The sequence below is a fragment of the Hypanus sabinus genome, chromosome 8 (genome assembly GCF_030144855.1).
Source record: "Hypanus sabinus isolate sHypSab1 chromosome 8, sHypSab1.hap1, whole genome shotgun sequence".
NCBI lineage: Eukaryota > Metazoa > Chordata > Chondrichthyes > Myliobatiformes > Dasyatidae > Hypanus > Hypanus sabinus.
The window spans coordinates 146,460,714-146,567,372 of NC_082713.1; the positions used below are offsets into that span (position 1 = coordinate 146,460,714).

At 42.3% G+C, this 106,659-nt stretch overlaps 3 protein-coding genes across 15 annotated transcripts; 2 read left to right on the forward strand and 1 right to left on the reverse strand.

Moving 5' to 3' along the window:
- Positions 1 to 4,776: 4,776 nt before the first annotated feature.
- stmp1 (short transmembrane mitochondrial protein 1) lies at positions 4,777 to 18,481 on the forward strand. Of its 3 annotated transcripts, none has more exons than XM_059978186.1 (4): positions 4,777 to 5,084; positions 14,662 to 14,715; positions 15,959 to 16,012; positions 18,246 to 18,481. In XM_059978186.1, exons 2-4 carry the CDS (start codon positions 14,713 to 14,715, stop codon positions 18,324 to 18,326), a joined length of 138 nt encoding a protein of 45 aa, XP_059834169.1. In that variant the 5' UTR covers positions 4,777 to 5,084; positions 14,662 to 14,712; the 3' UTR covers positions 18,327 to 18,481. The 3 variants fall into 3 exon arrangements, with proteins under 3 accessions (XP_059834169.1, XP_059834168.1, XP_059834170.1); XM_059978187.1 differs by lacking the exon at positions 4,777 to 5,084 and adding an exon at positions 5,140 to 5,683; XM_059978185.1 differs by lacking the exon at positions 14,662 to 14,715 and having other exon boundaries at positions 4,833 to 5,084.
- LOC132398553 (uncharacterized) lies at positions 16,031 to 103,396 on the reverse strand. 7 transcript variants are annotated; one of them, XM_059978182.1, is made up of 8 exons: positions 103,067 to 103,396; positions 54,945 to 55,160; positions 48,373 to 48,544; positions 43,203 to 43,796; positions 38,608 to 40,165; positions 35,523 to 35,729; positions 19,235 to 19,363; positions 16,031 to 16,978 (listed from the first exon to the last, which is right to left on the reverse strand). In XM_059978182.1, exons 4-5 carry the CDS (start codon positions 43,619 to 43,621, stop codon positions 39,667 to 39,669), a joined length of 918 nt encoding a protein of 305 aa, XP_059834165.1. In that variant the 5' UTR covers positions 43,622 to 43,796; positions 48,373 to 48,544; positions 54,945 to 55,160; positions 103,067 to 103,396; the 3' UTR covers positions 16,031 to 16,978; positions 19,235 to 19,363; positions 35,523 to 35,729; positions 38,608 to 39,666. The 7 variants fall into 7 exon arrangements, with proteins under 7 accessions (XP_059834165.1, XP_059834167.1, XP_059834164.1 ...); XM_059978181.1 differs by lacking the exon at positions 16,031 to 16,978 and having other exon boundaries at positions 18,623 to 19,363; positions 38,963 to 40,165; XM_059978178.1 differs by lacking the exon at positions 16,031 to 16,978 and having other exon boundaries at positions 18,623 to 19,363.
- Positions 61,001 to 100,683, forward strand: LOC132398551 (sodium- and chloride-dependent GABA transporter 1-like). 5 transcript variants are annotated; one of them, XM_059978172.1, is made up of 14 exons: positions 61,001 to 61,914; positions 65,284 to 65,415; positions 68,572 to 68,702; positions 70,026 to 70,135; positions 73,874 to 74,006; positions 74,374 to 74,508; positions 77,457 to 77,560; positions 78,694 to 78,818; positions 86,042 to 86,154; positions 88,022 to 88,153; positions 89,705 to 89,807; positions 92,433 to 92,533; positions 98,074 to 98,241; positions 100,377 to 100,683. In XM_059978172.1, the coding sequence occupies exons 1-14, from the start codon at positions 61,680 to 61,682 to the stop codon at positions 100,479 to 100,481; spliced, it is 1,827 nt and encodes a 608-aa protein (XP_059834155.1). In that variant the 5' UTR covers positions 61,001 to 61,679; the 3' UTR covers positions 100,482 to 100,683. The 5 variants fall into 5 exon arrangements, with proteins under 5 accessions (XP_059834155.1, XP_059834159.1, XP_059834156.1 ...); XM_059978176.1 differs by having other exon boundaries at positions 88,022 to 88,108; XM_059978173.1 differs by having other exon boundaries at positions 68,572 to 68,690.
- Positions 103,397 to 106,659: the final 3,263 nt, after the last annotated feature.

The window sequence follows — 106,659 nt, forward strand, 5'->3', positions numbered from 1 at the left end:
CAGCCACACGTGCAACACATTCCACAGATTTACCACCCTCTGACTAAAGTAATTTCTCTGCATCTCTGTTCTAAATGAATGTCCTTCAATCCTGAAGTCATGCCCTCTTGTCCTAGACTCCCCTACCATGGGAAATAACTTTGCCATATCTAATCTGTTCAGGCCTTTTAACTTTCTGAAAGTTTCTATGAGACTGCCCATCATTCTCCTGAAATTCAGGGAATACAGCCAGATGTTCCTCATACAGTAACCCTTTCAATCCTGGAATCATTCTTGCGAATCTTCTCTGAACCCTCTCCAATGTCAGTATATCCTTTCCAAAATAAGCAGCCCAAAACGGCACACAATACTCCAAGTGTGGTCTCACAAGTGCCTTATAGAGCCTCAACATCACTTCCCTGCTCTTATATTCTATACCTCTAGAAATGAAAGCCAACATTGCATTTGCCTTCTTCACCCCTGACTCAACCTGGAGCTTAACCTTTAGGGTATCCTGCACAAAGACTCCCAAGTCGCTTTGCATCTGTGCATTTTGAATTCTCTCCCCACCTAAATAATAGTCTGCCCGTTTATTTCTTCCACCAAAGTGCATGACCATACACTTCCCAACATTGTACTTCATTTGTCACTTCTTTGCCCATTCCCCTAAACTATCTAAGTCTCTCTGCAGGCTCCCTGTTTCATCGACACTACCCGCTCTTCCACCTATCTTTGTATCATCGGCAAATTTAGCCACAAATCCATTAATCCCATAGTCCAAATCATTGACATACATCGTAAAAAGTAACGATCCCAACACTGACCCCTGTGGAACTCCACTGGTATCCGGCAGCCAGCCAGAATAGGATCCATTTAGTCCCACTCTGTTTTCTGCTGACCAGCCAATGCTCCACCCATGATAGTAACTCCCCTGTAATTCTATGCGCTCTTACCTTGCTAAGCAGTCTCATGTGTGGCACCTTGTCATAGGCCTTCTGAAAATTCAAGCACACCACATCTACTGCATCTCCTTTGTCTACCCTGCTTGTAATTTCCTCAAAAAATTGCGGTAGGTTAGTCAAGCAGGATTTTCCTTTCAGGAAACCATGCTGGCTTTGGCCTATCTTGTCATACGCTTCCAGGTACTCCATAATCTCATCCCTAACAATCGATTCCAGCAATATCCCAACCACTGATATCAGGCTAACAGGTCTATAGTTTCCTTTCTGCTGCCTCCCACTCTTCTTAAATAATGGAATAATATAGAAAACCTACAGCACATACAGGCCCTTCGGCCCACAAAGTTCTGCTGAACCTGTCCCTACCCTAGAAATTACTAGGCTACCAATAGCCCTCTATTTTTCTAAGCTCCATGTACCTATCCAAAAGTCTCTTAAAAGACCCTATCGTATCTGCCTCCATCACCTTTGCTGGCAGCCCATTCCACACATTCACCACTTCTGCAATTTTCCAGTCATCCTATACAATGCCAGAATCTATTGATTCCTGAAAGATAATCGATAATGCCTCCACAATCTCTCCAGCTACTTCCTTCGGAACCTGAGCGTGCATTCCATCAGGTCCAGGAGATTTATCCACCCTCAGACCATTAAGCTTCCTGAGCACCTTCTCAGTTGTAATTTTCACTGCACCTACTTCACTTCCCTGATACTCTTGAATGTCTGGTATACTACAGATGCCTTACACTGTGAAGACTGATGCAAAATAAACATTCAGTTCCTCTGCCATCTCTGCATCTCTCATTACAATATCTCCAGCGTCATTTTCTATTGGTCCTATATCTACCCTCAAATTCTCTTTTAGCCTTTATATACCTAAAAAGGCTTTTAGTATCTTCTTTGATATTAGTCACCATCTTCCTTTCATAATTCATCTTTTCCTTCTGAATGATCTTCTTAGTTTCCTTCTGAAAGTTTTTAAAAGCTTCCCAATCTTCTATCTTCACACTAGATTTGGTTTCCTTGTATGCTCTCTCTTTTGTTTTTAATTTGATCTGACTTCTCTTGTCAGCCATGGTAGTGTTCTTCTTCCATTTGAAAGTTTCGTCTTCTTTGGCGTATATCTGTCTTGCGCTTCCCTCATTTTTCGCATAAACTCCAGCCATTGCTGCTCTGCTGTCCTTCCTGCTAGCGTCTCTTTTCAGTCAACCTTGGCCAGTTCGCCTCTCATGTCATTGTAATTTCCTTTACTCCACTGAAATACCGACACACTGGAATTTAGTTTCTCCTTCTTAAATTTCAAAGTGAACTTGATCATATTGCGATCACTGTTTCCCAAGGGTTCCTTAACCTTAAGCTCTCTTATCACCTCCAGATCATTGCACAACACCCAATTCAGCACAGCTGATCCCCTAATGGGCTCAACAACAAGCTGTTCTAAAAAGCCATCCCTTAGACATTCTACAAATTCCCTCTCTTGAGGTCCAGTACGTGCCTGGTTTTCCCAATCCACTTTCATGTTAAAATCCCCAATGATTATCATGACATTGCCTTTCTGACATGCCTTTTCTATTTACTGCTCTAATTTCTAATCCACATCCTTGCTGCTGTTTTGAGCCCTGTATACAACTGCCATTAGGGTCCTTTTACCCTTGCCATTTCTTACCTCAAACCATAGAGACTCTACACCTTCTGAACCTATGTCATCCCTTTCTAATGACTTAATGTTATTTCTTATAAATAGTATATCTTTGGATGTACAGCTCCCAATGGCAGCCATCCTTTAGCCAAGTTTCAGAGATGGCCACAATGTCATACTTGCCAATCTGTAGCTGAATTTCAAGATCATCCATTTTATTTCTTATGCTGCATGCATTCAAATATAACACTTTCAGCCCAGTATTTGTTGCTTTAGTTTTAACTGCACCACACCTCTATTGCCCGGTAACTCATCCCACTGGCTATAACTATGCCTAATCTCCCTGAATTCTCTCTTCAGGGCCTCCTCCCTTTTTCTACCTATGTCATTGGTACCAATGCGTACCAAGACTTCTGGCTGTTCACCTTCTCCTTTCAGAATACTCTGCACCCAATCTGAGACATCCTGTACATTGGCACCTGGGAGGCAACACACCATGTGCGTATTTCTATCAGGCTGACAGAACCTCCTGTCTGTTCCTCTCATATGGAATCCCCTATGACTACTATATTCCTCATCTTCCTGTTTCTCTTCTGCACCATGGAACCAGGCTCAGTGCCAGAGACCCAATCGCCATGGTCGTCCTCTGTCAGGTCACACCCCTGAACAGCATCCAAAACGATTCAACAGTTACTGAGGGGGATTGCGGCCTGGGTGCTCTCTACTATCTGTGCTCTTTCCTTCCCTTCCCTGACCAGTGATGTCTTTGCTGACCATGAGGTCAATTTAAACTGCTCATTGACAATATCCCTCAAATCCCTGGCTTTTCACCTGTTTATCTGAATGACTCCTACAGGTTGCTGTCTCATCTGTTTCTACCACTATGTGTTTCCAGGCAGGTACCGCTCTGGCATATAAATCTCCTTTAAACGTTTCCCCTCTCACCTAAATCTGTGCCTTCTAGTATTTGACATTTATATCCTGGAAAATACCATGTCTATGTCTTTATAATTTTGTATACTTTGATCAGAAACTCTGGCTGATTCCAAGAGAAGAGTGTATATAGAGGACGTTTCTTTTTGTCTTCTGAATGCGCAATGTAATCTTCTTTTGATATACTTCAGTAGGAATGATTCTGAATGTCTATGTATACAAGTGTTATCTATGAAGCATATTTCAAAAGTGGAGGTTGGAACCATCTTGATTCTGAAGTGGAGATGATAAACAAGACTATTTTTAGATCACACACTGGATTAATTCCTCTCCATCAGGAAGATGATTGGAACAAGGCAGAGTACTGTAGTAAGAAAGATTGAATAAGTCCAAGTCAGTAATGCACAAGAGAGTCAAGAACATGCGTGAGCTGGTATGCAGCACTGATTGTATGCATGTCTGTTGGAATATGCTGATAAGAGTGATGCAGAAATAGGAAATGTTTGGTGATATTTAATATCATGAGCATTAAAAGAAAAATCTGTAGTTGTTAAAAATTTGAAATGCTAGAGCAAAACACTCTGCTCCCTGATATTCTTCAAAGTGAACCAAGCAAAACTGCTCCCTCTATATAAATAATCTAGTGTGTGACTTACTATAGGATTGTACTCAATACACATTTCTCAACATTGGCAAGCCCTTTGCCTAAATATCAGTTCTAATAGTTCTTCACAGTTCTTTTGAAAGATCATTGACCACTATCATCTTTCAACAGAACTACAAAGAATGATAGATTAATTTCTCTATGCATGGACTATAATGTTGAGTATTTCTGGCCTTTTCCGTTTTATTTCAGGATTCTGTGTTCAATGTATGGTTAAGAGTTCTCGTCTTTCTACTGTTATTTAAAGGGGCTGTTCCTCAGTTTTGTAGTAATCTAATCACAGGCAAGAGAAAACCTGTAGATGCTGGAAATCCAGTCCTGCCGAAGGGTTTCGGCCAGAAACGTCGATAATACTCTTCTCCATATATGCTGCCTGGCCTGCGGAGTTCCTTCAGCATTTTTTGTGTGTTCCTCTGTCTGGTTCTTCTAATCTTTGGGGCATCTGGTGACTTCCTTGTGTAATTGCACTTGAATCTTCCCAAAGTGGCTGTCAATAGGTCCAACCAGTGAACCTGCAAGCGATATATTCAGCCAGCAACTCCGAGACAGCGGTATTTGGGGTACGCATCCAAGAGGAGGAATCGGTTGTCACACTATGATTGACGAGTGGTGTCATCATCATAAAAGCGGCAGAGAAAGCATGAGACGTAAGCGTTGACTACTCCTGAAAATGTTTGTCAGAATGTTTTGAGGAATGAACAAACCAGTCTATTGTGGGTCTGTTAAAAAAAAGCCTCCTTGGGTGCCAACTTGAATTCTTCGATGCAGTCGGTCACGACCTTCTCAAGATGGCGGCAGGCCCAGCCCAAGTGTGGCGGCGCGCGTGCGCACTGTGCTTCTACGAACGGGAGCACCGAGAGCGGGGCGCCGGTGTGGACCAGGCCCGTACAGAAGGATGTTTCAGTTCCTGGTGAGTGAGGCTGCGGCCCGGGTGGGTCCAGCTGGATCCGGTGTCGGAGGTGGGTGCGGTTTCCACCAAGGAGACGGACTGGATATCTGCGCCCGCGGCTCCACGATAGCCAGCTCCCAATGCGACACACTTGGTGTTTTCTCAGGCGGAGGCTTGTCTACCTGGTTCAAAAACCCTTGGATGCCATCGTCCCTCTGACTCTATTCATCCCTTCCTGTGTTTTTTTTCCCCCAATCATCTCGCTTTCTCTTATGACCATCCCTTGCCCAAACGACCTGTCGTCAGCGGCTCCAGATCTTTACTCCTCTCACCTCGCTGAGTTATGAGAGTGGCAGCACAGTTTTACCACTTGCAGCATTTTTTCCCGTACTCGGCCAGTTTTAAAAATCAGCAGTCTGCCTATTTCCTCCGTTTTTCTGCAGTTTACCGATCTGCTTAACCAAATCATTGTCTTCGCCCATGACTCCTTAATTTCATTTTCTAATTCTCATTCTGGCTGCTCACTGTTGCTCGTTTAAACTCAAGAAATTGGAAAATTCAATGGATATAACCCCTGGAGAATGATTAATTTAATGTCACTTCAATTCTGACTAGACCAGGTAAGTAACACACTTTCAGACCAAGCTGTAGCTAGTTTAACTGCTGATTAGGGGGTTGAGATTCTTTTATATACCGCCAACCATACCAAACTCATCTCTTCAAGTGAGTCAAAAGATTGACACTCATCTGGTCCTTGCCATCCCTTACTTCCAAATATCTCCCTGCTTGATAAACATCTGAGATATGGTGCTGCTACAATCCTGGCCTTTTTGAGGACCCCCTACTTCATGAGTAACAGGTGGATAAAATGGCCAAGGCCTCCAAAGCCTTTCCACCTCTTAGCTTGCTTTCGAAGCTTTTTAAAACTGATCTCATTGGCTATTTTTATTAGCCACCTGCCCTAGTATGTTCCTGTGAGATCTGATATCAATAGTTTGGTTTGCTAATGCTATTGTGAAGTACCTTGGATTGTTTTCAGTTTTGTAAGAGGTGCCATAGAGTCATAGAACACTACAGCAAAAAAACAGGTCCTTCGGCCCATTTAGTCTATGCCAAACTATTAATCTGCCTAGTCCTATCAACCTGCATCCAGACCATAGCCCTCTATCCCTCTTCCGTCCATGTTTATTTTAAATGTTGAAGTCAACCCCCCCCCCCCCCCCACCACTTCCACTGGCAGCCTGATCCAGATTCTCACCACCCTCTGAGTGAAATTCCCCCTCATGTTTCCCTTAAACATATAACTTTTCACCCTGAGCCCATGACCTCTAGTTCTATTCTCACCCAACCGCAGTGGAAATGGCCTGCTTACGTTTGCCCTGTTTATAAGAGGCCCTCCATTGGTTGGGGTCAACCATGGATCTTGCATCCCAGCTGTAAACGCGATACACAGTCAAGCGTACTATGACATGGAGTGCAAGCTATTGTCCGTGGGGCAGGGACCAATACAGTCTGGCTTAGGTGGCGTTGTAGGAGTTGCCAATCAGTGTTGAACTCAACATTGGACTGTCTCAGGGGCTGCAGCTCTGGATTTTTCCTCAGGATTTACTCCTGAAGCTTTCCCTGTGAGTGGCTATAGCTGCAAGGCAGTAGAGGTTTAAGAGCAGAGTTTTCCTTCTAGATGAGCCTCCAACCACAGTTGATGAGCTCCATCTACCCAAAATGACTGGCTTTAAGCCACCTGTAACCCATCTTTGCCCCTTCTCCTGACTGTAGAAATAGTTCTGCCAGGTTTAGTAGCTAAGCTATACGTGAAGGGCATGAGCTGGACTTGGTTGTCAGAGGCTTTTTGAGAAGCACACCACTGGGCCATTTAACAGGTACCTCCCCCAAGTATGACAACCTTAAGAAACTACCTTATCTATACATGTATATACATATTCTCATCCCACCTTTGCTCTACTGTTGACTTTTTGCCTTCTCTGGATAATAAGAACGTAATAAATAGAAATAGGCCTTTCGGCCTCTCATGTCAGGTTTATTATTTAAAAGGTATTTTTTTTAATCACAACATTATTTTTCTACATCATCCTGAATAAGTACTTTATCATCCTCAATAAATTATGTCTGTCTGTCTGGCTGATACCTTCTGATTCTTGTAATTTCTTTAAAAAAAATACTTATTTTTCTGCAAACCGCTGCCATAATGTTAAATGGAGCATTTTTCTACACCTTCCATTTTAATTCATCTTCCACTGAACTTTGAAGGCAATTTACCAAAGTGAAGTCAAGGCATTGTCATCGAGTCTACTGACAAGAGTAACATTATGTTTGAAGAACCTATTCTTTTTCATTGTGCTGAGACTGAATGATTCTATATTTATTCCACTTGAGTACTAAGCTGACTCTGACTGTGGTCTGTATGCAGACAATAGTTACGTGTTTGCATATTTAGAAGCTGAGCTCCCAGTCAGTGTCAACATGTTGTCTGAAGTATATGAAAGAGTGGACATAACATTAAGTATCTCTAAGCAAAGGTTCTTTATCATACTGCCCCACTGTGTCAAGTCGAGTTTATCTTCATGTGCACAAGTACTGTGAAGTACAGATGCAATGAAAATCTTTCGTGCCACAGCATCACTGGTTCAGACCACACACGGAATATAAATTATCCACAAATTATAAAAGACAGTGAAGAGAAAAAAATGACTGTGTAACACAAGACACTAGTGAATTAAAAACCCACAGAGATAAGTCTATTGTTAGTGCAAGCGGTTCATAGTTTCTGTTACTGAGGTAGGATTAGATTTGTATAGATAGGTTTAACCACCTGATGGCTGTAGGAAAATGGTTGTTCCTGAACTTGGTGGTGTGGCTTCTGTCTCTCCTGCCTGACTAGTGGCAAGAAGAGGGTATGACCTGAATGGTGGGGTTCCTTGATGTTGATGCTGCTGCTTTGAGGCACTGCCTCCTGCATATATTGTCAGTGATTTGGATGGACTGTTCTGCGACTACTACTTTCTGCAACCTGTGTGTTCCAGTGTTGAAATTGCCATATCAGGCCACGTCAGCTAGTCAAGATACTAGGTAACAGTGTATTTATAGAAGTATCTGGAGAAGTTAGATCAAAAGGTAGGTGTTGATGAGTGTTGTTCCTATGCCTAGTACCACCACTGTACCAATACAGTCTTAGGCCTTCTGAAGAAACGTATTCAAAGATCATGGTTGCAGACTGGGTATAAAAGTCACTGTCTACTGAGAAGCATCGATCCCCACTCTCCTGTAAACCTCAGAGGGAGTGCCTACCTAAATAGGTCCATGCTAAATCTTTCTGGTCCATTAGCAGAGATGGCAAACCAAAATCAGTGCTGTCTTACGTGATGGTATTCCCAGCGTTGATGCTGTAAGTGCATTCAGGCTGGGGCATATTGATTATATGTCTTAATGCAAACTCCTGAAACATACATTATGTAAAATACAAAAGCACCTAAACAGCAAGAAGACATTAGGAGAACAGAAAAATGATTCAAGATGTTCTTCGTCTCCCTGTAAAACATATAACAAACTTATTGACTCATTCAAATCCGTGGTCATTGACTGCTAACAATGGAGGAGTTGTTGGGATGGCATTGAGCCTCAGTTCTCTTTGTTCTGCACCAGTGGATGAATGTTGGTGAAAACAGCAAAAGGGATGTATCACCTTCCACACTACACATTGCAAACTCTTGCCCTATCTGTCAGGCTCTGCAGACTCCACTAAAGCTTCACTAATCACTGTAGAACCTATAGAACTTGAATTGAAGTTCTTTGAGTCATTCTTGATTCAAAGGGATGTCTTTAGAATGAAATATCTACATTCACCCTTGAGGATGTGGCCTCCCCTATACAGTTAGGAACAGATGCAGATTGGCTGATGTCTTTGTGAAGCTTCTCTGTGTGACCCTGAGCTATGGATCATTTGTTGCATAGGTCCTTTTTCCTCCTATCATTTCAACACCTCGGTTGTCAGCATTTTAATACCATTCTAATTAAGATCAATACAAGCTTGTGGAACAAGCATCTCATCTTTCCTCCAGTTATATAATAGTCTTCCGGACTCAATATTGAGTTCAGAAATTTTAGATAATGATTCTGCTAATTTCTGCTACATACCGTTGAACCCATTTTTTGTTTCCTATCCATTATCATTCTGTTTAAACCTTACACCATCATCTCTTTAGTGATTTAATCTTCCCATTCTCACTATTCATTATTCTCTCCCTATTCCTTTGGTTCTCAAAAGACATTATGCCTTTAATTTTTAACATTTCTGAGGAAATGTCATTGATGTCAAAGGGGAATTCCTTTTTGCTCCCCAACTTACTATGTGTGTTGTGGGACGTGTAGAGCATGAATTCATGATCTGAGGACTGAAGCAGCTGAACATATGGCTGTGGCATTATGTTTAGTGCTGTCTAAATATTGAAATGGGAAGATAGAATCAGAATATTTTATGATGTGAAATTTGTTTATTTGTAGGTTTTAATGCTGTGATTTTACAATAAAATAAGTGTATATAATCTTCCGCCAGAGGGTGGTGAATCTGTGAAATTCATTACCACAGACGGCTGTGGAGGTCAAGTTGTTAGATAAGTTTAAAGCGGAGGTTGATAGGTTCTTGATTAGTCAAAGGCTATGGGGTAAAGGCAGAAGAATGGGGTTGAGAGGGATAATATATCAGCCATGACTGAATGCTGAAGCAGACTTGATGGGCCAAATGGCCTATTTCTGCTCCTATGGTCTTACACCTGTAGCAGCAGTACAATGCAAAGACATTAAGTTTTAAATTACAAAATAAATAAAAAGTGCAAAAATAAAAAAGAGTAAGAAACGTCCATGACTCAAACTGTTTGTTAGTCAGAATTAAACAAACAGTGCGCGGGTGAAGATCACATAAACAGCCACGAAGGGAAAGCAAACAGACACGGTTCACTGACAGTTCAGAAACCTGATGGTGGAGGTCATTGAGTGTGACTCTTGGGCTCCTTTACTTTCTCTTTGGTGATAGTGGAGATCCAAGACTGTGTATAGAGTAGAAATAGGTCTATCCTTGGATTATCTCCCTTTCTTCATACTTGAATATTCTCCGATATTTTAACATAAGAGTAATGCATTTAGTTAGACCGTCCTTGGCACATCAATTGACCTCAGCAAATTTATGGAAATAGCATTATGGTGAAGACAAAATAGCCCATTTTGAAATTGTGTTGATTGAGGGCCAAATATTGGTGAAGGTAACAGATAACACTCTTGCTTTTCAGAGAAATATCAGAAGATCTTGCATGAAAATACTAACTTAGTTTAATTGCTAATCTGAAAACGTTTCATTATTAAGACTGAGAGGGAAGAACTATCATCAGCTGAATCACATTTATGTAAGAGATGCATTTATCTGGATGGGACTTTCATATGTAAATAAGTGGGGCATACATTTTTTATTTTACTTAAGAATGTGGTTGCATGTTAATTCTTGATATGTTTCACTATCTGCCATTTCTCAATGTTATTCTTTTTGCATTGAGAGTTTAAGGAATATTTTCCAGTGCAGCCTTGTGCTCCACCCGTAGCTGTGACTCAGCACATGGTATGTTTATCTTGTGAATATTACAGACCTATTAATCAAAAACAGCTGATAGAAATTTTAAATAGTAGTCTTTGCATATCCATAAGTGTTTCAGTAATGTATCTTTATTGTATATTTAATGTAGTAAAATATGTTAAGAGTATCTATCATGAGATATGATTTGATGATGCCACATTAATTATTAGGACAGGGTATTTGGTCAACAGAAAGTCTTAGGAAGCATTTAAATGAGAATAGAGAGCAAGCTAGGTGGGGGGAATTCCAAAGCTTTGGGCCTAGCCAACTGAAGGAACGATCGCCAGTGATTGGGTAGGATAGGGAGAGAGTAATAGGAGGAGATATTCCTCTGACACTGGCCATTAGCGCACAGTGAACAGGGATTGTTGTGAGACTAAACCTCAGCAGTAGAGGGACTTGACATTTAACCGACTCTCAAGAATTCTTCTGGACAATGTTTTCAGAATTTTATTTCAAGTATGAAACTTATAACATTAAATCTACCGAAGCATCTAGAACAGCTATATTATTTTGTATATTAAAATATGTAGCAGACGTATAATATATAAAAGGAAAAGAAAATATTAATGTACAAAAAGTGAATGTAATTAGTGTTTTTACTTTACTGATTCAACTTCTTGTTATTGTGTAGCACTTACAATGTTTAAACATATTTTTAGATGTTTTAAAGATATAATTGAACTGGAACAGCAACCAAAGAAAGTAGAAAAAAGAATTTGCTTTCAAAGAAGTCCTTGAAAGAAAATGATGAAGTGTTGGCGAGTTCAGACTGGGCAGGAGCATGAGGCTTGTACTATTAGAGAAATGATCTACCAATAGTGATAAAAATAGAAGTATGCATGCAAGAAGACAGAAATGGTAGAGTCAACACACACAAAATGCTGGTGGAACACAGCAGACCAGGCAGCATCTATAAGGAGAAGCACTGTCGACATTTCGGGCCAAGACCCTTCGTCAGGACATGAAATGGTAGACTAGCATATTTGCCTATCCAATCCACCGTGTAGAGAATTTCACAGGTACCCCAAGCTCTGAGTAATGACATTTCCTTTTCTCTCAGTTCTCAGTGTCTTGTTCCACATTCTAACACTGCTTCCTACCCAGTGGGCAGTGGAAACTTTCTCCCTGTATCCAGCATGCCTGACATGTCAGAATTTCAAATGTTTTGGAATTCAGAAATATAGCAAGTGCAATCTAATTAACACAATGTTTCCCGAGATAGCTCTCCTGCATCCCAAAGAACCAGTCTAGTGAAACCTTATTGCGTCCCCTGAGTGAAATATATCTTTCATGAGGTAAGAAGAACACCATTTTCCTGCTGTGGTTCCCCCTTCCAAGGTCTTGTACAATCATTGTGTGACATCCTTGCTTCTGTTTCCAAGAACTCCTATTGTGAAGGCTGATGCATCATTTGTCACCTTGACTGCTTTGTACACTGAACGTTGCTTCCAATGACAAGTGTACTTGGACCCTCAAAACCCTTCTACACCATTATTACCCAAGCCATCACTACTTAAGTAATAATCCCTTTTGGTTTCCTTTCCTACCACTGTCAATGCCTTTACGTTTATCCATGTTGTGCTGCATCTGCCAAGTATCTGTCCAATAACTTAGCTAGGCAACAGTGAAGTCTGCATGTGCCTCACAATTCACAGACTTCTGATAGTAAGTTTGGAAATAATTACATTCATTTCACTCATCCAAATTGTATATGTTTTGAGAGTAGCTGAGGTTGAGGCACTAATCCCTGTTACAGCCCAATAGTTGCCACCTAAAAAAGAGCATTTTGATTCTTACTGTTTCCTGTCAGTTGAGTTTTGATCTATGACAGCTTATTACTCCCAATTCTATGAGCTTCAATTTTGCATGCTAATCCCTTATATGATACTTTATCAAAGGTTGTCTAGAAATTCAAATACACCACTTCTAGTTCTTTCTTATCTATTCTACCATTTACATCTTCAAAAAATTTCAGTAGTTTTGTTAAAGTACTCATAAGAAGGGTTAAACATATTTGACTTGTTATCACATCTTTTATAATAGACTCTGGCATTTTCCCTGTTATTGATAGTAAACTAACAGACCTGTAGTTCCTTGTTACATCTCTCCGTTAGTTACATTGTCATTCTCCAATCTGTAGAAGCTTTTCCTTGGTAGAAATTTGGAAGATGATAACCAATGCATACACTTTTGCTTTGGCCCACGATTGATCCCATTGAATCATCACTCTTTACAATTGCAAATTTCATTTATTTCTTAATTTTCATTAGATCCCCTATGAAGACTGAACCAAAGTATTTGTTTAATTTGCTCTCCAATATAAATTCTCCTGTTGCAAGAAATTTAAAATTGTCTTCACTAATCTTTTTCTTTTTACGTGTTTGTGGAAGTGTTTCTAAGCTGTATTTACCAATTCATTTTTGCTTTCTTACTCGGTCTCTTGGACCTTTTATGCTGAATTCTGAACCATTCCTTGTCCTAAGGTTTGTTAATTTTCTGGCAATCTTGTATGACTCTGGATCTAATATTATCTTTAGCTTGTATTAGGCTGGATTGGGTCACATTCTCTTTTGTGTTTTTGTGCCAGAAAGGAATATATAATTGTTATGTTTCTTGTGTTTATCTTTTAATTGTTAGTCATTGCCATTTCATCATGTTTTTCAATGAAGCTCCTTAATTTAATGGAACTGACTTGCCCCTTGTTCATTTTTTATATTTCTTTGTTTCAGCTTAGGACCCTAGTTTCAAATTGACCTGCTTCACTTTCTGTCTTACTGAGGAATTTGTTCATGTTAAGATCACTTTCTGCAAAAACATCTTGCTCAGCTTCCTGGCCATTAACATATCAGATGATCTGCCCTGGGCTTATCTTTTCGTTGTTTGGAGGTTGAGGAGATTTAGCTTGATACAAACATGCTAGCAAACTTGTACAGATATACCATTGAAACTATCCTGACAGGTTGCATTGTAGTCTGGAGCGGCAGTTAAAATGCGTGGGACTACAAGAAGTTGCAGAGAGTAGTGGACTCTGCCCAACACATCATGAGTACATCCCTTTACTGCTAGTACTACAGGTGGTACTGCCTCAAGAAAGCAACATCTATCATCAAAGATCTCCACCATCTATGCCATACCATCTTTTCTCAGCTACCATTGGGAATAATGCTATAGCAAAGTGCCACACCACTACAGTCATGTCTTACTAAAAACGGCCACTTCCCTTCAACCATTGAGTTCTTGAACAAGCTGGAAAACTTTGGTCACTACATTTTAGCAGCAGTATGGCCATATTGATAACATTGTACTAAAACTGACTTTTTTGTTTTAATTGTGCATTTCTTGGGAATAATGCTATGTGCCTTTGATACTGCTGTAAGCTTTTCATTTCACCTGTGCACAGTTGCAAATGACAATAAGTTTGACTTCAACTTAAATAAGATTATAACTAATCCTTTCCCACTGTATGGTATCCAGTTCTGTTGTAGACTACTCAACTTACTGGTCTATATATATACTTGCCATCTTGAACTGACATTAACAACTCTATCTCAACAGTGGAGCACTACAGACTACCTCTTGCATGGACCCATCTTTGTTTCTGTCTGTATTTTTGCACTATGGTCTTGTTTTTTTTTCTCTCACTCTCTCGCTCTCTCACATGTATGGTGCCTGTGGTGCTGCTGGAATCAAGTTTTCATTTTACCTGAAACCTCACTGTAAAATATTCTTACTGCTAATTTGATTTAACCAGATGCATTGTAGATTAAATTTACCCATTTGTTGTCATGAAATTTGTTGTTTTGTGGCAAAACAACAAATTAAAATAAGTTACTATAAGTTACAATAAGAAATTAACTAAGCTCATGCCAAATAGTGGGTAGTGTTCATGGATTGTTCAAAAACCTGATGGCAGACGGGAAGGAGTTTGTTCCTAAAACGTTGTCTCTGTCTCTTCAGACTCCTGTACCTCCTCCCTGATGTGAGTATTGAGAAGAGCGCCTGTCCTGGATGGTGAGGGTCCTTAATGATGGATGTAACTTTTTTTTTGAAGATATCCTCGATGGTGGGGAGGCTTATGTCTGTGATGGAGCTGGCTGAGCCTACAACCCCCTGCAGCCTCTTTTGATCCTAGGCATTGGAGCTTCCATGCCAGGCAATGATGCATCCAGGCAGATGTACTCTCCACCATACATCTGTAGATACTTGCTAGTCTTTGGTGACGTACCAAATCTCCTCAAACTCCTAATGAAGTATGATTGGTGGTGTGTGTTCTTTGTGATTGCATCAATATGTTATATAGTTGGTTTACTATTTGGTGCCAATTACTACATTAATATTTCTGTTTGGAGGCATATGGGCAACTCCCTACTAGGTTTCTTTTATCCCTCTGAGTGCTTCATAAGTTCACCCAGATTGAATATACATTGTGGATTTTCTGAGCCATGTTCTTCTCACTTTTATCTGATTTTGGGTCAAGACCTAGAATCAGGACTGAGTGCAGAGGAAAACTATACAAAGTGAGAGAGAAGGTTGATATGGAGAAGTGTAGGTGATGGGTGGAACGAAGATGCTAGGTGGACAAGGTGCAACTTTGTAGAGCACCTGTATTCTGTTGCAATGGTGTCATTTCAAATCCCCATCCGATTCTCACACTGACCCATCTGTCCTCAGGCTTCTCCACTGCCATGGTGAGGCCAAACACAAAAACCAGGAGAATGGCACTTGGCATTCTGGTTGGGCAGGTTACAGGCCAATGATATGATTGATGTATTTTCCAATTTCCGGTAATCAACACCCCTCAATTCTTTCTCATTCTCACCAATCTATCAGTTTCTCTCTCTGTCTACCATTCCCATTCCTCGCCCCTCATTATTGAGTTCCATTCCCTCTGCCTATCCACCCACAGACCTATCTACCTGGATTTCTTCTCTCTTGATTCATTTCTCCTCCCCAAATTAGTTCAATCTGCATATTATTTCATCCATCACCAAATCTGTTTCCACCCATCAGCTACTAGCCTTTATCTCATCCTCTCTACTATAAACAGACTATTTCCCCTCTGCATTCTCAGTCCTGATGCATGGCCTTGAACCAAAGTATTGACCAATCCTTTACTTCCACAGATGCTGCTTGCAATAATTTTTCTAGAGCTGTTTCTAAAAAATTTTTATATTTGTATTTTTTTACATTATTAGAACTAGTCGTGAATGTTAATTTATTAATACAATTGTGTTCTTTGTGTCTTCTGTTTCAGGTAGGGTTTACTCTTGGAAACGTTGTGGGAATGTATCTGGCCCAAAATTATCAGGTGTGTTTATGAAGACTGTGCTTGAAAGATAAATTTATATCAGTTGAGATTTAAATTGAATATTATTTGTTTTTATAATTATATATTTTTGCATCTTGCTATTGATTGAGAATCATGAAATTTAACTCTGTTACGAACCGCGTAACTGGGTCACTTACCAGCAAAGATAGAGAGGTCCGTTGAAGTCTGATGGTACTATTTTTAACAGTATTTATTGATAAAAATACACAAAAATAATATCATTGCAAACATACAGATAATATACGTCATCAATACTAAATCTAAAAGCGCGGGTATAATAATAATAAGAAATAGCTCTATTGTTGACTAGGGGATAATGTATTGTCCGATGGAAATATAAAAGTTACTCAGTTCATTCAGGCTGCAGCTTTTTGGTTGGAGAGAGACAGATTTTTTAAAACTTGCCAGCTTTTCCTTTTTATGATGTCGATCCTTCGAAATTTCATTGGTGGTGGCCTCTTCATTAGCTAAACTGTTCTTCCGTGGTAAACCCACCAATTCCGAGGCAAAGGAAAAGGATGCACGCGGGCACCCCACCGGCTGTCGCTGTTAAACGCTGGCACGGGATTTCTAGCGTTTCTCCTGGTGCGTCTGAAGGGGTTGTTCACCAGACCCTCTTTTATCCTTACTCACGGGGTCTCAGTTGTCAATCAGGTTGGGATGATGCAATCCCTCAACCAGCCCACGCTGGTCATTCCATGAGGGCTTCAATGAATAGTACAGTACTCAATACACAATTCCATCTCCAAGAGACAATGGCCATTATCTGTGGCTTTGTCTGGCTGAGGACAGGACACATTCCAAAACCTTGAGGATTCTGTCTCATTTCCTGGGTCCCAGACCTGAATTAGTAGTGATCTTGCGATTCTCACAAAGGAGGGGGCTACTTTGTATCCTCCGGCCCCTCAGAGTTGTGGCACATTCGTAACAACTCATAATTGCTTGCTGGAAAATGAAGGTAATATATAATCTGACCTTTCAGTGAAGTGTTCAGTAATGACAGTAAAAGTTTTTAATACCTTCTGTCAGAATTAAGTTTGAACCATTTCTTTTCATAGCTAGGCAGGGTATGTCTTATTACAATGAAGTTGTGTTTGTTAGTTCAAATTTAACTCTCCTCTCTTTCTTAAATTACTAAAGAACTTGCAGCTGCAGTCTGGTTCAGAAAGGTAGCACCAAGAGTCCAATTCTTGTGGGTAGCCTATTCAGGTTACAAAAATTAGAAATATCAAGGTGGCTGTTAGCATGTCATAGCTCAGGCATGTCAGACTGAGAAGTTCAGATTTATTTAAGAACTGCAGATAGATCTCTCTGGAAGCTGTGAAATCAATGAAGTTCAAGGCACTGCAAAATCCTGGTCTTAGCACTGCAACTTCCTAAATCCACTGAAAATTATGGGGAATTTACCTAATGTACAGAAGACTACACAGTAAAATAGCTTTCACTTTATTCCCATTACTCTAGTCAAAAATATATTCTACTACAAGGATAGAGTGTTGAAATATGCCTGTTGGGATACCTTATCAGAACAAATCCACAGCCTCAACTGAACACACTAGCCACCTTCAAACTCACATGGCAAATGTTCCATTCACAGCAGGATTCAAAATTCATTTACAGGAGGTTGTGATAATATCATTGATTTCCAGAAAAAAGTCTTCAAGAATGCCATTAAGCTAAATGAGAAAGGAATTATTAACTTGTGATCCTGGGATGAATAGATAAAGTAGCTGCACTGCCACTGTTACTGATTATTTTCAATGTCTGAATGCTCATCTAATGAACTAAATGTAAATGTAATTTAGTTCACCCATTCTGCACCCCGCGGTCATTTCCCCTGTGACATATGTGAAATGCACATTACCAACAGCAAGATACATGAGTGCATGGGAATACTAATGAGCTTTGGCCAAAAGCTGTGAGCTGATACTATTTTGGTGACAAAAAAAAGCAAAATATTTAAAGCCAGATTTGGGTATGTTCGTGACAAGGTTCTGTCATATATTTCACTGCTAGGAGACATTTAAGCTTTGATTTTTTTTTTTGTGGCCAATTAATTTGCTAAAGCCAGGACCTGTTATTCATCCTTCTTAGATGAATCCTAATCAGCCAAAGTATTAGTTTTGTCTTTGTGTTTTCCTTGTCAAGTTTTGAAGTGAAAGTTTATTGAGGACAAAAAAGTTAATTTGATCTTTTGAACTTTTTTTTAAAGATTCCAAATATCTATAAGAAGTTTGAAGAGTTCAAAAAGGATGCTGAATCCCGAAAAAAGCCACCAGATGATCGATCATAATGTGTATGGCCCATGGATGACATTGGGACATTGGCATTTGGTTACTAATGCTAAACTGACTCTATGCATTGAGTATCAAACAGTATTGGACCCACCTCAACAGTTCTATTTATTTAGCACTGATTAAAAATAAAAGTAGTCCAACTCAAAAATCACCTGTGTTTTTATTATTGTGAGTCATTACTTTACCATATTTGTTTCTGCTGGCATTTGACTCTTTGTGGTCGAACCTATTTGGTTTTTGATGGGGATTAGAGTTTAATTAATGAGATCTGTGGTCTTAGTTTGTTCTTCCCAGTGAATATATTATAAAGACTGTGTCAACATCTTTTTGAGATTTTTGTTGATAGATTTCTGTCATCAAACTAAGACTAACTGGTAATGTGGTCAAATCTGTCCCGACATATGATTTTTCACTTTCTCTTGTGTAAAGGTGAATGAATGAATGGTCACTTGTCTACAAGGTTCAGAGAAAACTCCATCAGAATTTCAGGAAATACAATTTCAACTTCACTATAAGCATTGCCAAATCCAGAGGACACTTTGCTTTTCACAGAATATAGACCAATGAAGTTTTATCCTACACTACTCTGCAAAAGTCTTAGGCACATATACAGAGCCTATAAAAAGAATTCACCCCCCCCCCCCCCCGGAAGTTTTCACATTTTATTGTTTTACAACATTGAATCACGGTGGATTTAATTTGGCTATTTGTTTTGAAGTGATCAACAGGAAAAAATCTCTTTTGTGTCAAACTGAAAACAGATCACTACAAAGTGATTTAAATTAATTACAAATATAAAACAAAATAATTGATTGTATAATATGACACACCAAATAATCACTGGTGCAGTCAAATGGTTTTAAAAGTCACATAATTAGTTAAGGTGTCCTAGTTAAATATAAACCTGTGTGCAGTCAAGGTGCTTCAATTGATTGTAGTAAAAATACACCAGTCTCTGGAAGGTCCAGCTGCTGGTGAGGCAGTATCCTAGCAAAAACTACACCATGAAGACAAAAGAACACTCCAAGCAACTCTGCAAAAAAGCACAAGTCAGTAGATTGATACAAGAAAATTTCCAAGACATGGAATATTCCTTAGAATACAGTTAAGTTAATCATCAATAAATGGAAAGAATATGGCACAGCTGTAAATCTGCCTAGAGCAGGCTGTCCTCAAAAACTGAATGACTGTGCAAGAAGGGGACTAATGAGGAAGGTCACCAAGAGACCTATGACAACTCTGGAGGAGTTAGAAGCTTCAGTGGCTGAGATGGGAGAGATTGTGCATACAACTCCTGTCCAGGTGCTTCATCAGTCACAGCTTTATGGGAAAGTGGCAAAGGAAAAGCTACTGTTGGAAAAAAATTCACAAGAAATCCTGGCTGGAGTTTGCCCCAAGACGTGGGAGACTCTGAAGTCAGCTGGAAAAAGGTTCTATAATAAGGTTAAAACAAAATTGAGCTTTTTGGCCTTCAGACTAAAAGCCTTGCTTGGTGTAAGCCAAACACCGCACATCATCAAAGACATACCATTCCTACTGTGAAGCATGGTGGTGGCTGCGTCTTGCTGTGGGGATGCATTACAGGAAGACTTGTAAAGGTAGAGGGTTAAATGAATGCAGCAAAATACAGAGGAATCCCAGAAGAAAACCTGTTGCAGTCTGCAGAAGAACTGGGACTTGGGAGATTTGTTTTCCAGCAAGACAATGACCCCAAGTGTAAAGCCAAAGTTACACAGGAATGGCTTAAAAACAACAGAAGTTAATGTCCTGAAGTGGCCAAGTCATATTCCAGACCTCAATCCAATTGAGAATTTGTGGCTGGACTCGAAAAGGACTGTTCAGTCACAATCCCCATACAATCTGACAGAGCTTGAGCAGTTTTGTAAATACAAATGGAGAAAAATTTCAGTGTCCAGATGTGCAAAGCTGATTGAGACCTATCTGCACAAATTGAAGGCTGTAATTGCTGACAAAGGTGCATCTACTAATGATCTGTTATTGATCATTACAGAATATCTCTCTGGTGCTTCCCACTCACACCCCTTTTCCCAACAATGATTTCCTTCATCCTGTCCCCTTCCCACTCACAATCCACAATAGAGACTCATATCAGAATTAGGTTTGTGAACACTTAGATACTCCATGAAATTTATCTTTTTGCAGCTGCAGTGCAATACATAAAATTACTACACACTGTGCAAAAGTCTCAGGCACCCTAGCTATTTATATGAGCCCTCAACTTTTGCACATTCTGTATATGCATTTGACTTTGAACAATGTTTATGTTTTGGAGCACTGTAAACAAATAGATCCTTGGGGTACAGTAGAGACTGATGGTGATGATCCACATCTATATCAGGTGGGTTACATTTTCTTGTTGAATGGTAGAGTCAGTAAAGGTCCGGAAAAGGGCCCCGATCTACCCAATCAACATATTTGACCTCAATTCCCTGGTATGTTGTAATGGGTAAATTCTCAAGAAGTTGAATTAAAAGAATCACTTGTCAAGTTATTTTTATATTTAAAACCCAGCTTCAAGCATGCTGTCCGAGTTAATAGGGGAGAAAAAACTAATTTCACCAGACATAAATATATCAACTTTAGCTTCAGCTCGCCAGTGTCCTGGGGCAGTCTTTCAGGTGGTCCCCAGGTGTAGCTCACCTTGGTGTATCATTCCAGGGTGAGGTCATTGGAGCTTCTATCAACGTTCCTGTTGCACTGATTTTTTTGAAAATGGGATATGGGTTTCAACCCCATGTGCAACCCTCTTCCTTTCACAGCTGGGCTTGGGACCATCCATGGCAAATTTTAACATTAAATCTACATTAATTGCTCAGTGTACAGCGTGTCCAGGGAAGAGTAGAACTTCCGGTGAAGGGGCTTGTCCTGTCCATTCAGGGGCAGCTTACTCACCTTTGGTCCCCACCAGATACTCAGCTCTCACCTGTGGCTCCACGTAGCTGTTTGCATGCGACAACGGCCACACCCTAGTACACTGCTTTGACTGGCAAACTAAGCCAGGATGAAGGTAGCTGGCGGCCTCATACCCGGCCAGTTGGGGACATGCTCCAGCTGTCTGGGCAGATGAGATCTAACAGCCAGGAAGGTGGTACTGCAATGCTCCATGGAGAGCAAAGGGCGTGATAAGATATAGAAGAAGTTATGTCATCTGCAACTGAGGTTGCTCCGGGTTTGTGATGCTTGTTCATACCAGTGGACTTTGAATTCTGAGGTCAAGAGACTGGAACTGTCCCAGTGCAATGGCTTTCCCACTTTTTTAAAAACTCTTCGCCCAGAGGTTTCCTGTCAGTTTTGCACATGATGGACAACCACCATAGTGTAACTACAATATGGGGATGCTGATATAGTGAATAAATTAGTGGACATAATGTATTGTTTTAGATTAGTTAAATGATCACCAATTTTTTTCTTTTCCAATTCTGATAAAGGATCTTCAACCTAAGCTATCAACTCTTTCCCTTATCACAGGTACTCCTGAGCTGCAGACTTCCTAGCATTTTTTGTTTTTATTTCAGGTTTCCAGCAGCTGCAGTTTATTAATTTCCATCTGGCATCTGGTTTTCCTTTTTCCCTCTGATAAGGAAATCTACCACGTTTATCAGATCTGGCCTATATGTTATTCCAGACTTACAAAGTCTGATTCTTACAAAGACTTACAAAGTTGATTCTTAACGACACTCTGGAATAACCTGATAATACATTCAATTGTATGAAATCTGCTTTGTCTACAGTTATGTGCAAAAGTCTTAGACATATATAGCTAGGGTGCCTAAAACCTTTACACAGTACTGTATATTATGACTCTCCAGTTAGCAAATAATATTACTGAGCTAATGCAAAGCTATGCACTTTTACTTGATTCACAGCCACCTTCCTATTTTAACCAATATTTAGTACAGTGCAGAAGTCTTGGGCATCCTAGCTATAATAATGTGCACTAGACTTCTGCACAGTATCCATCCTGAACTGGATTCAGACATGAAAACAATTGCTCGCAGACCAGGTGAATCTGCAAAGTTCTTACTAACATTTGGGATGGTTGCCTATAGTCTAGCTGAGCAACACCCTTTGTTTATTTGGTGTGACTCTAATTATGTGAAGTATTCTGTACACAATTATTGGGTTGGTCCGACCCTACTAGCAAACACCCTGCCCTCTTGTTTATCACCTGTCCACCTCCCTCATGAATCCATGCTCCATGGTTAATGTCAGTTAGACAAAGCGCTGGAGATAGTAAGGGCACAAAATATTCTCTGGATCAGCAATATCACTGTCCATCACCAAGAATAGCTGAGCAACATCACCAGTGCCCAATTGGCTCAATCCTGAAGACCAGACTGGGATTGTTGCAGGTGGTGAAAGCATCAACTCCAGTGGTATTCCAGTTGACTTTGTTCCCAAAATCTTTTTCAGATATAACAAAGCTGATAGTACAATGATAGATGATATTTCTTAAAGATAAGTGATGGAACCCTCTCACTGGAGCTTGTATACAAACCTGGCTCTTTAGCAAATGCTGCTAACAGCCACGTGACTCAATAGTGAGAAGGCCACCTTTCATGAACGATACACGTCTAGGGTCAGTATGATTTGGGGTTCGACCAAACAGAAATGTCATTATGTCCCAGTTAAAGAAACCTTGATTTGAGTGAATACTGTGTAAATACAATTATCAGTCGGCAAGAAATAACAGATCATACACTGCACAAAATTGTAAAGGAAGTCTATTTGCCAATTTCAGCTTTATCAGTCATTAAAAGAAAGAAGAGAAAAAAATAAAAGGACCCATTATAATTAAACCAGTCTAAATGTGCACATGACTGTTGAAACTCATCTCTTCCAAAAGTTAGGTTTAACTGTTATTTACAGCGACAAACCCTGGTCTGCTCAAAAGCACCTGCCACAGTCTGAATTTCCTGAAGTCTATCTCGAACAACCTGGCTCTCCCTCAGGAGTATCGTCCCTTCCTTCTTGGAGCCATTCATTTGCACAAAGCACTTCTTGCAATGGGGACTCTCCTTCCAATGATATTCTACTGCTTCTTCCCTTCTGTCCCACTCCACGGCTCCCCTTAAGAGACTCCAAGTCTCTTTCTATCCTGCTCTCTCTAGAACCTCCTCCAGATCCCACCATCCTGATTAGCTGACACAGCATTCTTAAGTTGAACACCAGGGCTTCTCACCTTTAGCCAAAACCAGAATATTCCACCAGCGGGACACACCGCTTTTGCAGAAAAGTGCTAAAGTGAAATACCTACAACAGAGCAGTACAACTCTTAACCAGTAATCTAATTGTTTTTGTTTTATCTTCCCATGGAGTTGTGTTGTGTGGCACTATCATTATGCTAGTCTTGATAGTTTCAACCTGACTTGTTGGCTAAAAGTTGGGCAATCACCAGGAGGTTTGGGCCACCGGCAACAAGATATATTCTACTGCACTATGCAAGCTCATAGCCCATCATAATTTCCCTCTATTATTACAAAAATGTAATTATCGAACAGGTTCTGTGAAGAGTGTCTGAAGGGCATGCTTGGAGTAGCACCAATTGTATCTAAAAACGACATGTTAACCTGCTAATTGCCAATAGATGACTCCATGTAGCATGTTGTTTTGCTGTTTAGCTTACAAACAGCTGTGATCCCACAACTGATGGATCATGTCAAAGTTCTGCATTCCTGGCTCATCCAGAAATGGTGGTGAATGATTAGTTAGATTTCAGGAGGAAGAAGCTCCTCAGATTTTTAAATCTTGATATCAGCTGAGCCCAGAATGAGTGCTAAGGCAAGACAAAAGCATTCTGGAATGAGAAATACCCAATGACTGATTTACCTTGACATCCACCTGAAATTATGCTTTTCCTATGTTAAGAAATAACAATACCAAATGCAGCAATCCTTTGAAACCAAAGAACATCCTGGTTGTAGTACTGAAAATTTGCCTTCCAAAAGCCACTGCATCTTTATCCCGACTGCTCTAGCACTGTTACAAGACTGGCATTTGTTCCCAATACTGGGAACTGGGAAATGCCAGGATAATCAAGGACACCACCCACCCAGCAAACACTTTTTGTCCCTCTTACCTCAGCTTGAAGATTCGTACGGCCAGATTTGGGAACAGCTTCTTTCCAACTGTGATAAGAGTGCTGAACAGATCCTGACCCAGATCAGGGCCGTACCTTCCAAATATCCAGTTCTGACTTGCACTACCTTACTTTCCCTTTTCTATTTTCCAATTATGATTTATAATTTAAATTTTTATTATATTTACTTTGATTTGTACTCCAGGGAGCACGAAGCGCAGAATCAAATATCGCTGTGATGATTGTACGCTCTAGTATCAATTGTTTGGTGACAATAAAGTAACGTCCATTCATAAAAAGCAAAATAAATTTAACTTCTGCCTTTTGGTTCTACGGACAACCATCGATAAAGCAGTGGAAGATAATGGCAGGCGGTACTATAAAAAAAAGCACTTAATAAATAACTGATCATCAGTGGTTAGATTAGTTTCTCAGGGATCACCAACACCAAACCTCACTAAGGCATTGAACCAAGCATGAAGAAAGAAGTGAATTTCAGAGGCACCATTCGAATGAGGGAGGCAGTAAAGACTTCCAGTAAAGCCGGTCATCGTAAATTAAGATTAACATTTTCTCTGGCTGGCATTATAACTTGCATGGATAAAGATACAGTACTTACGATGTTGGAGGCCCCAGAACACCACTGCAGCAGCTGTTCAGGAAAGTGCCTGAGGCCTTCAGCTGCTTTGTCAATGAGCTTGTTTCAGAGATAAGATCACACATGTGGGTTGTTTGTTGGTAATTGCTCAATGTTTAAACCTATTTGCAACTTTTAACAAAATGCCTGTTTGTGCAAGCTCCAGGTAGCAAATAAGCTCTGACAACGGTTAAAAACTTGACACCATCTGGGACGAAGCAGGGCACTTGTTCAGTGCCTAATTTGCTATTCATACCACTCGCTTCCATCACCACTAGGGTGCTGTGTACTGAAAGGCCTGCAATAACTCACTGAGCTTATTTAGTGAACTGAAGAAATACTTCAAAAAACTGGAGTTCCCTTCACCGGAAAGAGTGAAGGAAGTAATTGGGTCCTTTTACGACAAGGAAGGAAAAATTAATTTTTAAATCTAAAATTTGTCAATGTTATGAAGTTTTATTATATTAAATGTACCATTTTCATAGAGAACCATGCAACATAATATACATAGGAAATAAAATTAGAAAGATACATGACAAAGGGGAGCAAAATCAGACAATTCCATTCGAGAAATCAGTGCTGATTCCAATTGAGGAATCCTATCAGTGTTAGTTTATTGTTGTGTATTCCTATATTCACCCCTTATCATCTGAATTTCATGACTTATTCTCCTGGCAAAGGGTGCAGGATATGCTTGTTATGTAGAATTAAGAAGCTACAAAAGGACACAGCTGAAAGCTGTAATGTGAGTGGATTGAACGTGCTGAGACTTTTGAATTGAAGCTGTCAGAACAACAGTGCTGTTGGCAACAGACAGATAATTACATAGAAATTAGTCCTGTTGAGAACTCTCAATGTATTTTAGAGTTGAGTCACCAGTCTCCAAAACTGATTCTGTCGACTTCGCTGCATATTTAACCCTACCAACCAAAGTTGAATTTCAGGGCATAGATACAAAAGGCCAACTGCGCAAGGCAGCAGGAATGAGTGCCAAACTATGCATAAGAAGACATGAAGGTTGATCACTTTAATCTGATCCATAGAGTCACAGGGCAAAATGGTATGGAAACAGGCCCCTTGACCCACCAAATCTGAGAACTTCCCATTTACAGTTCTCCCATTCCAGTCCCATTCTCCCCACCTTCTCAAACCCTATGCAGTATATCCATCCATGAGTGTGAAGCCCAAACAACTGAAATATTTAGTGTTGATTAACAGAAGAACCACCGATTTTTGTTATAGTTTGGAACAAAAGCCATCTAAGGTACTTGGAAAGGAAACCGTGCACACTGAAGCCTGATCTCCACTTTCAGACTCGGTGCTGGCTGGCATTGGTCACCATGCACTAAAGGCTGCTGACGTGCCCCTTCTCCAGCCAGCTGTAAGAGTACCGATCTGTTCTGCATTGACAACTATTACCAGCAGGACCAGATGGGTTCTTTTGACCTCACATGTTGCTGATCATCTTACACCAGTGACAGTCAGCAAATTATTAGACTCTGAAGACTATTACAACCAATATAATCTTCTTGTCTGGCATATCTGCACATAGACTTCAATCATGAACGGAGACCCTGTTCATCTTTTCTTTCTATTCATAGGCACTGCAGCATTTTAAGGGTCAAAATATTTGATTGCCTTACCTTTGGACTTTGTTAGAATCTCATGTCTGGTTGAAAACAAATCCACTATCAACATAATTGAGTCACTACTTACTGAAGCTATTGACAGACTTGTGCAAACTAAATAAGTAACTTTTTGCTGCTGTGAAGTTGAACATAAAGCACAAAATAAAGCAGCAATTAGTAATAACAAATAATTGATTTCTGCAGGCAACATATTAAAACCACTGTTAATGGTAATCAGTAACAATTTTTTGATTACTAATTAATTGAGCAAATAAAGTTGATGCAAGATTTTTTAATCCACCAGAGGGCAGCATGTACCTGACATCGCCAACCTGGCACTCTGAACAGAAGGAGATTCCAAATTGATTTGTCATTTCTACAAATTCACTTAATTCATCTCGAATTATATTTCCATAGTTAAATGGGCTCTTCTGATAGCTTACCTGCTTCCTTAGGATAAATTTAAAATGCTAAGTATAGGATAGGAAATAGGTCAGTCACCCTGCCAATTGCACTCAGCCACATTTGAAGGGATTTCACCTGCAGTTTTAATTTTTAAGTCTCCCAGAGCACTTTATTTCCCTGAGTTTCTCCTTCATTTGTCCATATGGGTCAGTTTCTTGTGCTGAAAATGATTTATTCAGCAATTTAATGGAAGCATACCATAAGAAATTAATTTAGTGGTAAGATCTCAACTAATTACAGTATTTTAATTAAAAACTAAATAAGAAAGCCAGTCTGTGTTGCTAATGCTTTTTGGCATAGTGCAGAATGTTTCCATAAAATTTTAGTAAATTTCTTCTCTAGTCTTGGAATGTGAAGGAAATCTGATCAGAATTTTGAAAGTAATACTTCCCTTTTTAGATACACTTTTGCAGAGAGTCATGATTATGTAAAGAAACCTGGACATTGCTCATTCACCTATTATACTATACTCCTTTTTACCATTTTCACTGTAAAGTATTGCTATTTTAGATACTAAGGTATAAAATAAATTTTATTTACTGTGGCAAACTATTGACAATTTCAAGAGGTAATGTCTTTCTGCTTCTCAAGGTTTGTGAGAAACATTCGAACCCAGATTTGTTAGGCTATTATTCTAATGTTCATTTAAGAATGGGATTTTTTTATGTGCAAAAGAGATGCCTACTCCTTTAACTATCAAATAGCTAAGCACGCTAAATAAAACTGGCAGGTTAAAACAAAGAGAAACTGTTCTTCAGGGATGAGTAACACTGGTAAAGAAGCACTTACTGCCCATTCCTAGTTGGCTCTGCCAGACTATGTAGAAAAAAAGGGCCCTTCTTTGACAGACCTCAGTGCAGCCGTCAGATCAGCTTTTTACCACTCAGTGCCTTTTGTTGTCTGTTACTGTATATCAGCAGACTGATAGAGCTCAATTTCACAAGTCAACATAGATAAAGTCTGTAGTGTATTTAATATTTCAGTAATAAAATTAAAATTTAATATGAGTAACATTGTAAGTATATTGTTTGGTTAAGCATTCTTTGTTCACACAAATCATTATGGGTGTGAGAAGTATGTGAATGGCATACATCATTATGCCACCGTTATTAGTTTCTGGAGTTACGAAAGATAACATTGGTGATGAGGAAGTTTTAAAATGAACCTGAGATGTCTACCTACCTTTGAAGCAGAAAACGGATGAAATTCACAGGTTCATAAACAGTGAGTACTAGGTGATGATGATGGTAATAATAATAATAATAATAATAATAATAATAATGATAATAATAAATCAATAAATAAGAAGAAATGGCTGGCAAGATTGGAAAGAAAAACACATTCGACTGCACAACAGATAACTGGACAATGTATGCTGAATGAATTGAGCAGTAATTTGAAGCAAATGAAATAGCCAATGAAAAACGAGTGCCAGTGTTACTGAGTGCTATAGGTAGCAAAGCATACAGCTTGCTTAGAAGTTTAACTGCTCCAGCTAAACCAGTCGAAATTAGCTTCACTGATTTTGTGACTGTCATGCAGGAATATTTAGGACTGAAGCTATTGCTGATTGCAGAATGCTTTGGGTTTCATAAACAGAATCAAAAGGAAGGGCAGTCCATTTCAGCTTATGTGGCTGAATTGAAGAAATTGTCCGAGCATTATCAGTTTAGTGATGGGTTTAATGATGCACTGAGAGATTGTTTAGTTTGTGGAATCTTCCAAGAAAACATTCAAAAATGGCTCCTAACTGAAGCACAACTCAGATTTAAAAAAGCAGTTGAAATCACCATATCAACAGAAACAGCAGTCAGAGACACAACTGAGTTGCTGTCAGGAATGAAAGAGAGCGTGAACAAAATTGCAACATCTGAGCAGAAACCTGCCTGACCAAATGAATTGTGTTACTGCTTTGGCAGCACCTCACATACACCAGACCAATGCAGATGTAAAGGTGAAACTTGCCAAAAATGCAACAAAGTAGGACACATGAAAATATAAGTGAACTGTACCGAGAAGAGAATAAGTTAAAAAGTCAAGTTCCAGTTTCAAAAAGAGCACTAATCTGCAGGCTGTTAATGAAAAAATCTGATAAAAATGAGAGTGACACAGGACTAAGTGGCTTTGAGATTTAAGTGTGAAAACTAACAAGAGACAAGCAATATGGCTTATACCCAAGTGTTACAATGCCCATCCGGTTCCCTATATCATCTGCAATAAAGTAGCCGTCGCATAGAGGCTGAAGGAATTCATTCCAAGGTTGGGTGGAACCCATCGGCAACACCAGTGGTCCTAGTGGCCAAGATAGATGGGTCTATCAGGATCTGCGTTAAAGGTTACCACCTACCCAATACTGAAAGTAGATCAATACCCTCTGCAGAGGACAGAGATATCTTCACAAACCTTTCTGGAAGGAACAACTTCAGCAAAGTGGACGTAGCTGAGGCCTACCGACAGATGGAGATGAAATAAGAGTCTGAAGTGTTTCTCACCATAAACATTTATAAAGGGCTTCAGCACTATAATAGGCACCTGCACTCTGGCAGAAAACCATGGGAGAGGACCAGCGAGTCTGCCCAGGCACTCAGTCTTATCTGGATGACATCACAGTTACAGGTGAGGATGACAAAGTACATCTCCAAAATCTGAATATTGTGTTAAAAAGATTAGAAGATTAAGGGATCAGAGCATGACTCAGCAAGTGTGAGTTCTTTAAACCAAGCATCACTTACTCCTGTAACACCATTGACGCACAAGATTTACACAAGTGTGCTGAGAAAACCCAAGCAGTGGTGAATGCCCCATGCTCAAAGGACATCACAGTTATGGTCCTTTTTAGGATCGGTCAACTGCTTTGACAGGTTCCTGACAAACCTGGCTACTGTGTTTCACCCCTCAAACTCAATATTACCGATCAGAAAGAAATGGCAATGGACAAAGCAATATGAGGTGGCCTTCCAAAAGACAAAGGAAATGCTGACATCAGGCACTGTAATCACACATAATGATCCACTTCGTCTGGTGAGGCTTGCCTTATGTTATAGGTACAGTCATGTCACGTGTTATGAGTAATTGACGTGAACGCATCGTAGCCTTTGCATCACATTCTCTTCCTGCTGTAGAGAAAAATTATGCACAGATTTACAGAGAGGCCTTGGGTTTGGTTGGGGTGTAAAACGTTGTATGGGAAAGGGTTTACCCCCATTACTGATCATTAACCACTAGTGTCCATTTTCAATCCACACAGCAGGGTGTTGCACTAAGAGCAGCAGCACGGATGCAGAGATGGGATCTGTTTCTTGGAGGACACCATTACAAGATTGAATTCAAGATTGAATCCACTAATCATGGAGATGCTGGTGGATTGTCTTTGGAAAAGGAAATACGTGAAAACTTTACAAAGGTGGTCACTCCTCTTGATGTGTTCTCCGGAATGCAAATTGAAAGTCTCCCTGTTAGGGCAGAGATGATCCAAAGGGAAATACTCACTGTCTTGGGTCTACGTGGCAACTCAAAATGGCTGGAGTGTGCAGCAGAAATTCCCATTTGCCCCATTTTTATCAGTGCCTGGATGAATTTGTCCTCAACAGGGGATTGAGAGTTGTTGTACCATCCAAGCTGAAAGCTAAAGTGTTGGAGGAGCTACATGCTGGTCATCCTGGCGTGGTCAAAACAAATGCCTTAGTTCACAGCTTTCCCTGATGGCCTGGAATAGATCACCAGATCAAGCAGTTTGCCACGCACAGTTTGAGATAACGACACATCCAGAAGGTGTCAAGAGTATCTCCTATCCACCCCTGGGAATGGCCCACATTGCTCGGGCAGAGGATTCACACAGATTTTGTCGGTCCATTCATGGCCACAGAGTTCTTGGTAGTAGTGGATGCAGCTGCAAAGTGGCTGGAAGTGTCCTCAATAGCCTCACATGCTGCTGGTGTATTGAGAAGCTTCTTCTCAGTAACAGGTGTTCCAGAACACTTTGTCAGTGACATTGGACCACAGTTTGTTGCAAAATAGTTTCAGTCTTCCGGAAAGTAAACGGAATAAGACATATTACATCTGCACCGTACCACCCAATCAAAAATGGCTTGGGAGAAAGGTTTGTCCGGAGGCTAAAGAATGCACTGCAAGCAATGTCAGTAGGATACACCACATTGACACTGAATCAGAAGCTCACCAAATTCCTCCTTGTGTATCACAGTTCAGCACATTCCATAACCAGCAACTCACCAGCTATACTGTTCCTGGGTCATCCCTGTGTTGATACTTGGGCCTCCTCAAACCCAATCTCGAAAGATTTATTCAGAACAAACACCTGAGACAAATTGAGGACTCCTTAAACAAGTGGGTTTGATGCTTCACTCCTGGATAGGCAGTCCTGGCAAGGGACTACAGAGGTTAGCAAAAGTGGGTACTTGGCAAGATTAAGGACAGAATTGAAGCATCCTCCTACACTGTGGAGATTGTGTCTGATGTCATCTGGAAATGACACATCGATCAGTTGAGGAGAGCAGAGTCAGTTCTTAGAGAAGAAAAGTAGCTGGAGCTGTCAGAACCACTTCCTACAGTCCAGAGTGGACGACTACAATAACTACACAGGAAACCCCAGAACCTGAGATTGTTTCACTGCCGCAAGTCTATTCTGCCAAGCAGAGTATCCTCCCACCCCTTGTCAGGAAAGATGTTATCCCACAAGAGTAAAAAACCCTCCACAGTGATTAAATCTTTAGGCTTGAGTAGGACAATTACCTCGCCTTGCTGTACTTTGCCTCACCTTGCTTTGCTTCACCTTGCCTTACCTTGCCTTGCCTCACCTTGCCTTGCCTCACCTTGCCTTGCCTCACCTTGCCTTGCCTCACCTTGCCTTGCCTCACCTTGCCTTGCTTCACCTTGCCTCACCTTGCCTTGCCTCACCTTGCCTTGCCTCACCTTGCCTTGCCTCACCTTGCTTTGCTTCACCTTGCCTTGCCTCACCTTGCCTTGCTTCACCTTGCCTCACCTTGCCTTGCCTCACCTTGCCTTGCCTTGCCTCACCTTGCTTTGCTTCACCTTACCTTACCTTGCCTTGCCTCACCTTGCCTTGCCTCACCTTGCTTTGCTTCACCTTGCCTTGCTTCACCTTGCCTCACCTTGCTTTGCCTCACCTTGCTTTGCTTCACCTTGCCTTGCTTCACCTTGCCTCACCTTGCTTTGCTTCACCTTACCTTGCCTTGCCTTGCCTCACCTTGCCTCACCTTGCCTTGCCTCACCTTGCTTTGCTTCACCTTGCCTTGCTTCACCTTGCCTCACCTTGCTTTGCCTCACCTTGCTTTGCTTCACCTTGCCTTGCTTCACCTTGCCTCACCTTGCTTTGCTTCACCTTACCTTGCCTTGCCTTGCCTCACCTTGCCTCACCTTGCTTTGCTTCACCTTGCCTTGCCTTGCCTCACCTTGCTTTGCTTCACCTTGCTTTGCTTCACCTTGCTTTGCTTCACCTTGCTTTGCTTCACCTTGCCTTGCCTTGCCTCACCTTGCTTTGCTTCACCTTGCCTTGCCTTGCCTCACCTTGCTTTGCTTCACCTTGCTTTGCTTCACCTTGCCTTGCCTTGCCTCACCTTGCTTTGCTTCACCTTGCCTTGCCTTGCCTCACCTTGCTTTGCTTCACCTTGCTTTGCTTCACCTTGCCTTGCCTTGCCTCACCTTGCTTTGCTTCACCTTGCTTTGCTTCACCTTACCTTGCCTTGCCTTGCCTCACCTTGCTTTGCTTCACCTTGCTTTGCTTCACCTTACCTTGCCTTGCCTTGCCTCACCTTGCCTTGCCTCACCTTGCTTTGCTTCACCTTGCCTTGCTTCACCTTGCCTCACCTTGCTTTGCTTCACCTTGCCTTGCCTTGCCTCACCTTGCCTCACCTTGCTTTGCTTCACCTTGCCTTGCCTTGCCTCACCTTGCCTTGCCTCACCTTGCTTTGCTTCACCTTGCTTTGCTTCACCTTGCTTTGCTTCACCTTACCTTGCCTTGCCTTGCCTCACCTTGCTTTGCTTCACCTTGCCTTGCCTCACCTTGCTTTGCTTCACCTTGCCTTGCCTCACCTTGCTTTGCTTCACCTTGCTTTGCTTCACCTTGCTTTGCTTCACCTTACCTTGCCTTGCCTTGCCTCACCTTGCCTTGCCTCACCTTGCTTTGCTTCACCTTGCCTTGCCTTGCCTCACCTTGCCTTGCCTCACCTTGCTTTGCTTCACCTTACCTTACCTTGCCTTGCCTCACCTTGCCTTGCCTCACCTTGCCTTGCCTCACCTTGCCTTGCCTCACCTTACCTTGCCTTGTCTTGCCTCGCCTTGCCTTGTCTTGCCTTATCTTACCTTGTCTTACCTTGCTTTGACTTGCCTCATATCTATTGACTCTGTGTTCCTCTCCCAAGTACAGATGGAAAGAATCCATTTAATATCTCCCCCATCTCTTTTGTTTCTGTACACAGATTACCACTGTTATTTTCCAAAGGACCAATTTTGTCCCTTGCTATCCTCTTGCTCTTAATTTATCTATAGAAGCCCTCAGGATTCCCCTTCACTTAGTCTGCCAAAGCAAGCTCGTGCTTTCTTTTGGTCCTCCTGATTAGTTTATTAAGTGTTCTCTTTCATTCTCCTCAAGTAGGTCATTTGTTTCTACCTGCCTATTGCTGCTGTGCACCTCCTTCTTTTTAACCAGGGCCTCAATATATACAAAAACCAAGGCTCTCTAAACCTGTTATCTTTGCCATTTATTCAGACAGGAACACTCAAACTCTGAACTCTCAAAATTTCACTTTGGAAGTCTTCCTACCCAAGAAGTACACCTTTGCCAGCAGATAGCCTATCCCAATGCACACTTACCAGATCATTTCTGATACTGTCAAAATTGGCTCGTCTCCAATGCAGAATCTCATCCTGAGGACAGGCCTATGCTTTTTCATAACTGCTTTGAAACTAATGGCATTATGGTCACTGGACGCAAAGTGTTCCCTACACAAATTTCTGTCACTTGCTCTGTCTCATTTGCTAATAGAAGATCTGGTATTGCACCCTCTCTAGTTGGGACTTCTATGCACTGATTTTGAAACTTTCCTGAACACATTTGACAAACTCTTTCTCATCCAGCCCTTTTACAGTATAGGAGTCCCAGTCAATATGCGGAAACTTAAAATCACCTATCAGAACCTTATGTTTCTCTGAACAGTCTGTGATCTTCTTACAAACTTGCTCCACTAAATCCCACAGGCTCTTGGGTAATCTATAACATAATCCCATTAATGTGGTCATACCTTTCTTATTCCACAGTTCTACCCATAAAGATTCAACAGACAAACTCTCCAGTCTGTCCTGCTTGAGCAGTGCTGTGACATTTTCCTTGGCAAGTAATCCTTCCTGTTCAATCACATCTAAAACAACAAAACCCCAGAATATTAAACTGCCAGCCCTGACCATCCTGCGATTAGTTGCTCTAATGACTACAATATCACAATTCCATGTGCGGATCCATGCCTAAGCTCTTCTGTCTTTCCTACAACACTCCTTGCAATGAAATATACACAGCTCAGAACATTACTCCCACCATACTCAATCTTTTGATTCCTGACTTAGTATGTAGGATTAACAACATCTTTCTCCACAAATTCCCCACTATCTGTTCTAGCGCTTTGGTTCCCATCCCCCTGAAACTCTAGTTTAAACACCCTGTCAGCACCAGCAGACTTTCCCACTGGGATATTAGTCTTTCTCCAGTTCTGGTGCAACCCATCCCTTCTGTGCAGGTCCCATCTTCCCTGGAAGAGAGCCCAATGATCCAAAAATGTGAAGCCCTTCTGCTGCGCCATCTCCTTGGGCATGGGTTAAACTGTATGAGCTTCCCATTTTTGACCTCTACCAGGTGCGTGGATAGCAATCCTGAGATCATAACCCTGGAGGTCCTGTCCTTTAACTTAGCTCCTAACTCCCTGAACTCACTTTGTGGAATCTTGTCATCCCTCCCACGTCTCTGGCACCGACCTGGACCACAACTTTTGGCTGCTCTACCTCCCACTTCAGAATGCTCTGGACCAGATCCAAGATGTCCTTGACCCTGACACCCGGGAGGCAACATATCATTTAGAATCTCATTCTTGTTCACAGAACCTCCTTTCTGTTCCCCTAACCAACAAATCCCCTATCACTACATGTCAACTCTTCTCCCCTTTCCATCTGAGCCACAGAGCCAGACTCAGCACCAGAGACCTGACTGCTGTGGCTTTCCTCTGCTAGGTCATCCAACAGTACCTGTTGTTAACAGGAATGGCCGTAAGTCTACCTATCCCCTTTACCCATTCTGACAGTCATCGGTATCTTTAATCTACACCTTGGGAGTAGCTACCTCCATATATGTTCTATTAATCCCTCAGTCTCCTGAATAATCCGGAGTTCATCCAGTTCCTGTTCCAACTTCTTAACACAGTCTGTTCAAAGCTGCAGCTGGATGCCCTTCTTGCAGGTGTAGTTATTGGGGACACTGGAGGTCTCCCTGTCTTCCAACATTCCACATGAGGAGTATTCTACTATCCTGTCTGGCATCCCCATGGCTCTAAATGTGCAATAAGAAAGAAAGAAAGAATAAATAATGAAAAAAAAAATTCTATGGCCTACGCCGCTCCTCATCAAAGCATGATGAGCCAACACCTCAACTCCTCAGTTTAACACTGGCTCACTCACACAATGGCCGCTCTGCTTAAACCTAATTTATTATTATTGGATCTTGCCAGGTACTTAATTATGCACAATCCAATATCTCTTCAGGAACTATGGTGTGCAAAATCTGCTGACTGCTCCTGCTTGCTTCTTTTAAACACACTCTCCCGGTATGCAATTGATGCACCATCAATAACTCTCTCTGAGACGTGAGGCAAGATATTGGCTTTTATTGACTGGAAGGAAGAACAAGCAGCAATTGACCACCACACTACATCCTGGAGACTGAGGGGCCGGGCTCAGGCCTCAATCGCCTTTATACAGGGGTCTGTGGGAGGAGCCACAGGAGCAGTCAGCAGGGGGCGTGTCCAGACAGGTATATGTCGTTCACCACATTCACCCCCCCCTTTGTTTTAAAAGAGAGTCCCCATGGGGCGAAGTTTCTTACAAGTATATTTACAGGTTAAGTCTATCAGGTGGTTGAATCTGTCGCTGCGATCTACGTAGCACCGGCTGTGATTGCACAGGTGCCGGTGGTGATTGCACCAGAGACGGTGGTTGTGCTGGTTCCGGCCTAACTGGAGGTGTCAGCCCACAGAGGCGCCTGATATATGCGCGTGCGAGACGCCCGGTATAGGAGTGTCGTGAGGAGTCTGTGTAGGGCTCGGTGTGCGCGGTGTCACCTTGGGTACAGGGTTCATAGTTACCGGGGAGTGTTCGGGGTAGTGGTCTGCTGCTCCTGCGGGCACCAGATCGCGGATGGAGACCGTGTCCTCCCGCCCATCAGGTAAGACCACATAAGCATACTGGGGGTTCGCATGTAGGTGAACCCTCTCGACCAGCGGGGAGTATTTATTACTCCTCGCATATTTCCGGAGCAGCACTGGCCCTGGGGATGTCAGCCAAGCTGGTAAGGTGGTCCCAGTGGCAGACTTCCTGGGAAAAGAGAATAGGCGCTCGTGAGGGGTGGAATTGGTGAATGTACATAACAGGGAGCGGATAGAGTGGAGTGCCTCAGGGAGGACCTCCTGCCATTGAGAGACCAGCAACCCTTTTGACTTAAGGGCTAAAAGTGTGGCCTTCCACACTGTGGCATTCTCCCTCCCCACCTGTCCATTTCCCCGGGGATTATAACTCGTGGTCCAACTAGTAGCAATGACCCTAGCTAGCAGGTACCAGCGCAGCTCTTCACTCATAGAGGAGGAGCCTCTATCACTGTTGATATAGCAGGGATATCCGAACAGAGTGAAGAGCTGGCGCAGGGCTTTTATGACGGACGTGGCAGTGGTGTTGGGGCAGGGGATGGCAAAGGGGAACCACGAGTACTCGTCGATAATGTTGAGAAAGTAGACATTGCGGTCGGTGGAGGGAAGGGGGCCCTTAAAGTCAACACTCAGATGCTCAAAGCGGCGGGTGGCCTTGATAAAGTTGCACTTTTTCAGGACGGTAGAAGTGCGGTTTGCACTCAGCGCAGAGTTGGCAGTCCCTGGTCATCATCCTGATGTCCTCCAGGGAGTACGGCAGGTTCCAAGCTTTCACGAAATGGTAAAATCGGGTGACCCCCGGATGGCAAAGTTGTGCGTGGAGGACGTATAACTGGTCGAGCTGTGCGCTAGCACACGCTCCCCGGGATAGGGCATTAGGGGGCTCATTGAGCCTTCCAGGCCGATACAGGATATCATAGTTGTAGGTGGAGAGTTCTATTCTCCACCACAAAATTTTATCGTTTTTGATTTTGCCCCTCTGTTGGTTGCTGAACATGAACACAACTGAGCACTGGTCGGTCAGCAAGGTGAACCTTTTGCCGGTGAGATAGTGCCTCCAGTGCCTAATAGCTTCCACTATGGCCTGGGCTTCTTTCTCCACTGCGGAGTGACGAATTTCAGGGCCTTGAAGGGTACGAGAAAAGAATGCTACTGGCCTGCCTGCCTGTTTGAGGGTAGCAGCCAGTGCGAAATTGGAGGTGTCACTCTCTACTTGGAAGGGAATGGTCTCGTCCACCGCATGCATCGTTGCTTTGGCAATGTCCCCTTTAATGCAGCTGAAGGCCGCGCAGGCCTCGGCAGAGAGGGGAAAAGTGGTAGACTTGACCAGGGGGCGGGCCTTGTCTGCGTAAAGGGGGACCCATTGGGCGTAATACGAAAAGAAACACAGGCACCGTCTGAGGGCTTTGAGGGTGGTGGGAAGAGGGAGTTCTAACAGGGGGTGCATATGGTTGGGATCAGGGCCAACGACCCCGTTTTCCACGACATACCCAAGGATAGCGAGTCGGGTGGTTCCGAACACACACTTGTCCCTATTATAAGTAAGGTTCAGGGCTTTGGCCACTTGGAAAAATCGTTGGAGGTTGGCGTTGTGATCCGGCCAGTCGTGACCACAGATGGTGATGTTATCCAGACAGGGAAATGTGGCCTTCAGTTGGCACTGGTCCACCATCCGGTCCATTTCCCTCTGGAAGATAGAGACACCATTTGTGACACCGAAGGGGACGCGCAGGAAGTGATAGAGCCTGCCGCCTGCCTCGAAGGCGGTGTAGGGGCGGTCCTCTGGGCGGATGGGGAGCTGGTGATAAGTGGATTTCAGATCTATTGTCGAGTACACCTTGTACTGAGTTATCTGGTTGACCATATTCGCGATGCAGGGTAGGGCAGGCAAGATGGCGGCGACCAAGATGGTGGCCCCCATGCCTCGCATGAGGCGGGCAGGCAAGATGGCGACCCCCATGTCTCACACGCAGCGCTGCCCGACCCCGCTCGTGGTTTAGACTTACAGACCTTGGCGAAATGGCCCTTCTTCCCGCAGCTGGAGCAGGTCGCTTCTCGGGCCGGGCAACTTTTTCGGGGGTGCTTTTCGAGTCCGCAGAAGTAACACTATGTGGGCTTGCGACTGGCAGCAGCTGTGGACGGGTTCGGGGAGTTCGTGGACTCATGACTGGCAGCGGCTTTGGCGAATTCGCTTACGGGAACCAGCGGCGGCGGGGTCTGAGGTGTCCACGGAACTGGCAGGGGATTGCACGGCTGGAAAGCGTCAGCGTTGTGCAGAGCAGCTTCTAGAGCGTTGGCCTTCTCTATCGCCGAGCGTAAGGTAAGGTCGGCATTTTCCAGCAGCCGCTGGCGCATGTACACTGACCTCAGTCCCGTCACAAAAGCGTCTCGCACCAGCAGCTCCGCATGCTGTTCTGCCGTGAGCGTCTTGCAGTCGCAAGCTCGGACGAGTGTCTGTAGTGCTCGGAGAAACTCAGCGCACGATTCGCCAGGCTGCTGTTGCCGGGTAGCTAAACGATGTCTTGCGCAGATGGTGTTCACCGGCCGCAGGTACTGTCTTTTGAGGGCGTCCAGTGCCCCATCGTAGGTCGGCAGGTCCCGGATAATGGAGTAAACTTTGGGGGTGACCCTCGAGAGTAGGATTCTGTGCATAACGGCAGGGTCAGTCGCACGAACCTCCGCCAAGTACGATTGGAAGCATGCAAGCCAGTGTTCAAAAGCGAGAGCTGCGTCAGGGTCTTGAGGGTCCAAATCCAACCTTTCTGGATGCAAAACGGGTTCCATGTTTTAAAACTTCCAGTCAATAAAATTGATGCACCATCAATAACTCACACTGAGACGTAAGGCGAGATATCGGCTTTTATTGACTGGAAGAAGGAACCAGGAGTGAGTGTCCATCATACTATGTCCTGGAGACTGAGGCCGAGCGTCAGGCCTCAGATCGCCTTTATACAGGGGCCTGTGGGAGGAGCCACAGGAGCAGTCAGCAGGGGGCGTGTCCAGACAGGCACATAGTTCACCACATTCACCCCCCCTTTGTTTGAAAGAGTCCCCATGTGGCGAAGTTTCTTACAAGTCAAGTCTATCAGGTGGTCGAATCTGTCGCTGCGATCTACGTAGCACCGGCTGTGATCGCATGGATGCCGGCGACATTGGTGATTGCACAGGGGACGGAGGTTGCGCTTGTTCCTGCCCACTAGGCGCCGGTGATCCCTCACGCATGTGCGAGGCGCCTGGTATAAATGCGTACGAAACGCCCGGTATACAAGTGTCGTGAGGAGTCTGTGTAGGGCCTGGTGAGTACGGTGTCACTTCTGGTGCAGGGTTCACAGTTACCGGAGAGCCTTCAGGGTAGTGGTCTGCTGCACCTGCGGGTGCCAGGTCGCGGATGGAGACCGTGTCCTCCCGCCCATCAGGTAAGACCACGTAAGCATACTGGGGGTTCGCATGTAGAAGGTGAACCCTCTCTACCAGCGGGGAGTATTTATTGCTCCTCACATGTTTCCGGAACAGCACTGGCCCCGGGGACGTCAGCCAAACTGGTAGGGTGGTCCCAGTGACAGACTTCCTGGGAAAAGAGAATAGGCGTTCGTGAGGGGTGGCATTGGTGGACGTACATAACAGAGAGCGGATAGAGTGCAGTGCCTCAGGGAGGACCTCCTGCCATCGAGAGACCGGCAACCCTTTTGACTTAAGGGCTAAAAGTGTGGCCTTCCACACTGTGGCATTCTCCCGCACCACCTGGCCATTACCCCGGGGATTATAACTCGTGGTCCGACTGGTAGCAATGCCCCTAGGTAGCAAGTACTGGCGCAGCTCCTCACTCATAAAGGAGGACCCTCTATCGCTGTGGATATAGCAGGGATACCCGAACAGAGTGAAGAGCTGGCGCAGGGCTTTTATGACGGACATGGCAGTGGTGTCAGGGCAGGGGATGGCAAAGGGGAACCGTGAGTACTCGTCGATAACACTGAGAAAATAGACATTGCGGTCAGTGGAGGGAAGGGGGCCCTTAAAGTCAACACTCAGTCGTTCAAAAGGGCGGGTGGCCTTGACAAGTTGTGCCGTGTCAGGACGGTAGAAGTGCGGTTTGCACTCAGCGCAAATTTGGCAGTCCCTGGTCATCGTCCTGATGTCCTCCAGGGAGTATGGCAGGTTCCGAGCTTTCACAAAATGGTAAAATCGGGTGACCCCCGGATGGCAAAGTTGTGCATGAAGGGTGTACAGCTGGTCGAGCTGTGTGCTAGCACATGTTCCCCGGGATAGGGCATCAGGGGGCTCATTGAGTCTGCCAGGCCGGTACAGGATATCATAGGTGTAGGTGGAGAGTTCTATTCTCCACCGCAAAATCTTATCATTTTTGATTTTACCCCGCTGTTGGTTGCTGAACAGGAACGCAACCGAGCGCTGGTCGGTCAGCAAGGTGAACCTTTTGCCAGCAAAATAGTGCCTCCAGTGCCTAACAGCCTCCACTATGGCCTGGGCTTCTTTCTCCACCGCGGAGTGCTGAATTTCGGAGCCTTGGAGGGTGCGAGAAAAGAATGCTACTGGCCTGCCTTCCTGATTGAGGGTAGCAGCCAGAGCAAAATCGGAGGCATCACACTCCACTTGGAAGGGAGCGGTCTCGTCCACTGCATGCATCGTAGCTTTGGCAATGTCCGCTTTAATGCAGCTGAAGGCCGCGCGGGCCTCAGCAGAGAGGGGAAACGAGGTAGACTTGACCAGGGAGCGTGCCTTGTCTGCGTAATGGGGGACCCATTGGGCGTAATAGGAAAAAAAACCCAGGCACCGTCTGAGGGCCTTGAGAATGGTGGGAAGAGGGAGTTCTAACAGGGGGCACATACGTTCGGGATCAGGGCCAATAACCCCGTTTTCCACGACATACCCAAGTATAGCAAGGCGGGTGGTTCCAAACACACACTTGTCCCTGTTATAAGTAAGGTTCAGAGCTGCGGCCACTTGGAGAAATGGTTGGAGGTTGGCATCGTGATCTGGCCTGTCGTGACCACAGATGGTGATGTTATCCAGATAGGGAAATGTGGCCTGCAGTTGGTACTGGTCCACCATCCGGTCCATTTCCCTCTGGAAGACAGAGACACCATTCGTGACACCGAAAGGGACGCGCAGGAAGTGATAGAGCCTGCCGCCCGCCTCGAAGGCGGTGTAGGGGCGGTCCTCTGGGCAGATGGGGAGCTGGTGATAAGCGGATTTCAGATCTATTGTTGAGTACACCTTGTACTGAGCAATCTGGTTGACCATATCCGTGATGCGGGGTAGGGGGTACGCGTCAAGCTGCGTAAACCTATTGATGGTTTGACTATAGTCCACCATCATCCTATTTTTCTGCCCAGTCCGAACAACAACCACCTGGGCCCTCCAAGGGCTTGAGCTTGGCTCAATGATCCCCTCCCTGAGCAGCCGCTGCACCTCCGACTGAATGAAGGCCCTGTCCCCCGCGCTGTACCTACTGCTTTTAGTTGCCACAGGCTTACAGTCAGGGGTCAGGTTGGCGAACAGCGGTGGGGGAGGGACCTTGAGAGTGGAGAGTCTGCAAGTGGTGTCGGTAGCGCAGCTGTCGGCCTGGTGCTGGGTGGGATGTGTGGGTCTGTGTGTGTGTGTGGTCAGTAGCGGGGTATGTGAAGAAGTCCCACAAAACTGAGGATTCCTGACAGTGAGTGGTGGGAGGGCCCGTCGTATACCATAGTCACACTTTCGAGATGGCTCTGGAAGTCCAGCCCCAATAGCACAGGTGCGCACAGATTAGGCATGACCAGCAGCTCAAAGTCCTGATATTCTGTGCCTTGCACCACCAATGTCGCTACACAACCCGCCCGGATGTCTGTGGACTGCGACCCAGAAGCCAAATGGAACCTCCGACTGACCCGTCGCGTTGCGAGTCCGCAGCGTTGCACTGTGTCCGGGTGAATAAAACTCCCAGTGCTGCCCGTGTCAAACAGGCATCTAGTCCTGTGCCCCTCCACCTGGATGTCCATCATGGACCTTGCAAGCTGGTGTGGGGCACTTTGGTCGAGGGTCACAGTGGCCAGAGGTGAATCGCCGTCGGGGTGCCCGGTCAGCATCGGAGGGCCGGGGGCGGGGCATGCTGACGTCGACAAAGATGGCCGCTCACATCCGGGGTACCCGGTCAGCATCGGAGGGTCGGGGGCGGGGCGTGCTGACATCGACAAAGATGGCCGCCCACATCCCGGCATGCAAGATGGCGGCCCCCACGTTTCACCCGCAGCGCTGCACTCCGCTCGAGGTTGAGACTTACAGACCTTGGCGAAGTGGCCCCGCTTTCTGCAGCTGGAGCAGGTCGCTTCTCGCGCTGGACAGCGTTGTCGAGAGTGTTTTTTATGGCCGCAGAAATAACAAAGCACGGGCTTCTGACGGGCCACAGCCGTGGTCAGGGTCGGGGAGCTCGTGGAATCGCGACTGGCAGCGGCGGTGGCGGGGTCTGAGGAGTCCACGGAACCGGCGGGGAATCGCGCAACTGTACAGCGTCGGCGTTATGCAGCGCAGCTTCTAGAGCGTTGGCTGTCTCTATCGCCGAGCGTAAGGTAAGGTCGGCATTTTCCAGCAGCCGCTGGCGCATGTACACTGACCTCAGTCCCGCCACAAAGGCGTCTCGCATCAGCAGCTCCGCATGCTGTTCTGCCGTGAGCGTCTTGCAGCCGCAAGCTCGGACGAGTGTCTGTAATGCTCGGAGAAACTCAGCGCACGATTCGCCAGGCCGCTGTTGCCGGGTAGCTAAACGATGTCTTGCGTAGACGGTGTTCACCGGCCGCAGGTACTGTCTTTTGAGGGCGTCCAGTGCCCCATCGTAGGTCGGCAGGTCCCGGATAATGGAGTAAACTTTGGGGGTGACCCTCGAGAGTGGGATTCTGTGCATAACGGCGGGTTCAGTCACACGAACCTCTTCCAAGTATGATTGGAAGCATGCAAGCCAGTGTTCAAAAGCGAGAGCTGCGTCAGGGTCTTGAGGGTCCAAATCCAACCTTTCCGGATGCAAAACGGGTTCCATGTTTTAAAACTTCCAGTCAATAAAATTGATGCACCATCAATAACTCACACTGAGACGTAAGGCAAGATATCGGCTTTTATTGACTGGAAGAAGGAACCAGGAGTGAGTGTCCATCATACTATGTCCTGGAGACTGAGGCCGAGCGTCAGGCCTCAGATCGCCTTTATGCAGGGGCCTGTGGGAGGAGCCACAGGAGCAGTCAGCAGGGGGCGTGTCCAGACAGGCACATAGTTCACCACAATTACCCCTTAAGGAAACCACTTTGGCCTACTTTACCATGTGTCTTCAAGTGCGCAGAAAGCCTATCCTTAATAATGGAGTCCAATATCTTACCAACCACTGAAGTCAGGCTAACTGGCTAATAATTTCCTTTCTTCTACCCCTTTACCTTCTTAAAGAGTGGAGAGACATTTGCAACTTTACAGTCCTCCACAATCTTTCCAGAATCTAGCGATTCTTAAGGACTAAGGCCTCCACAATCTCTTTAGCTACTTCTTTCATGACACTGGGGTGTAGTGCATTTGGTTCAGGTGACTTATTACCTTTAGACCTTTCAGCTTCCAAAGCACCTTTGCCTCAGTAATAACAACTATACTCACTTCTGTTAGTACCACCCCACCCCCCCAATGACACTTCCGAATTTCTGACATACTGTTAGTGACTTACACAGTGAAGACTGACACAAAATTAAGTTTGTCCACCTTTTCTTTGTTCCCCATTACTATTTCTTTAGTATCATTTTCCAGCAGTCTGATATCCACTTTCACCTCTCAGTTAGTTTTTATATATCTGAAAAGATTTTTGGTATCCTCTTTCATATTGGCTAGCTTTCATTTATTTTTCATCTTTTCCCTCCTTATGGCTTTTTCAGTTGCTGTCTTTGGTCTTGAAAAGCTTCCCAATCCTTTAACTCCCCACCAATTTATTGCTATATTATGTACCCCTTCTTTTGCTTTTATATTGCCTTTGACTTTCCTTGTCACCCACAGTTGCCTCATCCTCCCTTTAGAATATGTCTTAATCTTTGGGATGTACCTATCCTGCACCTTCCGAATTTCTCCCAGAAACTCCAGCCATTGCCATTCCCCAGTTATCCCTGCTAGTAACCCCTTACAATCAGCTTTCGGCAGTTACTCATGCCTCTGTAATTCCCTTTACTCCACTGTAATAGTGATACATCTGACTTCATCTTCTCTCTTTCATGCTGCAGGGTGAATTGTATCAAATTGAAATTATATTGAAATTATATTATATTATAATTGTTTAAATAAGTATATTTCAATGTAACTATTGATTAACACATGAATACAGGGTAATGAGATTGTTATTATGAACAGATATAATGTAATTGGTAGTTTTTAAAATCATTTTTGAACTTTTATATATATTTTCTTGTACTCTGTATTCTTCTATGTAGAAACTAATAAAAATATTGGAAAGAAATTATGATTACTGTCTCCTAAGGGTTCCTCTGCCTTAAGCTCCCTAATCAAATCTGGTTCATTACACAACACCCAATCAACATAGCCTTTCTCCTAACGGGCTCAACTACAAGCTGCTCTAAAAGCCATCTGGAAGGCATTCTATAAATTCCCTCTCTAGGGATTCAGCACCAACCGGACTTTTCCAATCTACCAGAATATTGAAATCCTCTGTTACTCTTATTACATGCTTTTTCTTTCTTCCTTTGTAATTTATATTCCTCATCCTGGCTACTATTCAGACGCTTGCATTTAACTCCCATCAGGGACATTTTACCCTTGCAGTTTATTAACTCTACCCTCAAGGACTTGACATCATCTGATCCTATGACACCTCTTTCTAAATATGTGATTTCAGTTTTTACTAAGAGTGCCACCCCAGCTTTTCTGCCTACCTGCCTGTCATTTCGTTACAATGTGCATCCTTTGATGTTAAGCTCCCAACTATGATCTTCGTTCAGCCACGACTCAGTGATGCTCACGACATCATACCTGCCAGTCTCGAACTGCACTTGAAGATCAACTACCTTATTCTGTATATTGTGTGTGTTCAAATCTTCAGTCCCATTTTCATCATTTTTAAAAATTTTACTCCCACGTTATACTTCAACTCATCCCACTTACTGCAATTTTTCCATATCATCTGCCTGTCATCATCACATCTCACTCCACACTGCATCTACTTGAATACCAACTGTCCCATCCTCAGCCCTATCATCAGTATATCTACTCAATAGACACAAGAAGCTGGAAGAACTCAGGATGTCCGGCAGCATCTATGAAAACAAGTAAGTTGATGTTTCGGCCTAGACCCTTCTTCAGGACTAAGAAAGGGGGAGAGGCCAAAATAAAAAGGTGGGTGGGAGGGGAAAGAGGCTAGCTAGTAAGTGGTATGTGGTCAGGTGGGTGGGAAAGGTCAAGGGCTGAAGAAGAAAGAATCTTTTAGGAGAGGAGAGTGAACAACAGGAGAAAGGGAAGGAGGAGAGGACCCAAGGGGAAGTAATAGGCAGATGAGAAGGTGAAAGGTCAGATTGGGGAATGTGTGTGTGTGTGGGGGGTGGGGGGGAGGAATTTGTTCTCCGGACGGATCAGGTAGGAAAGCACCTAGACGGCATTTAAGGTGTTGCTCCTCCACCCTGAGAGTGGCCTCCCTTGGCACAAGAGGAGGCCATGGTCGACATGTCAGAATGGGAATGGGAGTCGGAATTAAAATATTTGGCCTTCGGGGAGTCCTGCTTGTGGTGGATAGTGCGGAGATGTATACTAACTGCCCCATCCTCAGTCCTATCACCCTGCCAAATTAATATAAACTGTGTTTCTCCTTAAATAATTGTAAAAGGCTCTGGAGTCATAATTATTTGTGCATGGGGAAAGGAATAAGGAGTGAGAGATGGAAGGACACAAGGCAAATGGCATTGAGTACAAATAGAAGCTCTGACTGGAGTGTAAGGACCGTGAGTGGACAGCAACATATAACAATCTGATAAGATTGAAGTTATTAACACGAGGAAGTCTGCAGCCTCTGGAAATCAAAAACAACACAGGCAAAATGCTGGAGGAACTCAGCAGGGTAGGCAGCATCCATGGAAGTGAAGGATTAGGTTAGTTACTTTGGGGCACTCAGCCCAAACTGCTTTGACGTGACTGTTGTACAGGGAGCCTCAGTTAACACTACCGCTGCAAGTCAGATGAACTATTTCAATAGCTCTTACAAGACAGAAACCCCATGAAGCAGACGCACCCCTCAGCTTTTTAAAGATATTGCTGGCATTATTATGGAGATTTTTGTGAGAAGTGTTTCGTGTTTTGTGAAAAATGCATCAAGCACAATGAATAAGAGAGACAGGTTAAACAGATGCAATATTTTGTGATAAAATTTGAATCGTACACATTCCTCAGTTCCACACTTCCTACTTAGACATTTTCTCAATCTGGGCCTGAGTTAAATCCTCAGATGACAAAGATGGGCAGTGACATCAGGCATACAGGGTGATTATTATAAACACAAGAAATTCTGCAGATACTGGAAATCCAAAGCAAAGCACACAAAATGCTGGAGGAACTCTGCAGGTCAGGCAGCATCTATGGAAATGAATAAACAGACGACGTTTTGGGTTGAGAACTTTCTTCAGGACTGGAAAGGAAGGGGGAAGACACCGGAATAAAAGGTGGAAGGGGGAAGGAGGATAGCGAGAAGATGATTGAGGAAGCCAGTGGGTGGGAAAGGTAAAGGCTGGAGAAGAAGGATTCTGATAAGAGAGTAGAGTGGAACATTGGAGAAAGGGAAGGAGGGGAGGCACCAGGGGAGATGATAGGCAGGTGAGAAGAGGTAAAAGGCCAGAGTGCAAATAGAAGAAGGGGAAAGGGGAAGGAAATTTTTTTTAGCAAAAGGAAATTTTGCTAACATAGTTCAATCCTAATTTTAATGTAACACATTATCTAACTAATTTTACATGATCAATTTAATATCATTATTTTAAATAGTAAAATATTTGGCAGAGAAGTGAGATTAATGTCGCATCAAAGCTAGGCTAAGAACCAGGCTGAAGAACTGGAGAGACAAAACAGCATAATGTGAATTTACACAGGCAAATTCCATTAACAACGTCAACAAACATTTAGGATGGGAAGATGACAAATCACCTCCAGATTTTTAATGCAATGCAATATAGATACAAATGATATTTTTGTGAAATAGAATGGGATCCATTTGCTTCCTCAGAACATGCATTAGTAATGCGATGAGTGTGGCCTGGTTGAAACCCCGGTAATGTTCAGTTAGTTAATTAGGTCATTTGTGTTCCATTGATTTATCCACTGCTGGGATGTGCTCTTTTATATATGTTGCATGCCCCACATTATTTTCTGAGTCATGTGCACTTTGTGCCCTTCTGCTCTGCGTTCAGTCCTCTGTGCAGTTTAGTTTGCAGACACTTTGCTGTCTGCCACATGCTTCAGCTTTTTTTGCTGTGCACTTTGGTCTTTACTTGATTTTTTTTTGCTGTAGCCTAAGGCAGTGTTCCACTCATCTAGTTGGGCATGTAAGTAGAAATGACATCCAATTATACAGCAATCACAATACAACGTGATGGAAAACGTACATGAATGAAAAAAGTGCACCAGCAACATGGGATTGTTAAGCAACTAGCCACTGCAAAGATTAATCACTTTTGATTTCTCTGTGAGGGCCCACTATGTTGGGCTATGAAGACATAATTATTATTTATATAGCAGGCTGTCCAGGAGGATTGAAACAAGAGAGAAAATTACCTGGCAGAAGATGATGAGAAGTCCATAGGAGCTCCATCTTGTCTATCAATCCTCTGTTACTGGACATCGTGTTGTGGAGTAGGGTGATTGATGTAAGGGTCACTCCTACTCCCAGAATTGGAGTTCCAAGCAAAGACAGCAGGAGGGAACACTGAGGAAGCCAGGTGAAACACTGCAAGCAAAAGCTACAAATGGTTCCAACTCTTACTGTATGAGAAAAAATAGCTTTGTGCTTTACGTTGTTAGTTGTACCGATGTCTCTAAATAATAAAATGATTATCACAAGCTACATCTGTCAAATTAACTACTAACCGCTCTGTTTTAATTGTTACTTTTCAATAACCTAGGAACATGTTCCCCTGACCCCTGAGTTTAAACCATGTGCTGCCAAGAGCAGAACCTGTTCCTCACCTACTATCTAAGTCACTGAAAGTAGCTCAGCTCAGACACGATCAGAGTAAACAACGCGAAGCAACGGGACACAGTGCATCACAGTGATTGGCAGCTGGTTAGCGTATTTCTAATTTAGGCTGGAACCATGGTTATGTAAAGGGGGTTTCTTCTTTTTTCCTTGTTACTGTGTATATAATCAAAATGGCTTCTTTGTTTTGTTAAAAGCAGGAATGCTTCTTTGTTGCGAGAGAGTGCTGGAAGCTTGTTTGGGTTAAAATTTACTGATAACGAGAATTGTATTCCTTTGTAAACCAATTGGGATTAATGTTGTTCTTTCTTCTGAGTCTGTAAGCGGTTGTTGACGGGCTTTTGGGGAGATCAGCGCGAGGGGTTGAGAGAGAGAGGACGCGATGCTGTAAGCTGGGCGAGGAATGGACCCCAAGCGGGGGTCCAAGGCCAGGAGGTACACCGAGGAGAGGAGATGAAGCTAGATGTGCTTAGTTGACCACTTCGGATGGTCCTAAGCTGCGAGTCGAGGAGTTCGGAGGGGATCGAATGGTGGCCAGAAGACTTCAGTAATTGAGCTCCAACGGTTGTGCACAAAGTGGTTTGGACTTTGATAAGTTTGGCGCCTTTTCTTTATTCTTTTCTTCATTAATGCTGTATTGTTATTAATCACTTAGTTATAGTAACCTTTATAAATTGTACTCATTTAATCGCATATGGTGTACTGTCTGTTTTTGGGCGAGGTGGGGACATCACACAGCATCCATACCAGCTGATTACCCAGTTTGGCGGGGCCGAAGGCTGCTCCCCCTAGACGAGAATGAGCTGAGCGAGCTTGAGGCGACCCAGGGGGTTACAGTTAAAATAATCGCTTCAAATCTCACATCTAGTTTAAGGTCATTTCCATTTGCATGCACAAGGCTGCAAAGTGCAATCATTTTGATTTTCACCCTGGGTTTGGCCATTCTGAAGTGGTCGATGAGACCAATGTGTACGGTCTGGGTGTAGAGTGGTTATTTTATGCTACCTTCCTTCAGGACCTTATGTTGATTTTTTTGCGTGCATGCAGGACTCAAGGTTGCCCATAGCTTCCCAAATGCTCCTTTCACCACTTTGAGTGGCTCCCAGGAACTGGTCAGAATACTGCATTTTTCCAAGGGGACTGGGAATGGCTTTGAATTTTTTCGTCTGCCCACCTAGTAGCATTCAGTTTGAGCTTGGATTGAGTGTCAGTTTTGAGAATCTAGTGATGCATGTGAGAATAGCATGGCCTGTCCAACGGAGCTGATGGAATGTAATGACGGTTTGAATAATGGGGATGTTGGCCTCAGAGAGCATGTCTACATTGATTTGCTTTTTCTTGACAGCAGATTAAAAAATTTTGTACAGACAACGTTGGTGGTACTTTTCCAGTGTCTTGAGGTGCCTGCAGCAGTTACCTAGGTATCAGAAACACGCAGGAGGGCATAGATCATTGCTGCCTGGTAGACTATGAGTTTTGAATCAGTTTTGTGGACTTTGCTCTTTGAGCATCCTTTTCCTCCAACAACTAAAGACTGTGCTAGTACATTGAAGCTGTAGTGAATTTGCCTTTTTTGAGAGGTGGCTGCCAAGTTATGTTAACTAGTGCAAGTATTTTTTAAAAATGGGGACAGCTTAGTTGAAGAATTTTGTCTTGTGGACATGGCGTATGAGTCTCATTTTTAATGTGCTTCAGTGAATAAGTCAAAGATGCCTGGGAGCTCAGCCTCTGAGCTCATGCAGATGCCGGTATTATCTGCCCACTACCGAGACAGGCATAACCTTGGTTCTTGTGTTTGATTGGTGTAGGATAGACAGTTTGCTAATAATCTATAGATCACTTTCACTCCAGCGGGAGGTTTGCTGGAGGTGAGTTGAAAAACTCCATTGAGAAAGAATATGTTGTTGCAATGACATAGCCTTGTTTAGCACCAGTCTTCACTGAGACTGACTTTGTGGTAGAACTTTTGATTAGAATTTGCCTTGAAGCAAGTGTCTGATGGCAAACTATAGTCTCTTGATGGGTAGACAATGGTTCAGTTGTGTAAACCTATGTTCAACAGTTGGTACTGGATGCTGAACTTCCACATCTGCAGCCTATTTAAACCCAGCTCTCATCCTCAATCCGTGTTCACTCACATGGACCAGCCAGACTCAACCAGTTGCTCCTCACCTTCAGTTATCTTGTTGCCTGTGGTGTTTAGTATCTGTTCTCTCCTGTATTGTGGCCCCTCGAGGCTTGCTGTTTTTGCAGACAGTTATTAAACTGATAATTTATCACTGAGTTGCCTCTGCTATTCTGCTTTTGGGTAAAGCTCCCTTTCCGTTTCCTGACAGAGTGAGTGAACCAGCGATTAACGCAGCAGAGTTTGTGTGCCGAAAGGAACTCGTCCATCAACATGAGTACATGATCTAGAAGCAGCAGGAAACTTTTGACTCTCTGCTTGCCAATGTCAACCAATTTTCCGTCTCGATACAGCATCCCTGTGCCAGTCAACCTCCTCCCTCAGAGCCCCGAATTCTGGTGCCCAAATGTTTCAACGGATCCCTGATCCAATGGCACACTTCACATCCCAGTGCTTCTCCGAGCTCCAGCCACCTCTGTATTTTATAGACCAAGCCAAGATTACCTTCATCATCTCTCTCTTCACTGGGCGAGCGCTGACCTGGGACACCACTAATTGGAATAACAAGAACCCCCTTTGCAACAGATATGAGGATTTCAAAGCTGAAATGCAAGGGGTTTTCGACCACCTGGACAGTGAAAGGGAGATCAGGTACTTTGCCTGCATCAAGGCTCATGCTTGGTGCTGAATTACACTGTGGAATTCCGGACCTTCACGGTGGGATGTGACTGGAATGAGGAAGCACTGCTAGTCCATTACCATCAAAGCCTCTTGGAGCACTCAAAAGCCAAGCTGTCTACCTGGGAGATGCCTACTGACCTCAAACACACATTGCTCTGATCCTCCATATTGAAAAGCACCTTATGAAACAACTCTCCTATTAACAACCAGAACCCCAGTTCCATTCTTAGAACCATTTTAGGCTCCAGGGCCCTCACCAGCTCTGCTTCCAGAACCCATGCAGTTAGGGAGAACTCCCTTAACACAGCAAGAATGCAAACATAGGAGGAGAATCAGCTTGTGCATCTAGTGCAGAGCAGATGACTACTAAGTCCTCAAATATCCACTGTGTCCGGGCAATGGCACCACCAGACAGAAATGAGGCAAGCTTCCCCGGTCCCTTGTTCCAGCACCATAGCCTAAGTCACCCTCTCTGTCCCGCACACTCCACCAGCTCTGTGTGCACAAGAGCTTTGGTGGACTTTGGTGCAGCAGGCAACTTTCTGGACCGGACTCTGTATGTGCAGCTTGGAGATAGGCTCCTTATCAAGCCCATCTCTCATCCCACTGACAGGCAACTCTTGGGGTCTGGAATGGTCAGCGTACACATACGGCCTGTGCGCATGAGCATCAGCGAACACCATAAATCCATCCATTTCCTCTTGACCGACTCACCCAACTCTCCTCTCATCCCTGGCTCTCCACTCATGCCCCTCACTTGGCTGGGTTATCCATCTCACTGCCGCTGGGAACCCACTTACTAGACCACCTGCCCGCAACTTCACCCTGTGGATCCGTGTTGGCAGAGGAAACACTCACCCTCATCAAACTCCTACAGGAATACCATGATTTAGCTATCAGCTTCAGTTAAAGGAAGGCCTGCGCCCTGCTGCCTCACAGACTACACAAGTGTGTGATTGACATCCTCCTGGGCACCACCCCTCCCCAAGGTCATCTGTTCTCCCTCTTCCCTCCTGAGCTGTGAATGTCTACATTGCTGAAGGACTACAGCATGGATTCATTTAATTTCCCAATCCCCAGACGGTGCAGGATTCTTCTATATCAAAAAGAATGAAGGGGTCTTTGTCCTTGCATCAATTACTGTGGACTCAACAAAATCACTATTAAGAACAGTTACCTTCTCCCCTGGATGGATAGCACATCTGAAATACTCTACAGGGTCCAGATCTTCACCAGACTGGGTCTACAGAGTGTGTACAGCCTGATCCACATCAGCCATGGGGATGGGTGGAAGACAGCATTTATAACACCAATTAACCACTAAAGATACCTAGTGATGCCATTTGGACTTTCCAATTGTCCAGCCATTTTCCAAGACTTCATTAATGAAATTCTCCAAGACATGCTACACGGGCACGTTTTCGACTACCTTGATGACATCCTTATCTTCTCCAAGGACCCCCAAGAGCATGTGTGTCATGGTTGTTCAGATCTGCAGTGTCTACTTGTAGACTAACTGTACTGGAAGTCAGGAAGATGCAGTTCCACACCCCAGTCACTTCCTGTCGGGGTTGCATCTTTTCACCCCAGGGCGTAACCATGGATCCAGAGAAAACGTGCGTCGTCATTGAATGCCCCTGAACACACTCCCTCGCAAAGTGTTACTGTGCTTTGTGAGTTTCTCCAAATTCTACTGTCGTGTCATCCGAAACTACAACCAGATCACCTCTCCTTTCACCTCCCTCACCAAATCACCTGCTTTACGGATAACCTGAACCAACTTTTGAGGAGTTCAAGAGATGCTTCATCATCACTCCCACGCTCCACCATCCGAATCCTCCGGAGCTTTTCTGGTAGAAGCGGACTCATCTGACATGGGCACTGGGGCCATACTTCCCCAACAACAAACTGATGGGGAACCACACCCCTGTGCCTTCTTGTCATGCAAGTTCAACGCTACGCAGTATCATTATGGAGTAGGAGACAGGGAGCTACTCGCCATTATACAGGCCTAGGAGGAATGGAGACATTAGCTGATGGGAAACGCTGAGCCCTTCCTGATCTGGACTGACCACCAGAACCTAATATCATATAACAGACCTCCCCACCCCCCCATTTCAACCTACATCAGGCTCGCGGGCCCCTCTTTGTGCAATTCAGTTTCACATTCTCCTGCTGACCAGGCTTCAAGAACAATAAGGAAAGTAATAATTTGACCCAGCTGAAATGGAGATGAGGTCTTGGCCCATCATTCCATCCTCCCAGATCCTTATCCCAATCATTTGGGACCCTGAGAACCATATCTGGAAGGCTTTATATCGTGAGCTTGTTCCGGCTGACACTTTCATAACGGCATGTATGTCCCAGTGGCTGTGCACTCTGGGGCACTCCAATGTGCTCTCTCCTCACCCCTCTCCAACACATGACAGTCTCTGGATATTCTGAGAGGCTGGTTCTGGTGGCCCACCATTATCGCAGATGTATGTCAATTTGTCATTGTCTTCTCTCATTGAGCCCAATCCAATTCTTCCAAACAGAAGTCCCCTGGATTCCTGCAGCCCCTACCGGACCCTCACCACCTATGGTCCCACAATGTCATGGATTTCATCACAGATTTGCCCCCTTCCAATGGGGCCATGGTGATCATGATATCAGTGGACCGGTTCTCCAAGGCAGTCAACTTCATTGCCCTCCCTAAACTTCCGTCAGCCACTGAGATGGCAGACATAGTTCTCCAACATGTCGTTCATCTCCACAGCTTCCCTCAGGACATTGTGTCAGACTGGACCCCACAGTTGTCTCCCACTTCTAGTGAGCCTTTTGTTCCCTCCTCCACACCTCAGTAAGTTTGGCTATCATCCACAGTCAGAAAGAGCTGATCAGCAAGTGGAGAAGATTCTCTGATGTTTCACCACCCCTAACCTTCCTACTCGGAAGAAGAATCTGCTCTAGGGATCAGTGTCTCACAACTTATACAGCTCCTCTGCTACAAGTATGTCACCCTTTGGTATGCTTCAGGGCTATCAACCCCTGATGTTCCCACGGAAGAGCCAGTGGTGGAGATGATGTCTGTTAGGCCTAGGTTTGCTGCTGGTGCAATGTAGAAAGGGGGCATGGAGGGCCACCTCAGCTGCTAACCATGCCTACTGCTGCCAGACCAACATTCAGCAGTGCCCAGCCAGACTATTCCAACCTGGCGACTGTGTCTGGCTGTCCACCTGATATCTGTCCTTGAGCAATGACCCCCGCAAGCTCTTGCCTCAGTTCATTGGTCAAGATCACCCACCACATCAATCCAGTCACCTACCATGTCCAGCTGCCACCATCTCCCCACATCACACCTACCTTCCATGTGTCCTGCCTTAAGCCCGTTGTCTGTGGACCATGCCTCCCATCAGAGTGTGCTCCTCAGGACCCTAAGATGATGGAAGGTAGTCCAGCGTACACTGGCTGATGGATTCCCACTGTTGTGGATGGAGTGTGCAGTACCTTGTCAGCTGGAAAGGGCACTCCTGGTGGAGAGGTCTTGGGTGCCATCCAGTTTCATCTTGGGTCCATCACCTGCCGAGAAATTCCAATGGACACATCAGGATCTCCCTGGGCCATCGGGTGCCGTCTTTAGGAGCTGGGGAGGGGGTGTCCTGTCAGCTCTGCACAGGCAGGCACCTCCCAGTCTTCACTCAGCCAACAGGAATTAACCTGCCACACATTTACAACTCATCACCTACAGCCCATTTAAACCCACCTCATCCTCAACCCTTGCTCACTCACTGAACCTGCCAACCTCAACCAGTTGCTCCCTGCTTTCTGTTACCTTGTTGCCTGTGATGTTTAGTGTCTCTTCTCTCTCATTTTGTTGGCCCTTGTGGCCTGTATTTTTGCAGTCCATATTAAAGTGATCTTTCATTGCTGAATCATCTCTGCTGCTCTGCTTTTGGGTTAAGCCTCATTTGCATGTCTTGACAGTGGCTGAGGAGGTCCCTGGTCATGACTTTCCTTGTAGCAGATGGCAGGGAGACCCCTCTGTAACTATTATAATCCAACGTCTCCTTTCCTGATGATGGTCATGATTACAGCAGCATTGAAGACTCCTGGTGTAACTTCCTCAACCTAGATGTGGATGATTCTGCCATGACCCCTGCGACCTGCCTTAGTGTTGAGCTTTCAGTGTTTTTGGGCACCTGTATTTACTAATCAATATCTTAACTCAAGTTGTTAAGCCCTTATACTTTCAGTGTAATCTTATCAAGTGTATTCTGGCTGACACGTGTTTCCTGCTTTCTATGATTATTTTATGAGGACTCTCATTCAGTGCCTTAGTGGGGGTCCTTGTGTCAGAGACCTCGTGGTGTTGTTCAGTTGTTCCTTTGAGGTTCTGTTGGTATTGTGATATGTAACCATAAGACCATAAGCCATAGGAGCAGAATTAGGCTATCTGGCCCATCGAGTTTGCCCCGCCATTCAATCATGGCTGATTCTTTTTTTTCTATTTCCTCCTCAACCCCAGTTCCTGGCCTTCTCCCCGTAACCTTTGATGCCATGTCCACTCAAGAACCTATCAATCTCTGCCTTAAATACACCCAACAGTCTGGCCTCCACAGCTGCCTGTGGCAACAAATTCCACAAATTCACCAACTCTGGCTAAAGAAATTTCTCCACATACCTGTTTTAAATGGACACCCCTCTATCCTGCGGTTGTGCCCTCTTGTCCTAGACTCTCCCAGCATGGGAAACATCCTTTCCACTCTACTCTGTCTAGGCCTGTCAACATTTGAAAGGTTTCAATGAGATCCTGCCACATCCTTCTGAATTCCAGCAGGTACAGACCCACAGCCATCAAACGTTCCTCTAATGATAACCCTTTCATTCCTGGAATCATTCTTGTGAACCTCCTCTGAACCCTCTCCAATGCCAGCACATCTTTCCCAAGGTGAGGAGCCCAAACTGTTCACAATCCTCAAGGTGAGGCCTCACCAGTGCCTTATAAAGCCTCAGCATCACATCCCTGCTCTTGTATTCTAGACTTGAAATGAATGCTAACATGGCATTTGTCTTCCTCACCATTGACTCAACCTGCAAGTAAACCTTCAGGGTGTTCTGCACGAGGACTCCCAAGTCCCTCGGCATCTTGGATTTCTGGTTTTTCTCCCTGTTCAGTAAATAAATGGAAACCACTTGTTTTCATCTCTTCATGGGGATCCTGCCCTTCCTCCGCACCATGACGGATTGGTTGTGAAATTGTGACTGACGCTTTTTACTAGAGTTTTAGAGTTTCTCTGGGGACCTCTTGCTGATCAAGCGCGGTGCCAAGGATGGGTTGGACAGTTTGTTAGGAAGGAGAATGAAAGGCATTCACATCAAAGACAGAATTGTTGTGAACTTGAGCTTTGAAGTTTGCCTTCCAGCGGGCACTGACTGAGAAGCTTTCCTTCTTTCTTAGGCTGGAACTCGGTAGGGTAGGGCCTTAGGTATTTCAGCCGTATGTGGACTTGACAACACCAAAGAATTCATACGTCATAATTATCAGCAAATTATTGGGCTTCCTGTACCATTTCCACCCATGATCTGGTTTTTTTCTGTTGTTGTGTCACAGGTTTTGCCTTTAGGACACAGTGGGTCGAATTTTTTTTACGAGGAATGGTGGATCTTGCCCACAGCAGCCACCTTACGTCTAGGTTTAATTGGTCTCTCCATGAGAATATTTAATCTGACATCTCATTTCTGAGTATAAATAATATTAATTGTAGTTTGAACACCTATAGTATAAAGTCATGAAAATATTAGATATTGATTCTTTAATCATGCAGAATTCCAACAAGGCTGGGCCATAATCTGATTCGACAAGCAAATCAATACTCATTAAATGCATCTCAAAATAGAATGAAGTGGGTCAGGAGGAAAGAGTAAATTAAAGAGAAAAAGGCATGAAGATTTTACACTCAGTCAGTGGATTACCATGTGGTATGGTGATCTATCATGAATACAGGTTTTTTGCAGAATCTGTCTTGAAAGGACAATTACTAATTAAGAAGAGGTAAGATTTTATTTGTTGAAGATGTACTGTTTTTTTAATATAAATAGAAAAACCTCCTGTAACATCTCTAGAAATAATATACAAACTTTTCTGTTTGGTGTGGTGTGCAGCAATATAGCTCTTGCTTTGGAATAGTTTGTGTTGAAAGCTATTGTCAATCTGACGACAGAGGACATCATACTGGCTCTGGTGTCAGCCTTGATCACTCGCATCTAGTGTATAATCTACTTCAGATACATTGTAAGCCTTTTCTATATTATTACCTTGCACCCTTCCAGTTTGTGAAAAGAATGGGTTAGATCGGGAGGAAACATCCTGTTAGAAAACCTAACTTTAACCTTGCATGGGGAGACTTTTCGTCATTTTTCTAACTTTTCTGATAGATGTTCTGAACAGAAATTAGTTTTCTTTATTATTCTTAAGAAATGTATTAAATTTCACCATTATGTTTCATCTTACCTGCTTGTTATAATTTAAATGTTAGTCATATAATAGTCAAAGTGACAACTGGTACATTTACAAACTGTGTATTTCCCCATGTCCTAAGAAAGGGAGGTAGGCGAGAGCTTTGTCAAGCAGCTCATATCTCCTATGAAGTGAAATTTACATTATTATTCATACTGTGTATTGGTGAGATTTTCTAGATTTAACAATTAACATGTAGACTCTAATGGATGTCTATCACATGCTTGAATAAATTTCATGATTGAGAGGTAATAGCTTATCAAACTAAAACAATGACTTAAAATTATTACTGAAATTTATTTGCAAATTATACAATTAATAGCTGAATTAGACAGTAGTGTATCAGCAAGTACTTAAAAAGCATTGACTTCGAACAATTCACATGTAGGTCTAATTGTTCCTTTATGGTAAACTAAAATAATTTTGGCTGGTGAATTCTATGGAAATAATTTCTCAGTTAACATCAATCAGTGCTGTTAATTGTCAAAGTTGATATGAGACTGAGATAGCTTCAGACATGCTGTAAAAGCTATCTCTTTGGAAAAGTTTTTTAAAGAAAGCAGCAGGCCAGGAATGAAACACATGCAAGCGCTGCTTGCATTTCCACAATAAGAAAGTAACTTAACATTCGGAAGAGTGTGCAAAGGATGACTCAGGAGCAGGAACAGCGCACACAGTCACACAGCCTGCTTTGCCATTCAATAAGATCATGGCTGATCTGCTTGTAACTTAAAATCCACAAACTCACCAAAGTCCTGTAGCCTTTCATTCCATTAGCTTATCAAGAATATACTAACTCTGAATTAAAATTATTCAGTCCTGTAGCCTTTCATTCCATTAGCTTATCAAGAATATACTAACTCTGAATTAAAATTATTCAGAATCTGATTTCACTGTTCTTTGAAAAATAAAATTCCGAAGACTTCCAAATATCTGAGAAGGAAAAGCTCATCTCTGTGTTAAAGAATAGCTCCTTATTTTTAAACAGTGACTCCTAGTTTTAGATTCTTCCACAGGAGGAAGCATTCTATCCACCTATCAAGATCCTTCAGGATCTTACATGTTTCATTCATATCCCCTCTCCCTTTTTTAAAATCCCTCAGATACATGCCTAGACTCTCCACTTACTCACATACTGTCTAGTAAATCTTCTCTGGGCTGCCTCAATGCATTATTGCCCTCTCGTTTACACTTAGGCTAATACAGTAATGCAATCTCAGCAATGTCCTGTATCATTGGAAGAGCATTCAGATTGTTACTGGGAATGTCAGGGCCATTCATGGGAGAACACAGAACCTTGTTTAAGCAGTAAAAGGAGCATGATTTAGTCTCAACGGCACCTCCTGCCCCGTCTGTCGAATGGTTTGCATTTCCATCATTGGCATCACCGGCTACCTCAGAACATAATAATCTGCTGTGGAATAAAGTCATTCCTGATGCTATAGGACAACCAGAGAAGAAAGCAAAATATCTGAAGCATAGTATTTCTGTTGTAAAATACATTAGTACCAGCAATGATCAAGAACATTCTGTTTGCAGCGCTTGCATAGTTGTCTTTTGTGACTCATACGCCAGGACATGCGGATCCCTCTGCTTCTCAGAATTGTGTATCTGTTATTTCACCCCAGAAAGGAGGTGAAAATAAAGTTCATAGAGATGAGCTTTATGTTTCCCATGCCCATCATCATCATCAGTTGGACTGAAAAGGCAGGGTGCTGGGACCGGAGGTGAGGGCAGGGCCCGTTCTGCTCACTGCTCTGTGACATTTGTTTCACTCTCCGCTGCTTTGAGGCTGTGAGCCTTAACCAGTTGCTCCAATCTTCGAGTCTGTGAGCTCCGCTGTGCGAAGAACTGAGGCTGAGACTGTACGCGGGCCCCGGCTGCTCCAAGCTTCATGTCAACGGACTGATTGCTGCTGCTTGCTTTTATGGCGTGCATGATCTGCGGTTTTCCCCCTCTCTGTGCATTGGGTGCTAGCTGGTCTTTTATAATGGGTCCTTTTGGGATTCTTGTTTTGTGGCTGCCAGCAAGGAGATGTATCTCAAGATTGTATAATTCAAAATACTTTGATAATAACTGTACTTTGAACTTTTTTTGACCATCGAAACATACAGTGAAGTGTCATTTGCAATGAATCAAATCGGCAAGGATTGCGCTGGCATCCTGCAAGTGTTGCAATACTTCTGGCTGCAAAAATGTCTTGCTTTGTGATTAAAAGAATGCCTCAGTAATGCTTTATAAATAAATACATACGTCTGAGAAAAGTAACATACAAAAAGACACCCTATTCGAGAGAAAGATCTGGAAATTATTTTCTAACTTCCCAGCGGATCAAATCTTGTTCCGGCAAATAATTCTAGTGGTAATCATTCCATGCAGTATTTATGGTTATACAAGGTGACCTCTACAAGAAATAGCTGAAAATTTCACGACAGACCCATTGTATGCAGACAGGTATCCATTATATACACCATCATCATTTCCAGCCATCCACTGTCCCTAGACTGGCAACTGAGTCACAACAGGAAGAAGTTATCAGGACATTGCAGGAATGTCAACCCTTATTTAAAAAAAAACTTTGTTGTGGAAACCAACTTTGAAAGTAGGAAATGAATCCCAGAAAACGAGATGACAGAATCATAAATAAAAACAAAAAATGCTAGAAACACTCAGTAGCTCATACAAGGGCTCTTCGACCTTAAACATTAACCGTTTTCTTTCCATAGATGCTGCCTGACCTGCTGAATACCTCCTACAGTTTTTTATTTTGACTTTAAAGTTGGGAACTTTGCTTTCATGGATATTTAATGTTTATTTTTCAAATCCAGAATATTGACATTATTGGAATCTTATCGAGGCAACCCTGGTTTAGGACTGTGAAGAAGTTACTTATGTACATACCTTATCATAATGGAAGACTTGATTGAAAGTTTTTACTGGGCTGGGTTGTAAAACGTTTTCTTATGGTGACTCTAAACAGGCTGAAGCAAGCTACGCTCACTGATCCAATAAAACTTGATGGAAGGTATTAGGACCATGACTTGCAGATATAAATTCAGTTCCTCTGCACTTAGTTCCAGTAACTTCATGGGTTAATAATTGTTTTTGTTTCTGATGCTAATCTAGCCCCTTTACAGTATCACTACTGTCTCTATTACTTATAAGGTTGTCAAGTTAAAATAAAACCTGCCACAATATTGGCAGTGCAGAAATCCCTATGAGGCTGAGTTGTCTGATGTGTTACATCAGATTTCAAATCTCTCCGTGCCCGTTTTACTGCAGCTCAGTTGTTTTCTGACATTTTCTTTGAAGGCCAAGAACTTGCTGGAGTCTGTGATTTGTCCTTCAAGTGGGGCTGGGATGTTAAAAATATACCTGGGTCTACTTGAGGAGATATCAATTTCTGCCCCTCCCAACTAAAGTAAACAAAAAAGGGATTACACTTATGTTAACAAAATCTTTCTTTTCTTTTCAGACTTCCAGTAAGAAGTGAAACCTTAAGGGAAAAGCCCTTGATCCCAGCAAAAACTGTCAGATAGTGCAGGAGATTGATAAGTGGAAGGCCAATGTGAAGTAGCTGAATGACACGGGAGATGGAACAAGGGTCACTGGAGATCAGCTTTCTCCCAGGCTCAAGGCAGGCATGGCCCGAGGAGACTGCAGAAGCTCCAGACAGCCAAGCTGCTAAAAGCAAACCCTTAGAGGACAGAGGGAACTGGAAGGGAAGGTTTGACTTCCTTCTTTCCTGTGTGGGCTATGCCATTGGACTTGGGAATGTCTGGAGATTCCCTTACCTCTGTGGAAGAAATGGTGGAGGTAGGTCACGTTGTCACATGCTATTTGTGTAAATAGGTTGACTATCTCAGAGCGTCTGAGAGCAGTAGTACATCATTTCCCTGACAGCACATGTCAAAGGCCACTACACTTACAGTCCTTAGCCCACTTGAGCTGCAGTCTTTACTCCTCACACCTGATTTTTTTAACCTTTTCCCAGATATCGATTCTTAACTCTCCTGTAAGCTAACGCTGCTAATGTTCACACATTTCCCCAGCTCATGCTGCTGAAATACCTCAATCTAGCCCTCATAGTTTAGACTTACCCTCCTGACGTGCCTTCTTCCCCTCTCTGTCATCTCATCACCACACTGGCATTCTCTGTTTCTGGACCCAATGGCGTGCTTCTCCCCCAGTAGCTTCAGCTCATTGCCATCACTGCTATTCTCCCTCCTACCTCCCCTCGCCCCATCCCACTGCTCTCACCAGCGAATATATCTGCTTGGTCAGTTTCTGTGCTCTTTCTTTGCCTCTACCCTTTCCATAAGAGTGGACTTTCCATTCCCTTCCTGTGCTCCCACCAGTACTCCCTTTCAGGGTCAGTGGTCTACGAACCCCATATCTCTTCATTCCTCTCTCAGTCTACATGTTCCTGTTCCTTGCATTGCGCTTCCTCTATAACTAAAACTACGATCTGCATTCTGCTTTTTTCCCCTTTTTATACAACTTCACTTTTGCATGGATAGATGGCATGAAAGCAAATGCTTTTCATGGTACCCCTGTATATGTGGCAACAGTAAACCAGTTATCAATATTCAACCAAATGATTGAACCTTGCTAGTGGCTGAATCTCTCCAGAAGCCTTGGGGAAAACTTCTTAACGATTCTCTGTTGTTTGCTCTCATCTCACTGAATCAGAATGCACTTATTTTGAATCTATGACCTTTGATACCAGCCAGGTGAAGCACCAACTCTGCCTTTATCTTGCTGTGCTCTAGAAGAATTGTTTACTTTCAATGTCAGCTTTCCTTCTCCCAAACTTCAGAGAATACATGCCCAGTCTGCTTCATCATTCTGCAAAAAATAAACCCACCCAAGCCCAGGAATCTATCTGGCAACACTTCATCAGGTGGAAGACCAAACGAGTACATAATATTACAGATGTAGTCTCACTGCTCCTCACATTCATTGCTAGGCCAGGATCCCCCACACTTCCTATTTCCAAATCTAGGAACCTGCACCCCAGCAGGGATTCTGCTCCTGTGATGGACTTGCTAAAGAGATGAGAACCAATGGAACGTGCAAAACAAACAGAAAGCAATCTGCATTCAAACATGGCTTTGCGGGAGGAGCCAACACACGGTGGTAGACGATTGCCTCTCAGAGAGCCACCAACAGCGAACCCTGCCGCACACTAGTCAAAGGGCATTTAATATTGCGTGTCTTCAAAATCAATGATCTGGGTGAAATTGTGGTTAATGGGATCGGCAGATTAGCAGATGATACCAAGATTTTTTTTTTTGGGGGGGGGAAAGAAAGGCTATCAAAGGTTTATGAAAGCAGGATCTGGACCAGCTGGAAAAAAGGGTTGAAAAATGGCAGATGGAATTTAATGCAGACAAGTGTGAAGTTGTTCATTTTGTGAGGACAAACCAGGGCACTGCTTGCACAGTGAGCAGTGGAACACTGAGGGTTGTGGCAGGCCAAAGGGATCTGGGAATATGGATTCATAGTTCCTTGATAGTACCGTCAGCAGTAGAAAAGGTCATAAAGAGAGCTTTTAGCACATTGGCTTTCAGCAATCCGAATACTGAGTAAATGAGTTGGGATGTTATGTTGGAGTTATGTTAGATGCTGGTGAGGTCAAATTTGGAGTATTGTGTGCAGTTCTGGTCACCTGCATTTGGATGTGTACATGGATGGGAGTATTGTGTGCAGTTCTGGTCACCAACGTTTGGATGTGTACATGGATGGGAGTATTGTGTGCAGTTCTGGTCACCTGCGTTTGGATGTGTACATGGATGGGAGTATTGTGTGCAGTTCTGGTCACCAACGTTTGGATGTGCTCATGGATGGGAGTATTGTGTGCAGTTCTGGTCACCTGCATTTGGATGTGTACATGGATGGGAGTATTGTGTGCAGTTCTGGTCACCTGCGTTTGGATGTGCTCATGGATGGGAGTATTGTGTGCAGTTCTGGTCACCTGCGTTTGGATTTGTACGTGGATGAGAGTATTGTGTGCAGATCTGGTCACCTGCATTTGGATGTGTACATGGATGGGAGTACTGTGTGCAGTTCTGGTCACCTGCGTTTGGATTTGTACATGGATGAGAGTATTGTGTACAGTTCTGGTCACCTGCGTTTGGATGTGTACATGGATGGGAGTATTGTGTGCAGTTCTGGTCACCTGCGTTTGGATGTGTACATGGATGGGAGTATTGTGTGCAGTTCTGGTCACCTGCATTTGGATGTGTGCATGGATGGGAGTATTGTGTGCAGTTCTGGTCACCTGCGTTTGGATGTGTACATGGATGGGAGTATTTTGTGCAGTTCTGGTCACCTGCATTTGGATGTGTGCATGGATGGGAGTATTGTGTGCAGTTCTGGTCACCTGCGTTTGGATGTGTACATGGATGGGAGTATTGTGTGCAGTTCTGGTCACCTGCATTTGGATGTGTACATGGATGGGAGTATTGTGTGCAGTTCTGGTCACCTGCGTTTGGATGTGCTCATGGATGGGAGTATTGTGTGCAGTTCTGGTCACCTGCGTTTGGATGTGTACATGGATGGGAGTACTGTGTGCAGTTCTGGTCACCTGCATTTGGATGTGTACGTGGATGGGAGTAATGTGTGCAGTTCTGGGGAGGGAGTCTCATTGAAACCTATCAAAAATTGCAGATAGAGTGGATATGGAGAGGATGTTTCCTATAGTGGGTGAGTCTAGGACAGAGTGCGCAGCCTCAGAATAGAGGGACATCCGTTTAGAACAGAGACAAGGAGGAATTTCTTCAGCCGCAGGGTGGTGAATCTGTGGAATTCACTGCCACAGATTGCTGTGGAGACCCAGCTATGAGTATGTTTAAAGGGAAAGTTGATAGGTTCTTGATTAGTCAGGACATCAAAGGTTCCAGGGAGAAGGCAGGAGAATGGGGTTGGGAGGGATTTAAATCAGCCATGATGGAATGGTGGAGCAGACTCGATCGGCTGAATAGCATAATTCTGCTCCTATATCTTGAGGTCCTATGTCTGCATCCTTTTATACTTTGAGTTGATGCCTCATGATTGGATGATTACATATTTTCATTAAAGAGCAGGTGTGCAGGTATACCTAATAAAATGGCCACTGAGTGGATGTTTTTCTCAGAATCGCATCCCTTTCTTGAAATAATGTCCCCATGTATTGTATTCCAGGTGCATTCTTGATCCCATATTTTATGACACTGATATTCACTGGAATCCCTTTGTTCCTGCTGGAAACAGCTCTTGGTCAGTACACAGCCGTCGGAGGGCTGGGTGTGTGGAAGCTGGCCCCCATGTTTAAAGGTCTGTATTTTTGAATGTTTCATTTGGAATATATTCTGAAAGGCTTTCCACTTTTAATAAATGGGGTGAAACTTCTTCCATAATGTTTGGAATGTTTGGTTGAATGTTTTGTTTTACTGTTTTTGCAAGGATTCAGTAATATAATAAAATTAGTGTTTAATAATCATATAATGTTAAGATTAAGCAAATAGAAAAAGGATGGGAGACTGATAGGAGCTAGGGTGAAATGTTTGCCTTTTGCACTCCGAGATCTAAAATTGGATTGAAATAATGAAATCCCTTCTTCGGAAACCTGTACACAATTACTCAACAGTAACAGTCACCTTACTAAGTTAATGAACACAAAATAAAGACCTGGTTGTTGATCACCAAAATTTGTCTTAACAAATTTAATCAACATGTCTAGCTAGTAATAGAAAGGCATCTCAAAGCACTCAAGCTGTCTATTAAATTAATTTAATGAGCTTCCTCTCAAGATCAGGTTGGGTTAGGAATTAAATGCAGGCTTTGCCAGGCAATGCCCACAAGAACAAGATTAAATTTTTAAAAAGTAGTTGCGCATGAGCTACTTTGTCACAAAATTTGCAAAGTTTATTGTTAAAAAAAGGTAGAATTAAATCATGAATGTGGAGAGCATACTTTAATTGGCAACATGCAGTTATGGCCAGTGGTGCATTTCCTTACTCCTGACTCCCTTGGATGAAAAAGCACAGGAGTAGGAAGGTCACTCTGAAGTAGTAAAAGAGTTTCACTGTCTCTGTGGCTGATGTATATGAGTGGATCTTTGCGTATAGTGGGAAAGATTTGTGATGATCAGAGCCAGGAGTCAAATCGTTTAAACAGCCAAGAACTGGAAGCTGATTATTCATGGTGGAAGAGGAGAGGACGTGGAAGGCTAAGTCACACTGCCTGCCAACCTATTGCTTGATGTCAGCACCTCTGACAGACCTTTATTTAAAAGTTTCACACAGAGGAAGAGTTTCCATGTGGTCATTAACTGGCTGTGATTTGCCTTCAGCTGGAAAAGAGCAGGGGGAATGCAAAGAGCAGGAGCAAGCTCCCTGGAAGAGAAACTTACAAACGAGTTTTGCTGCCAGTGGTATAGATGTGGATGGCAGAGACTGCTGAAGCAAGCTACTGGGTATGCACACACAAAATGCTTGAAGCAGCTTGCCAGCAGCCACACTTCAGCTTCAAGGGTTGCATAGAATCATGGAGTCATCGAGGCCTAGACTGGACAGCTTGGAAATGGGTCCTTTGGCACAGCTTGCTCATACTCACCAAGTTGCTTAATTGGGTTTGTCCCATTTGCCTGCATTTTGCCTGTGTCCCTCTAAACATTTCTGATCATTGTACCTGTCCAAATGCCTTTTTAAAATTGTACCTGCCTCTACCACTTCCTCTGACAGCTCATTCCATATACTCATTATGCTCTGTGTGAAAAGTTGCCCCCTGGCCCATTTTAAATCTTTCCCTTCTCACTTTAAACCTATGCTCTCTTGTTCAGAACTCCCCTAGTCAGGACAAAAGACTTTGGCTATGCCCTTCACAATCTTATAAACCTCAATGAGGTCACTCTTCGGCCTCTGACACTCCAGGGAAATTAGTCAGCTTAAGCAGCCTCTTATGACCAGGTCCAGTCCCAGTAACATCCTTGTAAGTCCTATTGTCTATCACACCCTTTTCAGTTTATTGATGACTTTCTTAGAACAGGGGGGCAAGAATCATTTACTGTAGTCCAAATGTGGCCTTACCTTTTACAAGTGTGCCAAATGCCTTCTTCGCCATCCTGCCTATCTGCATTGCTACTTTCAAGGAATGGTGTAGCTGCCTCCCTGTTCTACAACGCTCCTCAGGACCCCATTATTTACTCCAGTGCATTTTTAGGTAGATGCAGTACTGGAATACACAAATTCAACTTGTTAATGCCCCTATGCAAAATGGCATGAATTAATTTATAAATTTATGTTACAAGTTTAATATTCATTTAGTTATTATTTTTGGAACAAGTGGATGAAATGATGGCAGGGGAGATCTAGAACGGCTGCTGAATGCTAATTTGAACCTCTATAAGCAATTGCAATCAGAGAGCCTAGCCTGAAAGTCACCAGTGAGGTTGTGTGGTAAACCATGTATATCTGTCTGGACACACCCCTCTGCTGACTGCTCCTGTGGCTCCTCACACAGACCCCTGGATAAAGGTGATTGTGTCACTGCTTCTCCCACAGTCTAGGGCAGTCATCTGGAATGGACATGCTCCGTTTTACTGCTAATAAAAGCCTTTCAGTATTTGCTCTACTGGCAGTCTTTTGGAGTTACTGATAGCACATCAGGTTACCTCCTCCCTGCTTCTTCTTCCTCTTCCATTTCCTCCCACTCCTCCTTCCCTGCTGGTTCCACGGGCAGTGCCATCACCAAGATGCGATTTGGCAGCATGCGGTAAACTGATGTAAATCTTGACACAAACTCTGCCAAACATACTGGTTGATCCAGTCAGCAGAATCATTGTTGCGTTAAGGTGATAGTCTGTTGTTCTGTAGCACTTACAGCAATATTGTGTTCATTATTAGCATGCTATCTATGTAAACATCTGTTGTACAACAGATTCAAGTCCTATTTTAACGACAGACTTGGCCTGCTACTGAGAACTACCCCCTCCCCCACCTTCCTTTGGTGCTTATTATATAACCCTCAGCAACTTTAAAGCACTCCAGAAATAAGTAGAACCACTGTACCACTCATTAAAAATCAACCAGTAAATATACAGTTTATAGGGAATTCCTTGTATTTTAAACAACTTTACACGCAACAGTCACACTGTGTTTACAGACAGAAGGATAATCCCATGTATTGCACAATTTCATGTCCAATTGCAAGGTGACAAAGCAAATCAAAAGCCTCCAGGGGCATTTGTTGCTGCACCAAAGACATCATCAGCTCAGAAGAATTTAATTGTTGTTTCAAGAATAGAACATCTTAATGAATTGCAGACCCCAAACCTGCTATCTTCCTACTTGTTGGATATTGTTCGTACTCACAGTGAATTGATTTGGTCTAGTCTGTGATTTTTCATTACGCATTTTTAATAAACTAACTGATAAGGTGATTGTTTATTGATGTCTTTTCCATTTTAAACTGCACTCTCATTCCTGACAGGAGTTGGGCTGGCTGCTGTAATCCTGTCATTTTGGCTCAACATTTACTACATCGTGATCATAGCGTGGGCTCTCTACTACCTCTTCAGCTCTTTCACAACGGTGAGCCTCAGTATTCAGGTATTACCATCAGTAAGTTTCACCAGGGCTCTTTTGATCTCATTTGTAACTTCAGTGGCAGATGTGAGGAAAGATTAAAGAAATGCTAAGTGTACCATTTTGATAAGGGCACTACAAAGAGCTTTATTTTTATAAAAGCAGGAATACCTTGTTGTTTGTAAGAAACTCTATTCTGCTTTCCATACTTCAATACAACGTAGAAGGAAGCCTGTGGTGAACTACATATACCTGTCTGGACATGCCCCCCCCCCACCCCCCCCCGCTAACTGCTCCTGTGGCTCCTCCCACAGACCCCTGTATAAAGGCGATTGGAGGCACTGCTCCCCCCTCAGTCTCCAGGATGTTGTGTGGTGGGCTCTTACTGCTGACGCTGCTGATGGTGCTTTCTTCCAGCTAATAAAAGCCTATCTCGACTCACGTGTCCGAAAGTTACTGATGGTGCATCAAAGCCATTCAGCCCATCCAGTCTATTCCAATCACATTCCTGCACTAGTTTTCACTCTAAGGTATTCTCCGTGTGTACTAACCAACTGGTAGTTTACAGTGGCAAATTATCTTACTAATCTATGTGTCTTTGCCGTGTAGGGGAAAACCCACGTGGTCACAGGGAAAATGTGCAAACTCCACACAGCTGGAGGTCAATATTGAATCTGGATCTGAATAGATAATGGTCTGTTTGGATGTTAGAGAGAGGTTTGGTTAACCATTGGGCTATGTGTCAGGTTTCCACATCTTCAGATTGTGAGCAGCAACATCACATTGCATTTATATAGCCCCTTTTAATACAGAGAAACCAGCCAAGAGTTCATAAAAATATGACTCACAGCTGCAAAAGGAAAAATCATGACACGTTTGCGGCTAGGTAACCAGCACATGAAAAAGGGGAAGAGAGGCAGGAAGTTTAAAGAATATATTCCACAGCTTGGGTCTGTGGCAGCTGAAGGTGGAGATCATGGTGTGGCATACAGCACAGGAGATTGTTGGAGTTAAATCTCAGAGGTGTTTCATTATTATATAACTTAAGAAGAAATGAGTAATTTTCATAAGATAATGTTGGTGGTTTAGTCTCATGCGTCTCTCCAAACTGGACATGGAGTTAGAGAAAGCAGCTACAGATGTGCAGTTGCTAGAGGAGGCTGAGGGGAGGCGTTGGATATTGTGTATTGTGGAGGCTGATCTGTTCCCTTTGGATGTTATCAGGAGCTCCCCTGAAACAATGACCACAACATTAATTCTGGATCAGTGAAGAATGAATAAATAGCAAAACAGACTATTTGGATTTTCTTTCTTTATTTTAAACACATTGACTAATGGGCGTATTAATCTTTTCTTCAGGTACTTCCTTGGCAAAGCTGTGGCAATAGTTGGAACACAAAAGCTTGTTTCTCTAACTACTCCCTGGCTGATACCTCCAACCTGACCAGTGCAGTGACAGAATTTTGGGAGTAAGTGGTGCTCATCTAACTAGTGAATAGGATTGGATAATGTTTGTTAATTATATTTATGTAAAATCTGATGTTTAATGGACAAGCAGGGCACCTTGATTCTGACTAGCTGTTCAGCCTTGGGTCATTAAAATTTAGGAAACATGTTTTGGAAGCTTGTTACAGTATGAGGACGCCTGCAAAAATCAACCATAAAATTAGCATTATGGTCTCCTCTCTGAGTGATGTACACAATGTTCTATGAAAGCTCTGATAAACTATTGGGACAAGGTGACTTTCAGCTATCAATGTAAAGTGACTTGTCTGACTTGTCCATTGCATTCAGAAAACAAACCAAATAAATGATGAGAAATTCCTCAGGATTCACGTTTTCATAGTAGCTATCTGTGTATCATGTCTACTGGGAGTACACAGACTGAAAACTGAGACGGGACATGGATGGGCAGTGTGTATTCTTGCTTAGACAGCATCTACCCAACTTCTACCCAAGCACTGGTGGAAAGTGGGTGGGGATAGGGTGGGGGCAGTAGGAAATCTAGTGTGTCATTAATAAGATATTTATATTCCTGTGACTGATCTCTGTAATGCGAGCTGGGTGGTTTTCCAGTTCAGTCTGAATGGTGATACTATCCGTTGCCAAGCACATGTTTGACTTGGATTGAGTTTTAGTTGCTGCTCTTTACACGGTGATTCCTGAAGGAGTGTTGATGTGGAAAGCGGAAAATCACCCTGGTGCTCTCTGAAACTTGGGTGTGCTATAATTTTGTACTGATCTAATTCTGCAACTATTTCATGCTTCACCTAATCTGGCAAAGACTGATCTCATTCTCATGGTTGCCTGTAACTATATAGATACACATTATTACAGTGGGCAAAATTGATTACTCTTCTCTTTTTTTAATTCTTCACTTATGTTTTTCCAGCTGAAAGGCCAGGCAGAAAGTGTACCCTCTGCCCACGCTGCCCTTTGGTTAGTCACTGTTCATGGGAATGGGTAACTTGGCTCACAGTTTTCTCATTTTGATCTGACCTTCACTCCTATTGTGGAGCACAGCAAGCACGTACTGTTGTGCAACTAATTTAATTTGGGTACATTACAAACTCTGGGGTAAGTCATTAGGATGCCGAAATCAAAGAGCAATCCTGCACCTCCAGTCACCAAACAACAAATGGCCTCCAGTCTTCGGAGCTCATCGTCATGGCATGGAGTGGACCTGCAAATGTTGTTTTTATACATGCAGTTGTCAATTATCTGTATTTTATTATGGGAATATAAGAGCAGAATTAAGTCTGGTGAGATGGCCATTTTGGATTGGTTTCATGTAATATGTAGTTACTGTTCCAAAATCATAGAGCAGATAATGATATACTCTAAATTTTACCTAGCAAGAGATAACATCTGACGAGAAATTAGTATGATTGCGTTGAAAGATGAGAAGACTCAAAGTTCAAATTTCAAAGTACATTTAAAGTATATATATGTCACCGTATACAACCCTGAGATTCATTTTCTTGTGAGCAGACTCAAAAAACCTTGTGGGCCGAAGGGCCTGTATTGCGCTGTAGTTTTTCTATGTTTCTATGTTTTATAAATCTACAGGATAATAAAGATAACAGAATCAATGAAAGATTGCCCAGCCTGGGTGTTCAACCAGTGTACAAAGGACATCAAACTGTGCAAGTGCAAAAAGAAAGAAATGATAATAATAAATAAAGTATTAAGTATAGAGGACATGAGATGTAAAGTCCTTGAAAGTGATTCCATAGTTTGTAGGGACATTTCAATGATGAGGGAAGTGAGGATTGACTGAAGTTATCCCCTTTGGTTCAAGAACCTAATGGTTGAGGGGGAGTAACTATTCCTGAACCTGGTGGCATAAACCCTGAGGCTCCTGTACCTTCTTCCTGATGGCCACAGCGAGAAGAGTGCAGGTCTTGGGTGGTGGGGGACCCTGATGATGGATGCTGCTTTCCTGCAACAATATTTCATGTAGATGTACTCAGTGATTGGGATGGCTTTACCTGTGATAGACTGGGCTGTATCCGCTAATATTCGTAGTACTTTCCATTCAAGGGCATTGCATACTGGGCTGTGTTGCAGCCGGTCAATGTACCCTTCTACTACACATCTACCGAAGTTTGCCAAAGTTTTAGATGTCATGCTGAAACTCTGTGAACTCCTAAGTAAATGGAAATGCTGCTGCGCTTTCTTCATAATTGCAGTTATGTACTGGGCCCAGGACAGCTCCTCTGAAATAATAATATTGAGGAATTTAAAGTTGCTGACCCTCTCCAGTTTTGGTCCTCTGTTGAGTATTATTTCCTCCTCCTGAAGTCAATACTCAGCTCCTGGTCTTGCTGACATTGAGTAAGAGGTTGTTGTTGTGGCACCCCTCAGCCAGATTTTCAGTCTTCCTCCTATATGCTGATTCATTACCACTTATGATTTGGACTATGACAGTGGTGACATCAGCAAATTTGACTATTATATTGGAGCTGGGCTTAGCCACACAGTCATAAGTTTAAAGTGAACAGAGCAGGGGGCTAATTACACAGCCTTGTGATGTACCTGTGCAGATGGAGATTGTGGAGGAGATGTTGTTGCTGATCCGAACTGAATGAGACTGCAAGTGAGGAAATCGAGGATCCAATTGCACAAGGAGGTATTGAGGCCAATGGCTTGGAGCTCATTGATCAGTTTTGAGGGGATAATGATATTGAATGCTGAGCTGTAGTCAATGAAAAGCATTCTGATATACGTATCTTGACTGTCCAGGTGTTCCAGGATTGAGTGAAGAGCCAACGAAATGGCATCTGCTGTTGACTTGTTGCACAGGTGGGGAAATTGGAGAGGATCTAAGTCACTTGTCAGGCAGGAGTTGACATGTCTCATCAAAGCACTTCATCACTGTGGATGTAAGTCCTACTTGGCGATAGTCATTGAGGCAGATCATCATGCTCTCATTGGGCATGTTATAATTGAAGCCTGCTTGAAGCAGGTGGGTACCTCAGACTGACGAAGGTAGAGGTTAAAGATGCAGTGAACACTCCAAACAGTTGATCAGTACACGACTTTAGTACTCAGCCAGGAACCAGATCTGGGCCAGATTCATTCCATGGGTTTACCCTCCTGAAGGATCACTTTCAGAGACTGAAATCACAGGGTCATCAGGGGCTGTGTGAGTTTGTGAAGGCTCCCCAATGCTTTGACAGTCAAAGTGAGCCAGGAGGCATTGAGCTCATCAGGAAGTGAAGCCCTGTTGTCGTCTACCTTGTTTGATTTAACTTTATAAGGGATGATAGTATTCAAACCCTGCCAAAACTGCCGAGCATCCTTCATTGATTCAAGGTTAGTCTCGAATTGTCTCTTCACCCATGACATGGCTTCCTGCAGATCATACCTGGATGTCTTGTAACTTGCTCAGTGACTGGACTTGAAGGCCTCTAATCTGGCTCTCAGTAGCTTATGGATCTCATGGCTCATTCAGGGCTTCTGACTGGGGAAGGCTGTGAATAACACTCATCTACAACTGTTTTAATAAAGTTCGTGTATATTCATTCAGTTCCACAGATGAGTGCTTGAACATGGCCCAGTCCACTGGCTCAAAGCAATCTCATCACTTCCTCTCTCCTCATTTGAGGATGCAACTATAAAGGATAAAAGGAAACCATTGAGATGTAAATATTATTTGTTAGATTATAAAATAAACATCACCTTTTTTATTTATGTATTTTCAGACAAAATATGCACCAAATTACCAGTGGGCTAGATGAACCAGGAAATTTGCGATGGCCTCTGGCTGGCACACTGGCTCTCTCCTGGATCCTAGTTTATTTCTCAATCTGGAAAGGCGTGGAATGGACAGGAAAGGTGGGGGTCAATAAATTCCTATTTTACTTTACCTTCAGAAAATATCAAGAAAAGTCAACGAAATGGTTCTCCATTAGGGTAATTGGGTTTAGTAGGTCTTAGAAAAGAAACATAAAGGTTTTACCTGCCTCTCCAAGAAAAAATGATTATGTTGTCACTGTTTTACTGTCTTGCAACTCATATAGTAATTCACAGGAAAACAAATAAAACTAGATGCTGGAATCTGAGATTAGTCTTTAATTCCTGGAGATTGTAAGGTTGAATGCCATGGCTAATGGAAAAGACGCAGTCTCTGTTACAAAGCAATCTCTGTCTTGTGTCCATGCTTCTAATTTGGTACTCTTTCTCTCCATTTTATCTTAACTAGGTTGTGTACTTCTCTGCCACTTATCCCTATGTCATGTTGATCATTTTATTTATCCGTGGAATAACTCTCCCAGGAGCAAAGGAAGGGCTTTTATTTTACATAACTCCCAACTTCAAGAAGCTCTCAAGCTCACAAGTGAGTACAATGTGGATTTTCAATGTCACTGCAGTTCTGTTGCAATGTGACAACTGTATCTGCTATGTATCAATTTGTGGCCTTGAAGAAAGTAGAAGATTAGGAATGTTTCCCTTTGGGCTTTCACCTTCCAAAGTTCAAGAGAATCTTGTTGTTGCATGTTACATTTTGACTTGACAGGTTGTATGAAATTCCCCGATTCAATTCAATATTATCTTTGCAAACATATATTTACACCTAACTTCTGTTTCCTGCTTAGGTCAGTGCAATAACTTACTGAATCATCCTCAACTACTCTTCCCTCCTGTAGAAACATGCAGAATCTTCTACACAGGGTTCACTGGAGATGCATTGAATACATACTGATGGATGAACAGTTAACAGAATGTACTTTGTGGTAAATGTACAGAGTTGTAGGCACCAGGTCTTAACAATAGTTCATTGGCCATGAAGACTTTTATGCTAAAAAAAATCAGATTTTTAAATGATAAATAATTTTGGTCAGGTTTTACACATGGTATTCACTTGGCTTTAGGACGATGAACAGCATTCTGATCCTGGTTTACAAAATACTCAGATGATTTATCAGAGAAGAAATGTCTTCCTCCCTAATGTGAATGAAATTCCTTGCACCACTACCTTTGATAGCAGTAGATGCTTATTCTGGGTTTGACTGGAGTTTGCATGATTTCCCTGCGACAGCATGAGTTTCTTCTAGGTGCTCCAAAATCATCGCATATCCCAAAGACACACTGGCAGGTTAACTGGCTATTGGCTACTGACAGTCAAAGCGCTTGTGTAGGTTGACTCTGTGGTTAAGAAGGCATATGGTACATTGGCCTTCATTAATGGTGGGATTGAGTTTAAGAGCCAAGAGGTAATTATACAGCTATATCGGACCCTGGCCAGACACCACTTGGAATACTGTGCTTAGTTCTGGTCACCTCACTACAGGAAGGATGTAGAAAGTATAGAAAGTGTGCAGAGGCGATTTACAAGAATGTAGCCTGGATTGGGGAGCATGCCTTATGAGAATAGGTTGAGTGAACTGGAAGGTAAAGAGGAGAGTTAAATACCACCATAATGAGACATTATGGAGTATGCATACTCACAAGTGTAATTGCTGACCCTGATGTGCAGCTTGCCTGCTGGGGCATGTAGACCCCGCAGAGGGTCCATGGTTATGGTGGATTTTAATTTCTGTTGGTCCGGTTAGGATGAACATCAAGGCACAGAGCATTTGCAGCATGAATGGAGGGTACTTAGCGTATTAAATCTAAGCTGACTTTTGGCAAGTGCATGAAGCCAGTCCCATTGTACCCCCCCCCCTCTCTCTGTAGCCTAAAATATTTTTGTTTTCATATACTTGTCTGTTGCAAGCCATGATTGAATTTGCCTCCAGTATTCCTTGGCCACGTATTTCAAATTCTCGTCATCCATGATAAACATAACTAAAGGGAATGGGGAAGTCGAGCACTCCTGCGAGCTTGGTCTGCCACTCAATAAGTTTGCAGCTAATTGATCCAGGACTTAGCTTGAACTTCCTTATCCATTCCGTATGAAGCTCAGCTCTCCTATACTAAAAAATTTTGTTTAACATAGACTTAGATCCACTCAATAATATGCTGCCCAGATAGGAAATTCCAAAGATTTATGGCTCTGAAAGAATAGTTTTCTCCTTAACACTGTGTTAAATGGGCGACCACTTATTCTGAAATCCTGATTGTATCTTCCCTTAGATGGGGAAACATCCTCTCTTCACCCATCTTCTGAAGCCCCTTTGGAATCTCACTGTTTCAATAAAATCACCTTTTATTCTTCTAAACACCAATGAGTATACAGCAAACCTACACAAAATTTCTTCATGAAGCATCCCCTTCATTGCAGAAATGTTTGTATTAAAATAAGTGTATAAAATTGTGGAAATATTCAGTGATTCTGGCAAGATCTGGGGGAAGAGTGTAAATGACCTGATTAACTCCATTTCTCTACACTCGAATACTGGTTGAGCTGCTGGGTATTTCAAGTTCTTCCTATCTTTATTTCTGAATCCCAGCTTTTCAATTTTCAAGCAAGCCAGTGAATTTTATCTGAATTACTTCCAGTACAGATGCATCCCTTCCTAGATAAGGGGACTAAAATTCTATTTGTAGAACAAAAGGAGCCTTTCCTCGTATTGGAATGCGACCTTCACTTTACGTCTTCTGGATCTTGGCCTTACTGTCATGCAGATTCCCTTTATGTCTTCTATCTTAATTCTTCATAATTTTATTCAGATCCTCTTACAAACTTCCCTGTTTCAAGAACAAAGCCATATTTCCTCAATCTATCTATGTCATTATATGACCCTTCATCCTGGAATCATGTCAGTAAATCTCCTGCAGGCCTTCATATTCTTCCTAAAGAGTGGAATCCAGAAATGGACACAATTCCCCAGCTGAGGATGAACAAATATTCAACACAATTTCATCGTGACTTCATTGCTCTAGTACTCTATGTCTTGACTTGTAAATTTATTTTTCAAAGTTCTTACCTTCTCCAATAATTTTGCACAGATAAGCCTAGTTCTCTTTTCCCCTGCAGCTCCACTGGACTTGTGTCCCTTAATTTGTGTTGCTTCTTTTCACTTTGCCTATGAGAATGCAACACTTCATTTTATTAAATTTTATGTACCACTTACCTGTCTGTACTATCTGGTGAAGGGTCTTGACCTGAAATACCAACAAGTCCTTTCCCTCCACAGATGTTGCCTGACCTGCTAAATTCTTCCAGCATATTGTTCATTACCGCATATACCATCAGTCTGTCTATATTCTTTTGAAATCTATTAGAGTCCGTCTCTCAGATGAATGCCTTAATAAATATAGGTTTATTTTGATACAGTTATTTGCTTTTGATGAACTACTGATTCATTAATCACCCATGAGTGTGTGTTCCTTTTTGGGTAGGTCTGGCTTGATGCAGCCACACAAATCTTCTTCTCCTATGGACTAGGTTTGGGATCTCTTATTGCTTTGGGCAGTTATAATAAATTCCATAACAATGTTTACAGGTAAGTCACTTTAATGGAATTGCATTCAATTCAGTAGGAATACTTCTAATCAACTTTTACTGAAAGAGAGCTTATGGCTTGTTGTAATGGTTACATTTGTTTGTCAAGTTCACTTTCTGTAACACAGTCCAGCAGAGGTAACGAGATTTTCAATTTCTGACCTGGTAAGTAAAGTCTGAATGCATAATTAATCAGTTGTTGTAACACTTGAATATATTCCCTTGTGATTCTTGTTATTATTAAGGACTTTTTACAATCACTGACCTAAACTTTACAGAAAAGGTCTTTAACCTGAGATTAAAGTGGAAGGCAATGATCTCCTTGTAGATCAAAAATAAAAGGAAATAAAAAGAAGCAATGCCTTGTATTTATGCGGCAACTTTCATGTCCTTTCCAATGAAGCAGCATGAGTGTTGTTGCTGTTGAGGTACAAAAACTTCTATCGTTTTCGTGCTACTTTCTTACATCTATCGATATTAGGCACAGACACACAAACACATGCATGCTCACACAGACACGCACAAGATACCGGAGATAATTGGCTTCATTCACTGTTATTTTTTAAACTTTTGCAACATTCCATTGTACAGTACATAGAAATAATGCTGTGCTTGATAGAATTTCCAGATCATTGTGTGCCATTCTGTGATTATGTGATAAAATAAATTTATCAACCATCCCCAGAACTATCAGAAGACTGACATTTAATTCCACTATATGATTACATAAGAAAGTTTGGGGGAAGTGTTTAGTATTTATTTTCTATTATCATAGTATTTATAAAAGTAATAAATATTTTATGAAACCTGTCACTTCACATTCTCACAAGCCGTTCCCAAGGCAGTTTAATGCTCCTTTTTGGCAGCCTGGGTAGAAAACAGACAATGATATTGCCAGAGAACAGGTCTCCTGCATGGTCAATGGGGTACACGACAGTGCATAAGTCAGAATGATGGAAGGGCTATGGGGGGAATAAGAATGAAACATGGCAGAAAATATTTTTTTGAAGATCTAAAATAAATTTTCCAAATTAACACATTCTTAAAGATTAGCTTCGTATCAGTCACTGGAATAAAGATTAATTACATTTGAGATTATTTAAATGAATTCCATCTGTCTGCTTTATCTTCCAGAGATTGCCTCATAGTCTGCAGTATAAACTCCTGTACCAGCATATTTGCTGGATTAGTCATCTTCTCTGTCATTGGATTCATGTCCCACATCACAAATAAACCAGTAAGCGAACTTGCTTCATCAGGTAAGTAGAGATATTCATGTCAAGATCCCTGAAGGTCATTCCTAACTGCCTGTATGTAACAGAAGCCTCAAGCCTAATGCTTTAGATCAGGCCTGTTGTCACAGATATATGCCATGGCATTAGTTGTTCTCTGGCAACAGTACAATTAAGATAATAAATAAATAGTGGAAAAGAGGAATAGTGAGATAGTGTTTATAGATTCATATAGAAACCTGACAGAAGAGGGGAAGAAGCTGTTCCTATAATATTGTGTGGGTCTTTAGATCTGTAGGTATTTTTTAATATGCTGCATTTTGATATTGGGCTTCAGGAGTTGCTTCTATGTTACATGCATCAAGCTGATTACAACAAAATATGCAATAGGAACAACTTGTGTCTTTATTGCTGTTGCCAGTGTCTTGCTACTTATTGTATTAACCCAGGTATGGTATCCCATTCTCAGTAATTATCCATATTATTAGGACTTTAGAAAATAATAATAATAATAATCAGCAGGATGTCCTGGTCTAACAGAAATGACTATGTGATTAGCCTAATGGTGCCCACCATTGCAAAAATGGCGTGTTATACAATATCGGACAGCACAGCACAGGAACAAGCCTTTGGTCCACAATATTATGCTGAACTAATTAAGATAGTAATCAAATACAAAACTAAACTAATCCAATCTGTCTATACATATATTCTTCTATTTCCTGCACAATCATGTGCCAGTCAATGTGTTGCAGTGAGCGAATGAGGAGAACCCAAGTGCACAGAGATTGAGTTGGGGATGCTGGCACAGACATGAACGTTGAACAGCAGGAATCTTACACGGAGACGGGGTTTTCATGGAATATCTTGAAACTGGAGCTGAACTTGGAACAAACAGTTCTAAGCAGTTGAGAAACAAAGTTATCACATGGGAATAGACAAACAACCTGGCAACCAATGATAGTGACACCATCGTATTTATTTCCCAGTCTGTGATGAAAACCAGGTGTACTGTAATTGAGTAAACTAGCAGCAATTGGAGGTCTAATGACTGAAATTAGGGCATAATCAGGGAGAAAGGAGTGTTAGAGGGGAACAGCCAACTGGAACCATGACACAAAGAGCCTCTGTCATACTTGCCTCCATCAACAGCCCTGAGAGTACATTCCTGGCACTCTGTGAAAAAAATTGACCTGCACATCTCCTTTCAACCTACCCCCTCTCAACTTAAATACATGACTTCTGAAGTTAGAAACTTCAACACTGGGAAAAAGATACCAGCCATTGACATGTCCATGCCTCTCATAACCTTATAAACCTCTGTCAGGTCTCCCTTCGGCCTTCACTACTCTAGGGAAACAATATAGCCCAACTTCTTCTTAAAGAACATGCTATGTATCAGGCAACATCCTGGTAAACTTCTTTTGCACCTTCTCCGAAGCCTCATCATCCTTCTTATAATGGAGTGACCAGAACTATATGCAATGCCACCCTATCAATCTATGTAGACATTTACTCTGTCCATATGCAAAACTGATCTAAATCCTGCTGCATTCGTAGTCTTCCATGTTATCCACCCCACCACCAATTTTTCTATCATCGGCAAACTTACTAACTCACCCATCTGTGTTTTCATCCAGGTCCTTTACATATATCACAAAAAGCAGATGTCTCAGTACAGATCTTTGTGGAACACCATTCATTGTGGACCTCCAGCCAAAATAAGTCCCATCAACTAGTACCCTCCGTCTTTTAAGGGCAAGTTAATTCTGAATCCTAACAGCCAATCCACCCATGGATCCCATTCATCTTAATCTCTGGATGAGCCACTTCTGAGGGACCTTGTAAAACACCTTACTAAATTCCATGTAGAGAACATCCACAGCTTAACCCTCATCAACTGCCTTTGTCACCTCCTCAAAAGCTCAATCAAAATAGTATGATAACACAAAGCCATGCTAACTGTTCCTGATTAGGCCATAGTTTTCCAAATGCTTATAAATCCTATCCCAAGAACCTTCTCCTGTAACTTGTTTACCACTGGCGTGAAATTCACTAGTCTGTAGTTTCCAGGATTATCCCCATTTGCCTTCTTGAATAATGGAACAACATCAGCTACTCTCCAGTTTTCCAGGAGATCAGCTGTGCACTAGAGAAGGAACAAGTATATTGGTCAAGACCCTAGCAATCTTATATTTTGCTTTTTTCAATAACCTGAGAAATATCTCTTCAGACCCTGGGGATTTGCCCACCTTAATGTTCATTACCAGATCCAACACTACTCCCTTATCTATCTCAAGCAGCCTAGCAAATTGGCACATGACTCACTTATCTCCCTACATTCTAAGTCTGCTTTGTAAATACTGTTGCAAAGTACTCATGTAGGATCTCACCCACATCCTTCACTTCTAAGCACCTGTCTCCTCCTTTAGCCTTAAGTGGTCCTACCCATTCTCTTGTTGTCCACTTGGGAATCCTCATAATTCCACTTTCCAAGGATTTTTCATTACCGAGCTTAGCTTTCCTAATTCCCTTCTTGAGCTTTTCTCTGGCATTTTTTTTTTATAACTCTCAAGGGCTTTGTTTGAATTTATCTTCCTAAACCATACATACACTTCTTTATTTCTACTTGATTAAATACATCACCTCTCTCATTTTCCAAGGTTCCCTTACCTTGCCATCTCTGTTCTTCTTACTTCCTGGAACATACTTGTCTATAGTCTGTGCAATTAGTCTTTAAACACCCTCCATATATCAGTTGTGGATTTGCCCAAAAACAGCTGTTCCCAAAATAACTCCCTAGTTCCTTCCTAATACTCTCATAATATGCCGATGTCTCTCTAAATTTCTCCAAAGTAATGCCCTCCTGCTAGCTCCATAACTATTCTTATCTACAGCTAGCTTAAACCTTAACGAGTTGTGGTCGCTGACAGTCTTGTACTCCTGTTCCCCTGACCTGGAACATCTAATGATTAAGTGCCGACAATTCTGCTTAACAAGAGAAGTCTCCTCTGTGATCCTGACCACAGTTCACATACCCACAAAGGCTGATGATTTCAAGCAAGTACTGGTATTGAATATAGTAGTTAGCAAACAAGAAACAGCCAATCCCAATGCATTTCATGGGACTTCAATCAGGCTTGTTTGAAGAAACCTCTGCTCAATTATCATCAGCACATCACCCGCAGCACAAGGAATGCCATCGCACTTGACCACAGTTACACTATGATTAGGAATGCTTACTGTTCCATTTTGGGAAATCTGATGATTTGGCTGTTATCCTTCTACCTGCATAAAGGCATTGGCTAAAAGGCCAGACTCCAGAGATTAGGGCAATAAAGAGGTGGTCACAGGAGGCAGGGCAGTGGCCACAGGATTACTTTGAGTCGGTGGACTGGGCTGTGTTCAAGGACTCATCTGAAGATCTGAATGAATACACCATGGTTGCCATGGACTTTATGAAAACAGTTGTAGACGATTGTGGCCCCACAAAATTATTCAGACGTTTCCTCAACCAGAAGCCCCGGATGAACCAAGAGATTAGCCGTCTCTGAGGGCTAGATCAGTGGCATTCAGGTCTGGTGACCAAGTAAAACACAAGAGGTCCAGGTACAATCCTCTGGAAAGCCATCTAACACGCCAAGTGGCAATTCCGGACCTAACTTGAACCACTGAAGGATACTAAACAGCTGTGGCGGGGCTCGTATCACCTCCTACAAAGTGAAACCAAGCAACCAAGGTTTTGCTCCCAGATGAGCTCAATGCCTTTTATATTGACTTTGACCATCAAAGTATGCCGGCATGTTTAAAAACTCCCACAGCCCCCGACGACCCTACTGCTTTAGTCTCTGAGGCTGCTGTGAGAGCATTCTTTAGGAGGATGAACCCACGGAAAGCATCCAACTCAGATGGGGTACCTGGCTGAATACAAAAGACATGTGCTGAAGTATTCATCGATATCTTTAATCTCTCACTTTGGCTGTCTGAGGTACCCTCGCTTCAAGCTGGCTTCATTTAATAGAAGTGCCTAAGAAGAACATGGTAACCTGCCTCAATGAATATAAATCAGTAGCACTTATATCCACAGTGAATAAAGTGCTTTGAGAAGTTGGTGAGAAGTTGTCAGCATGGTAGCGTTTGGGCAGCACGGTAGCATAGTGGTTAGCACAACGCTTTACAGTTCCAGTGATCTGGGTTCAATTCCCGCAGCTGCCTGTAAGGAGTCTGTACGTTCTCCCCGTGACCGTGTGGGTTTCTATCTCTCACAGTCCACAGCCGTACCAGTTGGTAGGTTAATTGGTCATTGTAATTTGTCCTGTGATTAGGCTAGGGTTAAGTTGGCGGTTACTGGGCACCATGATGCGGAGGTCCAGAAGGGCTTACTCCCTGCTGCGTGTCAATTAAAAAAGAAACCATTTCAACATCTCTCTAACTTGCCTACAGTCACAACAGACATACAAACGCCGCAAGAACTTAGTAGGCCAGGCAGCATCTATGGAAAAAAGTACAGTCAACATTTCAGTCTGAGATGTCGACTTTACTTTTTCCTATAGATGCTGCCTGGCCTGCTGAGTTCCACCAGCATTTTGTGTGTGTAGTGAGACTAAGCAGCTGATTATTGACTACAGAAAGTCTGGAGGCCCATGAGCCAGTTCTCTTTGGGGGATCAGATGTGGAGAGGGCCAGCAACTTTAAATTCCTTGGTGTTATCATTTTAGACGATCTGTCCAGGCTCCAGCATGTAAGTGCAATTACAAAGAGAGCATGGCAGCGCTTCCACATTCTAAGAAGCTGCGAAGATTCAGCATGTCATCTAAAACTGACAAATTCCTATAGATGTGTGTTGGAGAGTATATTGACTGGTTGCATCATGGCATGTGATCGCCTTTCAAATGACAAAAAGTAGGGATAGAGCCCTGTCCATCACAGGTAAAGCCCTCCTCACCATTGGGCATGTCTATACAGAGCATCCATCATCAAGGACTGCCAGTACCAGGTTCAGGAACAGTGTCACCGCTCAACCATCAAGCTGTTGAACCAGAGAGGATAACTTCACTCATCCCAACATTGAAATGTTCCCACAACCAATGGACTCCCTTTCAAGGATTCTTCATCTCATGTTGTTGATACTTATTATTGCTATTTTGTTTATTGGTATTTACTGTGACTGCCAGCAAAAAAAAAAAACAACAAATCTCAAGGCTGTATATAGCACCATACTGTACGTATTTGATTATAAATTTACTTTGAACTTCGAAAGGTAGTCACCTGGTCAGGCTCATAACCCAACACCAGCCTAAGTATGGTCATTCCCCTTCTTCAGCTATTTACATGTTGATTTAGGAAAACCCTCCTGGATGCCCCATCTAGACCCGTTTTGCACCAAGGAGGTTCCAGTGTGTAATAGGGAAGTTGAAGTCAGCCACAGCAACACCCTGTTTTTACAACTTTCCATAACCTGCCTGTTCATCTGTTCCTCAATGTCCTAGTTGCTATTTGGAGTCAGTAGTATAATCCCATCAGACTGATCACAACTTTTTTTTAAGTTATTGAGTTGTAGTGATATAGACTCAGTGGATGAACTCTCTATTATGTTCCCTCTGAATGTAGCTGTGATATCACTCTTGATTAATAGTGTAATTTACCCCACCCCTCAACTTTACTTCCTTCTCTGCTTGCAACAGATAGAAGTTGGTGTGCAAAAAAAGGTGCCCAGTCTAAGAGTTATCATCTTAGTCACTTTTCTTGGGGTCGCAAGACCCTGTTGGACATTGGTGGAGTGGAATGCTGCAAGTCAAATTCATTGGATAGTTAGTGAATGGTGGGTGCAGATGTGTGTCATTGGACCAGGCCTCATGTTGCAGTGTTGCCTGCTTGCAGCCCCCCAGGGGGAGGCATCGGAGTCGGATACTCCACTGGAGTGCCAGGTGCAGAATGGTGAGCGTCTATATTGGAGTGCGTGTTGCCCCCTAGTGCCCCCTTTGCTCGGCAGAAGACAAGTTAAATTGTGCTCAACTGCAGACTGCTGCAACGTTCATGAACTTAGTGACTTGGACTATATGTCTTTTGTGACTTTATTTTACTGCTGTTTTATATGTGCTTTGTGTTGTGTATGACTTTTGGTACTGTGTTTTGCACCTTGGAGGAATGCTGTTTTGACTGTATTCATGGGTATTCACGTATGGTTGAATGATAATTAAACTTGAACTTCAACTTGAAATCCATCTTTTCTAAGATATCGAAACCATGAAATATTAAGCATCTGTTCCTGTCTTTCTCTTGGCCCAGTCTCTATTGTCACAAAACATCATAGTTCCATGTACCTATTGCATTTACCTATACTATTCCTAACATTAAAATACACACACTTCATATCTTTTATCCCATTGTGTCTTACTCGTAATGACATCTACCTTCCTTTCAATCCTTTCTTTTCTGACCTGGTGTTTTGGTTCCCATCCCCCTGCTAAACTAGAGTACACCCTCTCGAGCAGTACCATTGAATCTCCCTACCAGAATAAGGCTTCCCTCCAGTTCAGTTTCAACCTGTCCCTCTTGTACACATCACCCCTACCTCAGAAGATGTACCAATGATCCAAGAACTTGAAGTCCTATTCTCTTCACTAGTTTGCAGCCATACATTTATCTATTGTATCATTCTATTTCTGCCCTGCCCAGCACATGGTACTGAGAGTAATCCAGTGATTACTATTTTTGACCTGACTACCCGACCATGCTATGTCAGGGAATGATAATGAGCGGACCTCACACTTCAATGGATCGAATTAATGACTGTATAGTCCTCGATAAAATAAAATCTCACCTCAGTTACTAGGTCATACTCTGTTCTTGAGGCATGAAACCACCATCAGCACGAACAGAACAGACAGGAATTGCAGTATTGAACAGCCCAGGGTCAGTCATCTAAAATGCATGTGGACCATCAGCAGTGGAAAAGTTATACGTATATGCTCCCCTCCTTGATAAGGCTAGAATCCTTCCTGATATTTAAGCTGCCTAACTGCTTTGAAAATTACTCTGGTGGCCCTGGGCTGATGCTGCTAATGTGTCCCTGTCTCAGACCTCCCGAGCCCAAGTAAGGATCTTGACTGATGCAGACAAGTTTATCAGTCCAACTTGTACCAACAGCTGGGCCTCTGTACTGTTACTGTAAATTTTCTGTGGAGTAGATGCACGTCAGCAAGTTTTTCTCCTGCCTTGTAGCTCTGGATATGTGATTTCTTCCACAGGCCCTGGGCTCGCATTTCTTGCTTATCCACAAGCTGTGACACAAATGCAACCATCAGCTCTATGGGCCATTCTCTTTTTCTCCATGTTACTGATGCTCGGTCTTGATTCACAGGTTAGTATTGAAATTGTGTGAAGTAATAACTGTAATTTCTGATATGATACTAGTCATATATCCTCAAGAACAAAATGATAAATTTTCTTTTTTTTCCTTTACTTCTTTCCCGCCTTGCTCTTTTGATGAAGAAGTTGCGTGTGCTTTTCTGCTCTGGGTCATTAAGCTATGATGTTTATTTGCATGAGCCAGATCCTGAGTTATTACTTCCTGAAACATAAAAAAAATTGAACAAATCCTTCACCAGCATTTATGTGCATGCACCAAGATAGCAAGAATCATCAATTAGTGATCAGAATTGGGAACATCCACTATCCACTATCCCTTCATGTTTAATTTGCAGTGAAATTGTGCATTGTCTTGGCCCTAAATTGGGGAGGTTGTGGTTGTTGCTCGGCTATTAATCCAAAGATGAGAGTTAACATGACAGCTTGTAAGTTTTAATATTTTTACAAAATCCAGATAAAGTTGGTATAAAAGGCTGGTTTGCCTAAGAGTGGTGGATTGCCATAAAACTCTTAATTTTTTTTATTTGGGAAGGAAACCAGTAATCCTTACCTAGTCTAACATAAATATGAGTCCAGTTCCACAAGAATATGATTAACTCTTTACTCTAATTTGTTCATCAATTGACACTTCTGTGTTACATTAGGCAGATTGCTCAGATTTGCTGAAAGTTTGATTACTGAGGGGAGGTTACATATAAACAGTTTTCGTTTTCAAGAGTAGCTGTCTTTTGAACAACTCCTGAAGATACTTGCATTTCTGTAACTAAATGCCCGTCTTCAAGAAATGCTTTAAAATTTTACAGGAGAATTTGCGTACCTCGATTTCCACAGTCATATCTTCCATATCCCTGGAACTCCTATATACAGCCATTTCCTGAATTTTCATGGCCTGTATATGTCAGATGGTAGAATAATGCAAAGAGACACCACCAGAAATAAACAAAATGAAGAGCTGGAGGAAGAATGCCACAGCACGGCAACCTGGGACCACCTCATGACTCCAGAAAGCCCTTTTACTTTCTACTTATGACTTCACGAAAATCCAAATCCGAATATGTATATTGCATATACTCCAGTAATAACTTCAAAGTACTTATACACTTTGCAATCTTTTTCCAGACCAGGTTAAATAGTTGGTGTTTGAATATCCATGAGCTGCATCTCCCTTTCTTCTTAGAGTATGGGAAAGTGGGAATCTTACAGAATTTTGCATGTTGAAAATAATCAAGTTGTCGAGCCAGCTGAATGATGCAGCGGTAACATTGCTAACTAGCCATCCCAACCCTAATACACCTGTGGACAGACTGTGCACTAATATTTTATATGCAGCTTGAAGTTGATTAGCACTGTTGAATGCTGCCTATGTTATGTGAAATTTTAAACCCTACATGAATATATTCCTGCATCACTCAGGTCACGACCTTCTCAATAATCATAATTTTCTCCTTAGGTTCTTTTCTTGTACTTCTCTGGTGTAGGCATCCTGTTGTATTATGATGAGCTTGAGCAATTAATCTCTTTCTGACTTCCTGCCTTACCAGTTCTTCATATTAATTCCCTTACAATTCTGTATTGAACATTCACATGAATATTCAATACAGGAATCTTCTGGAATTACTTCCTGGAAATAATTTGGAAGACGTGTAGTTCGGGCGGTTGATGGTTAGGATGAGTTATTCTCTGATCTTGGCAATTTACTTGCAAACGTTTACTTGTCTCCTCGCATGGGGACAAAATGTTTGCAAGTAAATTGCAAACCTAACCCAACCAGAACTAATTCCTGATAAAGAATTTAATAAAAATAATGACTTTACTTTTCATGAGCCGACTGTTGATGTTGTTCCCATTCTGTTTTCAAGTTCTGCACAGTGGAAGGGTTTGTTACTGCCCTAATGGACGAATATCCTAGAAGTCTGCGATCTCATAAAAAGCTGTTCATTGCTCTGGTGTGCATCATTTCATACCTCATTGGATTAAGTAATGTTACTCAGGTACATTTGAAATAAATGTCTCATTTGTACTGTTCCAGCTTAAATAAGTGTAGACTTCTCTACAGCTCAAGTGTGCTTTGGTCAGAACTGAGTCCATAATAGGATATTTTCAAATTGTACTTCATGCTCTTTCAGGTTAGTTTTGTGACTCATAAACCTTTTTGAGTCTTGCTTCAGTATCCAGGTACTTACCCATGAATGATAGCAAGGGTCAGGTGAGAAATAAAGCATTTTATCTCATGCATTTTAAATAAGCTCAGAAGGTTAGCCCTAGTGCAGTGGATTGGCATTTTGGATTTGGGATATTACCTCTTTTTGACTGATTTTGACAATTTTGTGGTGATATGATAAATTATCAGCAGATTTGAGCTGTAGTTTAGGATCCATTTATATGTTCTTAAGATAGTTCATGTAGACCAACTGATAATCAGTGGAGATGAAATAATTGAATCTGCTAATCTAGATGTAAATATTGCTGTACTACCCACTTCTCAAAACATCTATTCCCTGTTAAGAAAATAATTACTCAAAATCTGCTGGTCATAAACTCCAGCTCTGATAGATGAGTGACTTAATCCCAGGGACCTGGAGCACAACTTACAATCGGGGGGTCATCCACCCATCGGGTCTTTCAAACTCCCATGAAAACCCTCCATCTGTAATTCAAATCCTGTAGATTTTCTCATTTTTAAATTTTCATCTTCTTTTAAGGGCTTGAAGTGTATTAAAACCCAAACTGTTTCCAATCCTTATATAGAACATTACTCTGATTTTGATCTAGCATTTGCCATATTTTATGGCAAATTAAGTCAAAATATCAGGTGAACAATTTCTCAAGCAGTGAGTTCTCTCATAACTAGGTATGGCTTATCAAGGATAGGTATTCCATTCAGAACAATTTCCTTACAATTTTCCCTGTAGCCTTGTAGTTTATCCAGTTCTCTTAAGAAAACTGATGAACTTGGTTTCCATTACCTTTACAGGTAGTGAAAGCCACTGTAAACAATTTGTTTAAGGTGTATTACATGGTGGCCTGAAATAACTTTTCCATGAATGTCCGCTTCCTCCCTGTGAACATGAGGTTGACTTTGTGTTTGGTCAGAACTTGGTGAAGTAAGTTATCCCCACATTGTGTTGCTCTGTAGCTTACAACGACACTCCATTTCACTAGCAAAACAGAAACGGATTATTGAAACTACTGCCGTGTAAAATGAATCAATGGCCTACTATTTATACTGCTGGGTAAGCTGTGCCCATGTAAAGAACCATATTCATAAGTTGTAGCTCCTGGAATGGTTACATTCTAGCTGCTAGACATGGGCGTGTTCCCTTGGTTTTGTGTTTGTGGGTTTTTCAGTGTTGTTAGTGGGTTTCATTGTTGGTTAATGATGTCAATTAATAAATAGACATTTTTTCTTTTGAGTTCTACCAATTATTGAATTTTCTGTCCCAAAGCACAACTGTATTAGCAGCTTTTGTATTCTAGTATGACTATGGTTGTCCTATATTCGAAACTTGCATTTCTGAATGTTGTTTCTCTTCTGAATACAGGGTGGCCTCTATGTGTTCAAAATGTTTGACTATTATTCTGCCAGTGGGATGTCCCTGCTCTTTCTGGTTTTCTTTGAGACTATCTCAATATCTTGGTTTTATGGTTAGTAGCTGCTTTAAATTTACCCGGTTCTCTTATTATTTAGAAACAGAACTGAATGTGATAGATTTCCATGTGACGCCTTTTATTCTCTCCCAGGAAGCTAGGTAAAAGAATATGCACTCAGTGGCTGCTTTATTAGGTATCTATACGCCTGCTCGTAGTGCAAGTATCTAACTTGCAAATCATGTGGCTGCAACTCAATGTATAAAAGCACGCAGACATGGTCAAGAGGTTCAGTTGTTGTTCAGACCAAACATGAGAATGGGGCAGAAAAATGATATGAATGACATTGCCCGTTGAATGATTGTTGGTGCTAGATGGAGTGATTTGCATATCTCAGAAACTTCTGATTTCCTGGGATTTTTACAAACAAATGTCTCTAGAGCAGGGCTTCCCAAACTTTTTCTTGCCATGGACCAATACCATTAAGCAAGGGGTCCATGGACCACAGGTTGTGAACCTTTGCTCTAGAGCTTACAGAGAAAGGTGCAAAAAAACGAAAAAAAAAAGTGAGCAGCAGTTCTGTGGGTGAAAATGCCTTGCTAATGAGAGAGGTCAGAGCAGAATGGAAAGACTGGTTCAAGTTGATAGGAAGGTGACAGTAACTCAAATAAACCATACAACAGAGAATGCAGAAGAGAATACATTAACAGTTGAAGTGGATGGACTACAGCAGCAGAAGAACATGAACATACACTCAGTGGCTACTTTATTATGCTACAGGAATGGCCAATTAATGGCCAATTAAATGCAAGATATCTACATCAGTAATATCAGTTGCTCAGAGACTATGGCTTTAGAACAACAAGCTGTGAGGATGATTATCAAAAGGAAAGCAGATCCAAATTGAGATTCTCACATTCTTTCCTTCATACATCACAGCATTTAATTGTGAAGAGCACTGAACCAAATCATCACTAACTCACTATTCTCAGGATCCAGGGAGTGTAATGCTACAAAAAAGGTCTGACAGACCAAGAAAGATTCAGATAGAAAAATCAATTTTAAGTTTTTTTTCTAGGTTATCTTTCTTATATAACTAAACCAGTGAAATTTGTATCAACTTGATACTGGTAGTGGCTATGTCACTTGGATAACAAAGTCAAAGGTTATACTGGCAAATGGTCCAAATTTGGCTGGAAATGAGAAGAGGCTGTTGGGACAAAGAGGCAAGTATGTGGCTAATGAGAGAGAACTCAGCTAGATTCCCTTTGCTTACAATCACTGGGAATTACTGCTGATGTTATGTGTTTCAGCAACGGCGATTGCACAGCAGGGAATTGCAGTCTCTGGATCCCTCGGGTTTGCCTGCTTTCTGACCGCTCTTTATAAAATTGCCTGGGAAGGTTTGTGAAAAGTTTGTGAATGTCATGTGCTATTTCTTCAGTAATGTTACGTATTATTTGTGTATCACTGTTATTTATGCCTCTATACAGTAAACATACAAAACTGAAACGTACTGAAGCAAAACATTAGAGCAGAAGCACAGTTTGGGCAATGTGCCCTAATGAGTGTTCTTTAAGCAGATTCAAAATGTCTACCCTTGATTGCTTGTGTTAAAGCTCATTATAGCATATGTATTATGTATTCGGTTCTGAAATTCAGTTCTAATGACTTAAATGGAACTCCATTTCAGTAGAGGAGTACAACAGTGTACGCTATTATATGCGCTTAGCACATGAATCCAAAGATGCAATTCTATGCATAACAAAGCAAAAACTAAGTGAACTGCCAGCAAAAATTCAGCTTGAGACACTTGTTAGAAACAGTCATGACAAGGAACTAAATATAGCAGGTTATTAAGTCAACAGGTAAGAGAAGTAAAATGATTGGAAGTGCAGTAGTGGGTACAGATTTATAGACCAGTAATAACAGAGGATATAATGGGTGGTCAGAAGGTGAGGGAGACTTTTCGGATAGAATTAAATAGAATAGAACGTAGTATAAGATAATAAACCTAATTCTGATTCTGAAAACTGAAATAGATTTAGCTGAAATTTTTGGTGGCTTGGTAACAACTATGAAACTGTGGAATATGAAAATGAAGTGATTAGACAACTGTGTAGAAAGATCAATATTTTATTAACGGGAAATGCCAGAAATGTAAATTTAGAATAGATTTCTTTTTAATTTCTATTATGGGATATCAGAATTGGAGAGAAGACCAACATTAATTGACAATCACTAATTATCCCTGAACTGAGTAGGGAAATTAAGAGTCCATCAGTGCCTAGATTCAAATGTCAGCCAGTCCACAGGAAGTTCAATAGTTTGTATTTCATGAAGAAACTGGTAGAACGCTCTTAAAAGCCCTAATCCCATTGAATAAGGGTACAGGCTTGTGACTGTCCTGTTTCTATATTCCGACATTTCTATGAATTTCAGGGATTTGATCCAAGGTCCAAAGGAGGATTTGAATAGGCATCAGCATGGTGGCCTGTCATTGCATCTTTGATCAAATGCACCATTGTTGTTTATAAAAAATGTTCAGAAACTTTCTGCATTAAGTCTGAGAGTCAAGCATTTGCTAAAAATTAGATATAACTAGACCTTCAAATAAAACTGATTCATGTTAAAGGAAACTGAAACAATATAAATGGAAATATATTTTGATTTTGTTGACAGGAGTAAACAGATTTTATGAAAACATTGAGGAAATGATTGGGTACAAGCCTTGCATTTGGTGGAAGCTTTGCTGGGTGTACTTTACACCCATTATAATTCTGGTAAGACAAAGACATTTTTGGTATTCTTACAAACAAGAGCATTCAAAGACAGAAATGCATTAAAGTGATGTTCTTGTTCCTTGGAGCAGTGTAAAAGCATGAATACATGTGAAAATGTAAGTATAATGCAAGAAACCTTCTTTACTATTCATTATTAATTTCATTGCCTTATCAGCATTGTGTATGCTACATCTTACCCCGAAACTATCAACCTTTAGCTTTATGATCCCTGAGGAGGACAAGCATCCTGTCAGTATTTACCTATCAAGGCCTTATAGAATTTTAAGCATTTCAATAGATCATCTCTCATTCTTCCAATGCACATTCCAGAGAGTGTCTGTCATCCTGCTAATATTTTCCATATAAGACACCTTGTGCTAGAAGGCAACATAGTGAACCCTCTGTGAAAAGCTTTGCCCCTGTTTAATTCAGGAGCATCTCATACAGGGATGATTCTCATCAACCACCCTATACAACAACAGTACAACATTCCTGCCTTTATACTCAATTTCTTTCAGAATAAAGGCCCTTCTTGTTACCTGCAGTCCTACATTTCTGTGTTTTATGGATTGAAGAAATCCAGGCACTCCTGCACCATTTAAACAACACTCTTATTTATTTTCCTTACAGAGTGCATAATTCACAATTCCCTACATTATATACATGATTTAATAAATTATTCCCAATGTCATGGGCTGTTGCCTTGTGCAAAAGTCTTCTATGTTAGAGCTTACCGAATGCCTTTTGGACATCACATATGCAACATTTCCCTTTATTCACTCTGCTAATTAATTGAATAAATTTAATAGACTAATAAGTATCCCTCTCAAAACAATGATAACATCAAAATTAACCTATAAATGCTTTCGCTTTGCCTAAGCTCCTGGTGAACTAAAGTAATCTATCCTTGTGTGCCTCTACGTTATTTTGTTTTAGTTTGGCATTACCTTAGTATTTTCTTGCAATAGTGAATATGCCTTGCAGAGAAAATGCTTGTGCTGATTAAACCATTGCCCTGGGCTTACTGTGACTTCAGGAAAGGAAAGGAAAGGAAAGGAAAATTAGGGAGGAGGTTAGGTTTTTAACAAAACTATGTACAATACATGAATATGATGTCCTTAACTGGTGGATTGGAAGTGTCCAGGGTATCTAAACTTCAGGACTTCAGCACAGGGTATAGTAGGAGGAAGATATTAGAGTGGTAGCAATGATCTGGTTGTAGATAGTTGTAACATGCCAAGTAAATTTTACTATTTTTATGGGCAGGAAGTAAATACTGAAATAGCTTCTGTTATTCATTATACAGTCAAGAATGCCTGGGATCCTTTGATGTTTTTTTTAATTCCCAATGTGAATAAAGGAAGAACTGTAAATAACTTAGAAAGCTACTCTGGATCTAGTTAAACAAACTTGTCCCCACAAGACAATTTTTGTCTATGCACCATCTAATGCTTTGTACTTACAATGCTGACATCACTGGAATGGCTTTGAAAATCCCCTGCACCCTCATGAGTCTTGTCTTCAAAATTTTCTGTCCTTTCTTTAAGAAATTACTTGCTAATCCAAAAATGCCAATGAACAATGGCATAAGTAGTGTTTAGATAATGGGGTAAATCAAGTTAAATTTGCCCATTCTCACCGAGACTCATAAATGCACCTGACTATAATTAACTATGACATTCCTAGGAGTGCACGTCTCTTATGGTCCCAAAACATATTTTATCAATCAGGAAAGCTCGTCAATGCCTCTACTTGCTGCAGAGGCTGAAGAGAGCTGGACTCTGCACATCTATACTCACATCATTCTACAGATGCGCATTTGAAAACATCCTAACATTGTGTCACTACATGGTACGGAAACTGCACTGTGGTGAAGAGGGAAGATCTACAATGGGTCGTAGAAGCTGCTCAATGCTTCACTAGCAGTAACCTATCTGCCATCAACATATACTGTAAATATAGAAAGGTGCCGGAAAAGGCCCAATAACATCATGAAGGATCCAAACCACCTTCTACATGGAATGTTTCTCTCACTCCAATCAGGGTGGAGGCTATATAGCAATCACTCTAGGGCCACCAGACTCAAAAATAGTTACTCTCCCCAAACAGTAAGGCTTATTAACACCTCCACCAACTAACCCATCTCTACGCACACCCAACCACCTCTACTTTTCTGTCGGTCACCTTATAGACGGACACTACTATGCCTAGTATCACTTTATAGACATACAATCGATCTATGTATATCATCTATCCCCCTTGGTCCATTACAATGGTGCACTCTACATACTACTCTTCTGTGTTACTTGATAGGCTAATGAGTGATGGAAATTGCAGATATAGTGGGGCTTTTACTATCCCTTCACTTTGCCCCAAAGTGTTTCATTGTAAGTAATCTATTTCTATAACAGGCAGTCATTGCTGTATTCCAGAAAATACTGCCATCAGTGTGAAAATAGCACAATCCCATAAATGGCAGAGCATTATAAGACCATAAGACCATAAGGTATAGGGGCAGAATTAGGCCATTTGGCCCATCAAGTCTGCTCTACCATTTCATCATGGCTGATCCAATTTTCCTCTCAGCCCCAATCTCCCACCTTCATACCCTGACCAGTCAAGAACCTATCAAGCTCTGCCTTAAATATACATAAAGACTTGGCCCCCACAGCACCCTGTGGCAATAAATTCCACAGATTCACCACTCTCTAGCTAAAGAAATTCCTCCTCATCTCCATTCTAAAAGGACGTCCCTTCTGAGCAAGTGTACTCTGGTCTTAGACTCTCCTACCATAGGAAACACCTTCGCCACATCCAGTCTATCAAGACCTTTCACCATTTGGTAGGTTTCAATGAGGTCACCACTCATTCTTCTGAATTCAAGTAAGTACAGGCCCAGAGTCATCAAACAGTCTTCATATGACAAGCCATTTAATCCTAGAATCATTTTGTGAACCTCTCTTGAACTCGCTTTAGTTTCAGCACATCCTTTCTAAGGGGCCCAAAACTGCTCACAATACTCTAACTGAGGTTTCACCAGTGCTTCATAATGTTTCAGCATTACATCTTTGCTTTTATATTCTAGTCCTCTTGAAATGAATGCTAACGTTGCATTTGTCTTCTTTGCCACAGACTCAACTTGCAAATTAACCTTTAGGAAATCCTGTGCAAGCCCCTTTCTGCTTCAGTTTTTTTAATATTTTCTCTCCATTTTGAAAATAGTCAACCCTTCCATTTTTTCTACCAAAGTGGATGACCATACACTTACTGACACACTATTCCATCTGCCATTTTTGTTCATTCTCCTAATCTATCTAAGTCCTTCTGTAGCCTCTCTACTTCCTCAAAACTACCTGCCCCCCAACCTATCATCATATTGTCTGCCAACTTTGCAACAAAGCCATCAATTCCATCATCCAAATCATTGACATATAACGTAAAAAGAATTGTCCCAACACAGACCCTGGTGGAACACCACTAGTTACCGGCAACCAACCAGAAGAGGGTCCCTTTTTTCCCACTCTTTGCCTTCTACTGATCAGCCACTGCTTTATCCACGCTAGAATCTTTCCTGTAATACCATGGGCTCATAGCTTGTTAAGCAGCCTCATGCGTGGCACCTTGTCAAAGGCCTTCTGAAAATCCAAGTACACAGCATCAACCAATTCTCTTTTATCTAACCTGCCTGTTATTTCTTCAAAGAATTCCATCAGCTTTATCAGGCAATATTTTCCCTTGGGGAAACCATACTGACTATGGCCTATTTTATCTTGTGCCTCCAAGCTCCTTGAGCCTCATCCTTAAATGATTGACTCCAACATCTCCCGAGGCCAGACTAACTGGCCTATAGTTCCTTTTCTTCTGCCTCTCTCCCGTCTTAAAGAATGGAATAACATTTGCAATTTTCCATTCTTCCAATTTTTCTTTCCAGAATCTAGTGATTCTTGAAAGATGACTACTAATGCTCCCATGATCTATTCAGCCACCTCTTTCAGAACTCAGGGCTGTACACCAACTGGTCCAGGTGACTTATCTACCTTCAGACCTTTCAGTTTCCCAAGAACCTTCTCTGCAGTTAAGGTAACTTCACACACTTCAGGACCCTTGACATTTGGAACTTCCACTATACTGCTAGTGTTTTCCACAATGAAGACCAATGCAAAATACTTATTCAGTTTGTCTGCTATTTCCTTGTCCCCCATTATTACCTCTCCAGCATTGTTTTCCATTGGTCCGATATGCACTCTTGCCTCTCTTTTACACTTTATATTTCTGAAGAAGCTTCTGGTATCCTCTTTAATGTTATTGGCTAGCCTACTTTCGTATTCCATATTTACCTTCTTAATAACTTTTTTAGTTGCCTTTTGTTGGTTTTTAAAAGCTTCCCAATTCTCTAACTTCCCTCTAATTTTTCCTCTATTATTTACCCTCTCTTTGGCTTTTATATTGGCTTCAACTTCTCTTGTTAGCCACAGTTATGTCATCTTTCCTTTAGAATACCTCCTGTTTGGGATGTACCTGTGCCTTCCAAATTGCCTTCCAAATCTGTGCCTTCCAAATTGCTTCCAGAAATTCCAGCCATTGCTGTTCTGCTGTCATCCCTGCCAGTGTTCTTTTCCAATCAATTCTGTCCAATTCCTCTCTCATGGCTCTGTAATTCTCTTTACTACAGTGTAATACTGATACATCTGACTTTAGCTTCTCCTCAAATTTCAGGGTGAATTTGATCATATTATGATAATTTTTCTCTTAGGGTTCTTTTACCTTAAGCTCTCTAATCAATTCCTGCTCATTACACAACACCCAATCTAGAATAGCTGATCCCCTGGTGGGCTCAACCATGAGCTGCTCTAAAAAGCCTTCTCATAGGCATTCTAGAAATTCCCCTTCTGGAATCCAGCACCAACCTGCATATAGGACCCCCCCCCCCCCCCACCATGACTATTGTAACATTGCCCTTTTGGCATGCATTTTCTATCTCCCACTGTAATTTCTAGCCCACATCCTTACTACTGTTTGGGAGTCTGTATCAAAGTCTTTTTACCCTTTATATTCTACCTCATAATTCAGTTCCAATAAGGTCAATGAATTGAGTTGCAGAAGTGGAGGACTGCATTGCTATGGAAGAAGTTTCTATCACTTTTTGATTATCCCTATAGGATCTACTGGATAGGCTGATAAGACAAGTTAATTTAAAGTATGTTTAAAAAGATGTCACCTCCTCCAGTCCTGACGAAGGGTCTTATCCCAGAATGTTCACTTTTTATTCCTTTCCATAGATGCTGCTTGACCTGTTGAGTTCTTCCAGCATTTTGTATGTGTTGCTTTGGATTTCCAGCATCTGTGGAATTTGTCTGTGTGTGCGTGGTACCTGATTTGTCTGTCTAATGTATCTCCAGTGGGATTTTGACACTAGATTTAGAGACCAGAGTACTAGCACTGGTCAAATTGATTTACAAAAGGCATATTCTCTGTATTGATGCTGGGATCATGGTTGTGATGGATTTATCTTCTAATACTGTTTTGTCCCTGCTTTCCAGGGCGTATTTCTCTTCAGTGCTGTTGAAATGTCACCACTAACCCTTGGGGATTACATTTACCCCAAATGGGGACAGGGGATTGGCTGGTTCATGGCACTTTCCTCCATGATCTTTATCCCAGGTTACATGGTCTATATGTTTTTCACCACCAAAGGAACCCTTGTACAGGTATGGAGAAACCATCTGGAAAACAGCATAAAACCTCACACTTATACTCATTCTGGTTATCACATTATTTCATTAAAAAGAATTCAAAGCAACTGCTTTTCACTCATGTGAGTGCTGCATTTTAACCTGGGCTGGTGACGAGGTCCTTAGCATTAAATGACAAGCAAGGAATAGCCTAACAGTACTTGAACCAATCATGATGATTCAGTAATAATTCTAAATGGTTATGTTCACACAAATATGGTTCAATGGTTCCATCTAATATCAGAAAATGTATACCATATACAGCCTGAAATCCTTACTCTCCACAGACATCCTCAAAACAGAAGGAAAACCTCAAAGAATGAAAGGCAGAGAAAAACATATCTGAAAGCCCCCAAAAGCACAAGCAGCAGTAAGCAACATCAAGCCTCCCCCCCTCCACTTATTGTAGCATGAAGTATCAGCATTCCCACCACCCACCATGCAAACAACTTCAAAGTCCCCAAAGAGAGACCATGGCCTACAGTACATCAAAAACTAACTGTTTGATGCACCATCAATAACGGGAGGTGAACGATAGGCTTTTATTAGCTGCAAGAGATCACGATTAGCAGCAAGCGACCACCACACAGTATCCTGGAGACTGAGGGGGGAGCAGTGCCTCCAACCGCCTTTATACAGGGGTCTGTGGGAGGAGCCACAGGAGCAGTCAGCAGAGGGGCATGTCCAGTCAGGTATATGTAGTTCACCACACTGTTCATCCGGACATTTCAACATCCCACAGGGCCTCTCTTTCACTAACAAGGGAGAGACAGCTATCATTCCTCCTACAGTGACAGGGAAGACAAGCAGACGCTATTTTGACATTACCTTCAATCTGAAGCATTGCTTTTATTTTGAGTTCCACGACTTGAGAATCAGCAGCAAACTCTCGCTCACCATTGAGAGAAAGAGTGATCCTTCCTGGTGAAGAACACCTGACTTATGGACACCCCGTATGTAACAAGCATTGAATTAGATTGCCCAATTAAACAGGGGCTTGTCTGACTGAATTTGGAGACCAGCGGGACGGATGGGGGGGGGGTGGAATTGTCAGCGTTGCGGGCATCTTTCAGTTGGGAATGGTGCATTTCCAATGTCCTTTCTATCCCTAACCCCGTGAGCCACAACAATCGACAGCTGTGTTTGAGACGAACGGAGCCGGGAGCCGGGAGCATTGAGCAGATCCACTTGCTTGCTCCCCGAGTCAATGAGGTGGGCCCGTTCTTTCTGCACTTGCTCACTTACCCATTATGTCTGCTTTTGTAATCCCTTCTTATACACTGGCTTAGTTAGCTTCTCAACTTATGAACAACTCAGGTTATGAACAATGATCGTAACCCAGAACCCTATTGTACTGTATATGTACTATGTGAGGACATATAGACTTGACAAAGCTTGACAGTGGTCTGGTTTTAGGTAAGAATTATGTGCAGAACTGATGAAGAGGAAGCACTATACTGGAGTCACCTGCCTTATTTTTTCTGGATTGCTACCCAGTTTATGTTAGGTGTTGGAATGCTGAAGAGGTTGTACCTGTCTTTTTTACAATAGTCACTTTATTATTCAAGTTTAAAAGGACCCAGCTCAGTGACGTACAGCGCACACAAATTAAATACTGTAAACCTACTGCTCATCCTTTTTTCTCTAGTCCTGCTGAAGGGTCTCAGCCAAAAACGTCAGCTGTACATTCTTCCATAGATGCTGCCTGGCCTGCTGAGGTCCTCCAGCATCTTGTGTGTTGCTTGGATTTCCAGCGTCTGCAGATTTTCTCTTGTTAGTGACATACAGGTTCCCTCTTTTACTTTGTTTGTTTATTTGAAATAGAAACAAAGGAAGTGCAATGTGAAAAATTATCACTATATTTTGCATTTTTTAATGTTTTCAAGGCTATTTACGTGTAACGGGTTTTGATATTTCCCAAGGGCTTACACTAACCTCAACAGAAATGTCAATAACTTTGGCTTTATTACACCAAGTTGATTAAACAAAAATCGTGCTTTCATTCCCTATTATATCCTATGGCTTCATGTTTGTCTTATTTAATCGGGACACAATGTTCCAAAAAGTTTTTTGAATTTTCTTAATTTTTCCCCTCTCTCTCCTTGTTCTAGCGTCTGCAAGTCATGGTACAACCCAGGCAAGAGGTCATAATTAACAACAATGGGCTGCAAGCTACGCAGTCCCTCAGCAGACGCTTTGCTGATGACACTGTTTAAGGGCTCATTGTGTAAAACAACAGCTTTATTCCATCCACCAGCCACCCTTCCCCACTTCAGCGATTTCACAGTAATCCACATGTTGAATTAGATTGCACAGTTAATTTGGGGTTTGTTGGACTAAACTGGTTTCAGTTACAAAAAAAAATGTCATTTTGGTAAATTCTGCCTGATAAACATTAAACATTCAATTTTCACACTGTGCAATAGTATTGTGGACAAAACTACTTCTTTCACTCTGCCCAACAGAGATGCTGCACACCATGAGGCTTTTTGTCTTCATTTTTCACATATAGTATCGTTATCACCAAAGGAAGAAAGTATGAAACATCCCTGTGGATAACCATCTGCTGTGATCATCGTGAAGATTCTCTAATATTAGCAGGGAATAAGAATAGTTAGATTTTCTTTTGTTCTTCTCAGGATGTATAAATGGGTATCTTCTCATTAGATCTTTTCACAGATGCACATTCTTGATACCCAATTATGACCTTTCCCCTATATTACAAAAGAGATCAGACATTCAGGAAAATATTATGTTCTTGCTAAATGCCTTCAACGTTGATATATTTAGATATTTGCTCTCATAAAAAGAAAGTGAATAAGTTAATGAAGTAAATGTCGACGTACATTTATATTGTAAGGAACACAAAAACACATGCTTCCTGCTGTGGTATTTATAGAAATCTGTGACAGAGGCAGGAAGGCAAAGCTGCTGACAAAACCAAAGTTTAGAAACACAAATACTGGAAGTCTGAAAATAAACAGAAAAACATGAGGAATGTACAGTAAGTCAGTTACCAATTTGTGGGTCCCAGTGTGCTGCCTGGTCACTGGTGGATCAAGCAATATTGAGCAGTCAAGTTGAACTATCCAAAGAAATGACTTGAAGACTTCTGAAACTTTGGCAAATCTTGTTCCTACTGGCAATTCACAGAGATTTTTCTCATTCATTGATGCATCGAGGTTTTAATAGAAGATAGTATATATACTTCTGGTTAAAAAAAAGCATCCAGAAGTCAAAGTGGTTGTGAACTGAGTTTGGATACTCAGAGACTATGAAAGGAAATTCTAATTAGTAGCCAGTCCATGTAGTTTTCTTTAAATGACACATCAGCATGCTCTATAAAGTTTACCAAACCCTCTTGATAACCTACCCAAGTTTGATTTCCAGTGATTATTTGGAATAGTTGCTTTATAAATCTGAATTTTAAAATGTAAAGAAATGGTAAATATATTTATCTGAATGCGATAGTGTAACAGATTCTGAGCAGCAATGTTTTTTGCATGAATTTTGGAACTGAACTACAATGCAAGACTTGAAAGACTTGCACTTGGCAACAAATAGTGAAAAAGAGCCACAATTTCCTTCACCACATAGCAAAGATTTTTCCACCTAACAGATCGACTGAATCAAAGTAATTTGGGAAATGATGAAATAGAGCAAGAAGCTCCAGAAAGGATTAAGAACAGCACTGGAATTCTTAATGACAGAAAAGTTATTTAAAGAAAAGCAAAAGACTGTACATGCTAGGAAAGTAAACATTTCAGTTCTGTGCAAACATTAAAACTGGGGAGCAATATCAGATGTACAAAAAACACGTTTGAAGAACTTTCCCAAAGAAAGAGAAAAACAAGTATTGACCTCATTAACTGAAACATAAACAGGCCATTATGCAGCAGGCATACTGATACAGAGACTCCAGTTTTATTCAGTTCCTATTGGATGATAGTAAGAACATTCCCAGAACTTGGATAAGTGGACAAAATGCATGAATAGAGTTTGTTTCCAACTCTTCTGTCCTAAAAGAAGACAGATGTCTAGGATCTCTTAAACAAACAACTTTTTTTCAGGTCCCTGTGTTGCAAAAAAATTGTCTAAAGCAGGCCACATTAAGGAAGCAGAGGTGTATAAAACCCTGAGGGTATAGACAGGGTGAATGCTCAAAGTTTTCCTTCCCCCATGATGGGGAACTAAAATCTAGATGGCATAGTTAGGAGGTTGATGCACCATCAATAACTCTCTCTGAGACGTGAAGTCGAGATATCGGATTTTATTGACTGGAAGAAAGAACAAGCAGTAGTTGACCACCATACTACATCCTGGAGAATGAGGGCCGGGCTCAGGCCTCGATTGCATTTATACTGGGGTCAGTGGGAGGAGCCACAGGAGCAGTCAGCAGGGGGTGTGTCCAGACAGGTATATGTAGTTCACCACAGAGGTAAAAAGGTGAAAGATCGAAAAAGGAACTAAGGGGGCAGCTTCTTCATGCAGTTGATGGTGTGTATATGGAATGAACTGCCAGAAAATATGGTTGAGGCAGATAATAACATTTAAAAGACATTTGGATAACTACATTGGTCATTGGGATTTAAAAGAATATGGGCCAGTTGCCCATAAATCGGACTAGTTTGGTTGGACCAAGGCTGAGTTGGACCACAGATCCTGTTTCTAAGATATATTACTCTATGACTGATTATTTCACTACTACTAATCACTTCAAGTATTCGACACACAGCCTCAGATTAAGTGATTGTTTCTATGCATGAATGTTCCTAACTTTGTCATTCTTAGCCAAACATACCTGCTGCTTCCTGAGTTCAAATCATTAAGTCAACTCCTCCAAGTGACCAGATTCGATTCTTGTGACTACTGTTCCAAAGTTCATACCTTCTGCTCTTTATCTTCACTGTCCGCTTGCTTGAGCATGTGATCAGCCACATGATCATTACATAAGAACACAGGAACTTAAGGAATTCGTGCAGGAGTTGGCCACCTGACCAGTCGAGCCTGCTCTAGCATTCAATAAAATCATGGCTGATGTGACCATAGATTTAGCTCCAGCTTTCGCCCCACAACCTTTAATCTCCTGCTATGCAAAAATCAAATTAATTATGTCTTAAATCTATGAATATGTAAAGCATGCTCACAGTACTGCCTAGACACTTCAACCATATTTATTTGTTGTTATCTTATCATGTAGGCTTGGCCTATTAGCTTCTGATGTGAACAATTTGTTTTAGATTTAGCTCAGATTTTCCTTTATCAGTTCTTTGATGAATTGTAAATTGTTCCTCAGTGTTCAGAAAACAGGGCAGCATAGTCCAAGATTTTTACCTAGTGGCTTTCCATAGCTGTAGCTTACATTTTGAAAGCATCTGTCCTGTTTACTCATCTGGGAGATTGGAGCATAATTCCGTAGGAGCCCTGTATGGAGCAAATGATGCGTCCAGTGTGAGAGAAGTGTGTTCAATGAGCTCACTATTTTCCTTTATTCCACTCTCACATACATTCAGCTGTCAGGTGAGCGTAAAACTCCCCACTTTCTATTTTTAGTCTCTGTTTGAATGAGTGGAGTGTGGCCAGGACAGCGTGGGAGTATTTTGTTTGGCCTCGGATTCCCTGAGGTGAGGAAGGGAAAATGTGACGAAGGCATAAAGTGAGAACAGGATTGGGGCCACTTCTCTCATTCGGATAAATTATACCTTTACGTAAGCATAGGCTGCACTTTCATATGAGTTTATTAACATTTAATTTTTTTATTTCAAGGTATTTTGAGCTATAAGTCATTCTTCAAAAAAAATGGCAGAATTGCACAGAAGGAAGATGGTGCCAATAGAGAATAGATTTACTACTGTGATATAGCAGTTGAATATGTGGCTAAAGAATTAAAGCAGGGCGCAAGGTTTCAGATTTGTGGATCATTGGGGTCTCTTTAGGGAAGGTATGACCTGTACAATAGGGATGGGTTAAACGTGAACTTGAGAGGGGCCATTACCCTTATGGCAGGTTTGCTAGAGCGGTCGGGGTGGGATTAATCTAGTTCGGCAGGGGGGTGGGAACCACAGGGATAGAGGATGGAGCAATTGGTGTACAGTTAGATACATCATGTAAAGAGACGGCGAGGAAAGATGGGCAGTTAACAGGGCAAATTTGCAGTCAGTTGGTTAGTTTGAAGTGTGCCTATTTTAATGCAAGAAGTATCAAGAGCAAAGGTGATGAACGCTGAGCATGGATCAGTACATGAAACTACGAGGCTGTGGCCATTACAGAGAACTGGCTGTCACAAAGGAGGGAATGACTGCTAGATGCTCCGGGGTTTGGATGTTTCATAAGGGACAGGGAGGGAGGTAAAAGAAGTTGGCGGGTGGCCTTGCTAATCAGGGATAGTATTACAGCTGGAGAAAGCAAGGACATCATGAAGTGTTTGTCCACTGAGTCTGTATGGGTGGAGGTCGGATACACGAAGGGAGCAATCACTCTTAAGGGAATATTCTACAGCCACTGCCCAAGAGACACTGAGGATCAGGTTGGGAGGCTGATTTTGGAAAGATGCAAAAATAACAGGGTTGTTATCATGGGTGTCTTCAACTTCCTTAATATTGATTGGCAGCTCCTTAGTGCCAGAGGTTTAGATGGGGCAGAATTTGTTAGGTGTGCACAGGAAGGATTCCTGATTCAACATATAGACAGGCTGACTAGAGGAGAGGCCATACTGGATCTGGTAACAGGCAATGGACATGCTCAGGTGATAGATCTCTCAGTGGGTGGGCATTTCAGAGAAAGTGACCAAATCTCCCTGACATTTACCATAGCCTTGGACAGGGATAGGACCAAATGATACGGGAAAGTATGTAATTAGACAAGAGCAAATTATGACGGTATTAGGTAGGATTGCCTTTGAACCTTTGAACTTGGAATGTGAATTGGGTACTCAGGGATATGCACGATAGAAATGTGGAAGGTGTTTAGGGAACACTTGCATGGGGTTTTGAATAGATTTGCTCCATTGAGAAAGGGAAAGGATGGTAAGGTGAAGGAACCATGGGTAACAATAGATGTGGAACAACTGGTCATGAGGAAGGAAGGTTTAAAGTTTAGGAAGCAAAGATCAGACAGGGCTGCAGACAGAATTATGAGGTAGCCAGGAAGGAGCTTAAGAACGTACTTAGGAGAGCTAGAAGAGGACATGAGAAGGCCCTGGTGAGTAGGATTAAGGAGAAACCCAAATCGCTTTATACATAGTGAAGAACAGGGGGGTGATGAGAATGAAGGTAAGACTGATGATGATTAAAAGAGGACGTATACCTATTGAAGGAGGTAGGGGAGGCCCTTAATGAAGTTTTTGCTTCAGTATTCACCAAAGATAGGAACCTTAATAAATGTAAGGACAGTGTAAAATTAATACACTGAAATGTGTTGATATTAAGAAAGGGGATGTGCTGAAACTTTTGAAAAAAAAGATAGATAAGTCTCTGGGGACCAGATGGTATATCCCAGGTCACTACAGGAAGTAAGGGAAGAGATTGCCGTGTCTCTGAAGTTGATCTGTGTGTCCTCACTGGCGAAGGGAGTAGTACCAGCAGAATGGAGGGTGACAAAAGTTATTCTATTTTTCAAGAAAGGTAGTAGGGATAATTATGGCAATTTTACAGCACTGAGTCTTACAACAGTGGCGAGAAAACTGTTGGACAGGACTCTCAGAGACAGGAGTTATGAGCCTTTGGAGAAACACCATCTGATTAGGGATAGTCATCAGAGCTTTGTGAGGCAAAGGTCGTGATTCATGAGCCTGATTGAATTCTTTGAGGAAGTGACAAAACAAATTGATAAAAGTAGAGCAGTGAATGTGGTATGTATGGATTTTAGTGAGACCCTTGACAAGTTGCCCTGTGTAGGGTCATTGAGAAAGCCAGGAGGCAGGGGTTCCAGGGACACTTGGCTATGTGGATTCAGAATTGACTTGCCCACAGTGGTACTAGATGGTGACTATTCTGCTTGAAGGTTGGAGACCAGAGGTGTTCTGGTACCCCTGCTCGTTGTGATTTTTATAAATGACTTGGATGAGATAGTGGTACAGCGTGTAAGTAAACTTGTAGATGACACAAAGGTTGATGGTGTTGTGGATAATATAAAAGTTACAACAGGACATTGACAGGATGCAGAGCTGGGCTGACAATTGGCAGATGGAGTTCAAGCTGGAAAAGTGAGAAGTGATTCATTTTGGAAGGTCAAAATTGAAGATGCTCCATCAAGTACAACTGTAGATCTGAGATTGATAGATTTGTATTATCAAAAGCTTTTAAGAGATGTGGGGGGAAAGTTGACTATGTAGAGTTAGATAATTCTGGACTCATTTCATTGAATGGGCCAAGTGAACTTCTCCTCTCCCTATCT

Coding starts and splice junctions, on each gene's coding strand:
- stmp1 (XM_059978185.1), top strand. Junction 16,013..18,245: donor ATCTGGCCCAAAATTATCAG/GTGTGTTTATGA, acceptor TTTTTTTTAAAG/ATTCCAAATATCTATAAGAA.
- LOC132398551 (XM_059978172.1), top strand. CDS start 61,680: ATGACACGGGAGATGGAACAAGGGTCACTGGAGATCAGCTTTCTCCCA. Junction 86,155..88,021: donor TGCTCGGTCTTGATTCACAG/GTTAGTATTGAA, acceptor TCTGTTTTCAAG/TTCTGCACAGTGGAAGGGTT. Junction 92,534..98,073: donor TTACACCCATTATAATTCTG/GTAAGACAAAGA, acceptor CCTGCTTTCCAG/GGCGTATTTCTCTTCAGTGC.
- LOC132398553 (XM_059978182.1), bottom strand. CDS start 43,621: ATGGAACCCGTTTTGCATCCGGAAAGGTTGGATTTGGACCCTCAAGAC. Junction 40,166..43,202: donor GCCTTTGTGGCGGGACTGAG/GTCAGTGTACAT, acceptor CTCTTTTCCCAG/GAAGTCTGTCACTGGGACCA.